Raw genomic sequence first — 116,913 nt, 5'->3', positions numbered from 1 at the left:
ATGCATGCTTCCTGATGGGAGGGACTGATGGTGGGTAGGGCTGGGTGAGCGGAGCTCAGTAAAACTAATCTGCTTGTCTGCCAGTGGGTGGGGCTGTGTTCCCACCCTGTTGATCATTTGGCCTGAGACCACCAAGCATTGGAGCCCACAGGCTCTTTGGTGGGGCTAATGGCAGACTCTGGGAGGGCTCACACCAGTGAGCACTTCCCAGAACCCCTGCCGCCATTGCCTCCATCTCCTTGGTGAGCCACAGCCGCCCCCCACCTCCACAGGCAACCCCCCAACACCAACAGGTAGGTCTGGTTCAGTCTCCTAAGGGGTCACTGTTCCTTCCCCCTGGGTCCTGGTGAGCACACTTTTTTGTGTGCCCTCCAAGAGTGGAGTCTCCGTTTCCCCCAGTCCTGTGAAGGTCCTGCAATCAAATCCCTCTGGCTTTCAAAGTCTGATTCTCTGGGATTCCTCCTCCCGTTGCTGGACTTCCAGGTTGGGAAGCCTGATGTGGGGCTCAGAACTCTCACTTTAGTGGGTGGGCTTCTGTGGTATAACTGTTCTCCAGTTTGTGAGTCACCCACACAGCATTTATGGGATTTGATTGTAACGTGATTGTGCCCTTCCTACCATCTCATTGTGGCTTCTCCTTTGTCTCTGGATGTGGGTTGTCTTTTTTGGTGAGTTCCAGTTTCTTTCTGTCGATGATTGTTCAGCCGTTAGTTGTAATTCTGGTGCTCTTGCAAGGGAGGCAAGGGTTTTAAAAGACATCGTTAGGGGAGAGGGTTGTGGGAGGCCTGATCAGCTCATGGACCTTCTTCTGATTAGTTGGTGGTGAGGTAACAGGGTGATATTTTAGGAATCTCAGCCTTCTGGTTCCAACCAGTCTGGGGTCTAGTGCTGTGGTCAGCATGTAGTCACCATCCTCCACCTGGAAGAGGGTCTCAGTTTCTGCAGAACAACTCAAAGATATGGATCAGATTGTATCTATATTCCTTCAGGAGGAACCAGGAGTCCTGTGACTCTCTTTTCCTAGTCGCTAACTACTTGAGTCAGCTTTTGGAACTTGGGGAAGGCCTAGGAGACTGAAGCCTTTTTCCTACAGATGTAAAACAGGGACATGGAAAGACTTTTATACTGGGGAGGGGAAGGCAGATGTCATAACTGGCTCAAAGGAGAAGTCAAGAAGCACAGATTCATGTGCAATAAAGGAAGGTTGAAATGGATGTGCAAATGAGGACCAAACTGGTTTTCTACAGGTGGGGGAGGTTGTCCCTGCATCTGACAGAACTGATTTGCATGTCTATAGATAGGAGTTATTTTTGCCTTGTTATCAGTTATCTATAATTTACAGAGTTGTAAAATAGCTCTCATAGAAACAGAATCAGTGGGGACTTCCTAGGTGGCACAGTGGTTATGAATCCACCTGCCAATGCAGGGGTCATGGGTGTGATCCCTGCACCAGGAAGATCCCACATGCCGTGGAGCAACTAAGCCTGTGCACCACAACTGCTGAGCCTGTGCTCTATAGCCAGCGAGCCACAACTGTTGAGCCCATGTGCCACAACTACTGAAGCCTGCGTGCCTAGAGCCTGTGCTCTGCATCAAGGGAAGCCACTGCAATGAGGAGCCTGCACACCACAAGAAATAATAGCCCTTGCTCGCCTCAACTAGAGAAAGTCCATGTGCAGCAGCAATGAAGATCCCATGCAGCCAATAAATGAATGAATAAATAAATAAATTTTTTTAAAAGTACATTTTTAAAAAAAAAAGAAACAGAATCAGTAATGCTACAGCGTTGACCACAGTGTGTAGTTTTCCATTGAAGCCATTTTCTATACAAGATTTAAGTGATTAATGCAAGAAGTCTAACAGAGTATAAAATCCTTTGGTCCCAATTGTGTGTGTGTGTGTGTGTGTGACATTCAAGTATACATACCTGAGTATGGCATTGGTGGTATAGTGGTAAGCATAACTGCCTTCCAACTATGTGTACACATGTACATACATGTGTTCACATACACATCAACTATTCCTTGATGGAGACAGAGGAAATTGATAATTGTGCCTGACACTCATGAGAGGGACTGAACTTTGGGAATCTGAGGTGATAAATAAATCTATTTTTCACTGTATACCTTTTATACTACTTGATTTTTTTTCTTTTCTTTTTGCCATGAACATTTTTTTTGTGGCAAGGAAAAGGAAATCTCTCATAAACCTTAGTGTGACAAAAAATAAAGCAATGAATTATATAAATGAAGCACTGCAGAAAATACAAGGAGAAATGGATAGTAATGCAATAACCATGGAAGGGGAGCCCTTAACAGACCTCTTTCAGGTTGTGGCAAAAGAGCAGACAAAAAATAAGTAAGGATATAAATAGCAGTTTTCAACATGGACTACCTATTAAGAACAATTAGGTATATTCCTTAGAAAAGCTTTTTTATTTCAAACATATGCAAGAGTAGACAGACTAACCTAATGAACCCATGTGACCCACAACACCCAACTTCAACAGTTACCAATTCATGGCCAACTTTCCCCACCTACTTTCTCCCCTTTTATATTATACTGAAGCAGATCCCAGAAATCATATCATTTAATCTACACACATTTCCTCCAATGGGTATCTCCAAAATATAAGGAATCTTTTAAGAAGTATAACCACAATACCATCATCACTTTTTAAAAAAAGTTAAAAGTTTATAGGTATAATATCATTATCCTGCCTAAAAATATAGCAGTAATTCCTTAACTTCATCAAAGATTCAGTATTAAAATTCCCAGTTGTTTTATAAAGGTCATTTTTACAAATAGTTTTGTTTGAATTAGGATTTGAATAAGGTCCACATATTTTGATTAGTTGATGTGTCTCTCAAGTCTTTTATTGTAACCTGTACATTACCTGGGGAGTTTCTAGGATATGTTGTTGTCCAGGCTTCATCCCGACAGTGTTGAATTTTACCTGAGCCATGTGCTCCTGTAAAACAGGGGCAGTTAAAGAAACACAGACACACGCAGACACACACACACACATACACAGAGCCTCTTTTGTGTTCTGGAAAAGACTGCAAAGAATCATCTTCTTCCCTATGACTTAGGTAAGACTCGTGTGTGCCCCCTTGTTTACCTATGACAAGACTAAATATAGACCCTCTAAGTTCCCATTCTTGGCCTCATACATGATTAACTGAACTGCTTGTCCCCATTGAGTAGTCAGAACAAAATGCTTGTTAACCAAACTTTGGTTAAGATTCTCTCCTCCGAGGTCCCTAAGCTTTAGCCTACCCTCAATGTGAGCCAGCACGCAGTCCTCCTTGTGAGCAAAAAAAGAATGAAGAGTGTCACTCACCATCCAGTTCTACAAGGGTTAAGTTGCAACCCACTGCAGTCACCCACTGACAGTGCACAATGGCCTTGAGGGGAATTCAGGATGAAAAAACAAAATGAGGCACTCTGTTCTTTAAATCAATGGGCCCCTAGATAGCTAAGAGGCATGTCTCAGGAAGAATTTCAATGACCCCAGATTCTTGCATTTTCCCGTACATGGAAAAGCATTAAAATCATTAACTTGATTTTGTTTGTGATTAGCATTAATCATTACCAAGATGTATGCTTGAGTTGTGTATATGTCCTAGCCAAAAAATGCATAAAAATACTGACTCCTCCCCTGCCTCTTTGGAGCAGTTTACTCAGAGCTACTGAGTAGCTGGCTCCCAGGCTATAGTCCTCAGTAAGACCCTGAGTAAAACTTAAACTCACAACTTTCACGTTGTGCATTTTTCTTTAAGTCAACATCCTTAACAACCTCTCCTGAAAATAGTCTGGGCCTCAGGGTAAAACATTCTCTGATCTAATCCCATCAGGTCGCTGTTGGGGTCCAGGGCAGGCCACTCCAAAATACACCCCAATGGCATATTGATTATTTTTGAATTAAAGTTGCTTAAGAAATGGCTGATGCAAAAGAGACACTTTGACCTTCCTCTCTGTCTCCCTGAAAACAGGAAATAAATACCCCCATGAAAGTTTCCCCTCCCTGTAGAAAGATAATTCTTATCACCAGAGATAGGAAATTCAGGACTGAGAAGCCTATATAAACAAACTTTGTTATTTCTTTACTAATTTACTAACCAAACCCAAACTATGCTTACTCATTAAGCACCCAAAGCTTAAGTTTCTTTGTTCTGTCAATTCCTCACAAATTTATTGGGTTTTTTTGGTTTAAAAAATTTAAAAACTGTCTGTTTGGTCACTTCTTAGGTCCCATTTCTATGAAACCTTGGTGTGCACAAATTCAAATTGGTTTCTTTTTTTTCCTGTTAATCTTTGTGTCAACTTTATTATTAGTCCAGGCACAGGAACTCAAGAAGGGTGGAGGGGGAAATTCCCTCTTCCCAACATCACTCTTGCACCCCACTTCTCCACACCTGGTTCTTTCTAGTCTTATTTGCTCCTCTCTATAAAAAGAAAAAGTTTTTGCCTAACCTTTGCGGTCTTATGGTCAGAGCTTCTCCCTATTGCTTCTCCCTATTGTATTGCTCTGTGCCCCTTAGTATGAAGGTCCCTCCCACCCCCCTTTATAATAATCCTTTTGAATAAAGTCTCTCCTTACTAAATCTGGATTTGATTTTTATTTGACAATCCCCAGAAATATATTTTTCTCCAGTTGATTATAATATGAAACTAGATTCAAGAACCATTCCTTAGAGGATGTGAACAATACAATTACTAGGATAATCTAATACATATGTATCTGTGTTAGTCTGTGTTTCTCCAGAAGGCAGATTGTGTGCAAGGTCTTGGTGCTGCTGATTTATTTAGGAGGTCATCTCAGGAAGCACAAGAAAAAGAGCAGGGACAGTGAGACAAAAAGGAGGAAAACCCCATCCAGGATTCATAAATAAGCAGGTTTTCCCGTGGGCAACTGAAGCTCAGTTCCTCTGGGGATTTTCTGAGGAACATGTGAAATGCACCTTAGATTTGATCTCTCCAGGGACAGCAAAGATAGGGTATTTATCCAATTTCTCTCATCCCTAACTGGTTGAGAATTACATCTGAGGGTTATAAATCCCAAATCCTGCTGGGTACCTTCAGGTAGAGAAGCAGGGATGTATAGGTCTTGAAGGGACTGTCAGCACGCTGTTCCCTACAGCTGCAGGCAAATTCAGAGAGGGCCAAGGGGTTATGGAACTGGGGTGAAGAGCATGTGCTGCCATATTGAATTTTATACCTACAGAGAACATCCTTTTTTAATTCTTTATTTTTTATTTTTTTATAAATTTATTTATTTATTTAATTTGTTTATTGGGTGCGTTGGGTCTTCGTTGCTGCACATGGGCTTTCTCTAGTTGTGGCGAGCGGGGGCCACTCTTCATTGTGGTACACGGGCTCGTCATTGCAGTGGCCTCTCTTGTTGCAGAGCACAGGCTCTAGGCGCGTGGGCTTCAGTAGTTGTGGCACATGGGCTCAATGGTTGTGGCTCACGGGCTCTAGAGCGCAGGCTCAATAGTTGTGGCGCACGGGCTTAGTTGCTCAGCGGCATGTGGGATCTTCCCAGAGCAGGGCTCAAACCCAGGTCCCCTGCATTGGCAGGCGGATTCTTAACCACTGTGCCACCTAGGAAGTCCCTTTTTTTTAATTCTTGCAAGTGCCACTTGAACAGCAAAAGTTGACCACAAAGGACCTTCTATAAATTCCCCCGCATATAAATTAACTAAGGTTTGTTGAATACTTGCTATGTGCTAAAAGTTTTGCATGAATTATCGTGATTTAATTCTCAGGGCAACCATCTGAGATAGGTATCATTATCTCAATTTTACGAATGAAGAAATTGAGCCTTAGATTAAGTACTCTGCCCAAGGTCATATACCCACAAAAAGACAGAGCAGGAATTTAAACTCCAGCCTTCTGACTCAAGAACTCAAGCTGTTAACCACTATGGGATATGCTTCCTGACAGCCTTTAATCATAATGTGGGGAAATCCACATGTTAATAATAACAATGGTGTAAATGATCCAACAATAAATGCCCCAGCCATTTGGGGATTTAAAAAATTTCTCTATAGAGAAAATGAAAGCAATGATAAGAAAAACCCTATATGGCAAAATTTATGAGTTGTGGTTAAAGCTGTGATAAAAAAGAATATCATTATAAATAAGAAAGGGTGATGTTATGTGAATTAAACAGTCTACTCAGAAGGTTAGAAAAAGAACAAATTGGGCTCCCCTGGTGGCCCTATGGTTAAGAATCCGCCTGCCAATGCAGGGGACAAGGGTTGGATCCCTGATGTGGGAAGATCCCACATGCTGCAGAGCAACAAGCCCAGTGTGCCACAACTACTGAGCCTGCACTCTAGAGCCTGAGAGCCACAACTAGTGAGCCCACATGCCACAACTACTGAAGCCCGTGCATGCCTAGAGCCCGTGCTCTGCGACAAGAGAAGCCACCGCAATGAGAAGCCCACGCACGGCAACGAAGAGTAGCCCCTGCTTTCCACAACTATAGAAAGCCCGTGTGCAGCAACGAAGACCCTATGCAGCCAATAAAAACAAATAAACAAACAAATAAATATTTATTTATTTAAAAAAAAAGGACACGTTAACTTTGGACTGTGGAAGTAAGAAATTAATGCAAATGACAACAGAGAGGACTTCCAATTCAGGTCAAGATGAAATAACAGGAAATGGCTGTAACCTCTTGTCTGGAAAACTAAAAAACAGACAAAACATTAAACAGTGGTTTTAAAGACACTCAATATCAGGCAACAAAGGACAGTGATCCCTGATGGGAAACAGGAAGTGAGCGCTTCCTTGAGAGAATTTCCATGTATTGGTATAGGAAGAGAACCCAAGTAGAACCTGGTAGACTCCTTGAGTTGAGGAGAAGGAGCTGAGGGTCTGGAGGAGAATAAGATATCAAGAGTTCTCAGGACAGACTTCCACAGAGGAGAGAATTGCACTCAGAGAGAAATCTAGAGACCTGTAGAGAGTTCTCCTCAAGTATTTGGCAGAATACTGATCAGGTGTGAGGAAATAACCTGAGGCCAGGGAAAGAAGTACCCAAAATGATAAGAGCTAACAACACCCAGTGTTCTGGGTTGTTAATACAGGGGCTTATTGTTAAGGTTTTCAAAGTGGAGGTCAGAAAAAAATACTAAAACTTCTACCTGTATTATGCCTTTATTCGGGTCCTAGGGTGGGGTGTCTTGGGGTTTCATGGGTTCACTCTTTATTGGCTAATTTAAAGCATAAGAGTGGGAATTGGGGTGCAGGAAGGGAGAAGTGGAGTCACTCAAGTGGTCAGTTATCTAGATTACTCAGGGCTTTCTGAAAGAGGGAACTTCATTGGTGGTAATAGCCTAATTCCTTATCAGGTTGTTTTGCCGGTAGCTGTGTCAGACAACTGGTAATATGCTTATTCAAGATATATATCTTTTGAAATGAATGACAGCGATCAAAAGCCTAATGTCAGGCACTTATACTACCATTCTGTGTTAGGTACAAGCACGAAGTTGAAGTTGTTTCAGAGAATTAGGTATGGGTAGAAGGATGGGAGTGAATGCTGAGTACCATAAGGGGGGTACTGGGCTGATCCTGTGCTTGTTTATGGCTCACCCTGGTTGACTGGGATTTCCCTCTGCAACCCACATTTTCCAGACTCTCATGTCATCTGGCTTCTGTCTGGGAAGCCAGTAGGAATCCGGAGAAAAAAGAAAGGAAGAAGTCAAGGATTTCTTCTTCTCTGCTCTGGGTATCATCTCTGGCAGGGGCTGTGTCTCCTCCCTAGATCAGCTATGGCACATACAAACTTTTATGTATTTGAAAGATGGTGTGTGTGCTGAGCCTTTGAAATGTGTTTCTGGACCACTATGTTTGCTATAGCTCCAGGAAAAGGATGGGAAGACACTATTAATGATGAAGTCTATGAAAGGTGGCTTTCTCTAAGTGGTAGCATTATTGATGACTTTTCCTCATTTGGTTATTTTTTAAAAAGAAAAAAAAGTATGCTTTTCCTCACCTCCGTTAATGCTCTTTGGTGAATAGTGCAAACTATCACCTGGTATTTATTTTCATGAGCCCCTAATTGCAGCTAATCAAGCATTTTTCTTGCATTTACAAGATCTTGCTGCACATACATTTTTAGCCATCCTCAGGAAATAAACAATTGCAGTAGACCATAGAAATGAACATGAGGAAAAGTAAGAGATGAGTATCATTACTTATTACTTAAGCATACCTTACCTCCTTTTTCCCCCAGACACGTAGAGATCAAAAAGAGAAAATAGCATCTTAAATAGAACTTATAAAGCAGAGAAGCTGTTGGCAAGGAGCCTAAATAAAATACCATGGCATTTTCACGTAAAGAAACTGTATCCAGTACACTAATTTTACTCAACAAATAGAATTATATGTTATTTAATTGGTAAATCTCAAAGCCCAAACAATATTATTTTCTTTTCCAAAATGTTTTTATTTCTATTTTAAAGATAAAAATTTCCTTGTCTAGATCTGTCTGACCTGCCTTTGCCATTCAGAATATTGGTAGAACATACAACAATTTTTAGACTTAATTGTAATCTTAGTGACCATCAAGTGCAGCCCTCTGCACTTAACAGGAAGTTGAGACCAAGTGACTTGGTTAGGTGAGTAAGTGGCAAAGCCAGAACCACAAACTACTCTCTTGACTCTACTTTCACTGCTTCCTGTATATATTAGTGGTTCTTAAATGAACAGTTTTTCTTCAGGCTGCAGGTACCCTTCCTTAGCATTTCCACCCTTGTGATTCTCTTACGTCCCCCTCCCCCAGTTGAAAACCAGCATTATATAATCTTCTGCTTCTCAAATCAAAATGTAAAATCTCAAATTAACTATGATGGTGGCCTCTGGTGTGTAAGATTAAGCTTCTATCTCTTATGAACAAATCAGTCCCTTTTTTCAGATTTGATTATTTTTTTCCACAGAAAAATAGATATGCAAGATATGGAAATAACTTGTCTATATCTATGTCAGTCTTAAACAAATTGATCATATCTACATAATGGGTGCTAAATAATAAAATAACTGGAAAGATCTTTTCTTAAAAAGACTTTTTTTTTTTCTGTTCCTCTCTATCCGTTTGTTTCCTAAAAGTTTATGTTCACACGCCAGACTCTGTGATGGGCTCCAGGAGCACAGGTCCTGCTGTTAATGCAGGAGCTTATTGTTATGGTTTTCAAAGTGGAGGTCAAGAAAAAAATACTAAAACTTCTACTTGTATTATCTTTTTTCTATTTTTAGTTTTTACCTTTAACAAAATTATACATGATTAGAATTCAAAGAGTCAAGTAGCTCTACTGAAACAACAGGGTCCTTACTGTACAGCACAGGAAACTATATTCAATATCCTGTAATAAACCATACTGGAAAAGAATATGAAAAGGAATATATATATGTATAAGTGAATCACTTTGCTGTATAGCAGAAATTAACATTGTAAGTCAACTATACTTCAATGAAAACAAACAAACAAACAAAACCCTGTAAGTTCCGGAGGCTGAGGTAATCTTGGGCCATTTGATGTGATCATGGTATTTATTCATTCATTTAATAAATGTTTAGTGAGTATCTTCCATGTGCTGGTAGTGAAACACATACTAACAAGATTAAACCATGACAGTTGTACCCAAAAAGCTTCAGTCTAGAGGAGGAAATGGACTATTAAGTAATCAAGTTGCACATGGTAAGTGTTGTAACAGAACCAAATAAAACTTATCTGAAGCACAGAGGAAAGGGAGAACAACTTTGGGGAGGAAGAGAAAGCCTTCCTATTAGAGGGGACATTTGAACTTGATCTTGAAGGAGAACAGTTTGCCCAGTGGAGGAGAGGTGGGCCAGCAATATAAAGAACATGTGCAGGGCTTCCCTGGTGGCACAGTTGTTAAGAATCCTCCTGCCAATGAAGGGGACACAGGTTCGATCGCTGGTTTGGGAGGATCCCACATGCCGCGGAGCAGCTAAGCTTGTGTGCCACAATTATTAAGCCTGTGCTCTAGAACCCATGAGCCACAACTGCTGAGCCTGAGTGCTGCAACTACTGAAGCCCTAGCGCCTAGAGCCTGTACTCTGCAACAAGAGAAGCCACCTCAATAAGTCCGTGTACCGCAACGAAGAGTAGCCCCTGCTCGCCACAACTGGAGAAAGCTCGCGTGCAGCAAAGAAGACCCAACACAGCCAAAAAATAAATAATAAATAAAATTTAAAAATTCAAAAAAAAAAAAAAACATGTGCAAAGTCACACATGAGAGAACAAACCATATTCCAAGAATGCATTCCTGAATTACTTTGCAAGCCTTGAAGACTTGTAGAGCCATATTTCACCCAATTCAGACCAAACCAGACGCAAATTCAGAATCTCCTAACAGACTCCCAACTGGAAGAAGGGGTTTTAAGCCTTGCCAGACCTTGCAAAGCGCCACTAACTTGTTTAGAGCTAAGCTAACCTATCCAAGTGATAGACTGCAATACATTGCCCCCTGGACTCAGTTATAGTGTCCATAATAACAGTAAAATTGGAAATGAAGTTTAATTTCAGTAGGTGGCAGTAGTCACAAAGCAGATATTTGTGTTTCTTTCCAGTTATTTTAGCTTTAGGTGTTGACCATAGCTTTAGCGCTTAAACACACATCACACAGTTTACAGTTGACACCTTCACCAGTGGTGGACTCATCACATTTCTCCTAGGGGAGTCCTTTCACCTGAACCTGGAATGTTAATTCCTGTTTTTAAGTGCAAGGGAACTTCATTATCAGAGTATTTACTGTTGGAATATACATAATTACAAGTTGGGAAGTAAAGATCATCCCAACACAAAATGTTCACTAATAAATCAATCCTTATAAAGCTAGTCCTCATTCACACATCCTTCTGGCTTAACACCACAACTACCTCCTGCCCCTGCTCCCCCCTCCCCCCTCCCGCCCCCCCAAAGATGAAGGGTTTCACTAAGATAATGAAAGTGATGATGGAGGGCTGATTCAATAATTGTTAGAAAACCTCCAAGAAATGAGAGTGTGGCAGAGTTTGGTTATGACTGAAAAAGAGAAAATCAACAAAGATGATGATATAATAGAGGCTTCAGAAGGGGATGATTGGAAATTCAAAGGATTTGGAGAGGTCCTGGGGAAAAGCAATGAAGCCCTGACTATTTTGCAAAATTTACCTTTTTTGAAACCTTTCTGTGAAGGTCAAATAAGGAATGACTGATGTTATATTTTTCTGTCTTACAATTTTTTTTTTCCAAATAAACATGCCCCAAACAAGTCTTGATTCATTTTTCTGTTCTAAGAATTTGTCCATTTTTTGCAGTTATAATCAAAATGTGGTTAAATAAAAAATAAAATAAATCTACTATCATAAATTTTAGCTCTTTTTAAGATAAAGCCCCGATCTGCATATGCCCCCCCCCCCCCATTTGCTATAAAATGTTGCTTCCCAGTTACATGAATTCACTTAAAGTGACCTTTCCCCAGGACTGATTATCCTCAGAAATTATTTTCTAAGGACTCTTTAATTCTACCCTGTAAGAGCTTATAGGGTGCACTAGGCATGAAGACATTTTAGAAGTGTTCTATGTTTGGTTAGTGAAGATTGCAAACCTGGCTCCAGACCACTGGCTCAGTTCCTTTCTCCAAGAGGAGTGAGGTTTCCCCATGATAACTGCATCTGCTTGCTCCAGACTTGAGTCATGGAGGTGGTGGACTGGCTCATAGAAGCTGCTTTCTGGGATTCATGAGAAATTCAGCTGCTGATACAACTGACTGTTCATCCTTCCTTTATAACACAGCAGCCACATTAAAAAAAAAAAGTGATACATGTATATAAAAAATTTATAAAGTGAATCAATTCTAAGGGAAGCTCATTTTTAAAAGCAGATAATCCCCCTTTTATGGTTTCTGTAAGAATTAAGCAAAATTAAAGGTGTGAAAGAATTTTAGTGTAACATGACTGGAAAGGTATTTTTTACTATTTAAAATGTACCAGGTAGAAGGTAAAGGGATTCCTTTTTTGGTTGAATCATTCATGTGGTATGTAGGAGCAGGAGAACAATGTGATGGGAAGTTGATTGTCAGTGTGGGAAGGAAGATCAGCCAGAGGAATGCAGATTGTCTGTAAAGACAGATAACAGAAGCCAGCAGTTATATTTAGTAAAACTATAGGCTGAGGGGCGAGCAGTGTGTTTCTATCCATGTTTCCAAGCATAAAAGCACAGCGCATTTTTGAGAAGGATTGAACGTTGAGCTACACGAATGATTTGGCCACAGCCAGTTCTGAATGGATTGAAATCCAGGTCTTTACTCTGTATCTTAACTATGATGAATCAATTCATCAGGCTGTCAATGAAAAGCTTCACTGTGAGAGGATGTGTGAAATGAAAAGACTGTTGGATTTGGTTCCTGCACTCAAGGATCTCTGGAAGAACAGAACTGTGAAACAACAGGAGGTTATTTTGCAATCTAAACCACAGACTGCAAATCCAGCTGCCTACCAGGACGCAGAAGGGGAGGTATCTGAGGAAGCATGCCAATTTTAAGAAAGCAATTGCATGGATGCATATAAATGACATTGGATCTTAATGTGAGAATGTAGGAAGTGGTAAAGACAGTGGTAAGCAGAGTTTGTGTCATGTCAAAAGGGGCAGCAGCCTCAACTAAACTTCCAAATAGCCCAGTGAGAATGCAGGCCTAGAATTGCCAGATCTTCTGGTTTGGTCAAAAGAAGAAAGAAATCTAGATGTTTATCTGGAATTTCTCAATTTTTAAAAGTCCTCAATTTAATAAAATGGCAAAACGTGTCTGCAGCATCCTTTATAATCTCTGCAAACACATGGTGATGAGCAGAAAGCTGGGGAAGCTCAGAGAAGAGGGTGGGGGTGAGCCTGGCATCCTGGGCCTGTGGGACGGACCCTCTTACTGGCCAGAGGGCGGGTCCCCAGCTCCCCCTGAGCAGAGGACAGGATGCAGAGACTCATCTTCCCAGCACACTCTTGTGGCCCAAGGACTAGCTCTGACTTGGTCTGCTTGCCCTCTTAGCAGCTATTTCCCTAGGGGAATGGTGGGGACATAGAGAAGAGAGTCTTTCCTTTGTTCACTTTTTTTTTTTTTACAAAACAATATGGAATTGTCAAAGTGATTGGAGGCAAAATTTTCTAACATTTGGAGAGTGTAAAATAAAGAGTAAGAGCTCTCTTCCCATTTCTCCCCTCTTCTCTATTTCAATTTCCAAGAGGTAATCTCTGATAACACTTTTTTGTCTGTTATTCCAGAAATTTTCTAAGCATATAAAACCATATATATGATTTCTTTTTTTTTCCCAGGAGACAGAGGAAAGATGATTGGCCATTGACCGGAGAGCACAGTCCCACCTCTGTGCCTTCATGTTGATAGTGTTTCCTGCTTGGAAGGCCTTTCTCTTCCTTCTCCTTTCCTGGTATGAATGCCTTGAAAGGCAGCACAGTGCAGAAAAACGCAGACCCCCCGCCCCCGCTGAGTCAGACTTTCTGGCTCCATTGCCTGGTTTTCCTATTTACTAGTTCTGATTCTAGCTGAGTTACTTAGTTTTTTCATGCCATGATTTTCTCATCTATAAAAAGGGCATTAAAATTAGAATCTGTCTCAAAGGGTTTTTATGGGAAATGATCGTGTTAAAGTATTCAATATATGAAGGGCATGGGGTAGGATTTGGCACAAGCAAGTAGCATATAGGTGTTTACTGTTATCATTGTTCTCAAAGGTCTAGCATTTGTTTCCTTTCTACTAGGAAACCTTCCTCAATCATCTCTAATTCCTGCTCCTGTCTCCTCCTCCAGCTTACCTCTTTTAGTGCTAATTATGTCACCGAATTTGGCACCTAATTATATTGCCTCACATTGTCTCAACATGGGTCATGTGTGTCCATGCATTGCTGACCTTTCTCAGGCAGGTGCCACACCTCTCACTTCTTTGTGTCTCTGCAGAGGCATCGCATGAACAGAGGTGGGCAGGATGCAGGTGCGAGGATCTCCAGGTCTGTGTCCTGCTCTCTCAGCTGTCGCAGAGGTCAGTGAGAGGTCAGGGAGCTTGGGACCCAGCTGCCCTTGTTTTGAGCTGCTTCTCTTGCTTTGAGCTGCTCTATATATTCCCCAGAAGGTGCCTTGCCAAAATTTAGAGCAAACAGTTTTAGAAACTCCGCAAGCATCAGGGCCCTAAGGGCAGTGATGCTCGGCACTTCTCCTCTCCTCAGGGAGCCTCTGAGATCATCTCCGTAAAACTTTAATGCCTGGAAGTCAATTAGAGTGGAGAATTGTCCTGTAATCAAAAGAGGCAGTGCTTTTATTGGAAAGGTACAAACAAGAGGGGAAGGATGGCAGCTGTGTGAGGCTCTGTTGCGCTAATAGCTTGGGCTGGGAAAGTTATTTCGACAGAGTCAGACCGTATCTAGCAGGCATGAAGACAAGGGGAGGGGCTGTGGAGTGGGCAGATGGGGAAACAGCCTAGAGGTGGCCTTCATGATTATCCTTAGAGTGTGCTGAAGCTTTCCTAGAGCAGATTCACAGTTTCGCTTTCCTGGGTCATCCAACACATCCATGAAGGGAGAAGAATTACTCCCCATCTCTCATTTTAGAGAGGAGGAATGGAACTTAAGAGAAGTTAATTGGCAGTGGAGTTAACACCCCAGCCTCTCTACTTTCAGAAAGCAGACCTTGCTGAAGTGAGGAGTGTGGATGAGGAGATGGGGGAGTCCTGTTTTCTCTAAGCACGTTCTCCAAAAGTGACACCTTCTCAGTGCCTGCTAAGAGAATTCTGAAAAGCTGTTAGAGGAAGTCAAGTGAAATTAATGACTTAAATATTAGTGGACAGATGCACAGGTTGTACATGTCTGTTCCATTTACTGCTGCATAGCAAATCACCCCAAAACTGATTGTCTCCGAAAGCCATTTTATTATATTCACAGATCCTGTGGGTCAGGAATTCAGGCAGGGCAACAATGAGGATGGCTTGTCTGCTCCATGATGTCTGGGGCTTCAGCTGGGAAGACGTATAGTAGGGAGTCACTTGACAGCTGGAGGCTGGAATCTTCTAAGAGTCCAACTGGCTGCACATCCAGGATTGCTCATCACATGGCTGGCAACTGATGTTGGCTGTCAGCTGGGAACTCAGCTGGGGCTGTTGACCAGAGCACCACATGTGTCTTCCCTAGCATGAAGTCTCAGGGTATTTGGTACTCTTCTATGGAGGCTGGCTTTTGCCAGAATGAGCCTCCCAAGAGAACCAGGCAGACCATTTATGACCCAGTATCTCTTTTACTCCAGTCTGTTGGTCAAAGTAGTCACAAGCCTGCCCAGACTCAAGGGAAGGAACACAGGCCCCACCTCCCACTAGTGCCAAGGAATATGTAGCTGTTGTTTTAAAAAAAACACAGTATTGTCTTATCCCTTTATGTTCTCATTCCTTTCTTTAAAAAATTTTTATTTATTTATTTATTTATTTATTTATTTATTTATAGCTGTATTGGGTCTTCATTGCTGCACACGGGCTTTCTTTAGTTGTGGCAAGCGGGGGCTCCTCTTCATTGCAGTGTGCAGGCTTCTCATTGAGATGGCTTCTCCTGTTGAGGAGCATGGGCCCTAGAGCGCATGGGCTTCAGTAGTTGTAGCACATGGGCTCAATAGTTGTGGCTTGAGGGCTCTAGAGTGCAGGCTCAGTAGTTGTGGCACATGGACTTAGCGGCTCCACGGCATGTGGAATCTTCCTGGACCAGAGATCAAACCCATGTCCCCTGCATTGGCAGGCAGATTCTTAACCACTGCGCCACCAGGAAAGCCCCTCCTTTTCTTTTTTAAGCTCTTTATTGGAATATAATTGCTTTACACTTTTGTACCAGCTTTTGAGGTACATCAAAGTGAATCAGCTGTATTTATACATATATCCTCATATCCCCTCCCTCCCACCCTCCCTGTCCTGGCCCTCTAAGGCATCACCCATCATCAAGTTGATCTCCCTTTATTATACAGCAACTTCCCACTAGCTATCTGTTTTACAGTTGGTAGTGTATATATGTCTATGTTACTCTCTAACTTTGTCCCAGCTTCCCCTTCGCCCCCTGCCCCCCCAACCCCGTGTCCTCCAGTCCGTTCTCTGGCAGGTGGATTCTTAACCACTGTGCCACCAGGGAAGTCCCTGTCCTCATTCCTTTATGACCCCATTAATCCCTAATTACATAGGAGTTGTAGTTGAAGTCAGCAGATGCTGGAATCTTGCCTTGGCTTTGCCACTAACTAGATGTGTGATCTTGGAAAAGTTACCTCACCCATCCAAATTTCTGTTTTCTCATTGATAAAAGTATTTATTACAAAATAAATAAACTTTTAGATATCTTTTGTCACATAAAATATCTTAAAATTTTTTTTATTGAAGTATAGTTGATTTACAATGTTGTGTTAATTTCTGCTGTATAACAGAGTGACTCAGCTATTCATATATATACATTCTTTTCGATTATGGTTTATCCCGGGATATTAAATATAGTTCCCTGTGCTATACCTTCTTGTTTATTCATTCTATATGTAATAGTTTGCATCTACTAACCCCAAACTCCCAGTCCATCCCTCCTCCATCCCCTCCCTTGGCAAACACAAGTCTGTTCTCAATGTTTGTGAGTCTGTTTCTATTTAGTAGATGGATTTGTTTGTGTCATATTTTAGATTCCACATGTAAGTGATATCATATGGTATTTATTTTTCTCTTTCTGACTTCACTTAGTATGGTCATCTCTGGGTCCATCCATCTTGCTGCAAATGGCATTATTTCATTCTTTTCTATGGCTGAGTAATATTTCATTGTATATATGTACCACATCTTCTTTATCCTTTCATCTGTTGATGGACCTTTAGGTTGTTTCCATGTCTTGGCTATTGTGAATAGTGCTGTTATGAACACAGGGGTGCAAGTATCTTTCTGTATAAAATATCTTTAAAATATAGCTGTCCTGTACAGCTCTGAACAAGACTGTGATAAGGGATTGGAATATTACCAAGCTGTAAGCAGAACTCTTTTGTGGGGTGGAAGCTTGGTGACCATGGAGGGAGAAAAGGGAAAGGGTGTTGAGAATGATGGTGGGAGATGGAGTAGGGCTGGGCCAAGGTGAGAGGAGTGTGTGAGGACCACCCGAGACAGGAAGGGGCTGGAAGGTGATTTAAGAGGTCAGGTATGAGCTGCAGGGATACCACTGCTGTCCAAGACAGGAAGAGAATTCTAAGAAGGAGGGGTGGGATAGGCCATAAACATTGATGATGGAGATCATAGGACATGTGCCTGGACCATGGTGGGGGGTGGTGGTGGGAAGATGAAATTTCCTAGGCTCAGAGAGTGAGAGAGAGACAGTAAGATGAGGAAGGAAGAGTATTTTCCTTCAGAGTCCTGTGTGGCTCTGCCCAGGGCTGGAAGGGGCATGTAGGGAGACTGGCTGCATGAATGTCAATGGCAGGCATCGGGGCTATGCACTCGGGGAGTAACAGGTAGGCAGGACTGGCTTCACTTGTTTGCAACCTGTGCAGTCACACAGGGCCTTGCACCTAGGAGGGCTAATGCTTGGTTTAATGCTCTGCTGTCACCATTTTGAAATTCAGATATAAACACTTCCCTTTTACTATCTATTCCCTTGTTCTCACCACTGAGGTACCATATTGAAGCTAGGGTTCTTGGGTTGCAGCAAAAACCATTTTTTTCCTGTTTAACATAGCAATTATGGGATGATGGAGGTGCAAGCAGGGGGTGGGGTGTCATTTGATTGAAGACAATGTTGAAGAGCCAAAAAGAGGCAGGTAACAGGCAGCTCTGAACATTCTGGTCTCCAACTGGACATAGCACTTGCCCCAGTGGAGGGACCTCAGTTGAAGAATGAGTAAATCCAACTTGGGGAATGTGTCTGAGAGAGCTCTTATTGAAAAGGACCTGCTGGTCATAAAGCAAGACCGCTCTGTGATTCCTCCCATGGCCTGGCTGTTGAGGAGGGGCCACAGGCGGGGGAAAGAGGCAGAGCTTGGAGAAGGTGTGGAAACCTTCCCAAAGTAACTGGACAAAGAAGAATTAAAAATGTGATGAACAGGACTTCATTTTACCCCATTCTCCTGGGAACAAATCAATGAACCGATCGTTATCTTCACCAGAGGCCCATTTAGAAAGAGAACATTTGAAAAAGCACACAGAACTGAAGAACTTGTAATGCATCAGTTCATCTCTAAGTAATTTCTGTCTCTAACTTCCTGGTGGGTAAAACACAACACAAGCTTAGCTTAAGCAGAAAGTGGTTTTGTTTTTCAAACAGAGATAGATCATTCTTTCATGAAACCACTGATGAGTCATGATGGCCAAAGGACTAGAATCAGAAGTCCTTTAGAGTCCTTAGCCACCCAAAGTGGTTCCTACTCTGTTTCTCACAACCCCCCTGTAAGGTAGGAGCTATTATTAACTCATAGGCGAGGCAACTGAGGCACAGAGAGGTTAAGTAATTACCTTGTCTTAATCCTAGGCTGGGCGAGTCCTCATTTGTCCAGGCACAGTCCCTGAGGGTTTCAGAATTTCCTTGTTCATTCCTCCATTACTTCCTTTCTTCATTCAAGTGAGACTCAAGCTCCTGACACAGAGGAGGGCAGGCTGCAGAGGGCCCAGTGTCCACTGAAACTCTGTCATAGGGCACAGCAGTGCCCTTCCTCAGTCCCCAATTTTCCTGCTTCTTAGGAGTCCTCAACTGGGGGAGCCAAACATCCTGTACCCTTTGCCTGAGGCCTGAATATTGATGAGTGACCTGATCACTCTGGACAGGGTGACATGGAGCAAAGAATATCAATCCTCAGGGTAGATAGAGGAGAAATCACTGAGACCATCTAATCCAGGGGCCACAGACCCACAGGCTGCAAGAGCCACTCAGGTACCATGAACAAAATAAGCGGGACAAGAGGAGTGTGAGGGCTGCAGCTCATGGTCTCATCTAGAACAGCCTGGCTTCTACTCAGCTCTAGCTTATTCTGCCATGTTGGACTGGTGCCCAACATTGTCAGATTTTCTAATGTTTAAAGAGAAGCCAGACATTTTTTTCTCCTACCTCATGAGATTATTGTGACATTTAAAAGAAGTAACTCACCTAAAGTGCTTAGAACGTGGCATTGGAGGAAGCTCTCAGTAAGTGTTGGTTGCTGTCATTATTATAGTACTTCACAGACATGGAAACCACGGCCTAGAAGGGCCTCTCCAAGATCACAGTCAGTGGTCGATGTTACAGGGCAGCCCATGCTCCTGACCCCGTCTCCTTCTCTTGCCCCAACCCTTTCCTGGGCCATCCACCATCTTCATTGTGTAGCATGACACATTTCAGGTAACAACATAATGCCTTGCCACAGTATTTCTGCTGATTCCCTACTTTTAAAGAAATCTCCTCCCCTTGATAAATGAAACCTTTCTTTAGTTTGTTCCAGCAGAACAATCCACAAGTTTCTTTCATCTGCCTTTAGGTTCACATAGGAGTAGCAGCTTTGAAGCAGCTCCCCCACCCTCTTTTATTAATTCCAAGGGCCTGTATTATACAAATTCATACTTTTCTCTTTAAGTCAAGGGCTCACCTACTGTTTAGCCGGGGCCATTAAGCCATTAAGAAAAATGATGCTTCGTGGTCCAAGACAATTTATGCACTTTGTTGAGAGTGAAGCTAATTTCCTCTTGCTCTGTGGAAAATGTTGTTTACACTCATTGAAAGTTCCAGGAATTCTGCACCCTGAGCTGATCCAGGTGTGGTTCCCAACAGAGCAGGCAATAGGACTGCCATTTCCCCTTAAGCACTTGGCTTTTGGGCCCTAATAGCTCCAAAGAGGGCCTGGTGTTGGCCGCAGTCTCTACTTTTGACTTATGCTTGTTCTTGTGGTTCTGAGTTAATGCCACCTCACTTTCCCTGTCAGATTCATCCTCCTCACTAGAAAGTCTGAGGTTAGATGGTGTCCCTCTCTTTCCCTCCTGGTTTCTGAACTGGAATTCTCCCTGTGGATTGCCCTGTTGCCTCCTTCTTTGTCTTGGGATTGCCACAATGGCACTTGACCTCAAAAATCTGTCAAAGTCAGATGCCTGCTGCCCTTTCCAGAGGCCACAAATGAAGAGGGCAAAAAGAGAAACTGAAGACTCATCTCTAAGGACAGGGCCACAGGTCTGAGCCTAGGAGGCACTGGCTCCCCCTGGTTTTCAATGTTACTGCTTTTTCAGTCCTTCTCAGCTTAGAACTCTACTTCCTGTTGGAGCCAACTTTCAGCCATTTTCCAGGTCTGTTTTTCTGAACTACTTGGAAATGTAATTAAGGTGCCGGGAGAGACAGCTGCACTCTTTGTGTCTGCCATCAGATCAGGAAGTGACATTCCTGAATAATAAGAATTTCCATAATAGATGGAAAGTCCAACCCTAGAGAAGGCTTGTGGTTGATGAAATTAGGGTTTTTCCAAATGAGGAAGATAAGGAGCCACGTAAAATAAACTGTAACCTTGGAAACTGTGACGTGCGCAGATAGATGTAGGCAGAAGGATGGAGTCTACAGAGAGGGTAGACAAAGGAAGACCAGAGATAAAACAATGTCAAGGTTTGTTCAGCTGCAACCAAGGGAGTAAGGCACTGTGTCTAGTGTTCTGGTATATCTCACCCTGGGTTTTAGGCAAACCAGTTCTCCACTACATTAGAAATTTCAGGCTCTATATAGATTTTGGTTATTTAAAAATGTGTCTGCAATTACCTGATCCCCTTTGGCTCACCTCCACCCCTAGGGAGTAAACTTCTGATTATTAATTTGGCTTCCCTGAAATCCTGATGTTGGGAAGAGGGTGCCTGGTAGAGTAGTCATGACTATTTTGTTAAATAGATGAGATATTTCTGACCCATCAAAGCTGAGGACAAGATTCTGGGTCTGACTTGACCCATCCATGAGCTTCTCCCTGCTAGACACAACCACCTACTGGAAACTTGCAAAGCTCCCAAATCTCTCCTGGGTTCAGAGACACTTGAAGCCTCTCACACTTCTCTCCTTGTCCTCCTGCCTTTCCCATGGTGTTCAATTTGTAGTCTCCTTACTGCAGATTTGGAAAGAGAAGTGACCTGCCTGGGCTCCTGCAGTGAGTGTGTGTAATAGATGCGACTCCTGACTCCTGTTAATGACTGAGATCACCATATACACTTGCCTGCTCTGGTTCTGGGTATTTTGTTGCACTGCTCACCTATTAACTTCCCTTCCTGGAAAGACGTTTTAAAAAACCACTTTGCTTCTGGAAGTAGGCTATTGGCATAATGCAGACCTGGGTTAAATCTCAGGGTGACCACAGTACAGCTTTCTTGTTAAGGAAAGAGGCTGAATGGTGAGGTTAGGACCACGCTAAGGAGGATCTTAAATCTTTGCTGGGGAATTCTTGAAGAATTTTGTAGGGAATTGGGAGACTTCAGCTTTTTCAGCTAAGAGGCCCCCTGCCCATATATGAATTTTTGACTGTATAGAGAATCGATTAGAGAAGACCAGGGCTGGTGGGATCTATTATAATTGTCCAGATGCCAGAGGATGAGAGCGGGATTAGTAGTGGAGATGGAGAAACAAAGTTAGATTTTGGAGGAATGCTATGCAGAATTGGCAAAGAAGTGTTTTATGAAGGGTAAAGTTTAAAAGGTTCATGAAAGTCCATTTAAAACTTTATGAGTTATATATTTATTTTTATGTGTTAAAGTCCCTGCCTGCCATGGTCTCATTGAATGACATGGCAGAAGTCTGCAGAAAATGGACATGGAAATGGCAATGTCTGAAGGACTCATAAGGTTCAGACAGCTCTAATTCTCAAAACCTGTGAGCAATATGTCTTGCTGTGCCTTTGTGGTCCCAGGAAGTAGTTCTGACCTCACTGGAGAAAGCTCCCAGTGTCTCCCATGCCTCATTATCAAACTGGAAACACAAAAGTTGAGTAGGGAGGAGAAAAGTTACACCCACAAGGAATTGCAGGACTTTACTACTTTATGTCTCAAAAATCTAAGAATCATTCATTCACGCATTCATTCATCCACTCATTCACTCAGCAAATACCATGAGTGCCTCCAATATATCAGGCACCATTCTGGAAATTCAATGGTGAGCAAAACCAGGAGTGACCATAACCCTGGTAGAATTTACGGAATCCAGAGGAAAAGACAGATATTATTATTATTATTTTTTGGCTGCGTTTGGTCTTCGTTGCTGCATGTAGGCTTTCTCTATATTGCAGTGAGTGGGCGCGCAGGCTTCTCATTGTGGTGGCTCCTCTTGTTGCAGAGAACGGGCTCTAGGTGCACGAGCTTCAGTAATTGCAGCACAGGGGCTCAGTAGTTGTGGCTCATGGGCTCCAGAGCGCAGGTTCAGTAGTTGGGGCGCATGGACTTAGTGGCTCCACGGCATGTGGGATCTTCCTGTACTGGGGATTGAACCCATGTACTCTGTATTGGCAGGTGGATTCTTTAACCACTGCACCACCAGGGAAGTCTGGAAAAGATGTTAATTGATCTCATATACAAATGGAGAACTGCCCTTGGGATATGTGCTAAGGAGAGACTCATGCTGCTCTGAGGCTTGAGAGTGGGAGGATCTGGCCCAACTGGGGAGGTCTGTGAAGTAAGGAAATATCTTACACTGATATATGAAAGGCTGGAAGGAGTTTAAGTGAGCTAAGAGGGTGGGGAAGAGGGTTCTGGGATGTGATGGTGGATAGCATGTGCAAATACCCTATGGCTGCAGGAGGCATGGAGAGCACGAAGGACAGAAAGAAAGCTGTTGTGGCCAGAGTGGAAAGGGCAAGGGGAAGAAAGAAGAGACAGGAGACTGGAGGGGGCAGGGCCAGACCATGCCGGGTCTGTGAGCCACAGTAAGGAGCTTATCTTTATCATTGCTTATCATGTTTAAAGTCTAATCACATCACGTTGTCTTCGCTGTATTGTTTTTTTTAGGATTACCTTCTATTTATGGCAAGTATTATTAAATTTTAATGTATAATAGTGACAGATTTTTTATAAAAATATATTTAAGATTAAAAATGGACTTAATTTAAATAAAAATAGTAATGGTCATACAGGTGGTAGGCAGAACTGGCAAGAACTGCAAACATGGCATAGAGTCAACTCTCATGGAAAGAGTGTGGGTACTGATCATGAGTCTAGTTACTATCCATCACCATATAATTGACCCCTTTCACTCATTATACCCCTTCCTCTCAGGTAACCACTAATCTGTTCTCTGTACCTATGAGTTTGCTTTTGCTTTATTTTGTTTGTTCATTTGTTTTGTTTTTTTAGATTCCACATATGAATGAAATTATACAGAACTTGTCTTTCTCCATCTGACTTATTTCACTTAGCATAATACCTTCAAGGTCCATTCATATTGTCACAAATGGTAGGATCTCATTCTTTATATGGCTGAGAAATATTCCATTGTATTTGTGTGTGTGTGTATTACACATATATATATATAAAAGCACACATTTTTCTTATATATATGAGATATATGTATGTGTATACATGTATATATATATGTACATATATCTCATACATATAAGAAAAAGAAAAGAAGTAAAGCATGGAGATTGTTGGACATTATGCAAAGTGGAATAAGCCAGTCACAAAAAGACAAATACTTTATGATTCCACTTGTATGAGGTACCTATGAGTAGTGAATTCAGAGATAAGTGGAATGGTGGTTGCCAGGGCCCTGGGGGAGGGTAGAATAGCAAGTTGTTTAATGGGTATAGAATTTCAGTTTTGTACGATGAAAAGAGTTCTGGAGATTGGTCTCACAACAACATGAACGCTTAACAGAGTTGAACGTATGCTTAAAAGATGGTACATTTTATTTACAATAGCCAAGATATGGAAATAAACTAAGTGCCCATTTATTTGGACTTACATTAGGCTTTCTTAATCTATCCTCCATGTCTCTTAACCCCTCTTACTTATTTTGCATCATTTTGTGTTCTTTTGCTGCACTTTGGTTTAATTTCTTTATATTTATCTTCCAGTTTAAAATTTTCTCTGCCTGTATGTCTAATCTACTGTTTAAATTGCATACTACATTTCTACTTGCAGTTGCTGAATATTTTAATTTGTAGACATTCTATTTGTTTCATTTAAAAATTTGCCAACATCATTCTTTACAGTCTCTTGTTTCCTCACATTTTTTTTTTCTATTTTAAATTTTCTGTCTGATAATTCTAGTACCTGAAATCTTTGTGCTGTCCATTGCTTTGACTGGCTCTCACTGATAGTGACTTATTTCTTTCTCTGTTTTGTGATTTTGATTGTAAACTGCTAATTTTTATTAAAACCTTATTTGTGGGAATTGCTTGAGGCTTGGATCAGAGTGGAATTTCTCCAGAAAGGATTTGTGTTTGTTTCTGCTAGCCTCCTTCTACAGGCAGTTTTATTTCTTGTTCACCTACTTTGTGGGTGTAGCCCTTTGATGCTCCTGTTTTACACCGTTGACTTCTCTTAAATATCCCACTTTAGAGGCCCCCAGACGTTCTGTCTTGCTCCGCACTCTGTGCAGCCATCTAAATGGCAGCATAAGGTCTCGAGGCTGTGGCAGAGGTCCTTCAGGCAGAAGATAGTTCCAACAATCTCTCTCATCCAACGGTTTCTGTTTTCTCTTTATCTCTAGGGTCCTCATAGCTTTTTAAATAGTTTAATTTTTCATCTTTTAATATTTTATCCAGTATTTTAATTGTTTCAATTGCAAAATTATTTAGGGTATGTAACTCCCCATGGTGTTCCAGCGTCCTCTTTAAGCTTTACGTTTTCTTTATATAAAAACTATTATCTCATATTCCTTTCTTTGTTAGTGTTTTAATTTTGTGGGGGGTGTGTGTGTGTGTGTGTGTGTGTGTGTGTGTGTGTGTGTAGTTTCAGTACTGACTCCTGACTTCAAGTAGAACCTGTGAGCCTCTAACAGGCTTGTAAAAAAGATTTTTTTTTTCTCTTGAGATTACGTTTATTTACACAAAAGTTTCACAGAAAGGAGTATAGCAGTTAATTTTTTCTTGTGATAAAACTGAAGGGTTGAGAATAGTGTTTAAACATAAAGTTAAATACGAATTTAAATTAGGAAAAGGAACATGGTCTTCAATCTTACACCTGTGCTATATCTTATAACTTTCTTTTTCTGTAATCATAAAACTATCTTTTGCTAATGTTTGTTAAATTGTCTTGTAGACATGTGAATTTCCACATTTGAACGTTGTCTGCCATATTATATAACTATAACTGTATAGGCCTTGCTGATTGTTGTCATGTAAGCATTACTTGTGAAATCCTGGTCTATAACAGATCTATGTGTTTCTAAACTTCTTTCTTTGATGATGGTGTTATCAGGTTCACTTTGCCTGTCTCTTCTCCCTTTCACCATGGAATTATTAATTTATTCCCAGACTCTAATACATTCTTTGTCTTAAGTGTTAGAAAGATTTTTTTTCTCTACGCAGCCCACAATGAGTTCAATATGTTTGTATCTGCACTCCAAACCAAGGGAAGGTAGAAGCTGTGTCTTACTCATTTCTGTGTCCTTATAATTTAGTAGGAACTCAGGAAAATAATGAATAGAACTCAGGAATATGATGAATAGAATAGAAACATAAGGAGAAAAAAAGAGTCAAAACCCAAGTTTTTGAATAGCAGTTAAATCTGCTATTGAGGCCACCTGACTTCCTTCAGGGTGCGAGATGTCTGAGTGGGGCCCAGCAGGGGCAGGGTTAGTGTTTGAAGCCTGGGACATCATTAGGTGATCTCCTGCCACTCAGCCCAGCCCTCTGATTCTCTCTCTCTTAGGCCACCTGGCTGCCAACAGCTCCAGCCAAAGGAGCACAACAGTATGGGTAATGGGACCCAGCCACCTCAGGATGCTAGGGACGGAGGTTGGCCCAATACTTGTCATCTGTGCATGATGGCTCTGTGGTCCTGGGGGAAGCTACAAGCCTGAGACTGCTCCCACCTCCCCTCCCCATTCAGGCAGGACCAGCATTGTGTTCCCTCCAATTAACTGTGCATAACAACAAGGAGTGAAACCAAGTGATTTAAGTAATAATTTATCATATTCAGTTCACCATTAATAGCCATCTAGTGTTTCCTTTGCCCTTTTAAATGCGTCTTTGTTCTGATGCTCAGCTCTTTTGTGTATTCCATAAGCTTTTAGTGCGTTCCCCCCCCCCCCCCCCCCCCACTTCCCACTCTCCCTCCCTCCTCCTGCCTTCCTTGAGCTTTGAAGCACTGGTGTCTTTCTGGAAGCAGCTGAGCCACCTCTCATCTCGCACCCTTGTCCCATTTAATAGGAAACTTGAGTGTTAATTTATGATCATGAACTCCAGACTGGGTGCTGAGAGGTGCGAGGCAAAATGATACAGTCTTTGCGCTTGGACCAGCGTTCAACCTAACTGGGGGGGTGCGGCTCATGCAACATGCAGTCGTCAGAGGAGGAAGGAGGGGACGGTATCTGTCATTGTCAGCAAAGTAAGGCCTTGCTGTGAGGAAAGCTCCCTGGAGGAAAGGACTGAAACCAGTTCTGAATGTTAGTGTGGATTTGGGGAGAAAGTAGAGGAGAGGGCAGCCCACACCGGGGCCTGGTGGGAACACAAGTATGGATTTGGGCAAATCTAGCATGGGGGCAGGTGAGGTGAAGTCAGAGAGGTGAACCTTAACCAGGCTAGTGCTGGTTAGGGGAGACTTTTGTCTGCCTGCTTGCTAGTTTGTCTCATTTATGGGATCACCTGGCCTGTGAGCCTCCTTTTCTTAACCCCATGGTTTCTGGGGTATGGAGGGCCCAACCTTACAGAGGAAGTCAGGCAGTGGCCCCAGTGAAGTTTTAGGTTTTCTTGGTCTATTTACTTTCACAGCTGTATTCTGCTGGGCTCTGTGTGTGTGTGTGTGTGTGTGTGTGTGTGTGTGTGTGTGTGTGTATAAGTATGAGTGATTGAGTATGTGTGAATGAACACCTTGGCTCTCAGGGACTCTCATCAGACACTTATGTTCCTGGATTTGGGGCTGGGGTGGTAATAACAGAACAGGGGCAGCAGGGGCCATAGCTATGAGTCACTGAGGCTGTGAGATCCTGGGCTCCTGACAATGGCTCTGGGAGCACACTGAGAGTCCCATGGTCAGTGTGTATCCACACCCCAATGCACTGACCCCTTCTCAGAAGGAAACACCATGTTGAGGGAGGGGTCTTACTGGCCTTCCAAGGAGATGAGGTGCTAACAGGCTGGACTGCCTAGGGCACAGATCATCCCAAAGGGTGAGCTGAGGAGGGAGAAGATGTGGAGGGACCCCATGGTGTGACTCTTCAGGCATCTAGAAACCTGTACTCACATGCTCACTTCAATGTGTCTCTTGGCTAAAATGTCTTAAAAATGAGACCGCAGGGGGAAAAACATTAACTAAGATTTCATTTTAATTTCCGAAATTAAATATGAAATTGAGAGCAAGCAAAATAAGACAATATTACCTTTAATTCCAAATTATGGCAGTCCAATGAGGTGCAGACATACTTCTTTACTAAAATGTCTTTTGGGGAGAGCGTATTATTTATTCAAAAGAAATAATCAGAGAAATTGCTTGAGAAGGAGGGTGAGACTGCAAGGGCATGCATGTGAAAAAATAGAGGGGGGCCTCTTTGAAACTTATGCTTAAGGCATCAAAAGAAATTTGCCTCATTCCTGAGAGGAAAGATGGTAGGAAATTCAGGTGAATCGAAAGAATTGGGTGTCCAGTGTGGTTGGGGAAGGCTAAGCAAGATCCTCCAGAGGGCCAGAAGTGAGGGGCAGCAGGATTGGATACAGGTCACAGCAGAGGGACAGGCAGCTAACATCTGTGGCTTGATAAAAGGACACTTTCTTTTAATACCAGATGGCCACAGGGTTAAGCATGCCTGGGGGTTTTGGTTGGGCCACTTTATATAGAGGTGGCCAAGGAGGTTCTGTGCTCAGGATTTTAGAGAGAGACCTGAGTCTCATCCAGTTTAGGTTTTGACATGAAAGAATTATCCTGAGGCCACATGGTAAACTGAGGAGGAAGGTCTTCTGATTTCTCCTGTGACACTCAGTCATTCTGTTTCTAAACTTAAACCTCAGTTAGCAGATATTGTTTCTCTTCTATGTACATTGTGAATTATTTCCAGATGCCTTTAAATTTGCTCTAGAAATACCAACATCCACTTTCTGCCTAATCAGGAAAAAGCAGAAAAAGAAAGCTGAAATGTCATCTCAGGGGACACTGAACTGCAGCCCCTGGACCACCTTCAGCCTCCAAGGGATGGTAGGGAGGAGGGGCGGACAGGAAGGGAGGATGGGAAGGGGGAGTCGAGAAGGCAGCTTCACAGTCAGGTCAGATGTGTTTCTTCCTGTCACTACAGCTCAGCTCCCTTCCTCTGTGTTCCCCAAGGAGTGACTGTGCAGATATCTGATGTCATGCAGGCCACTGAGTTTTTTGTTCAAAGCCTAGACCCATTCTTCCCTTTTACAAGCTTGGTGGTGCTGCCCCTTTTAGACTTTTCCTTGCCTTTTCTTCTTCCCTTCCTCCCTAACGAGACCAAATCAAGAAGAACTAAGCCAGGGTAAATTGAGAAAATATTTGAAACCTATTAAATGTGGCTACAAGTTTATTGCAATTTTTAAGTTAATTATATCCTTTTTGACTTCCAGCCAGTCCCTTCACTGGGCTTCCATATCGACTTGGCCACTTACCCAGTCTCAGGCTGGCGGCATGCCTATCTGCCTGCCTTGTTTGTTCCCCCACTTCTTCCCACCACCTCTTCCCCCCTCCCTCCTGCACAGTTAAGTCAGCAATCCTCTGTAGCTACTACCTCCTGGAGCTTAAATATAGTTGGGGTTGTTATGGGTATAAAGAATTTGAAGTGTGTGTGTATTTGTATCCATGTAAGGGGCAGGTACATTTTAGATAGTGGAAGATCACATATATAAATGCTTTCTTTTACCTCAGCCACAAACATTTTATTTTATTTATTTTATTTTGTTTTTTTAATGTTTATTTTTTAATTTTTAAAATATTTTTTTAAATTTATTTTGACTGCATTGGGTCTTCGTTGCTGTGTGTGGGCTTTCTCTAGTTGGGGTGAGTGGGGGCTATTCTCCGTTGTGGTGTGCAGGCTTCTCAGTGTGGTGATTTCTCTTGTTGTGGAGCACAGGCTCTAGAGGCGTGGACTTCAGTAGTTGCGGCACGTGGGCTCAGTAGGTGTGGCTCACAGGCTCAGTTGCTCTGTGGCATGTGGGATCTTCCCGGACCAGGGCTCAAACCCATGTCCCCTGCATTGGCACGCAGATGCTTAACCACTGTGCCACCAGGGAAGTCCCACAAACATTTATTTTAGCTTATACCTTACAAAGTGTTATCCCCTGATTTTTGAAATCTCATGAATCCTTTGTACAGTAGGTGTTATCACTGTACATCCAGGTGTTTATGGATGAAGAAACTGAGCCTCAGAGAAATTGTACAAAGAGATTGATCACACAGCTATTAGGCGGCAGAACAAAATGGGATTCAGGACCAGGTCTTCAATTCTAAGTTGTGTGTGTATGTGTTTCCTCTCTACACTACACTGGTTCTCAAATAACATTAAAGTTGTACCTATGTATAACATTTAAGAGGACAAAAGGAAGTTCATTCATATTGCCTTATTTAATCATTAAAATATTGTGATGTTGGTGCTGTCCCCATTTGGGGGTTCTTTAGGAATTTTCATTCCAGATCCACCCCCAGGTTGGCATTGGGAGCTGCCTGACCTCTAGCTTCCTGACCTCTGCTTATTGGTTTAGAATCAGGCCCCTGAGCCAGGTCACTCGGCCCCTTCCCCAGGAATTTCGTGAATGAGAAAAGTCAGCAGGAAAACACCATGGTTGAGAGTGGCCATTTTCTGTCAGGTCAGCTAGGACCAGAGAAAGCCAGTGTACAGTAAGACTGGAGAACAAAGAGGCTGGGGAACAGCAACAGAACCAAGAGATGTGGAGAGGCAGAACTTCCTGAATGTCCTGCAGTTTTTCGATCTTTAGATCTATTCCACGAGAGTCAGCAGCTTCTCTGCCCTTGGATTCTGTATGACACTCCTGTTCCCTGCCAATAAAATCTCTCTCTCTCTCTCTTTTTTTTTTTGCTTTTTTAATATACTATATAATAGGGTTAGGATTTTCTTACTTGCAACCAAAAGAATCTTTAGTAATACATATTAGAAAATGGAAGAAGTGAACTAAGTGCTAAATATAGGTACAAGAAGTGAACAGGAGGAGTTAGAGGATGGTGCAGTTTTCACTGTTGTTTTGCAGAAGATCTCATGAGCTGGGCATTAAAGCCTTGCTTACAACCTACATGTATGTAACCATTTGGCAAACCCTGTGGAGATGAAAGAAGAATACACAGGAACCATCTTTTAGGAAGTTTCCAAGACTAGCAAGTGCTTTCAGTACACCTGCTACATTTCCTCAGACTACCTCTGATTTCAGCTAAAGCTGTGGTGGACAGCTCCTGTGCACTAACTGCGTCCTGTCTCAAGGGTAGGTCTTGCTTCTCTTGGCTTTTCTGTCTCAGTGGTTTGCCACGGACGCTCTCTCAATCCATGAGCAAGCATAGCGCAGAGATTTGGAGGTCAGAGAGAAGTTAACACCAACTGAGATTAGAGGATCTGCTTCCAAGATGGCTTACTTTTCTGGCTGATAAGTTGGTATCAGCAATTGGCAAAAGGCCTCAGTTCCTCCCCACGTGGAATCTCCATAGGGCTGATTGAGTGTCCTCACAGCATGGTGACTAGCTCCCTCCAGAAGAGCAACCCAAGAAAGCAGGGAGAAGCCACATTGCCTTTTGTGACTGAAACTCAGAAATTACACGCTGTCACTTCTGTAATATCATGTTGGTTATACCTGTTCAATCTGGGACAGGACCACACAAGAACATGAATATCACAGGTAAGAGTCATTGAGGCCATTTTGGAGGCTGATTACCATAATGCCCCTATGGACAACCCTCAGCTTATAGGGGATGTAAGCCAGAGGACGAATGCCCTGCCTCCTAATTCTCAAATAAATTCTACGTAATTCCTCAGAGGCTCCCCGGAGAGGATGAGCCCCAGTCCCCCATATCAGTAATCTTCTGAAGTGCACACCCTTTATTGGCTTCTCCTCCTTCTTAGCCTTACATTCCTCTCTCCCTCATGCCTGTTTCCATGCCTGTGATTCGCCTCGCAAAAAAACTTTCACTGAAGTACTTGTTTAATGCTTTTAGAGGAACCTGAACCAAAACACAAAGGTAGTGTCAAATAATTTTGAAATGGTGTGGAGCTGATCACAAAGGTATGTGATGTACTGTGCTGTTGGAATATTGGTGGTTAATCATGTAGAGGAAGCTCACAGAGGGGTGGCATGGCCACAGAAAGCTTCATGGAAGCAGCAGGAATTGAGAGATGAAGGGACTGGGGAAACGGGCAGGAAGAAAGGCAAGAGGAAGGCATCTTCAGCAATACCCTGGGCAAGGCAGGGGACGGAGAAGAGGGGTGTGGCTGGGGCAGAAGTGGTCAATGCGCGGGGCAGGGGCTGGGGCAGACTGTCCACTGGGAAGGCCATTGTGACAGTCCAGTGAGAGGTTAGAAGGCCTAGTACCTCTGGATATGAAGGATGGAAGTGAAGAGCAAGCTCTTACAGAGCAGGACATGCCAGAGCCTCCTTCCCAGAACCAGACAGATAGGGTTGAGGAGCCTGCATTGGATTTCAGAAAGGACTGTGAGGTTAGCAGTTCTTTTATTCATTCATGAATAATTATTACGTACTTATTAAATATGTACTGTTATAAGCATAGGGCCACAGCAGTGAACAAGGTCATAAAACTATGTCCTCAAAAAGCATGTTTGCTGTGAGGATCTATCTAGGAATCTCCCTTAGGACCCTAAAGTCAAGTGCCTCCTAGGAAATGGATTCGGGAATTCCTCAGAGCTGTGTCCCCAGAATCAGTCACAGCCAGTTCTCCTTGGTTTGCTCATTCCAAGTTTCCCCATAAAATGTTCTGTTCCCTCTGTCTGCTCTCACCTTCTGCTGTGGTGTATATCACACCCTAAGCATCGCTAATTAACATCTGTTCATTTGCATGGATGTTTTATTGTCAGTGAGATATCAGCAGTCGTGCATGTTAGAGAAACAGAGGACTTGGCATTTATTCATAAAATAATCAGAGGCCTAAGACACTGCCAGTGCTGTGCCTGTGACTCAATACAAGTTCAAGTTCAAACTCAGCAGTATGCAAGTGGTAGGCAAGGCCATGAGAAGCATCGCTTCATCTTGGCCTCCTTCTCTTCTATCCCCATGGAACCACTTGAGATTCTCTACACATGTCCTGTCCTTCCAGGCCTGTGTGTCCTGGCTCATGCTTGTCCTGGAAAGCCTATCCCTACTTTCTTTGTGTACTGAGTTCTTACTCATTTTCTGAGCCTCAGCTCAAATCTCACCTCTTCTTGGAAGCCTTCCCAGAATGAGTTGCTTTCTGCTCTCTGCTGCGAAGGCTTCTGTTTGCATCTTGCTTGCAGCTCCTTGATGCTCCCTTTCTTGTTTTATAGTTCTTTGGACACATTTCTTTCTCTTAAAGAGACTGCAGGCTGCTCAAGGGCTCAGGTCTTATTTTGGTATTTCCAGGTACTCGGCAATAGTGGAGTTTCAGTGTCATCTTTGTCATCTTTACTAAATCAACAGATGGGAGGTGTGGCTGCTGCTAAAGCTGATGCACCGTACTTGGCCACTGATGCTGAAACCGATCAGCTTATCAGATGGCAGGGTTGAGACTGGCAAGGTCTTGCTGCCTGCTAGCACTTGAGGGAGGTGACAACGCTATATGGCTTGAGGGATGCAAATGTGCGTGCTCTGGTGTTGGCATCTCATATTATGGGGTCCCAGCACAGGTGCTCTGCTCCATTTTTCAAATGCGTGTTTGCCTTCCCTAAGTTCTCCACAGGAGAGGTGAGTCTGGGGAAAGTCCTGAATGCAAGCCCCGTATCGCTCAGGCAGCCTGTGTTTGTGTATTACTCTTAGTCATTTAAGTCCTTACATTTGGAATCATTTACATTTCCTTGAAGATGGAGCTAGAAAAATTCTTTGAAACTTCAGAGTAGGAAGTCTGAATCTGACTAAATAGCTTAGGAAAATAATCTTTGCAAAGAGTTTACATTAAAAAAGGCCAAGGCCTCTTAAGATAATGGATTTAGAGGCCTCCTTTACCTCCTCAAATACACGTTTTTATCCATGTAAAAAATGCTTATTAACTCTAAGCCCTTCTCTTATTCTTTGATCGTCTCTTATTCTGAAAGTCACCCTAAAATCAGATGAGGGTTTAGAATTTTTGATCACTGCCTTAAAAAGTCGGGTCATATACACTGTGCCAGGCCTGGTACTAATCCCATCCCATGTCTATGATTTCATCCTTTCCATGGGGTCTAGGTGTTGAGTCAGTAGAGGTAAAAAAGCAACCAGGCCTTTTCTCTCTTAAATTAAGATACTTATATCTAGGGTTTGCAAAGTGTTTTCATAGCTATTATCACATTTGCTTCCTAAGACTAAGGAGATTTGGAAGATTATCCCATTTTATAGGGAGAAAATTAGGGCTCAGAGAAATTGAGTGATCCATCCAATATCACACAGCTTAGGGTGGTAGAGCCCAGTTCTTTCAACCAGTATTCAGTGCCCCATCTGGCAGGACAAAAATCTGCCTGTCATTCCAATCCAACACTCCTTTGAAGACCTACTTCCTACCTCCTGCTTCCTTATGTGTATCCTTTACCTCAGTTGGCTATCAGCTGGCTTCTGTAAGGTGACAGTGGCCAAAAATAGCTTATGGTATGACTCTGCCCAGCAAGATTTCATTCTTCCCCAACAATTAACAAAACAGAAGCCTACATGGGAGAGTTTGCGTTTGGTGACAGGTCCATTGTGGAGTTGCTTTGGTGGCCAAGGGGTCTTCTTGGTGTCCCTTATGACAAACATATGAGCAAGCATATATTTTCATAGGTCTGAACCCCAGTGTTGATGGCACAAGAGAGAAGAAAGGAGGAGGAGCTGAATGGGTGCCTTGTGAACAGTTTCACATTGTGGACCTTGGTAGGTCCTGGGGAATGAGACCTTAGAGCACCCGAGTTAGTTGACCTGCAGGCTAAGCTGAATGCAGAAACAGCATGGCTTTTCAGATAGAATTTTCTGTATTTTCTTACCCACTCGGATGAGGCCAAAGAAAAAAACAACCTGTTTCTTTATTAATGATGCTTTCTGCAGAGTTAGATTAAGCACTGATTAAAGGCAGATGCTTCCAAAGTATAAATGTAAGTACCATTTCAGTCACTTCTCCAGTTACAGGGTTTTGTACACGATTCTTTAAAATCACTTTGGCTGTCTTCCCATTTGCTTCCTCTACGCTCTACACCCAGCTTTGGAGCTGCCCCTCCCAGAAGGGCTTCAACTGCCAGGAACAGGAGCTCGGACTCTGTGAGAGACTTGCTCTGTGGAGAGCTTCAGGAGGTACCACTGGGGCTGCTGCCTGGAGCCACCTTACTAGGTGGCAGGTAAGTCCTCTGGGCTGGGAGCAGCCCTGTTCTTCTGTCCTTTCAGGGCTGGGCCTGCCACTGTGGAACTTGCTGTGTTTTTTTTTTTTTTTTTTTTTTAATCAGGATGGAGTACAAACCTTTTGTAACCTTTTCCTGCTCAAATCAGAAGTAGAGACTAGATATAGGATACATGGCTCAGGTAGTTCTCCTCCTTTTAAATGCTCTGAGAGGGCCTGAAGGCATGGGGACAAGAGAGGGCTGGCTGGCTGGCCTGGTGGGTGCTTGCAACCCTGAACTTTGTGTCAGGAATTGGACTTTTCTAGAAATGATGTGCTCAAGTCTTATCTCCAACTGAGGCTATGGTGCAAATCCTCCAAATATTTTCTGAATTCCCTGTGACCAATTAACTTAATCAGAAATTGATGTACAGGAGGGTTTTTGTTGTTGTTGTTGTTTTATTTTATTTAATTTTTTAAAGCTCTTTATTGGAATATATTTGCTTTACACTCTTGTACCAGTTTTTGAGGTACACCAAAGTGAATCAGCTGTATTTATACATATATCCCCATATCCCCTACAGGAGGGTTTTTGTTTGCTTGCCTTTTTTTTTTTTTCTGAAGAGCTAGCAACCTAATCTTGGGATTGGCTTTGGACTGAGATCAAATTGTGTTAAAGTCTGTTCATGTTCGCTTTCTTTCTGATTTTTTTATAGGGTCTATGAAGGAGGAAAATATATATATATTCTTGTAACCCACATTAACAAACATGGCTTATGCATCACCCAAGTTAGGAACTTGTTATGCAGACCACCACCCAAAATGGATGAAGGGGCATCCTATAGGATGCATTCACCATTGGGCTGTCTGGCTTGGGTGAGTGGGAGGGTGTCATGGTGGGGCCGGTGGAATGCCTGTGGGAGTGACATGTGATTGGGGAGGTGGCAGTGAGGCTGATGTCCAGGGAAGAACATCACACACAGTGAGGGTGCAATTGACCCGGCCCAGCCCAGCTGGAAGCTGTGTGGCTTTCTCCTCCTGACTCCCTTCTCTCACCTTCTTGGGCTGTCTTAGCTTGAGTATGAAGAACTAGGCAGGTAGATGGAATCATATGGTAGTGATTGTTTGGGTTTGAGAGTCTCCAGCGCTTATTTATGGGATCATAGCAAGTGTCTCCATTTCTCTAAGCCCTCATGTTTTCTTCTGTAAAATGTAGATGATATAATAATATCTACCCTGTAGCTCTCTTGGGAAATTATGAAGGCTAATCCATTTAAAGTGTTTGACAGTGCTTAGCCCATGGCTCAGAACTCTTATTAACCTCAGTGTGAACCTTTGGCATTTTAGGTTTTGTGGACCAGATCCATGCCAAAAGGTTCTGGTTGTGCAACTGCAATCCTTTGTGACTTCCCCTTACTGGTTAGGGTGAAGTGTGAGGGTCAGGTTGTCCAGTTGGCTCCTTACCTGGAGAGAAAATTAGAGAGAACTACGCGTCAAAGGAAGACATAAGGTTAAAATCTCTGTTTCTTAGGAGAAGAATTCATCTCAATTCCAGATGAATATTACCTTTCAGAAATCCCAAGGATAATGTTTATGTCATGAGGTTGCTCTGAGGATTAAATGAGATAATAATTTTGCCTGGAACAAGGTAGACATCATTAAATGACATCTATCATTGTGAAAATGTTTGTAATGTTGGATTAGTTGAAAAGTTCACAGGGTAAAATTGCATACCCATCACAATGACAGCTATCTAAATATATCCAGAAAAAGACTATGGAAAAGAAATATACCAAAATGTTAAAACTCAGATGTGTTAGGTGGCTTTGGTTTGTGAGTGATCATTTCCTTGTCTCGTTTTCTAAATTTTATTTAATGGATGATTCTACCAGCCCAAGCCCTGGCAGGAAACAGATGGCACATTCAAACTGGGCATTTTAAGGATGTTTTATTGAAGGGACATTTTACAAAAGTTCAGGCAGAGATACAGTAACAGAAACAAGTGAGAGTGCCGTGCTCAGGTGTGCTGAGAGTGGGGCACCATTACACCATGCATCTGAAGGGGCAGGGAAAGGTGCTGTGGAGCCAGAGGAGAAGCTGTATGGAAGGGCCATCTGACAGGAGCTGTGGCACATGCTGCCATCAGGGAGAGAGTTGGGAGAGAAATCCCTGACCTCACTCTTCACTATTTTCTGAGTCTTTTGCTGGTGCCTCCCATTGGCCAAACTCAACCAGAAGCCAGAGTTCAAGGGACCCCAGTGAGGGGTCCATGTGGATCAGCTCCATGGGCACTGAGCAGGGTGGGGAAGGATGGGGAGAGACCTGTAGGGCAAACTGAAGATGGCCAGCACAGTAAGGTTATGATGTAGCTTTTGTAATTATAGGTAAAGTCATAAATAAGAAACAAAAACCCTTTGCTACTCTCAGTGCTTTCACACATGCATACTCTTCCCTCTTTCCTCCCAGCTCCACGACTTCCAGTCTTTGGAACCATGCCCTCCTCTGGGCTCCCATAACACCTAGTACTTCCCCTAGTGCAGCTGCACTCATTGTGTGGTTTCATCCTTCATCCTTAACTTACCTGATTCCCCACACCATTGTAAGACCCTTCAGGCTGGGATGGTGTTTTATATCACTTTGCATTTCCAGCACCCAGCACATGAGTGAATGAACAATTGGAGTTCAGATCTAAATACCTCCATAAAGCTATAGATTTGAATTAAGATTCAAAGCTACCGAATCTTAACAGAGAGTGAATTCCCAAAGAATGTAGGGCCTCCACTTAAGGAAGTGAGGCTTTGGCCCTCTTTCCTAGATGAGTCTTTGTTTTCTTTCTATTTAGTGGGAGTGGGCCCGTGAGCCTGCTGAGCACAGGCTGTCCACAGAAGCCCTGACAGATGGCTCCCCCACTCCCTTGCCAGTCTAGCCCATCACCTGGTGGAGGTCTGGCAGAGCCTCCTCACAGGCCTCCCTGTCTCCCATGATTGCCCTGTGTCAAGTCATAATTTACATGTTGCTGGCCTCCTGGTTTAGGACTGCAAATTGAGATTAAGCTTGTTTCCTTTCTGACTCAAGGAGATTTAGAACGTGTCTTTGTACCTGATATTTTGACTCTCTATTTTGAGTTAGAGGATGTTGTGAGCCCTTGAAGGATTTTTACAATCCCTTTGCAATCCTGTGAAAGTAACATGCATGCATATAATTCGAATAGCTCAGGAGGAAAAAATGATGGGAAAGATATAACATGAAAAATAAAATGTCTCCACCTTTGCCTATATATCCAGTCCCACTGTTAACCATTTCAGTTTTTCAATCTTCTGGTCATTGTCTCACTTATGTCTAAATAATTCTCTTTTTCTTCTATTTCTTGATTTATCAAGTTTAAGTAAAAATTATTGAATTGTCCCTATGTGCGATGAGGGATTTAGCTTATTGACAGTAATCCTTCTGCCTCTCTCGTGATTTCTTCCAGTTTTTGTTCCTTATATTTCTAATTGGTTTTGCACTTGATTACCTGTGTAATTTTAAGGGATAGACTTATACCTGTATTACTTGATCCGTTGACCTCCCATAGAATGTCTTAATTCTCCGAGTGTTTAGGATAAGGAAAGTGGTGCCTCTGAACTTGCCTTCATCTTTTCTCTCCAACTCCAGCTTGCCACAAGATTTTGTAACGTTGATAACATTTGAAGTCTATTCTGTAATTATAATTAATTTTGCTTTATGTATCAGATGATTGTTAAAAATTAAAAGCTAATATATAACCTTTATGATATAATGATTTTGTAGCTACTAGTCTATAAAACCAAGTACCATATTTGGACCCATAAAGAAGGGAACAGACTCTGATGTCACTGACCTGCTGCATGAAGAAGAATGTTCTAAGTGTCAGGGTTAAGTGGACTCTTTATTCCTGCTCTTATATTCTGTTGGCTGCTCAGATCATTTAGTTGGCTTCATATGTAAAATGTGACTTTCTGAAGAACATTCTGTTTTTATGGAATTTCTAATTACCTTTCTTTTTTACCTATTAATAAACCAGTTTTTTTTTAAATTAGATTTTATTTTTTGGGGGCGCATCAAATCTTAGTTGAGGCATGCAGGCTCTTCATTGTAGTGTGCGGGCTTCTCTCTAATTGTGGCACTTGGGCTCCAGAGTGCGCAGTCTCAGTAGTTTCAGTGCACAGGCTTAGTTGCTCTGCGGCATGTGGGATCTTAGTTCCCTGACCAGGGATCAAACCCTTATTCCCTGCATTGGAAGGCAGATTCTTAACCACTGGACCACCAAGGAAGTCTCCATCTATAACAAATTTTGACGTGTGCAGTTTCAGGGGTTGTCAGTTTTACTTTGTGTTATTTATTTTTATCAAGTCTCTTTTCTTCAAGAACCCAGTAAAAATAACCCAGGGTCAGAACAGCAGGGCCAGAGTGTCCAATTTCTTTTTTAATAGTCTCATTATTATGGCAACAGCCCTCCAGTGGACTTCGTGCTACAACTTAGCATAAGGTCCAATTTTTGCCATCCAGGGTCTTTCCTGGCTCATCCCTTTTACAGGATCAACTAGCATTCATATGTTCTTTACTGCAAAAGACTTCATGCTTGTCTTAAATGTCTTTTATGAGCTCTAGAGCCAAATTCAGTAGTGTCTCATTATATCTCACTTCTTTTATACAAATTCAATTATGTATGTTTATGAGAGAGAGGTGAGGGGAGAAATAGAAGGGGAGAGGAATGGAGGGGAGGGGAGAGGAGATAGAGTAATTTTTTTTTTTTTTTTGGGGGGGGGATACACCAGGTTCAATCATCTGTTTTTATACACGTATCCCCGTATTCCCTCCCTTCCTTGACTCCCCCCCTCGAGTGAGATAGAGTAATTTAAATAGTATAGCTAATTGTATCATCCAGGAGTTTGACCCAGAATGAATTCAGGACAGAATGCACTGAATCTAGGGTCTCATATTTGGTTTCTGTTGACATATGGCTAACATCTTGTGAGCATTGCATTACCCTTAATGTGTTTAAAGACATATAAGTTGCCTTTATCATGGCCCTTAAATAGAATCCAACTACTTTCTTCACTGAAGAAAGAGTGACTGGTTCTACTGAATTTGTTGACCAATGAGTTGGGATGCCTCTTTGATATGGTACCTCCCTAAGGGATTTGCAAGGGAAGTTTTGACTGTGTTTTTGCTTTTTGTTTTTTTTCTTATATGCTTTTTTTCAGAATCTAACGTGTAAGCTGTGATTTCTCTGTATTCAAGTGCCTCCTGGTTCTCTCCAGTTGCAGGTCCCATCAGTAGCTTCAACTCCATGTGTTTTAAACTGAATCTATTCCCCCAAAGCTTCCTCCTTCCCTAGTGCTCTCTATCTGAGTGAGTGGCACTGTTGACTCACTTGCCCAAGCCAGGAGCCTTCCTGTCCCCTGAATCCCTCTCTTCCTATGAATAACTCCTCAAGGCTATTTCTGAAGTAACTCTCAAATCTATCCAGTCCATTAGGTCATCCTCAGTAGTTGTGATCTGTTGCAACAGTTTCCAAGATCATTTCTCCTTTTCCAGCCTTTCCAACTCCTTCATTTCCCTATCCCAAGCCTATCCATTCTCACCAGTAAGAAGGATATTAAAAAATGATAGTTATTCCTCTGTAATAATAATAATAATAGTAATGACCAACCCTTTAGTAACTCCCTGCTACCCTCAGGTAGTCCATGATCTTTACTAAGAATTACTGGTCCCCACATGCTCTCCAATGCTGACTGACCATTCCACTCCACACAGTCTCCATTCTGGGCAAACAAAACCTGTTGATAGACACCGTGCTCTTTTTCACCCAAGGGTCATTGTACCTGCTCCTTCCTCCCCCTGCAACACTCTAATGTCCCCTTTTTTCCTTCCTCTCCTGTTCACACTGTGGCCACTTGTCTAACCATGTGCAGGTCCATTTCAGTAGTTCAGCTGGTTCAGTCTTATTGTCTTTCTTGATGCTTGGATCTCAGTTTTAGAGACTTAGCTTTTTCTGCTCACTGATCTTGAGCTCAGCTTCCCACTTATTCCCAGGTCCTCCAGGAATGATGTCCTGCTTTGGTTTCACCTATGCCCAAAGTTCTTGTTATATCCACGATGGTGGTCACCTCTTCTGAGCTTCTCCACAGCTAATGAGCTCCTAAGCCCCCTCACCTCAGTCTCAACTCTTGTAGACCCCATGATATGGTCCTTGGAGAGGAGAACCTCAGGGCAGACAGTGTAAGTTCTACCTCCCAGAGCTCTCTGAGGATCTGCTGCTTGTCTCTGCCCCAAGGGTGAAGAAGAATGATGGATGACAGGTACTACCCGGTGATCTTCCCAGATGCAAGGAATTTTCGCCCCTTCACTCCTGACTCTTTGGCTGCAATCAAGAAGCGGATCGCCATCCAAAAGGAGAAAAAGAAGTCCAAAGACCCGACAGCAGCAGAACCCCAGCCTCGACCTCAGCTTGACCTAAAGGTCTCCAGAAAGTTGCCCATGCTTTATGGCAACATCCCCCATGAGCTGATAGGGAAGCCCCTGGAAGACTTGGACCCATTCTACAGAAACCATAAGGTACCTCCGTGGGAAGGCTGGGGTGTCCTAACCATGTTCTAATGACCGGGTATAATTGGCATTGCATGGATCTCCAAATATCTTGGGGTGTAAAGAGGCCAGATCCCGCTTCTCCTTTGCTATCACCCCCTGTCATTGCTTTCATAGTCCTGAGAATGGCTTTCAGTACTAATTTTCTCGCTATAATAATGCATGTCTTGGAAAAGAAGATGAATGAGTACTAGGAACAGCAGAAGGGTAAAAGGAGAACAGAGAAAATATAACATGGTGTCAGGAAAGAGGACTGGACTAGCAGTCAGAAAGGTTGGGTGTAGGCCATTTCAAGTGATTGGATTTATAACTTTGGGTAAATTGGATTTATAACTTTGGGTAACTTCCCTAATTCTCACTTTTCTAATCAGTAAAATGGGAATAATGCCTGCTTTCCCTATATTACAGCATAGGCATGCAATGGAGGCACTTTATAAACTGTAAAGTATTATACTGACATGAAGAATTAATATTACTGTCCACAAATGTCTGTTTCAGCAACTAGAGTGTACCTTGAAAAACTCTTAGGCAATAGGCTTTTTAGATTATTAAATGAGATTTATGAGGGTCAAAGCCCTAGACCAACACTTGACATGTAAGAGGAGCCCAATAAATGAAGTTTAAGAATATTGTAGTCAGGTGGGCACATTCAAATTATATGTAAACTCCATGCCAATATGTGATAGGCTTGCTGTTTTATCTATCTAGATGCAGAGAAATTCTAGTAAAAGTTCCTCAAAGGGGTACCTGGGTGAGGAAACATGAGCTCAGGTTCTTCTGATGGCTGTTTGAAAGCTTGGGGGTTGTGAGGAAAGTCCTCTACAGACCACCCCCTTTCAGGAAAGACTCAGAAGACCTTGCCATCGTCATCTCGCTGTGTAATCCAGCAGAGAATGGAAAACCCACTTTGCCAGACCGAAGACAGGGAAGAAGGAGGCTGGGGAGTTTGGGGCAAGTCCTGGAAAATATGGGATGCTGAGCGCATCCTTTTATGGCACCCATGAGAAGTTGACCTCTCCAAAGAAAGACTGCCTGGTTTGTATGTCCTTGAATTGGACAGACTTGGGGTTACCAGGCCAAATGAGGACTGTGTGATGGAGGGAAGTGGGGTATCAGTGGGAAGGACAAGAAAGGGGAAAAGAGATGAAGGAGCAAAAGCACTCCAATATTTCTTCTTTTTCCTAATGCCCCAGAATTCCAGAGGCTTCTTGGAGGTTGAGTTGTTGGAGGTGAGTTAACTCTTCTGCCTCTAGGCTGGGTAGGAGATCCAGGAGGTAGGCAGCAGCTTGGTGTTTTCTGGACAGTCCTGGGAGGACAGGCTCTGTTCCAGTGGGGGTGGATGTTCTAGGACCATCTCTTCCTAGCCTGGGTCTTCCCTTTAAATCAGGAGACATGATACTTGTTCAGAGTTCTGCACACCCACGACCTCACATGCCAGTACTCTTAGCAGTCACGTGAGCTGTGTGTGGTGTCATTAGCACTTCACCTTACAGATGAAACAAAGCGTTGATGGGGAAGTGGCTTACACCAGGTCAAACAACCAGTTAGTGGTGGAGCTGGGACTCAAACCCAAGGGCTCTTTCTGTAGTCTCAGGTCACTTTTCTCTCTTTCAAAGCTTCCACTTTTGAAGATCTACAGGGAAAAGGGTGGAGATGTGTCAGCAAGTAGACAGAAGGTACCTATCATTTAAATCATTAAAACCCTGGTGAGTGTAGTTAAATACACCATTAGTTGAAATATTTAAAGCAGTCTGAGGAGGCATTAATAAAATATCAAAATCAAAGGCATAGAAGTAGAGCTATATCATGCCACCTATTAATCTGGGTGACCCACCTTAGAAAGAGGTTTGGTCTCTGCTCTAAAATCATCTTTCTGTCCAAAGGAAGGGCACAGAATCCCCAAAGTGAGTCTTAGACCTCTGGGCTCATAGCTTTTAAAGAACCCTGTGGCCCATTTCACTTTTTAATGGAGGAAACAAAATTTCGTAGTCCACATTTTCCCTGCAACCAGATGGCCAGCAGACAAGTAAGTCCCAGCAACTTTGTGAAGGAAGTTGATGTTTGGTAGTGGCTGAAGTTCTGATACCTCAACCAAAGTGGCAGCTACCCCACTGTTTCTGTGCCTGGGTGACAAGACCTGTCTTTCATGTCAAGGATTACATGTCAAGTAGTACTTTCTGCAAATCTGAAAGAAGCAGTGACACAGGAGATAGGAGTGACCCTGGTTCTATGAAGTCTTTTGTAACAGCCTTGGGGACGCATAAGGGGACAGCCAGGTGACAGTTAAGTGGAAAGGGGGATGTCTGAGGGTTGATGTTAGAAGCCTGTGAGTCATTAGTTGTTGTCCAGAGGCAGCTTCATGCCCAGAGCCCAGGAAGACATGCAAGGCGGAAACGGGGGCAGCTTTGGTGTTTTTCAGTGGGGCCCAATTGGACACTTTGGGTGAACAGTGCACCATTTGGCATGTCTGTCCTGGGTTTGGCATCCCAGGACATACTCACTACAGGCCGATAGAGCCTCCTCTGATTGTTACAGACAACCAAAAACACCCACACACATTTCCAGTGCCTTCTGTAGGACCTCCCCTGCCAGCTGAGAACCTCAGGCGGATTTGTATATGTCCAGGGAGCAGGGAGCGGGAGGGAATGGTAGAGCAAGTCTGGAAACTGTGATGTTTTTTATTGAAGATCCTCAAGGTTAGAATTGATTGGCAGACTATTTCATGTAGGATAGCTCAGGCATAACAGTATAAATTCTCTAGGTCCCTGATTATTCTAAGATTCATTGCAAAGTTTTTCTTTTTTTAATTTAACTTTATCTTTTATTGAAGTATAGTTGATTTACAATGTTGTGCCAACAAAGTTTTCATTAATAATCAAAATAATTTAAAATAATCTGAATGTGAATGTTCAATTCTAGTTCTGTCTCTTCAAGTTCTCTTTTAGTTCTTGTCTCCATAAGTATATACCATGGAGTACAATACAAAGGGTTTTGTTTGACCCAGTTATTACCCTTTACCCCTTTTTTCTTTATTTGCAGGGCCCAATGCACTTCATTTCTGGGGCCTCCAAAGTATTTCACTGGGTGAACAGTCCATAGATCAACAGTTATTTTGGGAGTAAGGGTTGATTTTCAGTAGATCAGAGTCTTGGGACTCTGAGTGAGACCCAAGCCACATGGGGGGATCTCTTGGCTTCCAGAGTGACAGTGTAGGCTGGTCAGAAAGTACCTCCGGCTTCAGAAAAAAGCTCTCCAATCAGATGCTATAGTCATCATAATAAGACAAGCCATGCCTTAACCTGTGGTTTCACCAAATTTTCTCTAAATGAACTCATGATAAAAATTGTTTGTCACTGCATGTAATTCTGGTTGTGTTTGTTTTTTTGCAGACATTTATGGTGTTGAACAAAAAGAGAACAATCTACCGCTTCAGTGCCAAACGTGCCTTGTTCATTTTGGGGCCTTTCAATTCAATCAGAAGTTTAGCCATTAGAATCTCAGTCCATTCATATCCTTTTGTTGCTTCTTTTACTAAGTCCAGGTCATGTGATGTATGCACAAGCCCTAGGGGTTCACGTGTTTGTTGAGTGGAAATAGCTCATTCTTTTAACAGATGCTGGGTGAGTGGCCCTGCTGCATGGTAGGGCTGTGCTGGGGCTCACCCCTGTCTGGGCTCCTGTGGCCTCAGAGGTCAAAAGGCAGGCAGTTTGTTAGTGAGATGGGCAGTCTGGAGGTGGGAGTGTGGAGAGGCTCTGTGGTGTTTTGTAGGCATCAGAATAGCCTCCTGAGGAAAGGAACATCCAAGTTGAGACCCAAATAAAGGTTGTAAACTGGCAACCTGTGCACCGTGTTTAGCTGATGAATGAGTTGTGCTAGAACTACAGTGTTTAAAGCTTTTTTAAAGAAACACTTTCTAGTGTTAAAAGTCCAGATTTCCAGGGGGTGAGGAGACACCAGGCTGTTTTGCATGGGTGTGTGTGTGTGTGTGTGTGTGTGTGTGTGTGTGTGTGTGTGTGTGAAAAAGACGTGGGTTTGTAGATGAAAGTACTCAGGAAAATGGGAAGGAATATCTATTTAAGTTGGGTTCCCTAGAAGCAGAGCCTGAGATGGGATTCTTATTTAAGTGATTTAGTGGGGGAGTGCTCTCTGGAAAAGAAAAAAGAGAAACAGCATGGAGGAAAAGAAGGAGCCAAGCAAGGACAGGGTCTCAGCTGAGCCTGCATCAGGCATCAGCCTGAGCCATGGGGATCTCCAGAGCATGAATCGTATCACAGAGCTGCCCCACCTGAAAGCCAGAGGCTGGGTTTTTGTGAATTTGTTGGTCAGACATGTGGAAAGGGCGTGTAGCCCTCCAGGGTGAGGAGGCTGCCATTCAGGTTGAGTACAGTTCTTCAAGGGAGGGGACAGCTGTGGGTTGTTCTCAGCCAATACTCACAGTTAGAGGACAGATACTCTTGCAGAAAAGGGGCCCTGCAGGGACCCCCGCAGCCTCCACTGCGATAAATAATGACACATGCCATCCCACAGCGCAGCTGCCTTAACGGCCCCGGTCACATTGTTCAGCATGTTCATCATCTGCACCGTCATCATCAACTGTGTGTTCATGGCCATGGCTGGTGGGAGTAACAGCAGCATCGTAGATACTGAGAGTGCTGAGTAAGTGTTTGTCCTGTGTGCGTTTGTCCTATGTTTTTAAGCAAATAAACCTAAAAGAATTATGATTACATTAGATTTTACCTATTGAAGAAGAAAAAGTCACCCATAAATCCAAATCCCCTACACAAATGCTGGCAGAGTCAGTTTCATTTTTGTATACGTACAATTGTCTTTAAAGGCCTTTTAAACTTACATTTGTAATAAACAGCACACATACAAATTTTATGTCTAGTTTTAAGTGGTTTTCTTTGTCCTTATGTAGGCTTAATAGGAGTCCATTTTGATGCCTATACAATATTTCATCAGGTGACTGTACCATAATTTGCATAAATACTCTCGTATTTTACTTCTATAAATAGCATTGCAACAAGCATCTTTTGGTATAAAGCTACTTTAAAAAATCATTATTTTCTTAGAATAGTCTTAGAAATGGATTTACAAGCTGAACATCCATGGCCCTGACTGGATACCCTGCCTATGGTCGAACTGACAGTGACACACCCCAGAGGGTCTGATTTGCCTGGCGGGTTGAGGTCTCCCTGTCACGGAGATCTCGAGCCCTGCTTCCTTCTGGTGGGCATGGCTGTACTCCACAGCAGATGTCATTTTGGTCCCCATGTCCCACCGTTGGGCAAGCTTCTGCTGGAAAAGAGAGAATGGTAGGGTGGGAGGTGGAAGGCTAGATGGCTAGGCAGAAATAGCAGTCAGAGGTGGCTGTCTCATTTGCTTGAGATCTGGATGAAGACTTGCACAATCCCACACATCTGCAATTACAGCCTTTTTTCAAAATGCCTATAATTTTATAAATTATACCTGAGTTTAAAAGATGGCGGATTTCAGGGCAGACATTAATTAATCTTCTGTGTTTATTTGTCACCTAAAAGGTGAGCAGTTTAGAAAAAAGCTGAAGCAGGAGTAGCTCTTGCCCAAGGCAGCCTCATGACCATTTCTGCTCTTGGACTTTGCTCTGGGATTTTTCAAGTCCCCAGGACCTTAGTTCTTTAGCTTTGAGGGCTAACAATGGCTGAATATTCTACCAGAGAAGGTCCACTACTTTTACTCTAAACCAGCAAATTGTTCGAATTGATTGTTTCTGTCCCAGATGTGCGATGTGTGTGTGTGTGTATGCGCACCACCCAAGCATTTTTTATTTTTATTTTTTTGGCACACGGGCTTAGTTGCTCCGTGGCATGTGAGATCTTCCTGGAGCAGGGATCGAACCCGTGTCCTCTGCCTTGGCAGGCAGATTCTTAACCACTGCACCACCTAGGAAGCCCACATGTTTTAATTGGGATTATAACAAGAAAGCTAGGGTATTGTCTTTTGTAGGAGGAGGAAGAGGAAGAAGGGAAATAAATTAGAAGACAGAACACGATGAAGGACTAAAGGAATAGAATGGAAATAGTTTTTTTTTTTAATTGTGATAAAATGCTCATTACATCACATTTGCCATCTTAATCACTTTTAGGTGTACAGATCAGTGGTATTAAGTATATTCACACAGTTGTGCAACTATTACCACTCTCCATCTCCACAACTTTTTTCATCTTGCAAAACTGAAATGCTATATTCATTAAACAATAACTCCACATTCTGCCCTCCCCTCCAGTCCCCTGGAAACCACCATTATACTTTACATCTCTGTGTATTTGATTACTCTAGGTGCTTCATATAAGTGGAATTATACAATGTTTGTCTTTTAAAACTAGTTTATTTCCTTTAGTACATGACCTCAAGGTTCATCCAGGTTGTCACATGTGACAGAATTTCTCTCCTTTTCAAGGCTCAATAATATTCCATTGTGTGTATATACCACATTTAATTAATCTATTCAGCTATTCATTTAATTAATCAATGGACATTTGGGTTGCTTCTACCTCTTGGCTATTGTGGATAGTGCTACAATGAACATGAATGTGCAAATATTTCTTTAAGATTCTGCTTGCTGGATCATCTGGTAATTCTATTTTTAATCTTTTGAAGAATATCCCTACTATTTTCCATGGTGGTTGCATAATTTTACAATCCCTCCACTAGTGCACAAGGATTTTAATCTTACCACATCCTCACCAACACTCGTTACTTTCTGTTTTCTCTTTTTTAAAGTAGCCATCCTAATGAGTACGAGGTGATACCTCATTGCAGTTTTGATTTGCATTTCTATGATGATTAGTGATATTGAGTACCTTTTCATACGCTTGTTGGCGATTTGTATATAATCTTTGGAGAAATGTCTATTCAAGTCATTTGACCATTTTTAAGTTGGATTATTTAATCTTTTGTTGTTGAGTTTGTAGGAGTTCTTTATATATTCCAAATATTAACCTCTCATCAGATATATGATTTGCAGATATTTTCTTCTAGGCATCTTATAGTTTTAGGTCTTATATTTAGCTCTAATCCATTTTGAGTTAATTTTTGTACTTGGTATAAGGTAAAGGTCTAACTTCATTCTTTTACATGTGGATATCATGCTTTCCTGGCACCATTTGTTGAAAAGACTGTCCATATTGGCCGAAGCTTCTCTCAAGAATATGGCTGTGAAGCTAGGCACTTAAAAGGAGCTTTACAACTTTATCCATGGGCCTGTTTCTCAGAAATCCCAAATACCAGAACTTGCTTGAGGACCTTACCTTTCTGAACTCTGATTTGCTAAGACCAGAATGTTAAATGCCACATTAAAATGGAATCAAACCTCATGAAGATCAGATCAGACAGATGGGGTCTGTGTTTTTCACATCGCTTATCATATTTCTTCTTGTTCTGAATGATTTGCTTTGTAGGTATGTCTTCACTGGAATTTATATATTTGAAGCGTTAGTTAAAATACTGGCAAGAGGTTTTATTCTGGATGAGTTTTCTTTCCTTCGAGATCCGTGGAACTGGCTGGACTCCATTGTCATTGCAACAGCGTAAGAATGTTAAGATTTTTATTGAAGAGATTAGGGTGGTGGGAAAGAAGCCCCTTGGCTTCCAACAGGGCCCTATGTGGATCCTCATGAGTGGCTGAGTGCAGCCAAATAAAGCCTAGAACTCTGAGTGCAGTGTTGATTGGCACTAAACTGCACCATGTAGCCAGCTGGTCAGAGGCCTTCACACACACAAATCCATTTCAGCCACACATCAAGGCTTGTGGGATCTTAGTTCCCTGACCAGGGATTATACCTGGGCCACGGCAGTGAAAGTGCCCAGTCCCAACCACTGGACCACCAGGGAATTCCCCACAAATCCTTTTCTAGGCCAACACTCATGGTCTTATTTTTTCAGCCATTTATTCATCAAACACCAACCTGTTATGAGGCCAGGCTCTGTGTAAGATACAGGGCTTGTGATAATGGAAAAAAATATCATGCCTGGTTCTCACCCTGCAGGAGCTCGCAGTTCAGAGGGGAAGTGAGACATTTAACTTATAACCATTATAACCTGCCATAGTGAGCGCTGGCATAGGAGCTGTGCATGATTCCAGCTGTTAGAGCATGGAGGAGGAACAAAGGGGTCTAGAACATCTTTGTCTACTGAAAAGTTACAAAGAGTTTCTCTCGTGTTTTTGCCTAGAAGTGTTATCGTTTTGGCTCTTATGTTTAACTAAGTTTATGGTCCATTTTGAGTTAGTTATTATATATGGCATGAGGTAAGAGTTGAAGTTCTTCCTAAAGGAGAGGACATCAATTTGGCAGCTGAATGATGAGATGCCACATTCATGAGTCAGCAAAATAAAAAGCAAGAGGAGCAATGGCCCATTGCCAGCACAATGATAACAAACCCAACCTTATTTAAGTTGTGCTGGCCATTGTCTTAAGCACTTTGTGTATATTTTTCTATTTAATATTCATGAAAGCCCTTTGAGGTAGGTGCTATTAATTTCAGAGTTTTACATCTGAAGGTCAGTGGTCAGGTGCTCCTGGTTATTGAGAGGCAGTGTAGTACAGTGGTGAAGAGGGTGGGCTCTGGAGCCAGACCACCTAGGTTCCTTCTGGGCTTGGCCACATGGCGAGACCTTAGGAAAGTGTACTGGGGCCTGGAACTTGGTAACAAGTCAATAAATGTTTAAGTTGATTTCTGTTATCCATGGTTGTGGCCACAACTGTAGTGACTATTTCAAGGAATCCTTATCTATGTCCAAGTGTAAAGATTAGCTGAGAACAGCCTCCTGTGCAATCTATGGTGCAGAGGGTCCATGGCAGTAGAGAGTGATATTGCCAGGTCCTGAGAGGAAGGGGAGGCTGGAAGGGGAGGCCGCAGATTTCATGCTGGTGGACACAGACCTCAGGCTGTGCTTACTTGTGACCTTTGTGCAGATGTGCAGGGCAGACACACAGCTGAGCAAGCCCAGACTTTCCTTGTGTTTTGTCTTGTAGGTTTGTATCATATTCACCACATATCAAGCAAAGCAGCATCAGTCTGTCATCTCTGCGTACCTTCAGAGTGTTCAGAGCTTTGAAAGCAATTTCAGTAGTTTCAGGTAAGCCACTCTAACGTTCAACACTGGCTCTTAGGCAGAAGAGAATAGTTAAAATTTCTTAATATGTCATGTAAACCACAAACTAACAAACAAACTCTGTTTTATTCATTTATTTGATCATCCAACAAACATGTATTGAGCACCTGATACGCACTGTGCTAGCTGCTTGGGATATTTCAGTGGGCAAACAGAGAAAGGTCCCTGCCCTCATGGAGTTTACGTTGTAGGTGGGGGGTTGGGGGACAGACTTAGCAATAACTATAATAAATAAGTAAATTATATAGCATGCTAGAAAGTGACATGTGCTATGGAAAAATAAAATGGAGGAGTAGGCAACGTGGCAGCTCTTGGAAATCATGGGGATTCAGGGAAGCAAGTTGCAATTTTCAGTGGGGTGGTCAGGATAGGTGTCATTGAGAAGGTGAGATATGAGCAGATTTGAAGGTGGTGAGTACGTTTCACAAGCAGATATATGGAAAAGGATGTTCTGACATAGGGAGCAGCCAGTCCACAGACTGAGGACTAAAAAAGCTGTGGATGGGGCTGGAGCAGACAGAGTGGGGGGCCAGGTGGTGGAGGAGGGACCACAGAGGTGAAGGGGAGGCACCTAAGTACCGGGAAAACTTGGGCTTTACTCTGAGAGAAATCAGAGCCATGCAGGCGCTTTGAGCAGAGGAGACACATGACCTGACTCAGGCTTTAAAAGTATTACTCTGGCTGTTGTGTGGGGAACAGAATGTGGGGGAACAAAGGTAAAAGCAGGAAGACCAGATAGGAGGCATGTTGGTCACCATGGAAACATACTGCTCAGATCTCCTGCTGCAGGGAGTGCAGCTGACTCCTCCCAGCTGATCCCTCTCTGGATTTACCACTGCATTCATGTTCATGCCAGGATCATTCTTTTCTTGCGTGTGGGGGGCGCTAATGCAGTGTTGCTAATACCTGAAGGGTATGGGACTCCTCTGTGGGGGACTTTAGCTCAGGGGCTACCCAGCAGCCAGGGTGAGACTGTCTCACAGCAGCACTGCAGTCTGAGGCTCCTTCTGTCTATCCTACTTCCTTCCTGTTCTCCTTTCCCAGGTGTCAGCCCTGTGTCACAGTCTGAGCCCCTCCACTCCCTCCCTCCAGATTTTTCCTCACAAGCATTTCCCCAAGAAATCCCTTGCAATCTGGTCTCAGAGTGTCTGCTTCTCAGAGGGCCCAAACTGACACATGGGGCCGCTGCCATAATCCAAACAAGAGGTGGTGGTGCTCTCAGGTAAGGTGCTGGAAGAGGAGCTGGTGAACGGCGGTCAGATTCTGTATAAATTCAAAGGTGGAAACAAGAGGGGACTTCCTGACAGGTTGATTATATACATGATGTGAGCAAAAGAAGAGTAAAGGATGAGTCAAGGTTTTTGTCTGAGTGACTGGAGAGGTGGAATCATCACTGAATGAGAAAAGGGAGGCTGTGAGAGAAGCAGGCCTTGGAGGTCAGATTAGGAGTTAGCTTTGGACACGTTCTGTTTGAGATGGCTGTGAGACATCCAAGTAAAAGTATCAAGTAGGCAATTAGATATACAAAGCTGGAGTTCCAGGGCTGCAGATATCATTTTGGAGACTATGAGCCTATAGGTGATATTTAAAGCCACAGAATCTGATGAGATTACCAAGAAAATGAGCATAGATGGAAAGTAGAGGAGGATGAAGGACTGAGTCCCAGGCACTGAGACCTTAAAGAGGAGGGGAGAGAGGAGAAATCAGCAAAGGAGATGAGCAGGAGCCACCAGTAAAGTAGGAAAGAAAGCAAAAGTGGTCTCCTGGAAGCCAGGCAAGGAGGGAGCTCTGTGCTTCAGGCTGAAGCCAAGGACGGGCTTGTAAACGTGAATTCCAGTTTATCAAAAATGAGGTTATTATGGTGTCTTCTCTTCTCCTTCCCCTTTCCTCTCTTTCCTTTACAAAAAAAACTTTATTAAAAAATATTGTCTCTCTGGACTCCTTCCCTTCTTCTACTAATTTCTTCTATCAAAACTCCAGGCAATTTGGATCTTTTTCATACAGAGGCAGTGGGTTATTTTTGGAAACTCCAGAAAAACAACTGCATAGTGATAAAGAAACTGGTAGTCACAGGGCACTGTTTATGTAGAACTTGTCCCTCTTCCTCTTTTGCAAGGTGGACCTTAGTCTCGCAGGTGGATTTAGGGGCTTTTTGCCTGAGCCGAGGCCCTTATATTTCATGTGGGTACAATAAACGTTCAGGGAGTCACTTAGCAGCTTTTGTGTTCCCTTCTTCATCTCTAAGCAGGTGAGCATACTCTCCATTTAGACTCATGAAACACATGAGATCCTTGGATGCTTTTTGGAAGGAAGAGTATGAGATACAATCTTTTATGGGACTATGTAAAAATAATTCAGGAATCACAACTATCTTTCATCCAAATCATCTTGCTTTGGAGAAGATTCAAGCCTCTTGTTACAGATGAAAAATCAGACGTAGCTGAGGTTAGAGTATTTTCATGTTTGGTGCCCCTGACCATGCACGGAAAGCATGATCTTGGCATGAACATGAGTGCAGTGGTGAATCCAGTGAATGTCCTAGCTTGGCTGAGAGTCTCCTCCTCATGTGGCATCACCCTTGGCAGAACGTCATCCGCTGTGGGCTTGGCCTCCGGTCAGATGCTGCTTTGTGTTCTCAAGTCTGCCATTCATGGTTTATGCTGATCAACTGAAACTTTGTCACTTAGTGTCATCCCACACATTACAAATGCAATCTGCTGGTTTATCTCTCCAGCTGTGTTGGGAGCAGAGCCTGTGACTCAGTGTTGTGCTAGGACTGACTTGTTCTGACTCCCCAGCAGACGGTGCACTTTTTCCAACTCTGCATCCAGGGACATCATGTTGCTAGCTTGAAAGCAGCTGGGGGAGAGGGGTGTATGGAGGGAGCAAAGGGATCTAGGCTCCAGAATTCAGCAAACAAGGACATCTGTAAATGCTGCGAATGAAGACTTTCTCAGTCTCCTCCCCTCCCCCCCAGAGAGCTGATTTTAAACATTTGCCTGACACACTACAAGGCTATGTTCTTGTTATTTTGTAACTTTGGCAGCCTAACAGTGTACCGTGGACATAGTAGGTGCTTGGTAAATATTTCTTGAATGAATTATAAAAAACCCTTATTGTAAGCAGTAATCTGAGTTTCGTTTCCTAAGACATCCTTATTATTTGGGTCCAGACAAAGCTCCTCCTTTCAGCTTCCTGCGCGCCCCCCCCCCCACCACCAATGTAGCTATACCTAATGGCAGCTCATGTACGTTAGAGTAGGTAGTAGCTACCAAATGTTCAATACAGCGTCTTCTCTCAGGAGGCCTCACTTTGGCCTTAGTGCTGCCTGTGACCCCCAGCCGTGAAGGTGCCTGCACAACTGTCTTCAAAAGTTATGTCTTGTGTCTCTGTGGCATGTTTCTTTTCAACGCTTCCTCACTTGCCCTTCAGAACAACCCTGTGGCATCTGTAGGGCAGGGTAGAGGCCAAGTCCTAGACCAGTGGACCACTCTGATGATGCATAGCTTCTCAGGCACAGAGTGGAGCCTAGAACTTATGGCCTCAGAATCCTAAGTCAGGCCAGTTTCTGATAGCAGCCCGCAATCAGACAACTTTCGAGGCCTTGCTGTTCCCTCTCTGTTCCTTGTCTGTGTCTGGTGTGTGTGTGTGAGTCGGGGGCTTCTCCCCACACCTGTCCTCTTCCTCAGGTCTGAAGGTCATTGTTGGGGCCTTGCTGCGCTCTGTGAAGAAACTTGTTGATGTGATGATCCTGACTCTCTTTTGCCTCAGCATCTTTGCCCTGGTAGGTCAGCAGCTCTTCATGGGAAGTCTGAACCAGAAATGTGTCAGGAAGGACTGTGAGCCTGACTATAAAGGTAAACACCCCACCTTTCACTCCTTGGTTTGTGCATGGTTAACTATTATTTATCCCCACTCATACTATCTACTGATCTGCGTTATAGAGTATCTTAGGACCAAGGAATGACTTGTCCCTCTAGGGTTCTCATGTGGGCAGATGTATTTCTTAGAGAACTGCCTCACGCTTTGGGTTTCCACGGAGAAGGAAAAGCCTGAAGCCACACTTATAAGAGTGGTGTCATCTTCCATCTCTGCCCCCTTCCTTGTCACGTTTTGTGGAAGTCTTTAGAGTGCATGGCTTTGGCCGAAGGGGATCAGCAACTTCCCATAATGCCTCCCCCCACCCACGTATTTTCTTCAGTGGTATTCTTCCTTTTATGTTGCATCCTCTCCATTCTGAGGTCAACCCTGTATCAATTTCATGTGTCCTGAATTTTATGTGGCCACACTTTCTCCATGTCTGTCTTGGTTGATGAGCTTCTCATGGGCTGACCCTGTGTCCAGCTTCTCCCAAGGGTGGTCTCTGGTTCAGTTCTACGCACTGAGAGGCAAAGTGGTGGTGGTGTCACTGCTTCCTTCTCTTATTTCTCTTTCCTCCTCCTTTACCCTCTTTTTCTCTTGCATCTTCCTGAGGGCTTAGGCTCTAGTTCCTCTCTGGATCATTTCATCAAGATCACTTTGATCATTTTGGAGGATTCTGGACCATCTGTTTCAAGCATAATCTGGCGTATTTGCTATTCTCTTTCCTTTCAATGTTGTTTTTTTAAATCTGAATTTATAATTATTTCCTTCTCAGACTATTGCTTTGAAAAGAAGGATTCCACTGAATTCAAAATATGTGGCACGTGGTTGGAAAGCAGGTAAGATGTTTATACTCTTCATTCTATCTTTTTGAAGTGATGTGGCAGACAGTCTTCATCTGATGATTTGTGGAAGCAGTGGTGGTAGTTCTCAAACACTACTGATTATTTCATGTGTCTAAGCAACTTTAGATGTGCATTACTAAAATAAAAATTATTTCCAAGTGTTTAGAGCAGTTCTCTCTCCCAAATTATATTGAATTTATATCTGATGAGAAACCTACTGAAAACATAGTGATATTTGGACTTTATGGAGTGGATATTCAAGGCTATCAAAGGTAAGAAAGAATGTTGTGACTGAAAGCCCCCATCTAGACCTATCTCCTCTTCAGTGACATGGCCCTGATGCAAGACATCTCAGCACATCTTCTGTTTGTTGATCTGTGACCACCACTGCCTCTAATTACACACACTGTTGTATGTGTGTTCATACACATTCACCTCAACAGCTAGTAGCCCTCTGGCCCTTTGGGGATACCCTTCCTTCTTCCAGGATATTAGTATTCTCTGTGGTGAAAGATTCATTCAGTGAAGATTTATTGAGTGTATTTCAAATTAAGATAATATACTAGGCACTCTGATGAAACAGACTACATTCATTTCTCAATAACAAACAGGTATCCAAGACCAGCAGTGTGCCAAGCTCTGTGTTAGGCCCTAGGAATCAAAGTGTGAACAAAGGAGTACTGAAATGACATCTTTCAGGGAAGAGAGATGTACAGTAAATTCTTGGAAGTGTGATAAATGTTATGAGAGACCTGTAGATACTGAGAGAGACAACAGAGTTGTAACCCTGTTTGTAAAATTAAGGAAGTCTTCTTGTCGTGGTCACAAGTTCTTATTAGGTCAAACTCACAAGACTTATTAGGCTTTAATCTAATACAAGGTTCATTGAGCTCTCCAGAATGATCCTTGGCAGGACATACTGCATCCACAGTGTTTTCATTCAATAAGGAGCCCAACAGCTGTCACAACAGTGCTTCTTTGATCCATCATGCCTGCAGGGCAGGTATGGTTACTATAAGCAAAATCCAAGGTAAGGTGGCCACCTAAACATACAGATGCGGAAGCCTCGGTTTCCAACTGTGTGCCAGTCAAAGCTCCCTCAGTCTAGGTATCGTCTCAAAGCTCAGGAGCTTTACAGTAAACCAGCTCCTAGTACATGACCTTCCACACTGATCATGACACAGTAGTTTCCAAGGAGATGGCAGATCTGAGGTCACCTTCCCAGACAGGCCTCTATTCAGGTTCCAGGCCTGGTTTGCAACCTTTACTCACTGCCTCCTCTGAGCGCTGACTGATTGGCGACTGCATCATGGATCTGAAGCATGAGTGGGAAGTTCCGGTGGATGAGAAGATAGAGCAAACAATTCCTGACAGTACAAATAGCAAAGATGAAGGCCTCAGGACATGAGGACATGCAGGGATAGTAAGAAGCCCAGCAGCTTGCTGGGCAGAGGGCCAGGAGACTGGAGCCAACTGTACAGGACCTGGTAGCCCATCCCTGCCATGGATTTTGACCTCAATCACAAAGGAAACAAAACCTGATCAGATTGGATATTTTAAAAATTCACTATGGCTGCTACATGGAGAATGGATGGATAGAGTAGATGAGACAGCCACTTAGGAGGCTGTGTTAATACAGATGAGAGTCACGAAGCTGTTCAGTGGAGATGAAGAGAAAATGATGGATGAATCCCAAAGACATTTAGGAGACAGAAAGAACAAGACTTGTGGACTGAATAGGGGTGTTGGCATGTATATGTGTGTGCAAATGCATGTGTAGGATAGTTGTGGGAAGTACAGAAGGGAGAATAGAAAAAAATCAATATAGAATTAAAAGATAAAGCAACAAAGAGACAGAAAATATGAGAATAAATATCAATCCAGAAGTTTCAGCTTTTGACTAAGTAGGAATTCTAGAAATAGAGCAAAGAAAAAACAAAAGGGAGGAAATTAGAGAAGAAATAATACAGAGAATTTCCCTGGGATTAAAAATGCAAATCCCTCAGTGGCCCATTAAGGACCTAACACAGTGAATGAAAAAGGACCATGCCAGGTGCATTATCATGGCATTTCAGAACCTTTTGGGAAAAAGATCTTAAAAGCAAGGAGAAAAAGGTTACCCACAAAGGAACAGTATCAGAATCCTCAACAACAACATAGGGATAATAGCTGAGCAGTGATTTTATGTTTCTAAAGAAAAATTATTTTCAACCCCAAATTCTATTTCTGATCAAACTGTAACTCCACTGTGAAGGCAAAGTAAGGATATACCCAAATGTGCAAAGATCACCCAACCTTCTTAAAAAGTTACTTGAAAAGGGAGTTCAACTCAAGAATGGAAGATGCCTTAGAGGACTGGGACGGGGAGGGTGGGGGGGACTCGAGGGAGGATGGGGGGGTAGTTGAGGGAGGGAGGGAATATGGGGATATGTGCATAAAAACAGATGATTGAACTTGCTGTACCCCCCCCCCAAAAAAAAAATAATTAAAAAAAAAAGAAAGTTACTTGAAGTTTGGTCCAGAAAAATGAGGGAGTAAAACTTAGAAAGAGCATCACAAAAGAGACAAGAAAAAATGTATCTGACCTAGAAGACCCAATGACACAGGCCACGATATTTTTCCATGAAAAGTGATTATAGGTAGTGGTGAAGTGGGGGTGGGATGTTGGAAAACCCTTATCTACCACAGCAGAAAGCTAATCAATAAAGACTAAAACTGATAAATGAAATATCAATACAAACATTTAAAAAAATTGAAGTATAGTTGATTTTCAATATTCATTTCAGGTGTACAATATGGTGATTCAGTATTTTCATAGATTATGCTATATTTAAAATTATTGTAAAATATTGGTTATATTCCTGTGCTGTGTAATATATCCTTGTAGCCTATTTATTTTATACATAGTAGTTTGTACCTCTTAATCTCCTACCTCTATTTTGTACCTCCCCGCTTCCCTACTGGAAACCACTAGTTTGTTCTCTCTATATATAATTCTGTTTCTGTTTTGTTATATTCATTTGTTTCATTTTTTAGATTCCACACATAAGTGATAACATTCAGTGTATGTCTTTCTCTGTTTGACTTATTTCACTAAGTATAGCACCCTCCAAGTCCATCCAAATTGTTGCAAATGGCAAAATTTCATTCTTTTTTATGGCTGAGTAATATTCCATTGTATGTATATGTGTGTGTGTGTGTGTGTGTACATATATATACACACACATATATAAAGATGTATGTATGTATATAGTTTATAGTTTATATAGTGTATATATATGTATATACATACACTACATCTTTTTTTTGTATAGGAGTATAGTTGATTCACAGTGTTGTGTTAGTCTCAGGTGTAAAGCAAAATGATTGTTACACATATTCATATATCTATTCTTTTTCAGATTCTCTTCCGCTATAGGTTATTACAGAGTGTTGAGTGTAGTTCTCTGTGCTCTTCTAGAGTAGGTCCTTGTTGAATATCTATTTTATATACAGTAGTGTGTATATGTTAATCCCCACCTCCTAATCTATCCCTCCCCTCCCCCCCACCTTTTCCACTTTGGTAGCCATAAGTTTGTTTTCTGAGTCTGTGAGTCTATTTCTATTTTGTAAATACATTCATTTGTATCATTTTTTAAGATTCCACATATAAGTGATGTCATACGATATTTGCCTTTTTCTGTCTGACTTATTTCACTCAGTATGATAATCTCTAGGTCCATCCATGTTGCTGCAAATGACATTATTTCATTCTTTTTTTTTTGGCTACAGGCTTTTTCCTATTTGTGGTGAGCGGGGGGCGAGGGGGGGCTACTCTTCATTGTGTGCAGGCTTCTCAGTGCAGTGGCTTCTCTTGTTGCAGAGCATAGTCTCTAGCTGCACGAGCTTCAGTAGTTGTGGTGCATGGGCTTACTTGCTCCGAGGCATGTGAGATCTTCCTGGACCAGGGATCGAACCTGCGTCCCCTGCATTGGCAGGTGGATTCTTAACCACTGTGCCACCAGGGAAGCCCCTCATTCTTTTTTATACCACATCTTTTTTATCCATTCATCTGTTGGTGGACACTTAGGTTGCTTCCATATTTTGGCTGTTGTAAATAATGCTTCTGTGAACATTAGCATGCACGTGTCTTTTTGAATTAGTGTTTTCATTTTCTTCAGATATGTACCCAGCAGTACAATTGCTGGATCATATGGTAATTCTATTTTTAATTTTTTGAGGAATCCCATATTGTTTCCCACGGTGGCTGTGCCAATTTACATTCCCATCAACAGTGTATGAGTGTTCCCTTTTCTCCACATTCCTGCCAACATTTGTTATTTTTAGACTTTTTGATGATAGCCATTCTGACAGGTTTGAGGTAGTATCTCATTGTGGTTTTGATTTGCATTTCTCTAGCAGTTAGTGATGTTCTGCATCTTTCCATATGCCTATTAGCCATTTGTATGTCTTCTTTGAAAAAAATGTCTATTCTGATCTTCTGCCATTTTTAATTAGGTTATTTGTTTTTTTGATAGAGTTGTGTGAGCTGTTTATATATTTTGGATATTAACCCCTTATTGGTCATATCATTTGCAAATATTTTCTCTCATTTAGTAAGCTTTTTCATTTTGTCAGTGATTTCCTTTGCTGTCCAAAACTTTTTAAGATTAATTAGGTCCATTTGTTTATTTTTGCTTTTGCTTCCTATGCCTTAGAAGAAAGATCCAAAAAAAATTGCTATGATTTATGTCAGAGTGTTCTGCCTATGTTTTCTTCTATGAGTTTTATGGTTTCCAGCCTTACATTTAGGTCTTTAATCTCTTTTTAGTTTATTTTTGTGTATGGTGTGAGAAAATGTTTTAATTTCATCCTTTTCCATGTAACTGTCCAGTTTTCCTGCCACATTTATTGAAGACACTGTCCTTTTCCCATTGTATATTCGTGCCTCCTTTATTGTAGATTAATTGACCATAAGTGCATGAGTTTATTTCTGGGCTTTATATTCTATTCCATTGATCTATGTCTATTTTTATGCCAATACCATGCTGTTTTGATTACTGTAGCTTTGTAGCATAGTCTGAAGCCAGGGAGCATGATATCCCCAGCTGTGTTCTTTTTTCTCAAGATTGTTTTTGCTATTCAGGGTCTTTTTTTGTTCCATATAAACGTTAGAATTATTTTTTCTAGTTCTATGAAAAATGTCATGGTTATTCTCATATGGATTGCATTAAATCTGCAGATTGCTTTCGGGTAGTATGGACATTTTAACAACATTAATTTTTCCAATCCATGAACATGGGACATCTTTCCATTTATTTATATCATTTTCAATTTCCTTCATCAGTGTTTTATAGTTTTCAGAATATAGGTCTTTTACCTCCTTGGTTAAATTTGTTCCTAGGTATTTTATTATTTTTGATATTCTTTTAAATATTTTTTTCTTGCTTTCTCTTTCTGATAGTTTATTATTAGTATATAAAAGCAACATATTTCTGAATATTAATCTTGTATCCTGAAATTTTACTGAATTCATTTATTAGTTCAAATAGTTTTTTTGATAGAGCCTTTAGTTTTCTATCTATAGTATCATGTCATTTGCAAATAGTGACAGTTTTATTTCTTCCTTTCCACTTTTATGCATTATGTTTCTTTTTCTTAGCCGATTTCTGTGGCTAGGACTTCCAATACTATGTTAAATAGAAGTGGTGAGAGTGGGCATCCACCTTATTCCTGAGATTAAACAAGCATATGCATATGTTCTTTATAAACAGAGTCTCAGTTTGTTACAGCCCTCCTGTAAGTCACAATGGTTTTCAAACCAGCTAAGGGAACTTGTCTTCCTGGTGTTGGACCCCAGGGCTGGAGTACACAGTATATGATTCAAACCCCTCACTCCCCAGGGGGGAATCTCTGAGCCCGTGATATCCCTCTCTTCTGTGTCCCTGCCTAGGGAGTCCTGACATGATTGCTTCTTCTCCCTTCCTACTTGACTCTGTATGGATCTTTCTTTATGGTCCTGTGTCCAGTTTACTGTCAGTGTCCAGTTTGTTTTCATTGAGAATTGCTCCACATGTAGATGTATTTTTGATGTATTTATTGGGGAAGGTGAGCTCAACATCCTCCTACTCCACCACCTTGATCACCTTCCAGTAAAAGCACTATATTCAGAGATATGGACATTGAAGAGCTAAAAGTTGTTGAATTTGGGGTGTATAAATGACAGTTGAAGAATGATGGAATGGTTTTCATTACAAGCCTTTTGGTGCCATGTGACTTTTTAAAACCACATGCATGTGTTGCTTTGATAAAAAAATACTATATTTATTACAAATTAAGAAAGTACATACTCAGTATATTCGATAGATGCACTCGATATATGTTTTGGTGATGTGAGCAAAGACCTATATGCAAGATATCTTCTGTTTTAAAAGTAAAACACAAATGTTTGTAAGAATAGAGGACTGATAACAATTGAAATCTAAATATTTAGCGTTAGCAAAGCACTTATATAAATCCTAGAACTGTAAGACATGAGAAGAAATGAGATATTTCCTTGCATGCTGATATGGAAAGACATCCAGTCAATATCATTCCATGAAAAAAGCAAAGTGCAAGAGAGAGTTCAAAGAATGCTCCCATTCTTATGTTACAGAAGATGTACCTTGATATATATGTGCTTTTATATTAATAGAAGACTTCTGGAAATTTACTAAAGTAACTGTTAAACTGTGTCTCTAGGAAGTGGAACTGAGTGCCTGGGACGAGAGGGTGACATCATATTCTTTGTATGTCCTTTTTTTTTTTTTTAACTATAAAGTGTTCACTATATCACTGCACTTAGTTTTTCAATGAAAAACTGTCAATATGAACTTCCTAATCAATCCATTTGAGTCTATGAGTGCCCATATTTAGATATAGGCTGGGAGACTTGGAAGATGGGGTTGGCCACTCTACAAATATTCTCTTCACCTAGGACTTTTGGGTGTGAGCCCCTAGTTCTTGGAAGAGTCAGTTCCCTGGGCAGGGTGTGTGGGGGAAGCTGGGCTGCAGGGTATGTAATTCTTTCTCTGTTCCTTTGTTTCCAATATCTAGGGCTTGTTCTGAACCATTTGAATGCAAACATACCAATATAAATCCTGACTATAATTACACGAATTTTGACAACTTTGGCTGGTCTTTTCTTGCCATGTTCCGGCTTATGACTCAAGATTCCTGGGAAAAGCTTTACCAACAGGTTATCTATTTATTCATTCTCTCTCTCTATTTCCTTCTCTCTCCCTCCTTTCCCTTTCCCTCTGCCTCCCTCTCTCCCTTTCCATCACATATCTATCTCTCCATCATTTATTTATAACCTACCATCTCTCCTTCACCTTTGTTGTCTATTTCTTATCATTAACAGTTGTACTGTTAAATTCTGTTTTAGAAATTCCATTAGAAACATCAAAAAAAGACTATGAATGTGATATTTGCAAGAAGAGTACAAAAAACTCCTCTTCCTAGAAGTATAACCCCTCTCCAGATTCCCCACTGACTGAAGTTCTACCACTAGTGCTTCAGCTTTTATGCAGCATTGCTCTCTCTTGCCTTTTTAATTTAAAAAATGCAAATACCCTTGTGAAATTTATAGTAAAATCACTGTGACTTCTGTGTGAATGTGCAGACGACATTTCCTTGCTGAGAGATAGGGCATCAGGAGCTCTGGGTGGTTGGGGGAGGCAGTAGATGATGGGGTAGCTGAGCCAACCAGGGCTGGAGAGAGAGCAATTGCTACTGTATAATCTCTACTCGAGGTAAAGTCACCCCTCTGTGGAGGAAGGCTTCAGATGCCAGTGTGTGCTCTGTCCCTTGCAGGTCTTGCGGACCTCAGGGCTCTACTCAGTCTTCTTCTTTGTGGTGGCCATCTTCCTGGGCTCTATCTACTTGATTAACTTAACCCTGGCTGTTGTCACCATGGCTTATGAGGAACAGAACAAGAATGTAGCTGCTGAGACAGAAGCCAAGGAGAAGATGTTCCAGGAAGCCCAGCAGCTGTTAAAGGAGGAGAAGGAGGTACAGGCACATGGTGTCAGACAGGTGGGGCCTGCTTGGGAGGGCCCCAGAGGCTGTGAGGTCTGACACTCAAGGTTTCTGTACAAGGCCTGGTCTCAGTGCTTTCCCAACTGGTGCTTTTCTGAGAATTTTCAATCCCCTTGCAGCTGGCTCTGCTATGGTTTTTCACTAAGATGTCCAGGCACAGGGCTCTTGAGAAAGGGAACCCTTGGTTTTGATGATCTTTGACCTTCTGAAACCTGAGCCTTCAACGATAGGTCCCAAATTGCTGGCTAGAGGATTAAATATATGTGTATGTAAATTAAGGCTCTGCTCCAGGCTTTCTTGTGGGAAGCTGGAGAGGTTTGTTTCCAGGGACTTTGCTTGAGAGAGTTTGGGAAATCAGTCATGGTGGCTGTAGAGATGACAGTCATGATCATCTCTCCCTTCTTATAATTCCTGTTATATTTACAAGCCATTCTTATTGTTTCCCTGGCATCTTTACATTTTTTCAGTTCTAAGATTCTAAGATTCGATTCTAAGATTTCAGGGCAGGGACCATGTTTTATGCTTTTTCTCCTCCTCCACAGAGATTTGTCAGGAGGAAACCCATCATAAGTGCTTGATACCGGCAACATTAAGCGCAAACATTTACTGAGTGGTTAGCACATACGGGACACTGTGCTAAGAGTTAGTGATCCAGAGATATTGACCCTGACTTCCAGGGCTGCAATCTTGTGGACAAACAGGACATGTTCCCCACATAAACAATGACAGACCTAGTGTATTACAGCTGGGCAATGAGCAATCGAAATAGTCCAGTGCTAACAGAAGAGAGAACGCTTGCCAAGGTTGAAGTCATTTACAGTGTTCTGTGGGGAGTATGATCTGTTCATTAATTGCTTTTGTTCACTTTTTAAGGCTCTGGTTGCCATGGGAATTGACAGAAGTTCTCTTAATTCCCTTGAAGCATCATCTTTTTCCCCAAAGAAGAGAAAGCTATTTGGTAATAAGAAAAGAAAATCCTTCTTTTTGAGAAAGTCTGGGAAAGACCAGGTTCCAGGATCAGATTCTGATGAAAATTCTTCAAAAAAGGCAAGTTTTGGCCAAGGAATTGATGATACTTTAGCACTGTTCAGGGGGACAGGTCAAGTTGTCAATCTGATTGAAAGGATTCATGCATTCACTCAATCTTTTTTTTCTTTTTCTTTTTGGCTGTGTTGGGTCTTTGTTGCTGCATGCGGGCTTTCTCTAGTTGTGGCTAGTAGGGGCTACATGTCATTGTTTTATGTGCTCGGGCTTCTCTTGTGGAGCATGGGATGTAAGTGCATGGGCTTCAGTAGTTGTGGCACGCAGGCTCTAGGGTGCATGGTTTTAGTAGTTGTGGCACATGGTCTCAGTAGTTGTGGCTCATGGGCTTCAGTAGTTGTGGTGCATGGGCTTAGTTGCTCCAAGGCATGTGAGATCTTCCTGGACCAGGGATCGAACCTGCGTCCCTTGCCTTGGCAAGCAGATTCTTAACCACTGTGCCACCAAAAGTCCCTCACTTAATCTTTTATCCATTCATCCATTTGCACATACTTCCCTGCATCCATGTGTCTATTCAATTATCCATTTATTTACAAACATCTATTTAAAATGTTGACAGTGTCTATTTGGCACTGGGGTAGGCACTGGGGATACATGGGCTCTATAACACAGACAGCTAATGCTGGAGTCACACTAACAAGGAGGCAGTTACTGTTCAGTGTGATGACCATATGATGATCACTGAGGGAGAGCAGAGCAGGAGCAACGTCTTAGAAGCAATGTTTGTTCCCTCCAAGGCAAACCCTGAGACATTAGAGTGCAAACAGGTTATTTGGGCAGTGATCTCAGGAAGCACTGAGAGGGGAGGGGAGAAGTGATACACAGATTAAGCCAGTTTAACCTCCCTGGAGTGAGGGCACTAGGGTATTTATACACCAACTTTAGTCCATCATTGGTTCAAGACTTCTGGGGTCAGGAAACAATAAATTTCCTGTATTTCCTACTTGCTGTGTGTTATGGCAAAAGTGTTTGGGTTGCCAAAGGAAGCCTGAGGACATGTGGGTGGGACTAACAACGGTGTCTGCTTCATACAACTACCCCCAGACTTGGTGGGGACCAGGAAAAAAGCAATGGATCAGAAAAGAGTTCCAAGAGAAAGCAGTGTGTAAGCTGAAAGGATGAATTAACCAGGTAAAAGGAAGAGTGAGGCACTACACGTGGGGAAAAAAACATGCATAGGCCTGGAAGCAAAGGACAGTAGAACATGACACAGTGTGTGTGTGTGTGTGTGTGTGTGTGATGAGGTTGCGGGGGTGGTGGCACGAGGCTCTAGTGGTCAGATGTGGACCATCATAAAAGGCCTGAAGCCAAGCTAAGGAGTTCATTCTCTACACTGAGAGCAAGGGGTAAGCAGTATGGAAAGGTTTTAAGCAAAGGAGTGATATGACCATATTTACACTGTGGAAATCCTTGATGCATTGAAAAGAGGAGATTGGAGGAGGGCGAGACTGGAGGCAACCAATTAAGAAGCCATTGCAGTGATCCAAGTGAGAGGTGACAGTGGCTTATACTAAGGTTAAGGCAGTGAGAATAAAGGAAAGATAGCAAGTTAAGTTTTGCATATGCCAATTTTGAGGTGCCTGTGGGGCATTCCAGCCAGGCTATTGAGTAGGCAGTGGGACATGCAGAAAAGAAGCTATGAGAGGATGTGCTACAGAAAAAAAAAAAAAAAAAGCTTATTCTTATCATTTAATGTGGGGGAATCGTTGAACATGTTTTAATTCTGGAGAAGAGAAGTCAGAAGAGGGGGAGATGTTGGAGATACAGGCCAGGGAATAATGGCTAGAGCTTCCTTCCTGAGGAAGGGGGAGGATGAAGCAGGCAGAAGGTGGGTGTGTGTGCCTGAGCCTGGGGTAGAGAAAGGGAGTTTGGGGGCTTTCGTAGGATTAGATGCACGGACCTCACCCACTGCTGTGATCAGTTCTCTGATGGAGTGACAGGGCAAGATCTCATGATTTAGAGGCTTTTTTGCTGTCAGATCATAGCATGTTCAAGAGACTGCATATATTTTTTTAATATTTTGAAAGTTTTTCCTCATTTTACAAAGCAATAGACAAAGACCCAGACACCTAACATAAAATGTCTTTTCCCTTTAGCTAGAATAGGAAATAGTTATAGAAAGACTATAGGCTGCCTTTAGAATAGCTTTTCTTGAAGGGATAGTTCTCTTTGGGGCCATGGTTGGTTAAAACTTTGGGGAAATAAGTAATTATGGATACCTGAGTTTTCTGGTTAGCTGAAGGTTTATGTCCTTTCATCTCTAGATACTTTAGATAAGGTGAGAATCAATAAGCTCTTAGACATAGCCTGAGAGAGTGCTTGAAGTTTAGTATGTGGATTTCGTGATATTTATTTTGACTGTTCTTTTTAGTTACTGACTGTTTCAAAATCTATTTAGGTAGCCACTCAAGGCACTTTAGTATCTGGCCTCAATCCACATTTCTAAATTTATCCCCCACTTCTGCCCCTCACAAACATTGTTTCTAAATTGCATTTTTTATTGCTTTCATACCCTGAACTGTTGCACATTAGTTTTTGTAAAATATTTTTTGCTCTTTGTTGGCAATGAATAAAGCATGGAGAAAAAAAATGTCTCTGTAGATATGACTCTAGACTCTAGAAACGTGCATACATGAGAAATATAAATGTTCATACCATATTTCTCTTATCTATTAAATGCGAATTAAGAAAACTGAACCTTTGGCATGCCCTGAAGTTGAAGTGAGCTGAGCATCTTCACTGCATGTGGCAGTGAAACAAAGTTTGTCAGGTTTTGAGGGGAGGTCGCCCCTTCCCTTAAAAGGTCCACCATGCCTTCTCTTACAGCCACACCTCCTTGAACAAACCAAACGACTGTCCCAGAATCTGTCAGTGGACCCCTGTGATGAGCACGGAGACCCCTTCCAAAGGCAGAGGGCGCTGAGCGCTGTCAGCATCCTCACCATCACCATGCATGGTAAGTTCTGCTCCCAGACCAAGGGGGAGCCTAACTTCGATGATGTCCTGTCCCTCTCCCTCTCTCCAGCCCCCTAGAAGCTTTCTGCAACCCACTGTACTTCCTGCAGAGTGACTCCCCATGCTTCTTTGGAGCATGTGAGCAAAATGGCTTGGAAGAAGCACGCTTTCCCTGTGGGCCCACCCTGAGTTGCCACTTGGGTAGTGGTGGGACCAAGAGCACTAATGGGACTTCCTGTTCAGGCCAGGCAGTCACAGGAGGTTTCAGTGATGATGATAGGCAGCCAAAGAAGAGAAGACATAGAAGTTTCCAGGAGGTTACAGTCGTTATTGAAGTTAGAATAGGAATTTGGCATGAACAATAGAAGAAGACTTGTGTATGCAGGCTGGAAGCATCTGATGGACCTGATTAACAAGAGGTAACAGGGACCAAACTCTGTTCAAGGGCAGGACTCAAGTCTCAGCAAGAATGGGGTTAAATGGGCACTTAGCACTTTTGAGCCTATTGCATCATCTCATGAGGCCTTGAAATTGTGTGGAAATCAGGGTGCAGCTGTTTTCTGGCCTGAACTCAACCAGCTGATAGTGTGCCTTTTGTTTCAGATGCCTGAATATCTCCCCTTCCCTAGAGCCCTGGTAGCTTCCTGTGCTCTAGTACAGCCGTTACCATGGTCTGCCTTGAGTGAACATGACTTGAGCTTGTGCCTGCCTCTCTCATGGGTTCATAGACAGTCAGTGTTTACTTCCCCATCTCTATCTCTCACAGTGCAGCCCTGCTCCTAGACTCTCAATATAAGTATAAACACTTGAAGTACTTGATTATACCACATGAAAGTTGAGTGTAGGAAACCTTCCTGGCTAGGCTTCTTGGCTGATCATGTTGTAGCATAGGAGATGCTAGGGAAGAGGGAGGAAGGAAGGCACACAGGCAAAGAGCAGCCAGACTGGCTCAGAGCTAACTCCTCAAGTGCTCTTTCATTTTCCTTCTCCAGAACAAGAAAAATCACAGGAGCCTTGCCTCCCATGTGGAGAAAACCTGGCGTCCAAATACCTTGTGTGGGAATGTAGCCCCTGGTGGCTGTGCATTAAGAAGGCCCTGAGAACCGTGATGACTGACCCCTTTACTGAGCTGGCCATCACCATCTGCATCATAATCAACACTGTCTTCTTGGCCATGGAGCATTACAGAATGGACAAGAGTTTTGAGAATATGTTGTTGACAGGGAATTTGGTAACTCTAGGCTTTTTAAAATAGAAAAGATATTTCAAACTTTGAATTATAACTCTTTCAAAGACTAAACATTTTGTGAGTGGCCTAACCTAACGTAGGTCTTTGGTCTCCTTAGGTGGAGTAGAGGGAAAAGATGACTGTTAGGATTTTATTTTTACCCATTTCAGTAATTTTCCATGGGCCCCTAGTTCACCCTCTAGTGTGTTAAGGTGTTTCTTTAGTCATCTAATGGATGACTAAAGAGTCATTCAGTGGTAAGACAGAGCAAGTAGACATCTTAAAAGGTCAGCTGTTTCAGATAATCAAGAAAACATTAACCATATCCAGAGACCCATGGTAATGAGTACCGTGGTCCCCAGTGATATTGATGACGTCATTTGTCACAAAATAATGTAACTGCCATTACTAAGTGTTATTTTCCCTGGAAAGGTGAGTCAGAGCCTGGAAGCTGTAGGAGGTTTACTTTCCCAGGAGGGGGTGTGCAAGGCTTGGGGGGTGGGGTAGAGGTGGGGTTCCAGACTTGAGCCTGCTTCAATATGTTTATCATTGGATGGATCTAGTCTTAGTTAAGTTGGGAAAACTAAGATGGGGAGCAGAATTTTCAAGAACTTTTCACTTTAATTTATACCTCCTGCAGAAGGCCCACAGGAAAATTAGTTTCCCAAACATTGGAAATAATAAGTACCCAGTGAATGTTCTACCCTAACTTGCTAATGAGTTAATTAGCTAAAAATCTTACCGGAATGTCTAGCCTTTTCTTCTTAAAGTTTTTTATATTATTTTTCTAATTTAAAAAGCAATACTTGGTTTTTTTTTTAATTTTAAAAATAAAGAAAAATACAAATAAGGGAAATGCAAAGAAGATATTTCCAGGCAGTATGCATGCATGTAGGTATTTTTAAATTTTTTTTTTTTTTAACTGTGGCAAGAATCCACAGTACCTACTGAATCAGGAGTTGGTCCACAGAGCTGCTTCTATGCATCAAGTTTAGGATAGTGTAGAACTGTAGACAGGTGCCTGTCACCCTTTGTTCCACATCCCATGCAGGAAGAGCAGGGAACTGCGGTATAAGACCAGGGTGGGTCTCCTTACACACCCACCCTTGCATTTAAGTTCCTTTTCCCATACTGCCTTTAGGAAAGAAGTGCCCTGTGGGTGTGCTTAGGTCTGATTAGATTCCACATTGCACAATAAACCTAACACACACAATACCTTCTAACAGGCTGGAGTCTTCTGGGCTCCAGGCCAGGGTGTTTAGCTCTCTCCTGTTGAGGTGTCCCAGAATGGCCTGACAGTGTTCTCTCACTTGGAGGCAGAATGCTGTGCCCTCAGGGCCACAGTCCCTACCTCAACAAAGTCAGCAGGACCCATCTTTCAGCATCTCCTGGTAGATGGAGTTATTGGATAAGTTCCAGAGAATGCTCAAAGGACCCAGAGTCATGCCCCTGGACAGGGCTTCCAAATTGCAAAGGTGGTCTGTGCATTACTTCATCTGTTGGTCCAACTGTGGGAAATAGCCAAAGCCCACCTCTCACATTTTTCACTGACCAGGCATCCTGGGCGCTGAGGTGAAGTTGCATTTTATAGTTGGAAGCTGGCTAATTAAGTGACCTTCTTCTTCACTCTCTCCAGAGGCAGAAGGAGGCACAGGGACATTGTTGGTGTCTGAGAGCACAGGCAGCACCTGGACCCTGGGTCCTGAAAATTGAAGAGAAACATGCAGAGCTGGTTATGTAGCCTGTGCATCCATTCCATGTGCCGCATTCCCTAGACATGCACAAAAATGGGCAGCCACCTCTGTTGTGCTCCCATGATGGCGGTGCCAGAGGCCTTGGAGCCCTGAGCTTGAAAGAACACATTCAGACCTCTCTTGTCTGATGGGTGGACCAGGATTAAGTTGGCCTGTGGAGTTCTGTGGACTAGACTTAGAAATGGACTCCCTAGGCTTCGGAATTGCATGAATCAGGGGAGTACATTGAGTTCCCAAGAGATCATAAATAGCAATTGAATTGGATTGCAAGACCAATGGTCCCAAAGTATCTAGAGATGCTGTCAGGCTAAAACACCTAAAGCCTGAGGAGACAGGAGGAGGAAGAGTAGGTCAAAAGGGGACGGAGAGCAGTCCAACACAATTAACTGGAACATGCAACACTGCCTGCTTTTAGGCGCTGGTTGTGGCACTGGGCAGGGATAGGCAGCAGTGTTTAAAGGAAAAAGATAGATATAAGCTTTAATATTCTTTGCCACCCTAGATTTCTTTTTATTTGCCTATTCTGGGTTTATCTATGCCTATCCTTTTATTTTAACTTGTGTCATTTTATTTTAGGGATGTATTTTTATAAATAGTAAGTCATTGAATTATTTATAAAAATAGATCACCTGTTACTTTTAATAAGGAGATTTAATCATCTATGGGTTGTTGTTGTTTCCAGAACTAAAGAGGAGAGTCTTATAACAGACATTTTAAAGGACTGTAACCCTTTTTATATTACTGTATTATTTTCATACTATTGTTTTTCTCATATCTATTTAATGTGTGTGTGAGAGAGAGAGAGAGAGAGAAAGTGCTATTTGCTATGAAGAAATGCTTTGCTTTAACTTCTGCAAAGATATAAAAGATAGATTTAGTTTTGAATTTGACTACTATGCTACATTTCGCAAATTTCTTAAGCCTGTATTTACCTAATTGTTAAAGACAAAGAATTATTTTTACCTTGGAAAAGACATAGTTTAGTGCTTTTTTAAACTCTTGCCCCTCCTTTTAATTTTTTGTTTGTGTGTTTGTTCTGGAATGATGCACTCTGCATTCTGAGTGAGTCTTTAGGATTATATTCTGATTTGCTAATCCTCCTTTCAACCACAACCAATCTAGAGTTTGTTCTCTATATAAGTTGCTCAAAGACATTTTACTGTTCCCTGGTAGTGTTTTTCAGGTCCTGGTAGCGTTTTTCAGTTCTCTGCTCTGGGCCCTTTTAAATTTGTATTTTTATTATTTTTATTATTTATTTATTTTATTTATTTGTTTGTTTGTTTATCTGATCAAGATGTTGAGATTGAGTAGCTAGGTGAACGCCTCCTGCATTCTGGTTTATGAACGGTATTTATCTTTAGTTTTCAGAGCTGTTGTGTACTCCACTTCAGAGTTGTTAGTATCTTAAAGAGAATTCAGAGGAAGAATTGCTTGACACTTCCTATTACTCTGCCATCTACCAAGAAGCCAATTTTGCTTTATTTTTAACAGAATGGAAAATAGTATTTATTCTCCATCCTGATGTCTGTTAGCTTGATAACACTGGAGTGGAGGTGAAGAGTGGGGCAAATGTAGAATGAGGTTCACACTATGGTGGTAAATGTTTCTTTGGTGGGTTGCAGGGTATATTGTATCAAGCATGAGAATACATTTTATTTCTTTGTAACCTCTGTAATTCCCTTTGATTGTTCTTAAAAGTACACTTCTAAGAAGAGGTAGCTTCCTTTTCTCATTTTTGTTTGTTTTACCCTAGGTTTTCACTGGCATTTTCATGGCTGAAATGTGCCTAAAAATCATTGCGCTGGATCCCTACCACTACTTTCGTCGAGGCTGGAACATTTTTGACAGCATTGTTGCTCTTCTGAGTTTAGCAGAGGTGATAATAAACAGCATGTGTCTACGAAAAAAAAGTTGCATATCACTTCGTTCCTTAAGAGTGGTAAGGCACTTACTCTCTCTCTTTTCTTTTCTTTTTTTAAAGGGGCTGTCGAGATGATAATCCAATTTAATCAGCTTTCATTTATTTATTTATTTACTTATTTATTTATTTATTTGGTTGCACCAGGTCTTAGTTGTGGCAGGTGGGCTCCTTAGTTGCAGCTCTTTGGCACCTTAATTGTGGCATGTGAACTCTTAGTTGCGGCATGCATGTGGGATCTAGTCCCCTGACCAGGGATCGAACCGGGGCCCCCGCGTTGGGAGTGTGGAGTCTTATCCACTGTGCCACCAGGGAAATCCCATACTGAATAACTCATCTGCCAGGACTGTAGAGACTTGAGTGAGTTTCAATAGCTAGTTTGGATTAAATTTTACCATCTTACCTTAACCTGAGAACCAAAACTGCACCCCTCCTCCCACCCAGGTCTTTAATACCCTTGTGAGTCCCAAAGGGTCTTCTCTCAGCCGAACCCCTACTTTCCTCCCTCTCCCGCCACAAAATGACCTTTCAGGCAACCAGACTCTGGTATCCTTCTGGTATCAGGGCTCTGCTCCTTGCTTTGTGTACAACCCCTCCAATGATCTCTTCCCCCACAGAGCTCTGAGCCAGGCATTTTCACAGCTGGGCTCACCATAGGGGCGTAGACTCTAGAGCCCAAGGGGGGGCAGGTACTGTCTGCAGGTGTTATCTCACAGGGTCCCTCCTCATTGCTGCCAGTACCATATTCCTTTTCTGTAGTCTTTACCCTCCATCCATGAACCATTGGAAGCATCCTGGCAAACTTTGCCGAATACCTGATATGTACACGAGAGAAGGCTCAAAGGTGAGGAAAGCACTGCCTTCAAGGAGTTTGAGGCCTAGGGAAGATGCAGGACAGGCCCAGAAATGACCATGAGGCAAAGTATAGTGTGATAGGCCCCACAAGGGGTATGGACAGAAATCACAGAGAAATCACACATGGGAGGGGATTAGGGAAACCACAAAAGGTGACCTCTTGTCCCATTGCAAAGATTTACTTTTTTTTTTTTTTTTTTGCATGGCTAGGATTTCTAAGCCTGTAGAATAAGACACTTGATTCAGTTACTTAAGCGTACATTTTACACTTGACATATGTTAGCAAATCACACTGCTTAAAGTCAGACATTATTAGGCTGCTCCCTAAAGTTTTATTGGTGCTTGGGTGAGCAAAGTTAAATTTGCTTTACTACTGTTTAGGCTTATAACAGCCATGCTCTGAGGCAGGAGCTCTATGGCATTGTCAGTGGACGAGAACAGAACCACAGTTTCTCCCTGAGATGCCTCCAGCTCCCCTCTAAGTAGACAGTGGTGGTCCTTCTCTTGTGATATGTCTTACTGACCTACAGTATCTCCTAGCCCCCCAAATAGTTGATACTCAACAGGATTGTATTTTGGAGTGAAACTATCAGTTTACATTAAAAATTAGTATAAGAAATAGTCTATGAAACTAGTTGCTGTCTTTTTTCTAAGGTTATTGTCTCCTATAAGGTCTATAAGTTTCCATGGAGAAAACTTCTCTTTGGAAAAAGAGAATGTGTCTTGAGTAGCTGATTGCCTTTTCTCTCTTAGATACAAAACATCATGTTACTCTTGTCATCGTTATAAAGTTTAGATTCAAACTTGTGACCTCAATTATATAATGCAGGAATTAGCAAACTTTGTCTGTAAAAGGCCAGGTGGTAAAAATTTTCAACCTTATAGGCCATATGGTCTCTGTTGAAACCACTCAGCTTTGCCATTGTAGCACAAAAGTAGCCATAAACATTAGAGAACGTATGTGCGTGGCTGTGTTCCAATAAAACTTTATTTACAGACATGGAAATTTGAACTTCATGCAATTTTCATGTGTAATGAAATATTAAAAAAAATTATTTCCAACCATTTAAAGATGTAAAAAGCATTCTTGCCTCTCAGGCCATATAAAGGCAGGCAATGGGATGGATTTGGCCCTGGGGCCAGAGTTTTTGACCCTTGGTATATTATATAGGGTTCCAGTACATTCATTATATTTAACAAACATGTATGCTCATTCCACCATCATGATCCCAAAGTCTTTATCATTTAAAAAATTAGACAAATACTTCCATTTTTAAAACAAATGGTAGGGTCTTCCCTGGTGGCGCAGTGGTTAAGAATCCACCTGCCAATGCAGAGGACACAGGTTCCAGCCCTGGTCCCGGAAGATCCCACATGCCTCGAAGCAACTAAGCCTGTGCACCACAACTACTGAGCCTGTTCTCTAGAGCCCCTGAGCTACAACTATTGAGCCCATGTGCCACAACTACTGAAGCCCATGCGCCTAGAGCCCATGCTCCGCAACAAGAGAAGCCACCTCACTGAGAAGCCTGTGCATCACAACAAAGAGTAGCCCCTTCTCACCACAACTAGAGAAAGCCTGAGCACTGCAACAAAGACCCAATGCAGCCAATAAACAAACAAACAAACAAACAAACAAATGGTAGATACAGGTGAATATTAGATTGGGACATGGAGTTGGTGACCATGTTTAGGATGGATCTAGCTTTGAAAAGATTTTTGAAAGTTATAAATGCTGTGGTTTGGAAACATGTCATTTAAATTATAGCTGAGCAGATGGAATTTGTTCTTAACTGGCTTTTCTTCCATTTTTGTTTATTGTCTGTTTTTACAGCTGAGGGTCTTCAAGTTAGCCAAATCCTGGCCAACTTTAAACACACTGCTTAAGATAATTGGCCATTCTGTTGGAGCCCTTGGAAGCCTGACTGTGGTCTTGGCCATTGTGGTCTTTATTTTCTCAGTAGTTGGCATGCAGCTTTTTGGCTCTACATTCAGTTGCAATTCAAAGTCCCGTGATCCTGCAGTCCCATGTTCACGACGCTGGCACATGGGGGATTTCTACCACTCCTTTCTGGTGGTATTCCGCATCCTCTGTGGGGAATGGATCGAAAACATGTGGGAATGTATGCAAGAAGCTAACCAAGCACTGTGCATTATTGTGTTTCTGTTGATCGTGGTGATAGGAAAACTCGTGGTAAGTGTCCTAGTTTTGTTGTTGTTTTAAATACATGGACTAAACAAAAGCACTAGCTTCTTTTGCAGCACTTCACTAGGGAAAATTGTTACTCTAAATATAGTATTATAAATTTAGTGTTATATAATATTTAAAAATCTGCATTTGAATTTAGTTTGAAGATAGTACAGTAAACATGAAAGAAAACTTTGTGATGTAGTGCTCATAAAGATGTCCCAGTGTCTATCCTACTCCAGGGGATTATTTGAATCGCCATTGATTGGCTGAGGTAGGGGTTTTGACTTAATTTGGTCAATAGATGTAAAGAGATGTCCACTGAGGAAGGTTTCTTGTTGTTTAGAAGGAGGAGGAGGAGGAGGAGGAAGTGGGGGGGGGGGAGGGAGGAGGGAAGAGGAGAAGGAGGAGGGGAGGAAGGAGGGATGAGGGAAAAAAAATGGTCCTTTTACTTCCTCTGGACCTTTTATGACTGTGACTTTTGGTAGAACTGCAAACATTATGCAACCATGAGAAGAACCAAACTAAGACAAAGTAAGCACTGAGGAAGATAGAGCGAAGGTGGAACAAACCTATTGTCGGGTCATGATTGATCCCCTGTTTTAGTTTCAAATATCTTGTCATGTGACATTTTCTTTTTGTGTAAGCTGTCTGTTACTTGCGGCTGGAAACATGGCTATTTATGGAGAGGCTAATTAGGTGTACACCAGTGAGGGTGTGAAGAGACAGGAGACAAACAGGGATACCTGAGCGTAAGATCTTCGGAATTGAGTTGGGGCTATCATGCAAATATAATTAACAATCCACATAGAAATTTAATTAACTATCCTAAGTACCTAATAAGTAGTGTTGATAGACAGTAAGAGATACGAAAGATCAGAAGGGCAGGGTGTCACCAAAGGGAGTGAGAAAGGAGCACTAAGAAAGGCTTTGTAGGAGACACAGTACTTGAGAAGGGCACTTAAGAGGCAAAAAGGACTTAGCAAATAGGAGAGAGATTGAGCTTCATTCTTGGGAATTTTCCTGGTGAAGCTGAGGAAGAGTGACTAGACCCATTAACACCCACAAGAGACTTCTCCCAGAAAGCTATATATTTTTGAGCTGTTGAGAGCCACAAACAAAAGAGGTTAAAAAAAAAAAAACCTGCACAAGTATACTATCTCTCAAATTGTGCAGACAGGAGAGGACCTCATAGCACAGCGGTCTTAGACATCACACCCATATCCCTGTGGGCAATTCTAGCAAAAATCCAACCTCATGATTCTGGCTGATCCCCAAGGAATATCCAGTTTTGATTTTGCTACGTGGTTTTGCCATTCAGTCTTCCCCTGGCCAGGGTCTACAGTACATGCTGCTTACACACAGATGGACTAGATCTGGCTGTTTGCACCCTTTAACTTCAGTTTTTCTTTGGTCTTATCTTGATGTCTTTATTACTTCATCAATCTCCTCTCCTTTATTTTATAGATGAACTTTCTCGGGAGACAGAAGGACGTAGAATTCTCATTTGATTTTGTTTTGTGTCTTGAGGAAAAGTTGTTGTGGAAACCTACTGTATTCTTTCCTTTGCTAAATTTTCCATTCTCCTTATGTCCCCCCTCCCTTCGCCCCTTCCCAGGTACTCAACCTCTTCATTGCCTTACTGCTCAATTCCTTCAGCAGTGAGGAGGGAGATGGACACTTGGAAGGAGGGGTCAGGAAAACCAAAGTCCAGTTAGCCCTGGATCGGTTCCGCCGGGCTTTTTGTTTTGTGATATATACTCTTGGGCATTTTTGTAGCAAGCGGTGCAGGAGGCAACATTTACCAAAGCAAAAAGAGGTGACAGGAGGCCCTGCTGCAGAGAGCAAAGATGTCATTCCCCTGGTTACAGAGATGAGAAAGGGCCCAGAGATCCAGTTTGGTGTACTGACTTCTGCACCGAAGGCCTTGAGTGTTGGGCATGATCAGACTTGGTTGGCTCCACTAGCAGAGGAGGAAGATGATGATGAATCCCCTGATGAAGATAAGGCACAGCCTGTCACACAACCTGAGGCTGGAAAACAGGTATGAAGGTTCATACATGGAGTTAAGTTTGTACAAAGCTAGAGTTGCCATGGGGCACAGGTTGCCTTCCCTGTTCTGAGCACTATGCAGAGATGATAAGGGTATAAAAATGTGGTGGCTGCACATCCGGGGCTGGTTCTAATCATGGTCCTGCACATTTGGCACAGGTGGGAGGTGTCAGAGGAGTTCAGAGGGGAGAAAGATCAGAGTGCGCTGGGGCAACAGGGGAATCAAGTGCCTTTGGTTGAGCCCTAAAAGAAGAAGTATAGAGTTTGAATTGGCTGAAAGGTGAGAAAGGGAGTGTGGAAGGTGAAGTGAATAGCACAAAGAGAGATTTTGTTTCTTATGACTTTGCCTACCACCCTGGGAAGGATCTCTTAGCCACTACACCTGGTACTCCAAAGGGCAGTAGTCTCTCCTCTCTCAGCCCTCCTCTTCCTGTATGGAACTTCTGCCCTGCAAACTAGCTGGAGTAAGGGTGATCAGGGCCCCAGTATTCTCAAGCTTTTGAACCTGGAATAGAGTCTCTGTCCTATGAGTAGAAACTGTATTGAAAACGGAAATCCAACTTCTTGGCCACATTCACCAGAAATTTAACCTTTTAACTCAGGGTTGGAGGAGATGAGAAAAGTTGGTGACCTACACCTTCTGGTGAGATACATATCTCTTGATTGGGAGCTGAGGGTAGAGGGAGCTCCATCTTCTTGGTCACATCTGCCTAGAGTGGAACTTCCATCAAACTGAGCTGGGGGTGGGAAGGGAAAGACCAGGTCATGGCTCAAGTGCCAAAGAATCTTGCTGGTATTACTGAATTGTGTAGGGTTTTTTTTAAGTAAATATTTCTTCATTTGGTATATGCCCTTAAGACAATTTCAAGAAAACTTAAATGATTTTTTACAAATATTTTCCACCACTTATGTTAATTTTCCTGTGGAGCATGTCTGCAGAGCTCCTTACTCTACCATCCAGGAAGCGAACCTCTGTATATCTTTTTTTTTTTAATTAAATTCTAAACTTATTAATTTTAATGACACTTTCAGATTAGTATACTAATTTCATTGTTTTCTCAAGTAAATTCACCTCCCTGTAGTTAATTTTTTAGAGCTACTGATTTTATGTTTGTCTCCTCATACATTTTGGAATGTAAATTTGAAAGCTCATCTTTGTGGGAGGATCTGTCACTCTCTTTGCAGTCCAATTTCTGTGGTATCTCTAATAGACCCTCTTAGGGGATCCACCTCAGAACCAAGTCTTATATTGACAACTTGAGATTCTTGCCTAATAGTGATACTAGGCATTTTGCAGATCCAGTCACTAAACCAGTGGCTCCCTTTGCCCAGGTCTTGTTTCTGAGGCTGTGCTTCCTCCTGCCTACCTAGGTAAGCAGCTTTGTATAATTGTAATCCCAAGCATTGGCCACAGCTTATTTTGACTTTCTCTCTGATGTGCAAGACTTCAGCCCAGCCCAGAGTTTCAAGCTTTGGACATAACTATGGTTTCCTTCCTCACATAGGACACTTTTATTCATCATTACCTGCTACATGCATTAAATTATTACTTTATATTTTTGTCCTGTGTCTGGTCCATAGATAATATGTACCTGTTTATTGAGTGTATGTGTTCAAAGGGGAGAAATGTTCTTAAATCATGACCTTATAGTGTCAGATGCACAGGAACCCTCACATAGATTTTAGGATGAAATCTTCACTTAAGGTGTGACTTTGCATGTCCTTCTTGGATTTAGCTGTAGGTCATCAGACAAAATTTATTTTTTATTTTTATGTTGTGATATATTTTCATATTTTCTTTTTGCTTTTCAGTTACTTATTTTGCTAAGTCAACCCTCTTTTACAAAAGAGTAAAATATTTTCCAAATTATTCTTCTAATATTTTTATTAATCTATTTTTATATCAGAATATCAAATGATTATGGATTTTAATTTTTACTATATTCTGGCATTGTAGTATTTTTTCACGGATAACTAATGATACCAGTACCATTTGTTAAACAAATTATTACTTAGCCACTGAATTGAAAGGATACAGTAAGTTTCACCTCTTAATTATTTGGTGAATTTTGTGTCTAAACCATATTGTTTTGATTATATTACTTATGAGTAAGTTTCATTATCTATTTTCTATAGTAGTTTTCCGAGAATTATTTTATGTTGAGTTTTTCCAGGAGCAGTTTTCAAAAGTAAAGAGAAAAAGGTTAATAATGTCATAATTTTTATGACAAACAGAAAACCAAATAGAATTCAAACTTGTTTCATCTCAAGTGAGATGTTGAGGAGGAATATTAATTCTACTCTGTGTTTCTTGGTATCAGGCCAATGAACTCCATCAGAGGACCAAGGAGCCCACCAGTCCAGGAGTTCAGTGTGTGGAAATTGACGTATTCTCTGAAGATGATCCTTACCTGTCAATACAGAATCCCCGAAAGGTAATTTTCCCAGGTTGTTCCCAGAAGAAACATGGCTCATCCATATACCTCCTCCAAGATAGCCACTGTGGAAAAATATCAAGATTAGTACAGAGCAAACTGCCAGAATTATTAGATGTTGAGGAGGGGTCTAGGCCAGGGTTTCTCAACCTCTTCACTATGACATTTGGGACAGGATAATTCTTTGTTATGTAGATTGTTCTGTGTATTGTAGAGTGTTTAGCAGTACTCTAGCCTGTACCCACTAGATGCCCATAGCATCCCTCGCACTGTAAAAATTAAAAAATGTCTTTAGAGATTGTCAAAATGTCTCCTAAAGGATAAAATCTATTACATTGCCAAAAGTCTCTTGGAGGGTAAAATCAATGGGAACCACTGTTCTAGCCCTATTATTCTGGGAGTTGAGGTAGCTGACAATATCAGTCTCAGTAAAGTGGCCTCCTTCTCATCACCTGGCTTCCATATTTGGGGTTAGTCAGCAGATCAGAGGTAAGATTTGGAAGGAGGAAAAGGTTGAGGTACTGTGTCTTCATGTGCCTTACCTTTCATCAGCCAATGGAGAGCAATTAGAGAATTCTTTCCTGAAGTCAGGGCTGGTCAGAACATTTAGGAAAGAACCTAACAAGAGGGATACCTTTACCTAGCTAGTTTCATGCATGAAAAGTCATAAAATAAGATATTAGGTATTAACCATGGTGACAAAGGGTGTTGGAAAATGATTCTCTCTTTCATTTGTTCTGATGTACAGAAGTCTGATGCTGCAAGTGTGCTCTCAGAATGTAGCACCATTGGTCCACAGGATCCCTTTAGGCGGGTACTTGAAATGGTTCCCAAAAAGGAACCGGAGAGATGTTTGCCCAAAGGTAAGTGACAGTATTCCTACATTCAGTTCCTGGAATATTTGGATGGGATTCTGTTATTCTTTGAAGATCTATGGTTTAGATAGATGCCTTCTTTCTACTCCTACTGGAGACAAAAGTGAAGAGTCTTGGGACCATTTCAGGAAATTCTTGATTTAGGTGGAGTCAACTCATACAGCCCAGCTACCAGGGTAGAAAATCTAGAAAAATTTCCCAGAAAGCCCACTGGGCCAATATTTTTGCCACTTGGTAGAGTCCCCAGTATATCAATTGTCAGGATGTACTAGAGGTCATAGACCAAGAGAACTTGACTGTAAGTCTGGGGTTGACTAGAACTCTTGCCAGGCCCTCAGCTCATCTCTGAAGATTTTTCTCTGGGAGAAGAGGTTCAAGATGGTTGTGTAGGAAGACCCGGAGCTCACCTCCTGCCATGTACACACCAAATCTATACCTATTTATATAGCAGTTCCTCCTGAAAAAGACCTGAGGGTTGATTGAACAGCTACTGCACGTAGAAAGACCACATAGAAACAGGTAGGAAAGGTGGAGACGTGATATCCATAGGAACCCCACCCCCAACTTAGTGACCTACAGTAGGAAGGAATATTGCTGCTGGGCCGGAGCACAGACTTGCCCACCTTGGGACACAGCAAGAAAACAGCAGTTTAAGGGGTGTCTAGACTATACTGGAAGGAAATCCATGTACTAACACTAGAGCTTCGGCCACATGAGCAGGGAAGTGCTGGAGCCCTCTGTGGGGTCAGAGGTACTAGGGAGCGCCTTTGTTTGAGTCACCCCTAGAACTCCCCCCAGTCCTCACTCACTCCAGCTCTAGCTACCCCATCAAGGCAGCCTTGGGCTCAGAACTCCCTAGGGATTGACTCCAGCCCAAGCCCATTCTAACCCCAGCTGCCCCACCTAGGTGGCCTTAGGTGCAGTGCTCCCCAGAGATTGCCTCTGGCAAGCTCCCAGCCCCAGTTGCCCTGCTAAAGCTGCCATCTACACAGGGGATACTCCCACACAAGTCCTTTCCTTCAAGACCAAGATAGGTAGCTGTTTCACCTAGTTCATAGAAACAAAAACTGAAAGTCAAACAAAATGAAGAGATAGAGGAATATATTCCAAATGAAAGAACAAAATAAAACCCCAGGAAAAACCCTAAAGAAACAGAGGTAAGTAATTTACCTGATAAAAAATTCAAAGAGATGATCATAAGAATTCTCACCAAACTAGGGAGGAAAATGGAGAACTTCATTCCAGTAGGAACTTCAACAAAGACTTAGAAAATGTAGGAAAGAGTTGAATAATACAATAATAATACAATCAACACTAAGACACATTATAATTAAAATGTCAAAAATTTGAATATATTGTGCCAGTCCCTCTGCTCTGTAAAGTTTCTGCTGAAAAATCATCTGATAGTCTTATGGAGGTTTTCTTGTATGTAACTAGTTCTTTTTCTCTTGCTGCTTTTAAGATTCTCTCTTTATCTTTAATTGTTGACATTTTAATTATAATGTGTCTTGGCATGGATCTCTTTGAGTTCCTCTTGTTTGGGAATCTCTGTGCTCCCAATCTCTGAACTTGGATGTCTGTTTCCTTCCCCAAGTTAGGGAAATTTTCAGCCATTATTTCTTCAAATAAGTCTTTTGTCCCTTTTCTCTCTTTTCTCCTTCTGAGGCCCCTATAATGCTAATGTAGTCTCAGGGATCCCTTAAACGCTTCACATTTAAAAAAATTCTTCTTTTGCTGTTCTGATTGGGTGATTTCTACTACCCTATCTTCCAGATCACTGATTTCATTCTTCTGCATCCTCTAATCTGTTAATTCCCTCCAGTGCATTTTTCATTTCAGTTATTATATTCTTCAGTTCTGATTGGTTCTTTTCTATATTTTCTATAGTTTTATATCTTTGTTGAATTTCTCCAGGAGTCAGAATTGGCATATTATGACTCCTATTCTGTTCTATTGGCCAAATGTTGTCACATGGCTGAGCCCAGATTCAAGGGGCTGGAAAAAGACTCCACCTCTTTAGTTGGAGGATTTGCAAATTCACATAGTGTGTACAAGGAGGGGTGAAGAGCTAGGCTATTAATGCGCGTGTATTATAGACACTAATGATGGTGATGCTCTAATTCCTTGCAGGCCTGGATTGCTGCTCTCCATGCTGTGCTATGAACAAGAGAATGTCCCCCTGGATCATTTGGTGGAACATGCGGAAAACCTGTTACCAAATAGTGAAACACAGCTGGTTTGAGAGCTTTATTATTTTTGTGATTCTGCTGAGCAGTGGGGCACTGGTAAATTATCATGGTGTTGTGGGGACATTGGGGATCAAGGCAGCTGGGTGGCTTCATTCTGACTTGGCCCCTCACAGGGCTGTGAATGTGGGGAAACCAAGAAGAAGTGGGATCTCTGCTGGTGTATCCCCTTAGGGGACAGGATTTTGCACAAGTTCTGGAGGAATGATACAACTGGGAAATCCCCAAGCCGAAGATGCTTTACCTGTGGGAAGCATGACCCAAATCAGCTTATTTATTTATTTATTTATTTATTTATTTATTTATTTATTGGCTGTGCCACACAGCATGTGGGAAGTTAGTTCCTCTACCAGGGATTCAACCCCTGCCCCCTGCAATGGAAGTACACAGTCTTAACCTCTGGACTGTCAGGGAAGTCCCCAGATAGGCACTTTAGAGTGGCTATTGGAGTCTTGCCCTTGATTCCAAGTCTATCCATCAGTCCTGGAGGATTTCTAGACATTTTCACTGTATCCTACAAGTTTCCTCCTCTAGACGGCAATGCTCCTATTCTCTTTTTTCCTGAAGCCCATAGTGCTGCTTTCTAAAAGGTAAAACATTAGCAGGAGAAGTCTACAGGGACCAGATTCAGATGTAAGTTGCCTTGGTATTTTTCACCACTCATGATCTCTTGAGAGGAGAGACAAAGAGATGCCACTTTATGTGTATGACAGATCCTTCCAAATTGAGGTATGCTGTGATTTCTAGTAAGGTTTCGAAATAAATGAATCTATCAGCCTCCCTAGACATATAAATTCCTTTCTGCTCTCTCTCCTCACCTTGTAGTCCTTCTTTCCTCCTCTGCACACATACCCCACCTTGGGCAACAGTATCTTCTCTCTTATCACCTACATGTTTCTCTCTCTCCCTCCCATTATGTTTTGTGTCTCCTCTTAAAATGGCCATAATATAAAACTAAATTCTCTTATTTTTTGTCATGTCAAGTGAATGAAGTACTGAGTTACCCCTTATTGATTTAGAGTCACAGAACATTTCACAAGTTGCTAGGAGAGACAAGAGCATGTCTTGTTCCTGCACTTCTGCCTTCCTGGTTAGTGCTTTACACCTGTGCAATCTCTAGGTGAAAGGAGACGAGCACACGTTGGGGCCCACCAGAGCCTGTGATCAACACACATCCCCATTTACCTGCTTACTGCAATGTAAATTATTCCTGAAACAAAAAAGCAAATTTCTCTAAGACCGTCCCAGAAAACTCCCTTGATTAATTTTTATCGCTCACCATGTAAGGTTCCCTGTAATCTTCTGGTGATTACATTTCACTAGCTCTCTATACTTCCAAGAGACAGGGTTCTTGCATTTATTCCACAAATGGTCGTTGTTGTCTGCCACACCCTGTGTTAGTCAGTGGAAAAGCAGTCATGTTGTCACAAGGTCACAGATACACACCCCATGCACTGTGTGAGAAAACTTATAATCAGAGAAGCAGCAGAGGGCACACAATCCTCCTAGTTCTTGTCTGCCTTCAGACGAGGCAAGTGTAGCCTGGGCAGAGTGAGACTGAACACACAATGCAGAGGGTTCCAGGAGAGGGACCCAGGCCCTGTTTCACTACACGTATTTATAGAGAAATGGAGACAAGAAACATCTAGTCCCTTGCCACCATATGTGGTATATGAACTAGCAGCCTCATATCACCTGGCAGCTTATTAAAAATGCAGAGTCTTGGGCCCACCCCAGATCTGCTGAATCAGAACCTAGGTGATTTGGGGCTCATTAGAGTTTGAGAAGCTCTGATTTGGGCAACTACTTAATAATGGGAGCTTCCTGGATTAGGAAACTGCCTAGTTATATTATGGAAGCTTCCAAAGCTCAGTTACTGATACCAGCCTGCTCTTCCATTGAGCAAACTCAGACCTGCTGAGCCAGCTTGTTGCTAAGTTTCCAGAATGAGAGGGGAAATGAGCTTCCAACACCATTCAGATTTGTCTCTCCTAAAGAGGCAGACAGACAATCCCTGACCTTCAGGAGCTTGGAGGCTAGTAGGGAAGACAGATGGAGTCCAGGCAATTATAGCCAGGCCCGTAGTGATATACTCAGAGAAGCAGTGGGTGATATGGGGCCATGTAGGATGGCACTTAACCCATTCCTGTGGAAGAAGGACAGTTTCCTATAGAAGATACCAGCTAAGCTGAGATCATAAAGGCTGACCAGGAGCCAGTGGGGCAGAGGAGGAGATGAAGGGCCTTCTTCAGTCAAAAGCCCACTTGGGGGTTGGAAGTAAGACTGTTTTATTCTTTTCCTCTAGGGTTGTGGAACTGTGGGATTATCTTAGTCTCTTACAGCAGGGCTGATTTCTTTCTTGCCTTCATTTGGCATTGCCTGCCAAATGACTTGGCAGGTTTAGTGCCTCTTCTTTCCTTTCTTTCATCCTTAGTAACACTGTAAAGGCCAAAAGGACAAGTGTATACCCTAGTAATATAGACCCTGAAGAGTCACACACACACACATACTTTGGGTGAAGGAAATATTTGGATGTAGCATAAAAAAGGGTCTCTCCAAAAGCTTGGATATCTAATTTTCATTATCACACTTAATGAATGTTTTGTTTTTGTTTTTGTTTTTGGCACACGGGCTTAGCTGCTCCACAGCATGTGGGATCTTCCTGGAGCAGGGATCAAACCCATGTCCCCTGCATTGGCAGGCGGACTCCCAACCACTGCGCCACCTAGGAAGCCCCTTAATGAATGTTTAATATTCAAAATAACTTACATTGGGAGCTCTAGCCCAGTGCTTCCCAAACTTTTGCAAATCATGGTTCACATACAAAATGATCACATCTGTAGGGAACACTGGAGTTAAATGGTAATGCTGTTTGTGGTGGAAGATGACAAGCCTCGGGGTTGGCAGGATCCAGAGTGGGAGCTAAGGTGTTTGAATTTGATGTTATAAGCAACAAAGAGCCACTGAATAGAGCCACCCAGGTAACTAGGAGGATGAAAGAGATGGTGTATACCACTGGGAGGTTCTGGAAAAGTTGGCAAAATATTGTTGGCAAAAGTTGAAAGGATTAGGAAAACCAGGAAATAATGTGGTAATCCATTAGGAAGATTTTTTTAAAAAACATATTCCAGGGGCCAGTTATGAGAGCCTGGGAAACTACAGTGGCAACAGAAATCTAGAAATAGGATTTTCCTTCTTCTGGTTTTAATTACTTAAGGAATTGTTTATATTGGAAAAGTTCAGCCTTAGTACCTTTTGAGGAAAACCTCGTCTCCAAGAGAGATACTAGTTTATTCAAATGAGGAAGAAAAGTAAAAAGTAAAATCAGCAGAGAATTTAACCAGACCTATGGCTGTGCTTTATCATTTCAGGCATTTGAAGATGTTTGCCATAATACACAACCCAAAATCCAAGGATTACTTAATATTACTGACCGTATTTTCACATACATTTTTATCTTGGAAATGGGTCTGAAGTGGGTGGCCCTTGGATTTAGGAAGTATTTCACCAGTGCCTGGTGCTGGCTGGATTTCATCATTGTGATTGTAAGTATACTCTCTCTGTGTCCCATGCAGGTGGAGGTTGAGGGAGGGTGGGTTGGGGTGGAGGAGGGGATCACATGGGTGCTGCTTTTCCTGTGTGCCTCATAGGAGTGCCTCTCCAAAATATTTTTCTTCACATTTATCCATCAGCAGTCCAGCCTTTCCTCGGCCCCATTCCTCATATGCTACATTTCATATGCTCACCACCTCAACCCTTTCCATGATGGTACTCATTCACTTCTCTCCATGAGCAATGCTTATGCCTGATGTACATCTAGAATAACTTTGCATATTCTCTGCTTTTCCTTCTCCTTCCAACTTTTCATTTCTTTTCAAGACTTCTCAAAACAGGTCAACAGCCCACAGATTAGGCTGGTCTCCATCTTGATTGTCAAGCAACTAAGAGGATTATTCACATACATTTTTAAATTTAATCTGAACAACAGTGTTCCCAGTTAAGCAGACCTATGTATCACCTGCCATATTACAGACAAGGAAACCTGAAGCTCAGAGGGTTAGCAATGTTTCAGGTGAAATTGAAATTCACACCTTGGTCTGTGTGATGCTAAGGCCAATAGTAGTAATAGTAGATCACATTTTTCGACTGCTTTCTCTGTACCAGGTCCTTTGCCATATGCCTCATATGCATTCTCTCTTTTAGTTATCACAGTCTTTCCATGTGGTAGTTGTTATTTTTCCCAGATACATAGGAGTAAACTAAGTCATAGAGAGGCTAAGAAACACTTTCAGGGTTGCCTAGCTAAAAGTGATGGAGGTGAGACTCAAACCTAGTAAGCCTTACTCCAAAGCCCTTGATTTTAACATCTATATCCTTTCTACCATGACCTAATGAGACTTTGTCCCTGCTGTTTAAGGAATTAGATACGACAAATGCATAGCATAAGCCATGTGGTCAGCACACCACACTGGAGAGCCATAATCTTATTGGTGGGCACAAATAGGCCATGTGGTTTGGGCATTTCAGAAAGGCATGAGTGCCAGTGGAGCTCCAACACAAGCATCCCCATAATCATCGCATGGATCCCTATCAGTTTCCAGAGTGCTAATCACTGTGCACCCATTACCTTATTAGATTATAGTGAAGAATGCATAAGACAATGGACAGGTTATTGGTATCTCTGATCTAGGACCTGTGGTTTACTGGCCTAAACTTAGGAGACTGATTCTAAATCTTCTTTGTTTAATCTCTTTCTGTGTAACCTCAAGCAAAGTGCTTGAAGTTTTTTTTTAAATTAATTTAATTAATTTTTATTGGCTGTGTTGGGTCTTCTTTGCTGTGCATGGGCTTTCTATAGTTGTGGAGAGCAGTTGCTACTCTTTGTTGTGGTGAGCAGGCTTCTCTTGTGGAGTACAGGCTCTAGGCATACGGGCTTCAGTAGTTGTGGCACGTGGGCTCATCATTAGTTGTGGCTCGAGGGCTCTAGAGCGCAGGCTCAGTAGTTGTGGCACACGGGCTTAGTTGCTCCGTGCCATGTGGGATCTTCCCGGACCAGGGCTTGAACCTGTATCCCCTGCATTGTCAGGTGGATTCTTAACCACTGTGCTACCAGGGAAGCCCAGTGCTTGAAGTTTTGACATAAGTTTTCATATGGATAAAAAGGAGAGTGTAGATACTAAATTGCCCAAATTTGACAAGATACATAAATCTAACAATAACCATTTAAAATATCAAAACAGTAATCGAGTATCACACTTTCAAAAAGGACCCCAGGCCCAGGTGGTTTTGAAAACATGTTTTACCAAACTTCCAAGGAGCTATAGACTGAATGTTTGTGTCCCCCTCACCCTCAAAATTTGTACGTTGAAAACTAATCTCCAGTGTGTTGGTGTTTGGAGGTGGGGCCTTTGGGAGGCACCTAGGACATAAGAGCATTCATTCCTGAGCCCTCATGAATGGGATTAGTGATCTTATAAAAGAGACCCCACAGTGCTTTCTCACTGCTTCTGCCATGTGAAGACAGGGAGAAAGTGGCTATCTATGAACCAGGAAATAGGCCCTCAACCAGACACTGACTCTGCCAGCATCTTAATCTTGGATTTCCCAGCCTCCAGACTGTGAGAAATTTCTGTTGCTTATACACCCAGGCTATGGTATGCTATTCTGTTATAGCAGCCTGAACTAAGACAAGCAATTAGCCCCAACCTTATTCAAACTTACAAAGAACAAAAAAAGAGGGGAGGCTTGCAAACTGATTTAATGAGACAAACTTAATATTGGTAACAAAATGAATGGAACAAAAATGCGCAGAGCAAGAAAAGAAATAATCCTTTAGGTATGTATCTGTATAAATCTCAGAGAAAGCACTCAGTAAATGTGGGCTAATATTAGCATCATACAGACCCAATTCCACCTGAAACAAATTGCTGATCCCCTGAGCTTCAGGCTTCCTTATCTGTTACATGGCAGTGATGTACAGCACTGCCTAATTCAGAACAGTATCATGTGTGTTAAATGAGAGAGAGTGTATGTGAATAATATTTTTATGTTGCTTGTTACTCAAGATTATATAAAATGATCTTTATAAGTTTGGAGTATCAAAATGTAAAATGTTTGGAGTATCCAAATGTAAAACTTTCATTTTTTTGTTGTTGTTGTTCACAATACTGTAATTATAGTTAAAGACAGGCTAGACCCTGGGGACAGTATTTGCCGTATATACAACAGATAGTCATTATCTATGGTATATAAATACTTATGCAGATCAATAAGAACAAGACAACCCAGTGCAAGAATAGGAGAAGGATGAAAACAGGCAGTTCACAGAAGGAGCTCGAGTTCTAATAAATGTATAAAGAAATACACACTAGTTATATCACCAGTTAGCACAGACGTGCATATTAAAATGAGAGACTTCTTTTTACTCATTAGATAGACAAAATTTTTAAGTTGGATAATATCTAATATGAGAAAGATTTACAAAAATGGAATTTCTAATTACTGCTAACTCTTTTACAGTCAATTTGTGGAAAGTTTTACACTATTAAGTAAAATTACGAATGAGTCCAATTTGTAAATCCAGAACAACCACTTCTAATTATACATCTACGGAAAATTCTTGTGTATGTACCCAGGAAAAATGTACACACCTGTCCAGTTTGCTATTGTTCATAGTAGCAAAGAAATGGAAATAACTTAGATGTTCACCAAGGGGGAATGAGTTCATAAAATATGAATATTTATATGCTGTGATATTTCACAACAGTTAAAAGGAGCAAACTATAAGAATATATGTCAATATGATAGAAATCTCAAAAACATACTGCAGTGTGATAAATGCAAATTAGGTAGAAATAAAATAAAACTAGTGAAGACTTCCCTCCTGGAAGAATGCCATAGAGTGGGAAAGAATGTGGATGTTTTTATGTCTGCGTGTCTCATCAGTGTCTCCCAATTGGTGGAACAGAGACTGGAGGTGAGGTTCCAGATGAAAAAGTGTACAATGTCCCTCTAGGAATATCTTCCCCACCCATGGTAATAGTCATTTAGTAAAGCTGGAACTGCTAAGCTTAGCCATCCTTTTCCCTCTGGCTAGGATCAAAGTAGGTGTATTTGTAGAAAAGCTGATTAAATAACTCTTCTCAACAGGCAATGCTGTCAGAAACAAAAGAACAAAAAAGCCTACTTGAAAAAACCATTATAAATAAACACATTTTGTATTGATGGTGACTTTTTAAAGTTGATTACAAATTTTAAAATCTGGTTATTCTGTCATATTCACTCAATTTCTCTCAGTTTGCAAATATTTTACTTCTACAATGAGATTGGCAGGATTACTGGGGGTTGTTTTTAGATAACAGTGAACTTTGACATCAGCTTAGACAGGAGTATCAAAATTCACTTCCTGTCATGCCGAGCCACTCCCCTTCTAAGTTGAGCCTCTGAAGGGTCTGCCTAATCAATAAGAATTGCTGAAGATCTGCAAATAGTGGTCTTCAACTTAAGCTCAGCATGTTTGTTGAGTTTTGAGTTAGTGTATTTACAGAGTTTTTCAATCCTCAGTCCTGTCCCATTGGGAAGAGGTAGGTTAGGAGAGAATATTGGATTTAATTCTCCAAAAAGGAGCTATTTGAATGAGGGGAAATATTAGCAAACAAAGAATTATTTCTTTGTAACTTTATTTTGATATCATTTCAAACTTACAGAAAAGTTGCAAGAAGTAGTGTAAAGAATCCCTTATACTCCCTCCCCAGATTCACCAATTATTAACATTGCAGCCCATCTGCCTTATCATTTTTTCTATTTTTTCCCCCTAAACTGCTTGAGATTAAGTTGCAGGCATCACACTCCATTAGCCCTCAACATTTCAGTGTGTATTTCCTAAGAACAAGGATATTATCTCACACAGTCACAATACAATTATCAAGGTTAGGAAATTTAACATGATCCAATACTCAAACCCATATCCATTTTCAAATTTTCTCAATTGTCACAAGATTCTTTATGGCTAATTCACCCTACCCACCCACCATCACCTTTCCCCCCACCACAATCCAGGATCAAACTCAGGATCCCACATGACATGTCATTGTCATATCTCTTTGGTTTTCTTTAATTCAAAACACCTTCTCAGCTTTTCTTTGTCTTTCATTAAACAGATCATGTTTAATGATCTGATTAAATACATTGTTCTCACCCTTATGAGCTGTAGCTTTGCCAGGCAAGGAGGAAAATAGCCGCTCACCTGCCCTCCCCTTCCAGCAGGATCTGGTTGGTTTCTGTGTCTAGATAATCCACTGTGGGCACAATGAGTTTGCATCTCAGAAAGATGGCTCTTAACCCCCACTGAGTTCTCTGGGCAGCAAGTTGGGTGCACTTCCTGTGGCTTCTTTTCCCACCAGGTCTCTGTGACCAGTCTCATCAACTTAAAAAGCTTGAAGTCCTTCCGGATTCTGCGAGCACTAAGGCCCCTGCGAGCGCTGTCCCAGTTTGAAGGAATGAAGGTATGTCCTTCAGGTGGATGGGAGGAAAGTCAGCTAGCAGGGAAAGACGAAGAAGCCACCTGCTTTTCTTGGGCTGGGCTTCCCTTGGATTGCTAGCCTTTTCCTGGACTCCTTCCCATCTAGCCCACTGCTTAGAATTTCAGAGATGGAGAAGAGTCTTAAGATATAATCTTCACCAAAAAGTGCTTCTGTGACAGCCGAGATGGGCTCTGGCTTCCCTTCAGTCCTAGGGCAGGTGTCCCATAAGTCTCTAACACCGTCATTAGAGGACACTTCTCAAGTGATGCTGTGGCAACAGAAAGGACCCATTATGTATGAAACTGGGAGCAGGGCTTGCCATAGGGTGGGGGTTCGGGGTTGGCACGTAAAGACGGAGCTCCAAGAAATCCAGCTCCATACATTAGACTCATCCTGGGAAGATCAAGACCTTGTTGAGTCTCACACATCTATTATGTTTTTCTCCTGTTCTGTTTCCTTAAGGTGGTAGTTAATGCTCTCATAGGTGCCATACCTGCCATTCTGAATGTTTTGCTTGTCTGCCTCATTTTCTGGCTCGTATTTTGTATCCTGGGAGTAAGTTTCTTTTCTGGAAGTTTTGGAAGATGTGTTAATACAACAGATGGAAACTCAGTTATAAATTATAGCATTATTGCAAACAAGAGTCAATGTGAAAGCGAAAGTGGAAATTTATCCTGGTTAACCCCGGAAGTCAACTTTGACGATGTGGGAATGGCTTATCTGGCGTTGCTGCAAGTGGTAAGTGCTGTTGGTTTGTTCTTCACTCTGGGGAAAGAAACCTTAAAAAGAATCATAAACCATTTCTCAGCTAACAAAAAATACAGTGATTCTATTGAGATAAGAGAATCAAAGCCCAATTTCTCATGTGGGAGCTAATGCCCTCTGGAATTGTTCCCCATCGAGCATCCCCAACTTTATTTTCTACTGAGCCTCAACCTCCAGGTGATGCCCCATAAGAGTCTGGACCTCTTACCCTGTCCTAAATGGTTGAGTCTCAGAGAGACGTGGAGCCTCAGCTGCTAAGCCATGCCATTAGTAACAATTCCCTGTGGGAAAGTCAGCCCCAAGTCAAATCGTGGTTGCAGGATTTTAGATAGATAGTACAAACAGATGTGGAATCAGGAATGAACCTTAATCAGGCTCTTTGCAGCAGTTGGTCCATAGCTTCTCTAGCAATTTTTAAGACAGAAATTTTCTCTTGTTTTTAAACTTTTTATCTTGTGAAAATGAAGAAAAAAAAATCCAAGACATCTATCCTCGAATTTCCTTCTTCTGTCCTTTTATGTGGACATTCAGCCCTGGAAGGGTGGGACATCGTTTTGTATACATCTGCCCAATGGACTTGCTGGCTTTTAATGGCAAGTCTATAATTGTGTTCATGTTTCTCTGCTTTCGTTGCAGGCAACATTTAAAGGCTGGATGGGTATTATGTATGCAGCCGTTGATTCCACAGGGGTGAGCTTGTGTTCTGCCATGTTCTAGAGTTCTAGTTCAAATCAGGAATATCATGACTACATGGACAGCCAAGAACTTCTTGTATCATAATTCCAGTGGCCAGGATTCTTTGCCTTGTTTTCATTAGGACTAACACTATGAAACAGGGATTAAAAGGGCTCTTATTTATCCTCCTGTGAGTATTACATCCTAGCATGCTCCAAAGTCAAGTCCTCTTTCTCCATACTGACCACTCATGTAGGTGGTGGAGCCAGAAGCAACAGAATCACAGGATGCCTTGATTTTCCTCTCTCACTTCTTCTTCAAGTGAGTGGATAGGCAGAAGCCAAATTTCAAAGGGTACTTGCTCTTGACTGTGGGAGAACCTTAAGATTGGACTAGGTCTGAGCAAGAGACCCTTCAGTGGCTCCAGGCTCCCCAGAGAATAAGGGGGTTTCTAATTGTTAACTGTCAAATTATAGTTAAATAAAAAGTGATCATAGATTCCCAAGGTTGGAAGAGTACTCAGCAATCTAGTCCAGTTCTATTTCCCAGCTGGGAAAATTGAGGAATAGAAAGGAAGAGTGTTGCCCAGAGTCATAGCAAGAGCAAATGGTTGAATCAAGAATAGAATCAGCACTGCTTATTTTTTCCTGTCATCACACATGTGTGCTGTTGTTTGAGAGTTGCAGAGTTGATGCCTGGCTCATAGTAGATGTTCAGTACAGCTGATAGTAGCAGTGGAGGTGATATGAATAGTGTTATAGTAGTAGTAGAGGCAATTTATAACAAAGGAAATGTTTAAAAATATGAATGTGCTTATTTTTTTGTCTATATGAATACATGAAGTTCACCTGTTTACCTTAGTCATCCTTCTGCCTTGAGGTGGAGATAGGGGATAGGGAGGAGATCTTATGTATGACAGAAGTAGTATGTGTCTTATATATGTTCCTTGAGTGAATGGTAGGTGGGTGGAGGTGTGTGGTGTGCCTGTCCTGATGTGGTCCTGGGACATTCTAACTGGTGTGTGCTAGTATGATGGCCCTTGTCCTTATAGACACAGGGCATCCTACTGTTCTCAAATAGTGAAGCTGCAACTGGTGAAACCATGGGCCTTTCTCCTCCTTCAACTCAAACGCTGACCCTCTGCCATATCCTTCACATGGTCTCCTGGCCCAGCAGTCCATTCTCATCCCTTACTATGAAGCCCACCATGGCAGGCCCATGGCTGTCAGTCCACGTCCAAGCCACATGAGAACTGAAGAAGGTTCAAGAGACCACTGTCTGCCCAATTATGCTACTCCAGCCTCTTAAGTCATCCTGCATGCCCACCATATCCCAGGCCTTCCCAGCAGTAGTTTTCTCTTAGAAAAATATCAAAGCTGAACCAGAGCACACACTCTTTGCCCTCCATGTTCTCCTCAATTTACTGGGCCCCAAGTCTCCTCCCAACCCAAAGAGGGGAAAATCAGGACACACATCTCATAGCTCTGATGTTCTCTGTCTCTCTATTTCTCTTTCTGACAATTCCCAGGGTACAAGTAAAGTGAGCCTTTCTCTGTTCCTCTTTGTATCTGAACCTCCTTTTGCAAGATGATTAGCCTGCTGCATAATCTTCTTTTAAATGTCAGATACTAAATATTAATTCTTCTTTCCATTACATTGTTTCTAGACTAATGCCTACCCTTAATTCAAACAAGTAGATGCCTCAAGCCAACTGGGATTAAGGTCAGGTACTCTTCCAGGCAAAAGAGAAAAACAATTGTTTCAAGTATTTACCTCTAGTACACTAGTGTATATGATGGGTTTTGAGTAACAGGTATCATGAGTACATTCAACACATGACAGCTGTCAACACTCATCTCTATCTTTGAATGTGATCAGGGAAAAGAAAACAGAAAATGAATAAAACCAATGACCATGTGAAGAACTTGGACAAAAGGGATCTTGGGTGTTTTGGGTCGTGCCCGCAGCTAGGGGAGCTTGGTTATAGTCCATTCTTGTCCATTCTGAGCTTGACTGTTCATTCATTCATTCAGTCACTCATTCAGTGTGTGTGGAGAACCTACATGTCAACAAGCTGTGCCAGGCACTAGGAATTCAAGAGTGACAGGACGCAAGCACAGACTGAATACAATAGTGGGCTCTGTTTGAAGGATGTAGCCTTTCAAAAAGGGTTGGTAGTCAGTCTCCTGAAGTGAACATGTCCCTTCTCTGGTGGCCATCTCCAATCTAGCTCCCTCCAATTTTGTGTCCATATGGACATCCTAGAGACCTTTTCAAAGGACATGTATGATTGTGCCACTCTCCTCTCTCACAGCCCTTCAATGATTCTCCAGAAAAAGCCTAAACCTCCACCACACCCTCTCTCCATTGTATGGTGCCACTCAAGCTGCTCTGGGGGAAACTGAAAGAAGGGAGAAGGGCTCCCTCCAGGGCCATGGCTGACAGGAGGAGGCTGAGTGGTTAATGCTGCTGCTACCAGGCAGTTAAGATGGCTCATATTTTTCTCCAGTAATTGTTTCCTTCTCTCTTTTAAAAAATCCCTAACAGGAAGGACAACAGCCAAGGTTTGAGGAACACCTATATATGTACATTTACTTCATAGTTTTTATCATCTTTGGCTCATTCTTCACTCTGAATCTCTTTATTGGTGTTATTATTGACAACTTCAACCAACAGCAGAAAAAGATAAGTATGGGGATTGTCCTGATTTGGTATTTTTACCTCTCTTCTCTAAAGATCTTGAATGGAACATAAATCCGTTCTAAATTGTTGTGCAAAGTAGCCTTTATCATCTGCATGAGACCAAAGAGGGAGCCTTCTGGAGAAGAATCTTAAGGATATGGCTGAAAAGGGACTGAAACAGCTGGGTTTTATTAAATCATTGTTTTTATTCTCCATCCTACCCTGTTAAACAAAGGACATTGTTGAATTCTAATAGAAAAATAATTACCAGAATTAGTATTTATGTCATATTTTAGTAAGCTTTCAAGCATACGTTGTTATTCAGGATAAAAAGAGTACAAACGATTCCCAACGTAGGATGGTTCAATTTACATGATTTTTCAGCTTTACGATGATGAAAAAGTGATACGCATTGAGTAGAAACTTTAGTTCAGATTTTGAATTGTGATCTTTTCCTGGGCTAGAGGTATGCAGTACAATACTTTCTTGTGACACTGGGTCACAGCAGCCACAACTCCCAGTCAGCCATGCACTCAATTGAGGGTAAACAGTCGATACATACTTACAACATTCTGTACCCATACAACCGTTCTGTTTTTCACTTTCAGTACAGTGTTAATAAATTGCATGAGGTATTCAGCACTTTATTATAAAATAGGGTTTGTGTTACATGATTTTGCCCAACTATAAGCTAAAGTAAGTATTCCAAACATGTTTAAGGCAGGCAAGCCTAAGCTATGATATTCAGTAGATTAAGTGTATTACATGCATTTCGACTTACAATATTTTCAACTTATGATGGATTTATCAGGATATAACACCATTGTAAGTTCTGGAAAATCTGTAAACTCTCCTCTTCCAGTAACTTGTGTCCTGCCTCTCAACACCCAAATCTTGGCAGGTTTACTAAAGTTACTTGGAAAGAAGATGGTTGGGGAAGAGGCAGATTTTTTAGGGAGTTTTTTACCCCATGCATTGTAACGAACAAATATTTATTTTCCTGATTCCATAATCTATAGGAGCATTGTAGTAAATGTGGAGAAAAAGGAAGAGAAAAAGAAAATTTCAGTCACCCATAAGGTGACCACCAAATGATAACCATTAGATTAAGCCTCATCATTTTGGTACCATCTTTTCCTGTTACTTTTTAACTAAATAAGTATTTCTTTTACACCGTTGAGATTATGTAATATTTTAAACTCTCCTCTCCATTAGTTATGAGTTCATGTCATGAGATCATCTTTGTTATAAGAATTTTCAGGGCTGAATTTCATCCCATATTATGGATAGATCATAATTTGTTCTAACCATTCCCCCTACTCCCCTTTTTAAGGACATTTTGGTCATTTCCAAATTTCTTGCTCCTCTAAAATAATCATGACCATTCTTAAAATTCTGTGTATCTCTGATTATTTCCTCAGGATAAGTTCTTAGGATTTAAGGCATTAAAGATATATTGTCAAATTACCTTTCAGAAATGCTGTGCTGTGTACTCTCCTTTTGCTAGACATGAAGATGCCTGTTTACTGTGTCTTCATCATTCTCGCTTTTGTGATTTTTAATTATGTTTTCCAGCTTGGTGGGTAGAAGTGTTATCTCATAGTTTTACATTCATTCATTTGACCATTTATGAAGTTATACACTTTTTCACAGGTTGATGGCCTGTGACAGTATTTTCTTCCTTGAGTTTCTTATGTTTCTTATGTTTCCTGGAGTTTCTCATGTTTTTATATAGTAAGTCCAATTTGTGACTTGCTTCTTACATTTTTGTAATGACAGTTTTCACTTATAGACATTGAGCATGTTTATGAAGTCAGACTCTCAATCTTGTCCCTTTTGGGTTCTTTTTTTGTGTTTATATACTGAAGGCATTTCTCAATCCTAAAACCAGGTAATTAAATATTCATCTTTGATTTTCCTGATTGTTTTATGGCTCTTTTTTAATTTTTCTATTGAGCTTTTAAAATTCATCAAAAGTGTATGCTGATACTGCTGAGCTTTCTTAGTGTTTGCTGGGAGAGTCCTTCATGGTCCCAGGTAACTACATGGCTGCTGTTATTCAGGAGTGTACTACGTGGTATCACCTCTGTAATATATAGCTTGATTGCAATCAACACCTACAGTTTGAATGTCAGGCCTTGTGATTTTAGATTTAAGCTTACATTTGAAATCTCTGTTTTGATCAGTCCATAGCATTTTTGTTCTGTTTTGTTTTACTTTTTATTACAGAAAATTTCAAACATGTACAAGAGTATAGTAAAATGAACCTAAAATACCCATCACCCAGCACAGCATTTATTGATTTAAGAACATCCTTATGCCATCTATGCTCTTACCCAATCCTTCTACTGGATTTTTTATAGAACAAATCACAGACATCATATTATTTCATTCACTGATATTTCAGAACATATCTCTTTTTAAACATAATTGCAATTCCATTATTACATCTAAAAAGTTTAATATGAGTTCTTTAAATTCGTCAAAAACCCAGTCAATGGTCAAATTTCCTCCAGTCTTTTATTTTCTCAAAATATTTATTCATTCTTTCATTGATTGATTGATTGATGTTAAAGTTTGTTTCTTTTCAAATTAGGATTCAAATAATGTCCTATGGGATGACTTCCTTGCTCTCTGGAATGACAATATGTTCTAGGCCTTGTTCGTACCCTTCTTGCCTCAGATCTGAATTCAGCCATTTCTCTAAGGAGTGTTGGAAGGTGGTTTCCAAGACCACAATCTCGAATGCTCATTGTGATTATTTTGGGACTTTTTCAGTGGACAGAGCTACTTCTAGTTTAGGACTACAAGGAAATATATATGTGGAAGTATGAATAATCATCCAAATTCAGGACTACAAGGTTTTCATTTAACCAATACATCTATATCTCCTCTTTTCCACACCAAGAAAACTGGTTCTCATGGGTACAAAAGATGACAGCCTTAAAATTTTCCATAACTACTCATTTTGTTTATCTCATAATGCACACATAGGACTGTCTCATAATAATAGTACTAATACTATCGTGATGCATATGATTATTGAAGACACTTGTGTCTGCCACGCATCCTGAAAAAACCTGGTTAAATCTAGGGCTATTTTTTTTTTCAATTTTTTTTTTTTTTTTTTACTGTGCAAAATACTCATAAAATTTATCATCTATTTTTACTGTACAGTTCAGTGGTATTAAATACATTCATATTGTTGGGCAACCATCATCACCATCCATCTCCATAACTCTTCATCTTATAAAACTGAAACTCTACACCCATTAAACAATAAATCTCCATGCTCCCCTGCCCCCAGCCCCTGGCAGCTACCATTCTACTTTCTGTCTCCATGATTTTGATTATTCTAAGTATCTTATGTAAGTAAAATCATACAATGCTTGTCTTTCTGTGACTGGCTTACTTCATTTAGCATAGTGTCCTTAAGGTTCATGCATATTGTAGCGGATTGCAGAATTTCCTTCCTGTTTAAGGCTATGTATATACCATGTTTTGCTCTTTCATCCATCTATTGATGGACAGTTGGGTTGCTTCCACATTTTAGCTGTTGTGAATAAAGCTCTTATGAACATGGATGTGTAACATCTCTTTGAGACCCTGCTTTTGATTCTTTTAGGTCTATACCTAGAAGCGGAATTGCTGGATCATATGGTAATATGTACAGTATACAAAGGTTCTAATTTCTCTACATCCTCACAAATACTTGTTTTCTGTTTTTTTGATAGTAGCCATTCTAATGGATGTGAGGTGGTATCTCATTTTGGTTTTGATTCACATTTCCCTAATGGTTAGTGACATTGAACATTTTTTCATGTGCTTATTGGCCATTCATATATCTTCGTTAGAGAAATGTCTATTCAAGCCTTTTGCTCGTTTTTGAATCCGGTTGTTTGTCTTTTTGTTGTTACATTTTCGGAGTCCTCTAAATATTCTGGATATTAATTTCTTATCAGATATATGATTTGCAAATATTTTCCCCATTGTGTGGGTTGCCTTTTTACTTCATTGACAATGTCTTTGATGCACAAAATTTTAAAGTTATTGTGAAGTCCAATTTGTCTATTTTTCCTTTTGCCTTTTGTGTCATATCCAAGAAATCATTGCCAAATCCAATGTTGTGAAGCTTTTGTTCTATGTTTTCTTCTGAGAGTTTTATTGTTCTAGATCTTACATTTATGTCTTTGATCCATTTTGAGTTAATCATTGCATTAGGCAATGATTCAGCGTCATTCTTTTGCATGTTGATATCCAGTTTTCCTAGCACCATTTGTTGAAAAGACTGTCCTAGGGCTGTATATTTTGGGTTCATACTGTTGGTGTAAATTCAGCCCCCACACCCTCATCAAGGCAGGCTTGGATTCACAAATTATCAGGGAAGACTGGGTTTTTACCCATAGTACAGACTGAGACAGTGTTCTGGTTGTCTTCCCTTGCCAACAGACAGGTTTGGTTTTCTTCTTCACCCTTTAATGGCAGCACTTGGAGAGTTCCAGATTCACACAGGGTCCTTGGCCTAACCCCACTGCCTTTTCCCCATGACCCCCTTGTAGTTATTAAATACCAAGATTCCCGTTTTTACTGAGATTAGCAAATGCTGTTAGGCCAGCCATGGCTTCAGGGCTAATTTACTACTCTTTGATCTCTCTTGATTTTCAAATGATGGAGATTTTTCCTACTTTTGTGCAAGTTCAGCTATGTCTTTTAAAGGAATTCTGTTCTATTTTATCCAGCATTTCTAGATGTTTTACCACTCCTCCCACCCCAATTTCCAGAAATAAAAATCCTACTTCATTTTTCTATTCGTTCTTCCTCAGTAGTAAAAACATTTAAAGCTCTCTCATTTTTTTTTCCTGAGAATGACTCTGGATAGACTTTTTTGAAATTTTATTAACAGTGATATATACATTCACATATTTAGGAGAATTTTAATAGTCACTTTGTAGGATTTTTTTTGTTAAATTTTTGTCACTAATTTCTATTTTTGTTTCATTGTGGTTTGATTTACACAGATTGAAAATATTCAGTTTTGGTAAAAATTCTCTGGATGTTTGCAAGGAATTTTTAATCTTTGCTTATATTATAAAAAGAGAAATAGAACTGATAAAAGTAATATTTCCCCCCCTCTTCCTTAATTTAAACCCTATTTCCTTTCAGCCCTCCCCTAGAGTCTCTTTCTTCTTCCCATTGGAATTTTAGGAATTGTTGATAGAAATATAACTTTATAACTATTTCTGAAAATTCAGAACTTGTTTCCAAAAATCCATTAATGACAGTTAGCTCTCATCTTCTCCATATACTTAGGTGGTCAAGACATCTTTCTGACAGAAGAACAGAAGAAATACTATAATGCAATGAAAAAATTAGGATCCAAAAAACCTCAAAGGCCCATTCCAAGGCCTCTGGTGAGAGCACTTGATTGATTCTAAATACATAGATGCATTAAGAGGTTATGAGCAACTCAGATATCTGCAGTGCCATTCTCCTTTAATTTTTAGACTTTATCTAAGAAGTCAGTATGAACCCAGGTGCACTGGTGTATGGCTCAAGTCCTTAGGAAGATTAGACATTCAAATTCAATAGTAAGAGCTTGGGCAACAACTTTACTTTTTGTGAGCACACAATAGCTGCTTAGTATATACTCATTGTAATGATGTGAATTTAGCAGTTTGCTTTAATTTAATCTTGGCCAATTGAAAATGTATAATATCTTTTACCAACTTTTTATGGTGTGAAGTTGAGGTCATGCATACTCACTTCCACTTCACAAGTATTTATGATAAACTTTCTACATCAGGAGCAGACACACTTTTTCTGTAAAAGGTCAGATAGTAAATATTTTAAGCTTTGCAGGCCATGTGGTCTCTGCTGCTACTACTCAGCTTTGATGTTGTAGCACAAAAGCAGCCATTGGTGATATAGAACAAATGTGCTTGGCTGTGTTCCAGTGTAACTTGATTTATCAACACCAACATTGAATTTCATATAATTTTCATATGTCAAAATTTTATTCTTTTGAGTTTTTCTCCCCAAACTCATCCTGAGTAAAACCCACTCTGAGCTCACGGGCTATACAAAAACAGGTGTTGGGCCAGATTTAGCCTGTGGGCCATAGTTTGCTGAATCCTGCCTCGAGGCTCTAAAAGGACTGCTCTGTGTTTACAGTCTGCTTGAGGAGCTGGAATTTGAGAGCATTAGATTATAAGTCATACAACAGGCACAACTGGTAGCTCTGACAAGTGAGTTTGGAGGCTTTCAGGACAGGGTAAGGCCAAAAAGTCTGGAAAAGCAGTATGGAAGAGGGACTTGATATCTGATGCATGTAGAGGATTTGGAGATTTTCATTCAAACATGAGACCCCAAATTATCAAAGGTATGTTTAATTTCCTGCTATTTCCAGCAGTCAGAACAGAGTAAAGTGTGTTGTCAGTAATTATTTGTTGAATAAAGAATATGTTTTAGGGCTCACACAAAATCCATCCCACTAGGATTAAACATTTGTGTTGCATCAAAAATGTCTACAAATGTCAGAGCCAAGTGTTTAGAATTTATAAAATACAGAATTTTTACCAAAGGGTTAATAATAAAATTATCAATATATTTAGGGAATTTTCATCTGACAACAGTATGTGGAACTTCATTTTACCTAAGTCAAATCTAGCTTTTAAGTACCAAACTCACTTTCTAGTACTAATTTCACTTTGAAGTTCTTATTTGAACTTGAGCCAACAAAAAAGACAGAGAGTTTTTATTTATGTGTGCACGCTATGCAACAACTCAGTACCGGTTGGTCCCAGATTTGGAATTAACTGAAAGACTCATGAGACACATATTCACCAGTTTATTTCATGAAGGATATGAAGCCAGCAGTGCAGCACACAGCTGAAAAGAAGTTGCAGTGACATGGATGTAGCTTCTAGGCCTCTCCACTGCACTGGACATGCTAGGATGCAAGAGATGAGCTTGAAGTGGGCATGGACTGCTTTACTGTACGCAGGGAAGCTGCCACCTCCATTCCTTAACTATCTTTTATAGCTTGTTTGTTGCATGGCTCATCAGGGAGTAGGTGCTACCCCAAAGCCCTTCCTGCATGGCTCCCCAATCAAGGTTTCACAATGAGTGATTCCGACAACCGAGTACAACTCACCAGTTAATGCCGAACGTTTATCTTAAGCACTCTATTCCAGAGAGCAGTCCCAAAACCATATCCCCAGGTGTCCCTGAGTTGGAGCTAAGACTTTGAATCAGCTGTTAGCCCTTAACTCACAACTTTACCTCCCCACAGGTGTTTTTTTTTTTAATCTTTAAAATCTAAAATATTATCTTTTGACGTTTGGAACAAAGGAATGGCAATTGCATAGAGGGGGAAGATGCAGTTGTTTTAACCTGAGAAGTGATGGATATTCTTTCTAGCAGTAAGAGCAAGAAATCTGGAATCATTTCTGATTCTACCTGAAGCATCCCCACGAGGTAGTTTCATTACTGGGTTTAAAAATTTTCCTAAGGTATAGGAGTCACTGTACATCTTAAAATGATGTTTTTTGATCAGTTACCACATTTGGTAGCTTATACTTTTAATCTCCTCCATTTTCTAAATATTAGAGTTGAACTGTAAGGCCAAGGCTTACTGTTCCTTACGTTTATTCTCAGCTCTCATTCTGCTTTCCTAGAGAGCACCCTTAAAAGTATCTTTTCTCCAGGTCCTTTCTGACTTCCTGGATGCATTCTCACATAGGAAATGCACTTGACTTTCAAGTTTCTTCTCCAGACTCCTTGATAACAGCTTTAGGGCTCCTGGAGCAAAGTTTGAAAGACACCAACTTCCATGCAGTATCCTTCCACTGCTGTCCCCACCCTCTTTCTTCTCATTGCCCTTGCTCTCCCTGAGTGATATCATTCATCCTCTTGGTTTTAGTTCATATCAGTACTGATGCTATTGTACTCCACATCTCGTTGCAGCTCTCTGCCTGAGCTCCAAACCCATACCTCTACCTGCCCACGTCCCTTGGATGCCCCACTGGCACATCAAACTCCATGTGCTCTGGACACATTCATCATCTCCCCCAAAAACTCCTCATCCCCTGTTCTCTGGGTGATTGAATGCTTCACCAAGCAGAAATTATAGCCTCAACCTTAACTTTCCCATAACCTACTCCATTCAAACATTCTCTTGACTCCTGCTTCTACTTCCATATTAGTTCTTAAACCTAAGTGCTCATGTCTTTCTCCACTGTTACCATCACAAACCAACATCATCTTTTGCCTGGATTACCTTATCAGATGCCTGGGGTTATAAAGATGAATTCTTAAGGGGTCTATGAAGTTTTTAAATAGAATATTATATGTATACTTTGATTAGATGATACATAATATGAAATAATCTAGTATGTACATGTAATGTAAAACAAGCAATATATAGGCAAGAATATCATACAATATCAGTGTCTGAGTGTGTGTTTAAGAACAGTTTTCCACCTAAGTAAAGAACAAAGTGGTGCCTTGTAGATATTAGATTAAAGAAAATAGTGGAATAATTGAGTCCTTTCACTGCACACGGTAGATTAGATGTGCAAACTTGAGTTAGAACCTGTACCAGAGCAATCAGCACATCCTTACTTTGGAGCAGGACATCCATGTACAAACCAACATGCAAGTTCACCATCAGTAATAAAGTGAAATAATCAGTTTTTCTGTTTTCATTTTTAGTAATCATTGGATCAGAATCCCATTTATCTAGCCTTATCTTTAAGTGAACAAGAATTAGAAAACTGGCATTCAAGAATTGCTTGAATACAGTTTTGCTTAAGTATAAGGTCTGATTGTTCTGAACTGACAAATGGAGCCTTGGAGATGTTAATTCTGTTTTGTCCAACATAATTATGAAAGCAACTATTCTCTGCGTTAGTATTATTGAAGTTGAAATACAGAAGCAGGTGAACTACAGAGACCAAACTTCATTTTTTATGATTAAATCCAACATGAGCTATTTTATTTCAGCAAAAACAAATCATCCACCACATCAAAGTTATGTTGTTACTAACAATTTATTTATTTAGTTTCAAAATGGAATTAAAGCTATAGCCTACAACCTAAAACCAGCTATCTAGTTAAATTTAATGAAATTAAATGAAAAAAGATCTATAGAAGAATTTCTTGCCCTTTAAAAAGCATTTGTGCATTTTCCAAGAAACTGCTTTAATTGTAAGAGAAGACAAATGCTATTGTATGTGCCTTTTAATGTATGTGATTTCATTCCTACAACTCAAAATGACCTATGATCCCTTCTTTTTTCTTTTTTTTCCTCAGAACAAATGCCAGGGTCTTGTGTTTGACCTAGTTACACACCAGGTCTTTGACATCATCATCATCATCCTCATTTTCCTCAACATGGTTAGCATGATGGTTGAATCATATGGCCAGGACAGAACCGTGGAACAATTCCTTGAGCGTCTCAACCTGACCTTTGTGGTCATCTTTACAATTGAGTGTCTCATCAAAATCTTTGCTTTGAGGCAATACTATTTCACCAATGGCTGGAATTTATTTGATTGTGTGATCGTGGTCATTTCTATTGTTAGTAAGTAAAATTGGCAGCCAGAGGGGCTTTAACCTAAGAGCCAGAAGTAAACTTATAAATCTTATCCTTTGGAATTATGTCCAGAGTATCCACAAGCAGGAAATTAAGCTTAATATGATTTCTGAAAAAGAGAAATGAACTAATGCCATTCTCTTTGGAGAGTTGCTAGGAAATACAGAGTAATTTCCATTCCCTTGAGTGTCTACACAATTGAAATAGAGTTAAATAATTATGTGGATAATTTATGCAATGGAGATAGACAAAATTAAGTTGTCTTAAAAGTTTTTTGTGGGGCTACCTGCTTTATCCAGGGAGTTGAGTCAAAGTTCTACCTTTCTTGTGCCCTACAGAGCTTTTCTTGTTTTAAGGATTTGGCGTGTAGTTTCCATGTTTTTCCCTAGTTCAAAATCCATGTGGATGTCAGATCGCAATCACTGTGCCCCCATGACATTGTCAGGCCTTCCCTTTCCTCCTCCTTATACAGGGCGTCCATGGTCCAAACCTAGATGGGGCTTGCAAGAGTGTGTCGTAAAGAGAAGTAATGCTTTATCTTTATTCTGTATCTCATGTTAACTTAAACCACAGTGGGGACTACACTTGTCTCAACTGCCTGGATCCCATTCCCCAACCAGCCTCACTCTATAATCAGTATATTTTTCTTAACCTCAGGCAGAAATTAACTATAAGGTTTATGGAAGAAGAATAGGGGAAAAAAGAGGGTTATTTCCATATATCTTTTTATAACACACATACACACACACACACGCACACACACACCAACTTTGAAATTAAATTCTTCATGACTAAGCTATAAGATTTTACTCTGGGTTTTTGACTTTTTATAATTGTGTGAAACTGCCCAGGGGCTCTTCTCATAGTTCAAAGAGCAATGAAGACAATGAAAACTGATTTCACAAGTGGAAGCTTTTGTGCTATCTCAGAAAGGCTGCATTAAGTAGATATATTGGATCAAAATATTTTGTTCCCATCACCACAGCAGCAATGCAGATGCTTCAGAGACCAAGAAAATGAACGGTACAGCTCATAGTCTGTTCTGGTTTCTAAGCCATGAAGTTTATGCAGATAAGGTTTAGTAACAGATCTTTCCACATGGTTATGGTTAAATAGACTGTTAATCATTATTAGTCAATTCCAAGCACCAGTCCTGGTGAAATCGACAGCAGGATTAAAGTTAGAAAATGATGATAGGATAAGTCTGGGGCAGCTCTCTTCACACTTAAGGGGCTCTTCCTCCAATATGCAGAGAGCAGCTCATTCATTCCACTATTTATTGAACTTCTTCCAGGCAGTGCCAGGCATTGTAGAGTTCATGCCGTTTGAACAACTGCTAAGCGATTGCAGCTGCACTGCATAGCACTGTATAGCATCTTGTTCCAATGGATGAGAAGATCTACACATTGAGCCAAATCCTACTTAGCAAAGCAGCATTTTCTATGGTTTTTCCAGTTGATCTGCCATCCAGTCCTTAGCCTCTACGTTTTCTCACGCTCTCTCCCGAGCTTTTAGAGAAATACAAAATGTGTGTGAGTCAAAGTGATTCCCTCTATAGGGTTTACAATCCAATTGAGGTATTAAGACCTACCCCACCTTAAGGGATCGGAAAAAGACAGAGAAATTAATTGAACGCCAAATCACATGGTACACAAAAGAATTGAGCTCAGAGAAAAGACAGATTATGGTGGGCTTGATTACTCAAAGAAATATCCACAGAGGAGATGGGCCTTAAAAGAGGGACCTCCTCCAGTTGTTGCTAAATTGGTTTGTAGTCAGCTCCACATCTCACCAGAGTTGCCTGCTCAATTAGCATATGAATTAAACTTCCTTGATACAATTGGGCAGTCAATGAAGTATATCACCAACTAGTTCTCTTTAATCATTAGGTGATGGCAGGTAGTGTTGGCTACCCATCACCTCTAATGACGTTAGAGGATCCCCAGAGCAAGAACAAGGCCATGTCTATACAAGACAAACATGTTCCAGCTATTCTATAATATTTGGGCCAAAATGTGAGTTGTTTTAAATTCTTGTATCACTTGATTGCAGAGCAGGCAATGAGAAAACAGGGTGACCTTTTAGGCCAAATAGCCAAATATTTAGCAGTCTGCAGAAACCTCTGGTTGAGATGCCATTTCTGGGGGTCTACAACAGCAGAGAAACTGTCTCCAATTTAGTCCCTTTTTGAGTTTGGATTTCCAGAAGTCCTTGGAATAAGCATATTGACAAAGATGAGAGACCCATGGCAGCATTAGCCCAAAGATGAACATCCCAATACCACGTCTTTCTCCAACCCTGTCCTCACCTGTAGCAAGCTGTGTTCAAATTCTTCTGTAATAAGAACCTGCTTGTTTAAGAAATTTGGGGGTTAGAGGTCGTACAACTTCCGCTGATAGCTTAGGCTCAAGCCAACCTTCAGTAGCAGAAATTTCTCCTTGCATTCTAATCTAAATGTTTCCATTCGTAGTTTGCTTTCCATTCTATATATACAATAAATATGGAAAACTTATATTTGTTACCCCAAGAGTAACTTTAAATGCCCAACATAGATAATGTACTTCAGATGCATAAGATAACTAACAAAATAGCCTTTCATAAACTGCATTTTCTTTCTTTTCCTCGGGGGTCTTCAGTATTTTAGATGTCCTATCCCATCTAAAGTCCCATCTAAAACTGTATGAACTTTGGAAATTATTCTCCAGCTTAAGGTGCAGATATATATTTTCCTGGATATGGGTAAAAAATCTTAATTTTTTACATAAAAAGTAATGATAAAAATTGGTCCCACTCAGATTCAAGGCAGGAGAGACAGGCTATGTCAGTCTGCCTGCTGGAAATTGATTTACCCTTCTCCTTCTCTTAAGGTACAATGGTTTCTGCCTTGAAAACTCAGGCACAGATTCCTTTCCCTCCAACACTCTTCAGAATTGTCCGCTTGGCTCGGATTGGCCGAATCCTGAGACTTGTTCGGGCAGCACGAGGAATCAGAACTCTCCTTTTTGCTCTGATGATGTCTCTTCCTTCTCTATTCAATATTGGTCTTCTACTCTTTCTGGTTATGTTTATTTATGCCATTTTTGGTATGAACTGTTTTTGCAATGTGAAGAAAAATTCTGGGATTGATGACATATTCAACTTTGAAACTTTCCAAGGCAGCATGCTCTGCCTCTTCCAGATAACCACGTCAGCAGGCTGGGATGCCCTCCTCAGCCCCATGTTGCAATCAAAAAACTCATGTGACCCCAAGTTAGAGAACTGTCACCTCTCTAACATAGCCATAGCCTACTTCGTCAGTTATATCATCATCTCCTTTCTCATTGTGGTCAACATGTATATTGCTGTGATTTTAGAAAACTTCAATGTAGCCACTGAAGAAAGTGAGGACCCTTTGGGTGAAGATGACTTTGAAATATTCTATGAAGTCTGGGAAAAGTTTGACCCAGAAGCAACACAGTTTATCAAATATTCTGCCCTTTCTGACTTTGCTGATGCCCTTCCTGAGCCTCTGCGTGTGGCAAAGCCAAATAAATACCAATTTTTAGTCATGGACTTGCCTATGGTGAGCGGAGATCGCCTCCATTGCCTGGATATTCTCTTCGCTTTCACCACTAGGGTACTTGGTGAGTCCAGTGGCCTGGATAGCATGAAAGCAATGATGGAGGAGAAGTTCATGGAAGCCAACCCTTTAAAGAAGTTATATGAACCCATAGTTACCACCACCAAGAGGAAGGAAGAGGAAAGATGTGCTGCTGTTATTCAAAAGGCCTTTCGAAAGTACATGATGAAGACCAGGTGTACCTTGGAAGACAGGCCTCATGCACCCCTCCAGACACTCAGCAATGGAGACTTGTCCAGCTCTGGGGTGGCCGAAGGCAAGGTCCACTATGACTGAGCCCTAACCTCCACCCCTGCCTCACAGCCTCAGAGCCTTCTCCAGCTTCTGAGCTCCAAGGGGTCTACAGCTCATTGTACAAACAAGCAGTGGACTCACTGAGCTAGGCATTCCTTTTTTTTTTTTTTTCCTGGCTAAAAGAAATGGAGTTTCTGAGTTCACTTCCAATGGTTCTTACAGCGATATAACATAAGGCTGCCCGACTATAACCACGGGTACTGTTTTAACAAGGAAAAAGACACTAGAATGGGCTGTAGAGCAGGGGTCCCCAACCCCCCAGGGCCACGGACTACCACGTGGTCTTTGGCCTGTTAGGAACCGGCAGCACAGCAGGAGGTGAGCAGCTGGTGTGCGAGAGCAAAGCAGCCGCTCCCCATCACTCTCATTACCACCTGAACCATCCCCCTCCACCCCCACCCCCCACCCCCACCCTGTCCGTGGAAAAATTGTCTTCCCTGAAACTGGTCCCTCGTGACAAAAAGGTTGGGGCCCGCTGCTGTAGAGGACACACTAATGTGAGGATTGAAGCACAGTTCAAATTATATCAAAAGAAAAGGATAAAAAAAAAAAGGATAAGAAACAAAAAACACACTAAAATTTTAAATTGTGTTTTTCCAAATGTTCTTAAGTATAGTATCCAATACCTTTGATGTTTTCCCCAGTAAAATATGTGGCTTATCACATACAGCTCTTTTGCATGCTAAGTGACAATTCAAAACCTGCCAATAAATATTTATTGCAGATTTTTTTTTAACCAACATGAAATATTTTGGGTTTATTTCAAACCTAAAAGCATGATCATGACTTATTTACTTAGTTACCACCCTATCTTTCACCAGCTGCAATCTCTGTTATATATATATATATATTTGGGGAAAAAAATAAATGAGACTTTCAGTTTGCATTTCATTCAGATAGTACACTAAAAATCCTTTTGTTTGGTAGTTGTGTGAGTAGTGGTTTAAATGTGGTACTTTGCTTGGAATTAAAGGTGGGAGCCAGTGGTGTGCTGCTAAGTGTATAACAATTGCTCTTCAGGACAAAAAGCCATGATGTGTAGCGTTTACTGATTTCTGCGGTGAATACTCCCATCATGACGGATTTCAAGCTACCAACATGATGTTTCTGAATGTAGAGTTGGGGAGAGACGTCTACAATCAGTTCTTATGAGCTGTTGGTGCTGGCTCAGCACACCACTAGCTGGAAACAGTAAGACAGTCTCACTTGCCCCTGGTTAAAATATCTGCAATGGGCAACATGGATAGAGAGAGCACCCCCTTAGCAACACCTGGACCCCAGGGTGGGAGAGCCATGAGACATACTGGTTAGCCGATGACCTCAGCCATTTGATGAATCCTACATTTAGTTCTGGCTGAATGTCTGCATGAAACACAGCCCAGGGGACAACCAGGTCAATCAGGAGGGACTGGCCCCAGGAGTAGCCCAGGACCTCCCTAAAAACTGGTGAGGCCCAGAGGTCAAACAAGACATTAGCTGGGCTGGGGGCAAAGAACTACACTGTGGTAAACTAGGCTTGGAGGAAAGTCCGGCAGAAATAGCCCTGGAATCCTGTATCTCAGACAGGCTGGAGGAACTGATGTGTCTGTCAGCAGCCTGGAGTCTGAGGCCTGAGCCTCTGCCCTGCCCCTCACTGTCCAGTGGAGGTAAGGCCAATGCCAGATGCTGTGGTACACGGAGGGGGTGCTTATTTTCAATGTACACAAGATCTAACCATACCTCAATGTATTCGTGTCCAGGGCCTGAGCTTTGTGAGTTTTGTAGGCAGCCCTGTGCTCTGGAGCATTGGCAAAAAGTAGTAATACCATTATCTAATCATTATCAATATCTAATTTTTACTTAGCATTTGCTGTGTGTCAGGCACTGGTTAAGTGTTTGTCACACATACTCTCATCTGTACTTCACAACAGCCTGGTGAGTGTGCACACACCAGGTGAAGCCTGAGCCTCTGTGCCATGCTGGGGCAGGGGAGTGGGTGTTCCCAGAACCAGAGCACTTTTGAGACAGTCACAGGGGCTCCCTTGCAGGGCTGCAAGAGCCCTGTGGAAATCACCAGTTCTAAAGCCACAGCCATTTCTGCTTGAGGCCCTTGGGATTACCTATGGCTTCCCTAAAAGTGCCTCTGATTATGAACTCTAGGTGTTTTACGGATCCCTACCAAGTTTTCTGGAAAAGATGGCTGGCCCTGATTCCAATAGGGATACCTCCTGCGTGGAGGTAAGGGAGGATCTGGAAGGATATGGCCTTGCCTATTCCAGATTACAGTTTAGGGGCTTGAATATAATCTGTTCTGTGCAATAGCTTCTGCCCTTCTCACACACACATGTCCACCCCAACATAATCTTCTTTCGCCAGTGCTGGATTCCTGGAGTCAGCTCCTGGGGAGAGCACAGGATCCCTCTGGCTTCTGCAAGAGGCTGAGCCATGCTTCCTTCACTAGATGGCAGCAAATGCCCGATGTGTTCTTCTTTGAAAGCTGCACAGCATCTCTCGGTATAAACCTGGGGCTCAAAGAGCCAGAGGGCAAAATGGGCAGAAGAGAGCCAAAGCATGGAAGTGGTGAATTACCCTGGATGAGAGCTAGAGAGCCCACACTCCCCAGAGATAGCTCTCACTGTGCGAGGACCCAGGAAAGCCCCAAGAGGCAGAGGTGTTGGTCCTCCTGGGGCCGTGCTGCAGTCCACGGCAGACAGCCCTACAGGCACATGAAGCCAGTCCCCTGTCTTCTGAGCCTTCTTTTCTCTAGGCAAATCAGCTCTGCTCAGTTCAGTCAACAGACAAGTTCTGGAGGGCCAATGTGATACCACCTTGTGCAAACTGCTTCTAACCAATGGTTCTTCACCTCAAGAGCATATATGCTAATTGGGAGGAGAATTAGACAGGTGTTTGTGTGATGATAATACAATGCAAAATAACAAGTGCACGAACCAGGACACAGCTTTGCTCTCAGAGTATGTGGAGATAGGCTTACAGGAAGGCTTCACAAGAGAGAGGGGGGCATCTGAGATGACCTGGGTGATGTGTGGAATTGTGACGGGTGCAGGTGGTTCGGGAGGGTATTTGAAGTGGGAGGAGACAATATAGGCAGCACCCTGGAGTGTAAGGAGTGTAAAAAGCAGAAGGGAGCACAAGCTCCCCAATTCACTGGACTCAGAGTGTAGATAGTGGAGCAGCAGCGACTGAATCTAGAAATGGACAGTTTTGTGGAGAGCCTCGAATGCCAGAGTGAAGAGTTCTAGCATATTTAGGTAATAAGGAGGCATTGATAGTGTTTAAGCAGGGGAGGAAATGAACTGGACAGAGTATTCAGGTGGAATGGAGGAGAAAGAGACCAGAATACTGATCCTGGTGTGGAAGAGGCACTGAGTGAGGACACAGGTGGGGGCAATGCGGTGTGACTCCAGTGCTTGGCCAAATGCTTGTCCATGGGGGAGGTGTCTGGGGGGAACCTTAGGATTTTGGGCCAGGGTGACAAGATAGATGGCAGCACAAGTTACCAAATTAACGAGCCTAGGAGGGATCAGGTTTTTTTCATTTATTTTTGTTTGTTTTCATGAAGGAAGAAGAAAATCTAAAAATCAGTTCAGTTTTGAACATTTTGAAAGTTTAAGATGCCAGGTCCAAGTGACGATGTTTAGCCAGGCCTGGAACTTGAGGCCATGGCCTGGACAAGAGTCCTCAGCACAAGGGTGACATTTGCAACCCAGGAGCAGATGAAATCATGGAGGAGTGAGCATACCCAGCTCTAGAAGGAGGCAGAGGACTCACCCTGGGGGCCACGCTTTCAGAGAATAAAGGTGAGGAGTAAGATGGTTCAGAGAATGGTGCGGGGAGCTAGGTGAAGGTAACACCATGACACATAGCATGGGCACAGAGCAGGCTTCACAAGAAAGTCACAGCCAACAAGATGAGGTACCTGGTCCTACCCTTTCATCCCTTCCACCAAGAAGCATGCCAGAAGCCAGGGCACAGTGCAGTGGGGTTCCAGAAAGGGATCCTTACCCTTTCACGGAGCAAGCATGAGTGCTTGTCTTATAAATACTTCAAACTCAGGAGCCAGCTGTTCCGGGGAGCTGTCTTGGAATGTCAGCTACTAGCACCCAGTGCCCTTGGGGAAGTCGAAATCCTGTACAGCTCCTCGTGCTCTAGGAGAGGGAGCCGCTGGTCCCAGACGGTTGTTGCCTGGCAACCCAGATAGAGCCTCCAGGGTCATTCAGTGGGCAATCCTGTCCCTCCCTCACTGTCCAGGAGTCATTAAAGAGGCAGTGAGAAAACAAGTGCTAACATTTATTGAGCACTTATTCTGGACTTAGTAGCTACTTTCCACTATTACCTTGTTCAATCTTCACAACAGCTCTATTAGAGATAAACTATTTCTAATCTTCATTATTCTGATGAGAAAACAAGGCATGTAGGGTAAATAAGAGGCTTGTTCAAGGCCACATAACCAATAAGTGGCCCTGACAGGATTCAAACCCAAGCAGTCTGGCTCCAGCGCTTAAGCTATCACCACTGTACCACACAGAGATGGTGTAACTGAAGCTGGAGGGAGGACACAGAATTTTCCTGGTTATGTCCATGGATCTTTTACCATCCATTTCTTCTCCTCTAGAAACATGTCTTCAAAGTTCTTACATTGTGGAAACATCCTCTATATGGGAGATGCTATGCTCCCTCTCCAAATTCAGCAGCCTCAGTTCTGTCAATGTACTTCGTTCCCTAATACTTTGATGTTGTTTCAGTCCTTTTTTAACCATTTTCTCCCTCCTTCTTCAGGCAAACTCTGGTTAATCTATCTCCTCTAGCACCTGGCACCCAGGGGGCAAGAGGGGAACTATCCCCTCCTTTTGGACGATATATCTTTATTAATGTAGACTTCAAGTGTGCTAGTCAGACAGTGGTGGTATCAAGAGGTGTCAGTGAGGGTGTTGATTTAGTTTTCCTTAATCGCCATCAGTCCCCCAACCCAAGCCACCCTGAATGAGCATACAGTCTAACTAAAAGCACTGTGTCTTCTGTGCTGTTACAGCTTCAAGTCCCCTTACTTCCTTCCCATACTCTAAGCTTTTTCTAAAATCACTCTTGGAGCCAAATCACAATGACGGCTTATACTTCTTTTTTCCCCCAGCTTTATTGAGGTGTAATTGACAAATGAAAATTGTATATATTTAAGGTACACAACATGATGATTTGAAATACATATACACTGTGAAATGATTCCCACGGTCAAGTTAATTCTCACATCGATCACCTCACATAGTGACCCTTTTCTCCTTATAGTGTGCTGAGAAAACTTAAGATCCACTCTCTCAGCAAATTTCTAGTATGCAATACAATATTATTAAGTACAGTCCCAGTACTATATGTTAGACTCTGTAGAACTTATTCATCTTATAACTGAAAGGTTGTACCCCTTGGTCAGCATCACCCTAATTTTCCCTCCCCAACCCCAACTCTCAGCTCCTGGTAGCCACTGTTATACTCTCTGGTTTTATGAGTTTGACTTTTTTAGATTCCACCTATAAGTGAGATCATGCAGCATTTGTCTTCCTGTATCTGGCTTATTTCACTTAGCATAATGTCCACCAGTTTCATTCATGTTGTTGCAAATGGCAGGATTTCCTTCTTTTTCATGGCTAAATGATACTCCACTGTACATATATACATGACATTTTCTTTATTCATCCACTTACGGACATGTAGGTTGTTTCCTTGCTTTGGCAGCTGTGAATAACGCTTCAATAAACACTGGAGTGCCAATATCTCTTCGAGAGTGTGATTTCATTTCCTTTGAGTATACATTCAGTAGAGGGTTTGCTGGATTACATGGTTATCTGTTTTGAATTTTTTGAGGAACCTCCGTATAGTTTTCCATATTAGCTGTACCATTTTACATTCCCACCAACAGTGTACTAGGGTTCTCTTTGCTCCATACCCTCAGCAACACTTATGTCTTGTCTTTTTTATAATAGCCATTCAAATAGGTGTGACGCGATGTCTCATTGTGGTTTTGATTTGCAATTCTCTGATGATTAGTGATGTTGAGCACCTTTTCATGTACCTGTTGGCCATATGTATGTCTTCTTTGGAAAAATGTCTACTCAGGTGCCCTGTCCATTTTTTAATTGGGTTGTTTGTGTTTTTATTATTGAGTTGTATGAGTTCTTTGTATATTTTGGATATTATCACCTTATCTGATACATGGTTTGCAAATATTTTCTCTCATTCTGCAGGTTGCCTTTTCCTTTTGAAAGAAGAAAATGTAAACTAAACTATAGTGACAGAAAGTAAATCAATGGTAACCTGGGGATAGGGGAAGGGTTGGTAAAAAGGAAGGATAAAGAGGCATGAAGAAACTTTGGGGGGATGGTGGATTTGTTTACTATCTTGATGTGGCGGTTTTCACTTGTAAAACTTGATGGTTTTACATGTCAAAGGACTTCCCTGGTGGTTCAGTGGTTAAGACACCAGGCTTCCAATGCAGGGGGTAGGTGTTCGATCCCTGGTCTGGGAACTAAGATCCTGAATGCCATGTGGTGTGGCCAAATATATATATATGTCAAAATTTATCAGATTGTACTCTTCAAATATATGCAGTTTGTGGTATATCAATTATACTTCAATAAGCCTGTTTTTTTTTTTTTTTTTTAAAAAAAGCCCTTGAGTTTTTTTTTAATATAAATGGAAGTCTCAATAAGTCTCTGGAGCTCTTATTTTAGCATGATATCTGAAGGGAGAGGCTGCCCAGGAGACACATCAAAGGTGATACCTTGCCTGGATGTGTAGAGCGGCTGCCTCAATATTTGGAAAGAAAATTTGGGATAAGAATTGGGATAACTCTGGGACTTCCCTGGTGGCGCACTTGTTAAGAATCCTCCTGCCAATGCAGGGGACAGGGGTTTGATCCCTGGTCCAGGAAGATCCCACATGCTGCGGAGCAACTAAGTGCCACAACTACTGAGCCTGAGCTCTAGAGACCAAGAGCCACCACTACTGAAGCCCTCACACCTAGAGCCCGCGCTCCGCAACAAGAGAAGCCACCTCAATGAGAAGCCTGCACACCACAACAAAGAGTAGCCCCACTTGCCGCAACTAGAGAAATCTTGTGTGTAGCAATGAAGACCCAATGCAGCCAATAAATAAATAAATAAATATTAAAAAGAAAAGAATTGGGATATCTCCTTCATTAGGGAAAGACAACGCTCAAAACATTTCAAGACACCATCTTGTCTAGCTCCTCATTATACAGATAAGAAAACTGATACTCAGAGATTGGTTGTGATTTAAACCAGGTCCATGATTGATGGTAGGGCAGGTTTAGGGACAAAAAAGTGAGTGGACATGGTCAGAGGGTGGGGGGGGGGGCGGTGCTTCCTATGAGCAGGGACTGAGTCCTCTGTTCCTTCTCCCCACCCCTGCAGTAGTCACTCATTGCACAGGCATGACTGCTCGAGGGCTGTCACGCCTTTGAGTGGGTGGTCTTGGCCCCTGTCTCCCACCCCCTGGAATTAGTGAGAACCAAGTGGTCGCTGAACACTCAGTATCCTGGCCTGCAGTCTCTCCCAGGGCCTCACCCTTCTGCCTCCCAGGGGAGGGCTCCATCCTGCAGCCTGGAGGATGGGCTTTTCTGTACCCTAGAGGTTGCCCCAAGAGGCAGGAAATGCCAGGCACTTTCCTTCTCCCTGCAGACCTTGTGAGCTCATTCTGGTAAAAGTTTAATGCCTAAAGTCAATTACACTTAAGAATGCTCTGCTGAGCCCCATAGCAGCCTTTTCTCGGAGCCACTGGGGCCTGCAGCTGCTTTCCCGTTCTGTCAACGAGATGCTGAGAAAACTTCCCTGCCCTTCCTCACAGTGCGGCAGGGGCCTGAGCTCTGCTTTGCCACCAACTTGCTGTGTGACCTTGAGCAAAGCCCACACCCTCTATGGGCCTAACTCTGACACTAACAAAAAGGAAGGGCTGCCTTGGACGCTGTGAGAGGGTGCGCTCAACTTGTTCACCCTCATAGCCCCTCATCTCTGGGTGAGCAGAGCAAGAACAGGGGCACATATCAAGATTGGAGGCCTGTAGGGGAATGCTCAGGGGCAGAAAT

At 41.8% G+C, this 116,913-nt stretch overlaps 1 protein-coding gene across 1 annotated transcript; it reads left to right on the top strand.

The window, feature by feature from the left end:
* Positions 1–40,900: 40,900 nt before the first annotated feature.
* Positions 40,901–108,871, top strand: SCN11A (sodium voltage-gated channel alpha subunit 11). Its single transcript, XM_057705131.1, has 26 exons — positions 40,901–41,174; positions 44,594–44,712; positions 45,759–45,860; positions 48,644–48,772; positions 50,219–50,322; positions 54,048–54,215; positions 54,995–55,058; positions 62,139–62,280; positions 62,898–63,095; positions 63,996–64,169; positions 66,990–67,119; positions 68,111–68,349; positions 71,854–72,039; positions 74,708–75,067; positions 76,680–77,105; positions 79,435–79,548; positions 80,297–80,411; positions 82,554–82,708; positions 86,041–86,214; positions 91,072–91,173; positions 91,654–91,929; positions 92,593–92,646; positions 95,179–95,320; positions 100,624–100,724; positions 104,626–104,896; positions 107,776–108,871. Exons 1-26 carry the CDS (start codon positions 40,905–40,907, stop codon positions 108,801–108,803), a joined length of 5,343 nt encoding a protein of 1,780 aa, XP_057561114.1. The 5' UTR covers positions 40,901–40,904; the 3' UTR covers positions 108,804–108,871.
* Positions 108,872–116,913: the final 8,042 nt, after the last annotated feature.

The sequence above is a fragment of the Hippopotamus amphibius genome, chromosome 13 (genome assembly GCF_030028045.1).
Source record: "Hippopotamus amphibius kiboko isolate mHipAmp2 chromosome 13, mHipAmp2.hap2, whole genome shotgun sequence".
NCBI lineage: Eukaryota > Metazoa > Chordata > Mammalia > Artiodactyla > Hippopotamidae > Hippopotamus > Hippopotamus amphibius.
The sequence above is the reverse complement of the archived record's forward strand: the minus strand, read 5'-3'. Positions and strand labels throughout refer to the sequence as shown.

Excerpts from the sequence above, each read along its gene's own strand:
- SCN11A (XM_057705131.1), top strand. The coding sequence starts at position 40,905 with ATGATGGATGACAGGTACTACCCGGTGATCTTCCCAGATGCAAGGAAT. Across the intron at positions 55,059-62,138 it reads GGCACGTGGTTGGAAAGCAG|GGCTTGTTCTGAACCATTTG; the intron begins GTAAGATGTTTA and ends TCCAATATCTAG. Across the intron at positions 82,709-86,040 it reads TGCTGAGCAGTGGGGCACTG|GCATTTGAAGATGTTTGCCA; the intron begins GTAAATTATCAT and ends TTATCATTTCAG.